Source organism: Protopterus annectens, chromosome 2.part1 (genome assembly GCF_019279795.1).
Source record: "Protopterus annectens isolate FY-2018-M chromosome 2.part1, PAN1.0, whole genome shotgun sequence".
In the NCBI taxonomy this organism is placed as follows: domain Eukaryota; kingdom Metazoa; phylum Chordata; order Ceratodontiformes; family Protopteridae; genus Protopterus; species Protopterus annectens.
This window is the reverse complement of record NC_056729.1, coordinates 1,176,458,709-1,176,602,887: the sequence shown is the minus strand read 5'-3', so window position 1 is coordinate 1,176,602,887 and position 144,179 is coordinate 1,176,458,709. Positions and strand designations below refer to the sequence as shown.

Here is a 144,179-nt window from a genome sequence, read left to right as displayed (position 1 = left end):
TTGTCAAAATTCTCTGTATACTCTATACACACTGCCTGTATAAAATAATTTCTTAGCAACCCAGTCTCCTAAGGTACATAAGAAACTATTATAAATGATTTTGTCTAACTGATTTTAAGTTGCTCTCTGAACTCAATGTTACATACTGTTACATTTCCTATTAACTTGTGTTTTAAAGATCGTTCTTCACATTTTTATTTTTTTCTCAATCGAGAACTGTAGGTTTGTTTATTACTGTACTGATTTGTTATATTACTATTATGTTTTCAGTGTACTATTGTAGAGCTTTTTTCCCCCGGGCCTCCTCTGAAAAAGGGCACTAGCTCAGTCAGACTATCTCAGTCATCAAATGTCAAATAAAAGTAAATAAATAAAATAATAAATAAATAAATAAATAAATGAATAATAAATAAATAAATATAAGATGCCAGCAACAAACCGCTCACCAGCCTACAGAACATTAAAAGCAAATGGAAGGAATACTTCCAGTAGCTTATGAATGAAAAAAAAAACACCAAAGAAGCTGTACTGCCCCAGCCACAGTCTAAAATGAAAGAAGAAGATGAGCCCACCCTAGAAGAAGTAAGAACAGCACTAAAGAAAATGAATTCAGGGAAAGTAGCAAGCTCCAGTGAGGTCACTGCAGATATGATGAAGATGTTGGGTGAACTAGAAGATAAATAGCTCCACAAGGTACTCGTAGTTGTATAGAGAGAAAAACATACCTCATATGACTGGAGAATAGTCACTATAATACCAGTGAGCAAAATCAAAGTGGACAGTCCCAAATGTGAGTAGTATAGAGGTATCAAACTCCTGTCACACTGCATGAAAGTTCTGGAGAGGGTGATTGATAAATGAATACACAGAGGGCTAGATTCAATAAAGCCTACATGGTCCATTTACACAATGTGCGCATCACGGCCCAGCTCACACACAGTGCACTGTTTGGGATTCATTAAGTGGCTCTACACAATGTGCAGAACTGCACAAACAAGGTAAACACTGTGGCATGCACATTATAGCATAAGCAGCTGAATTGTATGATAATCAACCAATCCAAGATGAAGGAGCTATTCAACAAGCTATAAAGCAACCATGTAGACTCACTGCTGGTTTTCCCTGCAAATTTCAAAACCTGCTGGAATACAGCCATGGAAAGCAGTCTAGTCAGAAAGAATGTTAGGGGCTGCTGTTCTTTAATTCATGTGTATGTACAACAGGCTGAAGTCTATGTTGTTGCTGCTGCTAATAGACCATGGCTAGGAAGGATATGAGTTTATAGAGCCTGGGTAGCATCACAATCTACATGATGTGGAAATTGTATGGTGCTACAGAGTGCACAGAGACACACTACAGGAACTCTGCAAAATTTGTCGTCCTCAACTCATAGCCAAGGCAAACAGAGGGTAATCCATCCCAGTAGAGGCAAAGGTATGTATAGCACTTAGACTTTTAGCTACAGGTACCTTTCAGAGAACAACAGGGGACATGCTGGGGGTGTCACAGGTGTCAGCATCCAGGATCCTCCATCAATTCCTGAATGCTATGCTCCAACATGCTAATGACCACATATATTTTCCCCATACTCCTGAGGATAGGACCAAAAATATGCAGAAGTTCTACCCTGTAGCACACTACCATGAAGTACTGGGTGCCATAAATTGCATACATGTAGAAATGAAGACACCACCTGGGGAACAGGGAAGATTCTGCATTAATAGAAATGGCTTCCACTCTATTAACTGCCAAGTCATGTGTAATGCCATGGGAATCATCTTGAATGTGTGTGCTGGTAACCCAGGCAGTTATCATGACTCACATATCTGGCACACCTCACAACTGTATTAGATGTTCACTAGGGGGGATATCTCACAGGGTCATTTACTGGTGGATGCAGGCTAGGCACTAGAACCGTGGCTGATGGCACCCATCAGAAATGCGCACATATCTGCTGAAGAATGCTATAATGAGGCATATGCTCAAACCAGAAATATCACAGAACATGTGTTTGGGCTGCTGAGGTTGCAGTACCAATACCTAGATACATCTGGGGGAACCCTGCAGTACAATCCATGCACGTGTATTAAATATTCACAGTATGTCCCATGCTATGCAACATTATCCTGAGAAAACAGCTTCAGTAGGCTCAACAAGGTGAAGGGGCACACATCCCACCACCAGTGGCAAGGTCACCACAGCCACATGCAGGTGAGGAGTCAGAGGGGGAATTAGCAGCTTCGGTGGATGTAGGGAGATGTAGGCATGCTCAATATGCACCCGTGTTGGCTAAGAGACAATGCATACCACATTCAATCACCACCTAAGAGCTTAAAACCTCCTACACACATACATAGAATAGCATTAATGCCAGGCAACTGTCACAACTTTTACCTCCCCATGTATTGGCCATGTACTACTGGCATCAGACAGAGTCATCCCTAAACTAAAGCCGTTGCGACTGCTGGATTTACAAGTTAGGTGTTGAACCTGGAGAGTATTGCATAATAATATGTATGACGGCATATCCTTGCATGTTGTTACTTGGTAGTGTAAGCAAGTAAAAGGTGAGAGAGATGCACAGAAATTACCTTAACATGGGACAGCAGAGACTTATTTGAATTATATGTGTCCATTATTAAAGAGTAGGCCTCAGGTACCAAAGATTCACACAGTCATACCTCTCAAAAGTAGTGATGGTCACTGCATGCTCTCAGTTTAGCGCCATATGTTTGTACTGGAAAATCATTAAAGAGAGAAGTTAGAAACTATTGGACTTTACAATCCTCACAAGATCATAAACAATAAATATGGAAAATTGTTGATGCTATCAACTGTCTAACTTTTTAAGGCCAATATAAGTCAATGGTACAGTTACCAATTCAACATTACAAATGCAGATATAATAAGCACTAAATCAGCTTTACACCCTGATCATCAGACATAAAGCTTATGTATCCCTGAATCCAAAAGATACAAAATAGGGATATGGCACAGTTATTATCACTTGCACAGGATATTATGTGGGGGGCAGGAAGCCTAGGCTGACACAAAAGATCAGTGAGTGTGTGTGAGTAAGCAAGAAAAGCAGGCAGGCATTCGGATAAAGTAACACATGACCAGTGAGACGGAATGAATTTTAAGCTTCACGGCTGAACCATGTAACTGTTGTTTGTGTGCCTGTATGGGTTCTCCAGGTGAAATTGGTGTGTGTTAGTGTCTACATGAACATGGCCAAGTTCTGTGCTAGCTGTATGTCTCGGTATGTCAGACAGGTGTGAGCTGTGCATGGCAGAGGTGCCAGTTCCTCATTACCATACCCAACCACTAGAACTGGCTCAGCCAGGAGTTGCACTGGCACATCCACTTCCACGGTCAGATGGATTGCTGCTACCTGAACTTGACTGATGTCTGCTGGATGAACTCCCCTCATAAGAATGCCCAGGACCTTGACCCTATGGCCTGTCACATCTGGGTGTGGACAGCCCAACCACTGATGAAGCAGTGAAAGTACTGCCACTATGGGAGTGTGATCAAGCATGGCCACATTGGCTAACATCAGATGATATGGCTGACCTGTGCCCACAAGGATGCCGCCCCCTCCCAGCAGATGTTCCATCACAGATACTTTCCATTCCTATTTGTCATAGTTGGGAGGGTGGCCTAATGGTTAAGGTGTTTGCCTTACAAACACAAGGTGCAGGGTTTGAGTCTCACAAGGGATAATTGGCTAAGCTTAAAATGGCTCGCAAGGGCAGTTAGCTTAGTACTAATCTATGAACCTATGAACCTATGAACCTATCTGATCCATTGAATTGGTAATACAGTGAAGGTAGTCATGCATGTCAGCCTGTGCCATGTGTGCAACTCAAAGCATTTCTCTGGAGGACCTACAGGAACATGCCTGTGCCTCCATGACAGCCCTAAACATACATTGAGTGGCATGGGAAGAAACACCTGGATCATAGCTTGACACAGGCTGTATCCAGTGCTACTGGCATCCCATGCACTGGAGAGCAGTGCAGGCATCATTTCAGTGACATACACAGGAGTAAAAGGGATACCCTCAACCATTGGTTAGATGAATTTGAGACTGTGGACATCCCACAGCTGTGTAAGTATGATCATAAAAGGGTACTTGTAATATGAAGCTAAATATAGGCAAGACTGGTATGCATAATGGTCTTCTGTTCTTTTCTAGTCTTTCTTCAGCTAATACTCAACTTGTGTTCAAAATACAGGCCCATATGTTGCTTAAATATAGTGACTTATGGAAGCAAGGTGTATGTATGAAGCACAAGAGAAGTTTTATTGTAGCTTTAAAAGTTATCCTAACTGTAAAAGCAAATATGCATGCATTACTGTGTAGCACAGACCAACTTTAGGAGTCAAACATTAGACTGTAGTCAGATGTTGTGGGTTCAAATACCGAGAGTCACAACTATACAATACTGCATATCTTTAATAATAATTAATTAAAATAAACTCTATAAAAGTGGCACAAATGCCCTGCCGTTAACTGTAATCTGTATAATTGGAACACACATATCTGCAATATATGCACATTTCAGGGATTACTGTCAGCAATCTGTAGTTATAGCGTGTATTTGTTAGGGCATATACTTAAAAGTCATACTTCAGATAAAATAGTTGTATAATTGTGTTAATGCATTGTAGGACACATATGATGGTACTAATTTAATCTCTTTTTTTCTCTCACACCAACCCTTATCTCTCTTTATTTTCTATTATGTGTCATCAAAATGTCTCCATGGCATCCATTTGTACCACATCACTAAATGCTCCACAGCACAGGGAGGTAGGCCAGGCCCAGTGGATTTGTCTGCCTCCACTCCACTGACTCTAGCACTGATGCCTAAGACATCAGGGACACAACCTGGCAGCACTGCATCTGCTTCCCCTGCACTACCTGCACCCTAAGGTAGTAATGTCCTGGCAGCTGATGCAGTGGTACCCTTTGGGAGCAGTGGTGGAGGTGGGGATTTCATCACCTGCCAGGAGATGCCAGGGTTGATGTATAGGGTTGTCGTACGCCTACTCCAGATGGAGAGGCTGCTCTCCCTCATAGTCAGTAGTAGGAGGAGAAGATATAAAGCACTCCAGCCACCAGAAGAGTAAGGGGCCAGTGAGAACAGTCCAGTGGGTGAGGGACTGATTATCACTGTCTCCAAGTTTGATGGGCATGAACCTGGGTTGTTCCCTCCTCATCCCAATCATGGTGTCCCCAACCTTTCACGTCCCTCACCATCCCTGTCTCTTGTCTTATTTATCTTGTTTGTTTGCGTCTGATTCCTCACCTACCCAACTTACCTGACCTATACATACCTAGATCTCTTACCCAGCATTCCTTTCTTGCTGAATTTAAAAAAAAGATATTGGTTACTGTCCCATACAAAATATTGTTCCATACATAGCTCTCCATTTCACACAAGTGTCTTCTTTACACACTTGAATCATTCCAATTGGCTATACAACATGATTACATTATTGTCACTCATATCTCTGGAGGTGACAGTCAAAATGCAGCTAATATTATGCATATATTATCAGTTTTTACTGTTGAAGAAATGCATAGCTTTGGTTATTTCCTCCATCCCTCCTACACATTCCTGTATTGCTTTCCCTTTGGTCTACCCCCTGCTTGCTCTCAATTTCAGCCCTTTCCTATCTACTCCATTTTAACACCTATAATCTGGTCAAAAAAACACAATCATGCACAAAATACATAAGTACCAGAAAAAAGCAATGGATCCATTCACTTTTTGGCCTTCATGTTTGTGCAGAGTTTGGCATCATGCACCAATGCCAAGCAATGGTGAGCAGCTCTACAATGCTATATTTACCTCTGTGCAGTGCTGCTTACATTTTCTGCACTAGGTCAACACACAGTAACACATGCTAAATGTACTATAAACAATAATATGTCATTGCATTATCAATATTTTTTAAAACTGTTGCGTACACCTGTATACCAACCCAGTATCATCCAGGCTCAAAAATAAACTTGCCAATGCATTTCCATTTGCTGCCACAGAGTCAGCTAAGCAGCAGGTGTGTTTCCTACACTCAATACAAACTGTCAGACTTTTAGCAATGCAGCTTGTTTTTGCCATTTACGCAGTGCTTAACTATGTGCAAACAAGCAAATTAATGGAAATGTGTATCTCACATGCACAAACTCTTTTCGCTATGCAAAGCCAAATTTAACATGCTGTTTACTGTCCATTTTATTCTTTATGCCATAAAATTACATATGAAAACTTAAACTGAACAATATGTCACATATTTGCAATACAGCCATGTGTTGTCCCCCAACCCCATGCCCTGCATCCCTGTTGTCTCCAGTACATTTTCACAAATATATTACCTACACTACATAAATTAATATCAAATGCTGTGTGACATGCAATGCATATCAATCCAGTAATATGCAGTGTGACAAAAGGAGATAATGCCAGCTCATCTAGCTGGAATTTTGTAAATAATATGTCATTGGTGAATATTGAAATTATATATATAAAATGCTTGTGTTACAAATGTATTAGAATTGCATGTCATGTGTATATCAAACTGCTTTTACAGATGTGTGTGTTGAAAAGGATATTTGCAACATACTTGTGTTTAAAATGGACTCACAGTGTGCCCTACTAGAAAAGAACATAAATGTACATGCACTATTGCAACTGTTTAATTTGATATATTTAACAGTGGAAAATAGGATACAGGAGGTTAACCTCAGTCTAGTAAATGTTATCTGAAATTAAATTACTTTATGGCTAGGCCATAGAAGATGGGATATTTCAGTTTTCAGTGCAGCAAGAGGCACAATGTCTGTACTAAGAAACTTTAGTTTCTGTATTGTCTTTATTGTAAACTAATTACTAGCTTTGAAAGTATGAAGGAATGCAATTGTTTTATGAGTTCCAGCATCTGCCTAAGATCTGAGAAAAAGCCCATGTCTGTACAGTTTTACAAGTAGATGCTAAATACTGCCAGCTTCCAGCACTGGGAGTTATCCTGGGAACCAGAGTCAGGTGACCAGAGATTATGTCATTCTGCAAGCTAGCCCAGCAGTAATATTTTAGATATTAATTTCAGAAGTCTTTTAGTGAGACAGAGCATTCTGTATTCTGTCTTTGACCTGACAACAACTAAAAGATCCATTCACCCCATCTGCCTGCTCTAATGAAGGAAAGTTATACGGGACAGTATAATTCTCTTAGATTGAGTCATGAATATAGTGAAGCTTAGTTTAGATATTTTTCTTTATTTATTTAAGACTTATCTGAGACTGCCCTGCAATGTTGTTTTAAATATTTCCTGCGGTTTTGAACTCTGATGTCACTGTGAATATATATTTAGCATTAGCTTGTTCCTTTATTATTTATTATTAAATATATTTAAACTTTTCATTGTGGCAGATCTGTGTAGAAATGACAACCAGAATATTCATTCACCATATCTACCTTGCTCTAATAAAGTAAGTTTCTAGGGAACAGTATAATTCTCTAAGATTCAGTCAGGAATATAGTGAAGCTTAGTTTAGATTATTTTTTTTTTATTTGGGACTGCCCTGCAATGTTGTTTTAAATATTTCCTGTGGGTTTGAACTCTGATGTCACTGTGAATATATATTTAGTATTGTCTTGTTCTTTTATTGTTTATTATTGTTTATTATTAAATATATTTAAAAATGTCATTGTGGCAGATCTGTGCAGAGATATTTAAGTTTTGAGAATACTTGCATTTATTTAGTGACACTGTGTAGGCCACTGCTTATAGCATTGCTCTTGGTCAAACTACCATTTGTATTAGTATTAATATTACACAGTAACATTGGACACCCTTGTTAAGTGCCATAAAGTAGCTGATAAGGGGTTCTGGTGGCAGAGATAACTACCTTATAGTGTGGGCAGAAGGGGCTTAGCTAGTAAACCTGTGTTAGCCTTTCCCAGGTGTGTGTGTGTGTGTGTGTGTGTGTGTGTGTGTGTGTGTGTGTGTGTGTGTGTGTGTGTGTGTGTGTGTGTTTGTCAGCTACTTGGGCAGGAACATGAAGCACTGGTTGGACAGAGAGAGTGCTGGAGGACTTGACTTGGAACCCTGGCTAAGGACTCAACTCTATAGCTGTGCCAGTGGGGAGTCTTATTGTGGATCTGGAGAAAGAGAGAGAAACCAGCCCCGGACTGACTGCAGTCTCTGTGTGCTCTTAAGGGAAATTGCACTTGATGCAGAGAGCTACATCTGGAAATCCTGAGTGGGTACTTGTTAACCTCCCAGTGTGCATCCCACACTGTTGCCAGTGGTGAGGAGTGAGACTCCTTGATTACTGGTCCAGTGGTGGGGCATCACATGCAGAACTAGAACTGGCTTCACAGTTGAACATGCCTACACATCCTTCAACTGATCATGGGAACTATTGATCCATAAGCCTAACAAGCCTTATCTGCAAGACTATGGAAGGATTCATTATGGACCTTATCCAAAGTGACATAGATGACATTCATCACTCTTGACATGACCCGTATTGGTTTTATCAAGGGTAAATCTTGCTTAATAAACCTAATGTACTTCTTTGATAATGTCACTAAAGTCCTGTATGAGGGAAAACAGGACATATCACCTATCATGATTTAGCCAAGTACTTTGACACAATCCCCCATTTAGGTATCATAGAGAAACTCTTTCATCTGGGGCTTAACCCATACATTATAGATTGGTATCCAACTGTCTCACTGACAGAATGCACACTGTCAAAGTAGAGGAGTCCACTTCCACCAGTAGTCCAGTTACCAGTGGAGTATGACAAGGACCTGTGCTGGACTCTCTACTGTTTGGAAACTATATCTTTGAAGTCCAGGTGGAGGTAGATGGCCTGCTGCATATCAAGTTTGCAGAGGACTGTCAATCATATAGTGTCCCCCATTGATGTTAACATATCACAGAAAGGCCTGACACAGATAAAAAAAAATTGGTGCCAAACTCACATACTGAAACTTCATGCAAGAAAATGCCTCATTGTCCCCTTGAGCAAAATGAGTAGCCCTGCTAATTATGTTATACATAGCACCCCTCTAAGCTCAAACTCAGTGATTTAAGACTTGGGAACACAATCTAAACTGGAATTACTATGTGCCCATAGTGTTAAGACACACATGCTACATTGCCCACCTCATAACTAAGGGCATCATATCCAAGACCAGGAATGTCATAGCTCCACTTTACTCAACCCTTATTGGACCGTTAATTAAGTACAATGCTCCATTCTCTATGTACCTCACTAAATATCTGCAGCAACTGGGGAGTTCACAGATGTTTCTGACGAAGAGAATCCAGGGGCCTCCAAAAATGACATACATGGAAAGACTGAAATCTCTGTCACTATACTCAGTATCCTACAGGCTGCTGAGAGGTGACCTGGGCCTGGTCTACATAACAGTCTCAGACTCTGCCCTAATGTAAATGTTAGACACCCGGAAATCAAATGGGACAAGAATCACTTGCTCCAGGGATCTCAACCTAGCCTGTGACATAAACAGAACATGCTTGAGAGATAAATGTATCTCCCAGTGGTTGCTTCTCCTCTGTATTAGGCTCCCACTGCATGTGAAACAGTGCTCTTCAATGACCCTATTCAAGTGCAAATTTGGTAAATGGATGGGTGATTATAAATTCATCCCAGGGGTGACACCTATGTCTCCAATGGACAGGGTCAGTTGGTGCAGATCATAAAAGTGCTCTGCTAACAATGAACATTTAAGGGTGCTTGGATTTTTACACAGCTAGGCTTGTAAAGGCCCTTGTAAAGGCCCTAGGACCATTAACCTAGTAACCTCCTAGGAACCTTAGGAACCTATGAAGCTATGAACCTATGTAGGTTCTTCTGTCCTACATCCATTGCTGATGTCATGCACTATAAGCTGACCTGCAGCTTTGCAAAAAAATCAGATTTGTGCAGTGGTGCTTGTATAAATTACTGAGTTCTATAGCATGTGTATTTAAATAAGTAGGGGTTCTGTTCTCCCTGCAGTCAACTGTGTGTGTGTGTCTAGGCAGAAGAGCAGAATTGTGTATCCTACAGTTACCACTCCAATCACATGAACTGACAGCATTTTGATACTTGCAGATGCCTACACATCCATTTCATGCAGGCCTCCCAACATCTTCTCTCCTACATCCAGTGCTGATGTCATGCACTATAAGTTGGCCTGCAGCCTTCCAAAAATCAGACTTGTGCTGTGGTGGTTGTGTAAATTACTGAGTTCTGTATGCTGAGTACTTAGGTAGGGGTTCTGCTCTCAGCCCAGTCAACTGTGTATGTCTAGACAGAACAGCAGAAGTGTGTACCCTACAGTTACCACTCTGATCCCATGGATTGATGGTGTTTTGATACTTGCACATGCCTATGCATTCATTTCATGTAAGTCTCCCAACATCTTCTCTACTACATGCCTACACATTCATTTCATGCAGGCTTCCCAACATCTTCTCTCCTATATCCAGTGCTGATGTTATGCACTATAAGTTGGCCTGCAACCTTGTACAAATTAGACTTGTGCTGTGGTGCTTGCATAAATTACTGAGTTCTGTAACCTATGTACCTAGATAGGTAGGGGTTCTGTTCTCATTGCAGTCAACTCTGTGTTTAGCTAGAAGAGCAGAAGTGTGAATCCTACAATTATCTCTCCACTACCATGGATTGACAGTATTTTGATACTTGCACATGCCTGCACATTAATTTCATGCAAGCCTCCCAACATCTTCTCTCTTACATGCCTACACATTAATTTCATGCAGGCCTCCCAACATCTTCTCTCCTTCATCTAGTGCTGATGTTATGCACTATAAGTTGGCCTGCAGCCCTGTACAAATCTGACTTGTGTTGTGGTGCTTGAGTAAATTATTGAGTTCTGTAGTCAGTGTACCTAGATAGGTAGGGTTTCTGTTTTCACTGCACTCAACTGTATGTTTAGCCAGAAAAGCAGAAGTTTGAATCCTACAGATACCTCTCCACTCCCATGGATTGACAGTATTTTGATACTTGCACATGCCTACATATCCATTTCATGCAGGCCTCCCAAAATATTCTCTCATACGTTCAGTGCTGATGTCATCCACTATAAGCTGGCCTGCAGCCTTATAAAAAGCAAACTTGTGCTGTGGTGCTTGTGTAAATTACTGAGTTCTATAGTCTGTGTACTTAGATAGGTAGGGGTTCTGTTCTCACTGCAGTCAACTGTGTGCGTGTATGTGTGTGTATGCATTTGCTTGACATTAGAGAGAGCCTTTTACAGCAGCATGTGGGACAGTTGTATTGCCATAGTCTCCTCACAAACACTGCTGATGTAATCAGCTATAAAGTGCTGTCTGAGACATTGCAAATCAGAGTTTAGCTGTGTTGCTTGCCTTAAATACAGAGTTCTGTTGTCTGTGTACTTAGATAGGTAGGGGTTCTGTTCTCACTGCAGTCAAGGGTGTGTGTGTGTGTGTGTGTGTGTGTGTGTGTGTGTGTGTGTGTGTGTGTGTGTGTGTGTGTGTGTGTGTGTGTGTGTGTGTGTGTGTGTGTGTGCACTTTCTTGACATTAGAGAGAACCTTTTGCTGCAGCAAGTGGGGCAGTGTTATTGCCATAGTCTCCTTAGCAGACACTACTGGTGTCATCAGCTATATCTGATAAGTGGATGTGTACTACCCCCATGAGATCAGCGTCAGAGACTGGTCTGAATGCTAGGCATAAGTCACCTCATCCTATGTGATACAGATTACAGTGACATGGCTTCCAGTCTATCCGCATACATCATAGCATGGTTTTCAAGCCCTATGTTTTCTTGATGAGAAACCCCTGTAGTTTCTCCAGCTGCTGAAGGTGTCTGGTGAGGTACATGCAAATGAGATCATTATTATTATTAATGTTCTGATGAGGTTTGAGTCCAGTGCTGTTATATAACCCTCAGATCTGAATACGATGGGATGACGTATGATGCGCACAAGGTAGCCTTTCCATATCACAGTGGACAAATGATGGTCAAAGTTCAGATTGTTATCTACATGTGTTCCCAGGTTCTGCACCTCTGGGTTTTAGCATGGGGGTGTTGTCAATGGTGTAATTAGCTGGGAATTCCACTTTGCAGAAAGCCAAAATGAACAAGCATTTTTGCATTTATTTATAGACCATGTGGCTTTGTCACCAATCATTTGTCTGTGTTAGCCCCTCCTGTAGTATATTATCATCATTGGTGTACTCAATGACTGCACCCAGTATGCAAAAATCAGCAAACTTGGTAATCCAAAATCCATATACTTTAGCCTGAATGGTCGAGAAATAGATTACAAATAGTAAACTGCCAAGCACAGATCCCTGGGGTATTTCTGTGGTGACATCTCTACTGGTAGAGGTTGATTCACCAACTTTCACAGTATGTGTTCTGTCAGTGAGCCAATTGGTTACCCATTTAGTGACATAAGAGTTAATCCCCAGCTAGGAGAGTTTCTCAATGATACCTGAGTAGGGGATTGTGTCAAAATCCTAGGCCAGATCACAATAGGCAGTATGCGCAGCTTTACCTTCATCCAGCTCTGTCACACATAATCAATGGGCTGTGACATTTTCACAGATCACCTATGGTGTGACTCAGTGCATACACCTTCCTGACATGGTTGAATGCACACTTCAACACACCCAACACATGGACTATGTTACTTTAAAAGGATGTGCATCAACATGCATCCATCTGAGTTGGGGGGACAGCACCTGATGCATGCATGTATCAATACATTCTTACTCTCCTCAACTGTGAAGTAGACCAGCATGTCATCATAGATATTTTCTAAATGGACACTAGTAATATCCTGGCTGGATATAAACAGACCTGTGTGAGTTGTCATGTCTGTTACATCTGATAAATGCTCTCAAATAAGTCATCAAGGGTATGCATGATGACAATATTATCATCTTGCTCAGCTTGACTAGGCCAAGGCTTTTGACACAAATCCACACTGTGGAATTAACTCAACACTGCCAGATGTGGCCATAAACAGCTATATCACCAAGTGGGTAGACCAGTGGATCACATACAGTGCATCTAAATATGTTGAAATGTGCAAAGTCTTCAGTCTAGTGCTCAGTTCTGTACATTAGGGCTGTCTGCTAGGCCCTTTCCTGTCCATTATTTAAGTCACAGATGTCACAAATGGTATACACATCCTGTGTCCAAACAGCTGTCTGAAGGACTACAGATTGTAGGCAAACATTGACTCCATCTGTGCGATTAGTATTATACAGACAGTATCAACACACACCAAAGATGGCTACCACAGCCATGACAACACAAGATGAAACAAAAACATGGGAGGATTTTTTACGTCATGAAAATAAACACACAACCCAAGGATAATGTATATATCCCACTCTGTAAGCAGATCAAGTGGTATATGACCTCTGTCCTTGGTTAGATGGTATGTGGAATGTCCACCAGCATGTGGCCACAGTGTTGACTACTGCCTTGTATATAACACAGCTCTTGAGTATGTGAAGGACATCCACATCAAAGGCCATATTACCTCCATAGTTCATAGCCTTCATCACACCAGTGACTGAGTGCAATGCACCCTTCTTCATGTAGCTCCTTACACATGATCCAGTGATGTGTAACTGAAGTGTACCACCTTTGCCACAGTGAGCTTTCACACATCTTATTGGTCATACCTAGCTGTTCATTTTGTTGCATAAACATTACAGTCTGATGATGTAGAACCCCCATCAAGGTGTTGCACCACATGCATGCGTGATATATGTTCCAGTGATGTGCACAGTACATGCATAGCTGTTTGACAATATTGATGGCATGTGTTACATTTGTGATACTGTGGATTGGGTCATATATGTCTGCTATGCAAACCAGTCAACTAGCCTGTATTGATCATGATGTCACATACAGGTATAGCAGTGTCCCTCCTAACATGTCCAGCAGATGTTACAGTGTCAGGATGGTGTGCTTGATTACCCTCATAGATTGCTGACATATCATAATGGTTGTCCACGTGTGTTTGCGCAGAATCATCTCTGATCATTCAGAATCACATATGTTATGTCAGAGACATAGGATTAATGGTGTTATTATTCTGATATTGTCCGTGTTGGTGCGGTCTTCTTTTACTGTTGTCCATGAGCCTGCAACTGTGTCCCACTTGTTGGAGACCTCTTCTGGGATTACACCCATATTCAGGCAAATCAGTTTGCACAGCTTCACAATATTGACCTTACCCCGATTGTATATAACATCCCCGGTGTCCTCTGCATTATTCATGTCAGGATGCTTATCTCACAAAGACATCTTCTCCATTATGTGACCTTTTGTGACAGTTACATAATACACATTTTCACTGTGCAGTCCGTACTGTACCGTTATGATATGTGACTGGTGTTTCTGCTACAACTGTCTTCCATTGACATGCCATCATCTGCTGTATATTAAGATGTTTCACCTGTCCTTTTTACCTATGTTCATTCCTACAATTCATCTATGTGTCCCTATTCAATACACATACTTCCCCTGACTGTTTATTTTATATGGCAGTCTGTGTACCCTTACAGATCATTTACACAACTTTTGTACAGAATGTCTGCATTGGGATTTCACAGTACTCTGCACTGTATAGACTGTCCTGTACTGTGTTTGCACCATATACATAAGTGTATAGTAAGCCCTGGTAATCATTGTTGCATTTTGTACAATCCAACTAACCTATTTTGCTCTGCAGTAACCTAGTTTCCATGTTTCTTTACACGGTTCCTGGATGGTAACAGTGTTGCCAGCTTTGAAACTGTGCTTGTTTAGATTTAATTGTGGTGCATAGCATGAATATGTAATTACCACTGCAGATCACTGTGCAAACACATAAACTCTGTGCAGGCTTCATGCGAAGACTACACTGAGTTTATTGAATCCCAGTGAGAGTAGTAGAAAGTATGATGGGAGACAAGCAACTGGGATTTAGATCAGGATGCAGAAAGACTGCCCATCTACAAGTGCTCTTATAACATATGGCTATGTGCAAGTTTCAACACAAGTGCTATAAAATATTTTCTTCTTTATTTTTATTTCCCTTTATATAAAGTCATTCTTTAACTCAAAATATGGGTATGGGTTGGGGACCATCTGCTCATCTGTTTCTGTTGCTGTATCAATTGTATTTCTTCTAGCTTTCTTTAATGTTTTGCAATTCCATTGTGCTTTGTTGATTTTTGCTTATCTGCAAATTTGCCAGGTCAGAAACACTCATCAGTATACTCACCCATGAGTACATGCATGGTGTTTTTTTCCTTGTTTTATTAGCATTAGTATTAGTATGAGTGTCATTGTCAGTATTGGCATTTCTATTAGTATTAGTGTTAGTATGAGTACCAGTGTCAGTATCGGTCTGTATTAGTATTAGTAATAGTGTTAGTGTTAGTATTCATATTAGCGTTAGTTTAGTGTTGGTGTTTGTATTAGCATGAGTGTCAGCGTCAGTATTGGTATTAGAACTATTATCAGTATTAATATTAGTATTGCTAGAATTATTGTTTAATTTTATTATTATTACTATTATTATTATTTCTATGTTGACATTGTAAAATTTTATTTAATTGCATTATGCTTGACATTGTAATACAGTATAAAATAAAATATTTTGATTGTACAACATTTACTGCAGTTTTTCTATCCAGGCTTCCACTGAAAAGGGATCTTTCTGTCCAGTCTGATTTCCTTAGGCAACAAATGTAAAATAAATAATAATAATAATAAGTACTATTATTACCAGTGGTTTTATTCGATTCTCAGCTAAAGTGTCTTCTGTGTGGAGACATGTGTGAATGTGCATACCTTCGTTGAAGGTTGTGCATCAGGGCTGGCAACTCAGTATGTAAAAATCTACTGCCAATCATTAGTGGACTGGAGTTCTACTGTGGTGACCCCTAACCGGGAAACGCCGAAAGATACAACAACAACCAGTGGTTTTATTCTTTCCTTTACATAGGGCAACTTATCCCATTGGTGTTCTTCTGCTTTTGATTCTTGAAATTCTTTTACTTTTATTTTAGTAAAATCTACCTCTTTTAGTATCTTCTGCTGAAAGTCTTCTTACTGATTAACCTCCTGTTTTCACATTGCAGATGGAGACCTAGGACTTCCCTTTCTTCGTTTTAGTGAGTGGTATCTCAGTCTCTCTCTCCACAAAGATATCGTTCATTATTTATTGGCTGAAATGTTCTGACAAGGTTCCATATTTTGCACTGTGGGTTCATCATTTTCAGTTTCTGCTCTGAATTTTTTCAATCACTTAACAACCTAGGTTTTCTGGTAAGGCTCTGTAAAAGGTTTGTGGTAACACACAAGTTCTTGTAACCTTTCAAGCCAAGGCCAGATTTTACTTCCTTTTGAAGTTTGTGTACAATTTTCTTTGTAGTGTAAGTTAAAGGTTAATAGTCTTTGTTCTTTTTGAGTTTTATTGGCAGTGGCTAGGAAATATATTTTCATGGCATAAAAAAACACACATAGGTCTCAACTAAGGAAGAATGGCCAGTTTTTGCTGATAAAATGCATAATGCTTAAATAGATATTTTAGTAATTTAACAATGAGAATGTAGACTATAACATAAACTATAAACAGCCTACATTAGCTGCATTGCTAGATAATTATTCAAAATAAGTGGATATGTTTGAAAATAGAATAAGTGTTGACATTTTTCAAAAGGGAATTTGACCTTCTGTATATGAAGCCTGGGAAATGTGTGAGTTCAAAATATTGTGTACAGCTAAGTAATTATAAATTCACTTTGTAGACAGCCTTTGAAATTGATGATGACCTCTTCTTCTTGTACAGGGTACCCTTATGAATATGTTGATTGAAATGAAGTTACTGTACAGCTTCATAAACTGCCTGATCATTGCTCTTTTTGTCTTCTGTCCATTTGTTTTCCTTCCTCAGTTTGTTATAATTAAACTCCAATAAAATTTTGTTGGGAAAAAGAAAATCTTGATAACGTTCTTTTTAAGGGTGAATATATTTTTACCAAACTCCGATTGCACACTTGCTTCCCCCCTTTTATATAAAAACTATGAGCCACTAATCACCCTCTAAATCATTATACTTTGGGGTAAAAATGAAAGATTAGGAGATAATTTTTCTCTTAATTCATTACAGTCGAGTGCGCCTCTTACTGTGCCTCTAGGCATCAAATATTGCTTGTTCATATTTGCATTAGTATTTCCAAAACCATGCTACATACAAGGTATCAGAATATTTTATCTTGAAACATACATGCTGGCAAACGCAACTGTATTGATATTTGACCTCTGTCAATGAGTATTTGTTAGAACTATAAGCTGATGACTTCATTTTTTTCAAGGCTAAAGTCACACCCAGTGGGAGTTAAAGGTACATACTCCAAAGAGCTGTACTGGAGGGAATGAATCTAAAGATATCAAGATATTGCTAACATATAGCACATAAGTACCTTAAGTATGCAGTGAAACAGAAACGGCACAGAATGTTAGAATAATTTTGCAGCACAGCAATCACCCTTTTTAATTTATTTTTTAGGGAGAAGGGCCTTGTTCCTCTGCTATTGCTGCCTCTCACATTTCCATGTATCAATCATTTCTTCCTGCAAACTGACTTAAGCCCCATTTTAGCCTATGTATGCCTCCCATCTTTCCAGCTGTGATTTTCCTTTTCAGGGTCATAATGTGGGAGCTAGTGAGGGTGAGAGTAGATGAGATCATTTGTGACTATCATACTGTAGATGGACAGATTTCATTTTATTCTCTTTTCCTTCTTGAGTCTTGAGGTGCAAACTTGTAACATGTTAGTGAAGGAAGAGTGCACAAATGGTCATACTTAGATTTCAGCTGCTATACTTACAGGTTCATGTGTCCAAAAATTGTTTCTACCCTTTACTAGAAGATGAGCCTGCAGATGACCTTTCCCTATCTCTTGAACCTGTTAGTGAAGGAAGTATAGCTGACCCGTGCTTGCTCTGTTCTTTCTTCTTTGCCCAGACATCTAACTCCTGGGTTACCACTGGAACCCTTGCTGCTAACAGCACAGGTGAACACATTATCCCTGGAACACTGGGTGAGCGTGCTTCTAGTAGTGTTGACTGTTGGGGAGTGGTGCCATCTTAATGTCTAAGCCGTATTCCATAGCTGACTAGCTGAGATACCAGCAAGTAAGATATCAACATGTATACACACATATATTCATCTGCTAATGTACATATAGAAATATGTATCTGAGGAAAGCACTCACAATTGAGTGCATCTTTATGTACAGATCAAGCAGCAGTAAACTGCAGGAAATGCAGCTCCTATGTAGCGTGTCATTCTGCCTATTTCTATCATGCAGATGCAGTCTAGGTCAGACACAATGTATTGGCAGTGAGTACGAAATGTATTTAGAAAATTTCAATAAATCTAAAGTGAAAATCTCAGAAAATAAAATAATAAAAGTATAACTGACTTATTATAGGTAAAGAGACATTGCACTGGCAAATATGGAGGCAAGGGGTGTGAGCGCCATATAAGAATGGCAATGGGGACCATCAAAATGTTTTGGCATTTTATATTTATTTCTATTCGACATTTGATTACCATGGATGTCCCAACTAAGCAGTGGCCTTTTTCAGTGGAAGCCCAGGGAGAAAAGTTCCATTATATAGAAATCATGAACTTCATTTACATTGCTTCATCAATTTCACTCATGAGCTACAGTTCCATAATTCAGACATCCTTGACAACAGTTACATAATTTGCAAACCATTTCTATTAAAATTAGCAGTTGCATGGGCTGTATATGATTTTTTTTTAAGTACAGGGAGGTGTATGCGTGCAATATCATCAGTATGCTACCAGGATGGAATGCAATTGTCTGTACCTCTTATTTGTGGTAAACTTAACCCAACAGTACTCTCTGGTCATCCCTAAAAAGAGACTATCCCTGAGATTCAATAAATGATTTTTTCCATGCAGGAACAGTGTAGCCGCTCCTGGATAGAATATGGCCACTGAGCGATCCAGTAAACATGCACGAGCCTGCCTACACTGTTCTTGCACGGAAACTAGTGCAGAATGCCAATTACCCCATTTGCTGGTGAAAACCATGCAAATGAGGTGAATTAGTGATTCAGCAAGCAAGCAGGTATCCATGAGAGAACAGTGTTAGTTGCAGAAATGCATTCGGTTACTAACTGAATACATTTCTGCAAATAACAAAACGGTGGCTTGACATCTCCAAAAAAAGCATGTATTATAGTCTTTAGGCACGCCAGTGGCCAAATATATGACCATTGGCATGGAAAAGGGCTTAATTTTTTATAAAAATCAAAGTTATTTTTTTTTGGCTGATTTCAGCCGTTTAAGCATAGGTAAGTGGCTTGCAAATGGGATTGTGCCGAAAATAAAATAAAATGTGAAAACTCAATTTTAAGATAAATCTGCATTTTGCCATTATAGTCTATGGCATGCAGAATCAAAACAATACTAGAAAACAGTGGTTGTCAAGGGGAAAGGCTCTGTGTTACTGCAGTAACTATGGACTAAGGCAGTGAGGTATGCAAATGAGGGGAAATTTACTGAATCAGAAAAATCTTCTAAGTGCCAAACTGCACCTAACCGTGTAGGTGCTATAGCATGATTGTGTAACTAGGAGGAGCAACAAATATGAAAAGGGTGTGTGTCAGGCATGTTGTAAGCACATTGGAGCCATATGGCGCACAGATAAGATTAGCTAAGCACAGCTAAACAAGGGAGTCTCTGAGGCTGTATTGACTTATTCCATGAAATGAAGAGCGAGTTCAAGTCCATGGAGGGCCATTTCTTCATGTTTACATTAGCTAACCTTGTATGCATGGCACTCACTGGGTTTAAAACCAAAAAAAAAAAAAAAAAAAAAACAGAAGTAGCAGGACTGTTTACATTTAGGCATCGGGTTTGTGCGGTGTGCCTCGGGGCTAAAGAGGGGAGAAAATGGGAAGGGAATAAAAGGAAAATAGCAGAATAAAAGCAATTAAGAACAAATTACATAGCCAGCAGGTGGAATCCATCATAGTCAGCCAATCATACAGGCAGCATCTGCATCACAACAGTATAAACTATGGAAACACCTTACAGTCTGTTTTTTCCTACAAACTTTGCACATTGGTGTACACATGCGGGGGAATTTTAACTGGAAAATGTTAGGGTCTGCCATTGCTTTGATCCATCAGTATGTGCTAGAGGCTGAGGGTGTAGAGGAGGATAAAGTTGACAACTGCCACAGACTGAGAAGGAGAAGAGTGTTCAGACCCAGGGTAACTTACCAGAGGCTACATGATCTGGAGATAGTAGAGCACTACAGAGTGGACAGAGACATACTTCAGCAAATCACAGAGCTTTGCCGGCCTCAACTCAGACCTAGAGCCAACGGAGGGGAACCCATCCCAGTGGATACCAAGAAGTCTTGGTGTAGCCTTAAGAATTCTAGCTACAGGTACTTTCCAATGACCTACTGGGGACATCACAGGGGTCTCACAGTCATCTGCATCCAGGGTACTCCACCAGTACCTGAATGTCATGCTAACACATGCCGGTGAGCACATTTACTTCCCCAACACCCATGAGGAGAGGACCAGCAATATGGATCTCTTCCACCATGTAACAGAATACCCGGAGAAACTGGGTGCTATAGACTGCACCCACATCCACATCAAAGCACCACCCAGTGAGCAGGGTAGGGTCTACATAATCCGCAAGGGATTCCCCTCCATCAACTGCCAAGTTGTGTGCAATGTCCAGGGCATTATCATGAATGTGTGTGCTGGCAGCCCTGGAAGCTATCACGACTCCCACATCTGGCAATCACCACAGCTGTACCAGGCATTTGCCAGAGGGGGCATCCCATATGGCCATCTGGTGGGGGATGCTGGCTATGCACTGGAGCCATGGATGATGACACTCATCAGAAATGCACATACACCCACACAAGAATGCCATAATGAGGCGCATGCACAAACCAGAATCATTATAGAGTATGTGTTTGGGATGTTCAAGTCACGGTTCCACTGCCTTGACATATCTGGTGGAGCCTTGCAATACTTTCCAGCCACATGTGCACACATGTTCATAATATGTTTCATGCTGCACAATATGATCTTGTGCAAACAGCTGCAACAGGAACAGCACGGGGAAACACCACACAGCCCACCACCAATGCCAAGGTCTCCACAGGCACAGAGGGACTCAGAGGAGGAGGAGGCCCCTGTGCCTTCTCCTGTAGACAGATGGAGGTGTGCGCAGTATGCTCAGGCCTTGGCAAAAAGGCAACACATAGCACACACACTGTCACTGTAGGGAACCCAGGGACTGACACCTCTCCCTGACTCACACACACAGTAAAATGGATGACACACACATCACATTAGCTGTAACTTACCATGTATAGGCAGTCTACTGTGTGCATCCAGCATAGGCAGCCCTCAAGCACTGTCCTCACAACTGTGGCAAGCACAAGGTAAGCCAGTCTTCTTAACAATAAATTAATGGATTAGTATATGTTGCTAGCATATCTATTGTAATGCTGCATGCATGCAAGGGAATGGGGTGGCCTACTGGGATAGCAGCACACAACTGACAGGTATGTGGGACACAAGGAAATGTCTGGCCAAAACTGGCCTCCATGCACTATGCAGTAGTACCCAAGGTGGAAAATCCCACTGTAGTATATGTGTGAGGATAACTAACTGGGGGGGTCATAGGTCACAGGCATGGATGTCAGTGTGGGGGTCCCATACCCACCCCTCACACCCACACAGCAAGTCAGCTGTAGAAAAACACAGAGAAATGTCTGGTAAAGGCACACAAATGGTGGCAATGTTGAATTAATCCCCTTCAGACTCACACAGTGATAGCACAGCAGGACCTGCATTGCCGTAAGGCTGTGAAGGGTAAGACGTCTGAAACTGAAATGTATGCCATTACAATCTGACCTGTGCTCTTTACTGATATGCCTGTAGTCCCTGAGACAGGGCACAACAGTATGGTAAATGGAACCAAAATGTAAAGCAAATATCAGCATAGTCTGTGCAAATTATATACCCACACAAATGCAGTAACATGTATGTTTGCATGGAAATAGCAGCATAGCACACATTTGCAGGGCTGTACCAATACACATGAAAACATGTTGCCTGCCCACAATACGCAGGATCAATGAGCTATGTGTGTGTGTGGTTAATACTGTCAGGATCTGGCCAGCACGTCCACCTGGCAGTTGCCTCATAGTGCCCTAGGTACAGTGCTGTCTTTGACTAGGCCATGTGCAGATAACTGCAGTGCCAACTGTTATGCATGTCAGTGACACCCACTGCTCTGCCACTGACATACCTGGAAGTCACAGTGCTATGTGGAATATACTACACATATAAGGGACATCTTGAAGGATGTGCAGCTGAGGTGTCAAGGCTTTTGTGAATATAAGTGCTTTTTGGTACTGCTGCCAGTGGTTATTCTCAATAATCCTTTTTTCTTTTGTTTGCTTTTACATATAATGGACAAGCCTGCACAGTAGAATGCACTCTGTACCCACACCCATGACTCCCAACCTCTGACAGCAAGATGTTTGGACAAGGGCAGAAATAAAATTGGAACAAAGGCACAATGATAGGCATGTGTTGTAAATATCGCCCTTACATAGTGAGAAAGTTGGTAGGGTGAGGGGTTTACAGTAGTGGGAATTGTCTGAATGTTATGTAGTCTGAAATAGTAATGTCTGTCATTATTTTGTAACATCACTCTTCAATTATATGTAACTAACTTGCCATAAAAACACAAGTTTACATAGACAGGATGAAACTTCTAGCCAAACACCTGGACAACCTGCAAAAAAATGTATAGGTGAGAGGTATGCCCACACAAGGATATGACATCTCAGGTTAGAAAGATACCACACAAGCAGGAGATCCCCAGCCAGTATATCACCAGGTTGCTGGACTGTTTATAACAGCATGGCATTACTCAACTGGCTGTAGTCACACCTCACAAATGGCCTTGTTGGGCAAGAATGTACATAGCTGCCCTCATAATATTGGTCTATGCATCATACAACCAGTATTCCTCTGGTAAAGTACTGTGATGATCTGAGGATGTCTGACACTAGGTAATGACACAATACATTGCAATGTCAGACTACAGTATGTCAGAAAATGCTAAACAAACCCAGTACCATGAGGTAAGTCCTGTGTACTACTGAGAAATATGGCTGTAGCACACAAAACCCTGGACTGGAGTACACCTATCTCTGGAATGGACTCCCACTCTAACTATAGAAGGTCACACTGGAATCACAAGACATGTTGGAACCCACATTGGAATATATGACTGTATTGTGTATATATGTCTGTGCATACAAACAGCTATGTACATCTCAACTGTACCCCCCCCACACACACACACATCAGACAGGATTACCCTCAGCTAGCTGTACATGGCCCATATTTGATATATCTGCATCTGTTACATGACATACACACACACATATATATATGGGTGACAGATAACATATGTCAAACATACACACACATAGATGTGGGGAAGTGAGAGATAGACAATGATATAGACAGAGACACAGGGGGACACAGACAGAGTGAGTCACACACACAGAGTCTAAATGGCATACAGTGATATCCTGCTGTGGACAGTGACATACCAGTTGTAAACAGTTGTACGTGCCAGCATAAAAGGTCACCCCATTGTGTAACAGTACTGAGGCTGGGTTTATAATATCATATCACCTGCCTGTGTGTGTTTGTGAGTGAATATCATATGCTGTGTGAGTTGTACCATTTTGAGTTGTGTACCACCCTGTACAATTTACATCACCCTATTTTAGCAGTCCTGCTGATGTCAGTCATCTTTGCAGATACCTTTGGGCAGCCCTATGAGCTGTGTGGCACTTGCGATATCTGTGTACTACTATAGTGCAGCAAACTAGTTAAGTAGGGGTTCTAATCTCAGTTCTGGCAAATATAAAAGTGTGTGTGTGTGTGTGTGTGTGTGTGTGTGTGTGTGTGTGTGTGTGTGTGTGTGTCTGTGTGTGTGTGTGTGTGTGTGTGTGTGTGTGTGTGTGCATGTGTGTTTAGGTTAATGATTTTGAGGCCATTACACCCAGTACACTTCTCATTGCCCTACTTTAGCAGTCTTGGTGATGTCAGTCACCTTTACAGATACCTTTGGGCAGCCGTCAGCCCTATAAGCTCTGTGGCACTTGTGATATCTGGGTACTACTGTAGTGCAACAAACTAGTTAGGTAGGGATTCTAATCTCAGTCTTGGAAAATGTGTGTGTGAGTGTATTTTTTTTGTATGTGTGTATATCTGTGTGTATTTGTGTTTGTATGTGTGTATATCTGTAGGTTACAGTATTTTGTGGCCATCCACAACCAGTTCATCTCCAATTGCCATACTTTACAAGGGCTGCTGATGTCCCTCATCTTAGAAGTAACTTGGGATGCCCTTCATCCTATAAGCTCCGTGACATTTGTGATAAATGCATAACACTATAGTAGCAATAACTAGATAGGTAGGGGTTGAATCTCAGGCCTGGCAAATGTGTGTGTGTGTGTGTGTGTGTGTGTGTGTGTGTGTGTGTGTGTGTGTGTGTGTGTGTGTGTGTGTGTGTGTGTGTGTGTGTGTGTGTGTGTGTGTGTGTGTGTGTGTGGTTGTGAACCATATCCATTGGGGGGTGGGTTTTACAATCTTTTAGTGTGGTCCGCCCAGTACATGTCCCAATGTCCATTGTACAGGGCCTGTTGTCAACCACAGTAGAGGTAGCTGTAGACACTCTGCAGCCCTATAGGATGCATGCTATGTGAAATAAATATGTAACAGTATGGTATCAAAAACAAGATAGGTGGGGCTTCTAATCCTTTGATACCATTCCCCACTCAGGAATCATAGACAAACACACTCAGCTAGGCATCAACCCCTATGTCACTAGGTGGGTTGCAAACTGGTTCATGGATGGAACCCACAGTGTGAAGGCAGTGTACTCCATGTCAGACTTCTGACAAGTCACGAGTGGAGTACCACAGGATCTGGACCTGGTTCCTCCCATGTACAGTATGTATGCCTCTGACATCGGGCCCAACACAAACGGACTCTGGGTGACAATGTTTGCAGACAACTGCAAGGTTGTCGCTATGTTTACATCCCCAAATTATGTTGGCATCCTTCATACAGTCCCCACTGAGACCTACGACTGTTGCCTGAACACTGGCCTTAGGCTCAATGGCAAGGAATGCTTCTCCATCCCCTCTGCAATCAATGTGGTTTCCATGAGTTACCACATCGCTGGTAGTCTACTTGACACAGCAGTTGTGATAAGAGGCCTGGGAATACAGGTTGACAGTGACCTCTCTTAGGACCACCACATGGCCACTGTGGACAGAAAGTCCGTCTATGTGGCACATCTCATAACTAAGGGTGTTGCATCCAGGAAGGAAGAGGTCAATGCCTCCCTCTACTCTCCCCTCATTAGGCCAAACATCAAGTACAATGGCCTATTTGTCATGTACCTCACTAGACACCTGCAACAACTGGGGAGGCTGTAAATGTACCTCACAAATAGGACTCTAGGCCTTAAACAACTGTGCTATATGGACAGAGTCCAATACCTCCAAGTATTCTCGGTCACATCTTGGCTACTTACATGCAATCTTTGCTTGACTGACAAAGCCATGTCTGCCCAGCCCTGTTAGGAATGCCACATCTAGTGAAATCCTAATCTGTCTGCACCACATGCCATGGAGACCACAACCTCATTACCACAATCAACAGAACATGCTGGGGGGCAGGTCCATGACCCAGAGACTGGCCACGTTATGGACTGAACAATTTAAATAACACAATTAATTATGACATCAAAGCACAAATACAACCCCTAAAAAACATTTAAAGAAATATATACAATACATGAGAATGCGAAATAAATAAAAACATTTATATCACTGTCAATATTTTTATCTGGTCAAAGATTTTAATTTTAAGACACATTTTAAAGAACAACTATCATTTATGCCAGGGAAGGAAAAAGCATTAGTCTTCAATTGCCAAAATAATTCCCTCTTCTCAAGTCTTAATGACCACAGTCCCCCCTAGGGCTAACCTTTACTTTTTAACAATAGTGTAGTGAAAGCAGTATGGGGTGGAGCCTGAATGGCTAACTGAAGGCAGCACTTTTTGGAGCTCCATAAACTAGTACTAAAATCAGGAAATTATATATATTTTTTTTAACAAAAGCACTACAAGTAATTAGTTAATAGTCTAAAGTAACCAATTACAAGTTTTGGTGGATTTGTACAAGAAATTTCCTGTCAAATTATTCAAGAGTCTATATACAGTAATTGGAGAGATGAGTAACCTGAAGAATTATCATTCTGATCTGACACTAAAAAACTAACTACAGCTGGTGACTACTACATTACAAGAATTATCAATGAAAATGGATGACTTCAAGGTTAATCTACAGAATCTAAAAGAGAACACACAAAAACAAACTGAGGTCTTCAAAGAAGTACTTCAGCAACATCAGTCAAAGATAAAAAACATTGAAGCTTCTTTGTTAGACATTGATGGAAGGCTTAGAGAAGAGGAAACACAAACAGAGTTTCTCCTGAAGCAAAATACCTGGCTCTCCAATAAAGTAGATGGCCTAGAAAATAGGGAAAGAAGGTCAAACATCAGGATTTTCAGTTTACCTGAGAAAACAGAAGGAGGGGACATTATATCTTTCTTAAATTCATGGATTCCAGAGATTCTAGATCTTAAAGAAGGCTTTTAATTTGGTATAAAAAGGGCACGTCGTGCTTTGGGAAATAAAACTTCAGTATCAACCTCATCATCATCCTCTGTGTCACCAAGATCAATTAGAATACATTTTTTATCTTTCATGGACAAAGAACTGGTATTTAAAACAGCATGGATGAAAAGTCCTATTAAATACAATCAGAATCTAATAAGATATGATAATGATTACTCCACTAAAGTGCTGGAACAGAGAAAAAAGGTATGACCACTAATAAAAACTCTAAAACAGAACAATATTAAAGCTCAATTAGCCTTCCCTGCAAAAATAAAAATACTCCACCTAAGTCAGATGAGAACCTTCAACACTCTGGAAGAAGCCATACAATTCATCAAAAACAATAGCATCATAACTATCTCCGTAGATATGGCATGGGCATCCCCATCCATGAAGAGAACCACTGATAAAAATGGCTGGACTGATGTTAAAAAGAAGAAGCAGAAAACTGAATCTAAAGTACCAACATCTGTGAAATCTCTCAAAGTATCAACTGCAACCTAACTATTAAAAACATTTTAAATGGATTCAATATGTTACAAAACTTCTAATCTCATACATATATATATGTAACATATATACAGGAAAAGGTATGTTTCCTATAACTCTTCACACATGATTTACTAATTTAGTTATATGTTAGTTATAAATTATTTCTTGCTATCCTTTCCTTTCCTTTCCTCATGTCTTTTTTATGTTTTCTTTTTCTTCTCTTTTTTCCTCTCTCTATCTTTCTACTAAGTATATGTTAAAATTATTTATTTGAGATAGTCACTTATACAAACTAATAATATCAAAGTTAAAATGTCCTGTTCTATAACCCTGTAATTTTCAGTTTATTAGTTTCATGCCTATTTATTTAGTTAATTATTTTTTTATTATTAAACTGCTTATTGATATTGCCTAAACTGAACCCTAGTAGCTAGATGCAATATCACTTTGAGTGTAATAGATCTGTATAGTGGCATTCCAATGGTTTTCAGGCTGCATTACTGAAGTGCCCTTAGTAACTATGAATGGTTTCCGTTTTCAAGTTAAGGAATGCAACTGAGGACTGACAGTTAAAATTATTGAATTTGTTCATAGCTGACATGACTGAAGTTGTGTAGAAGGGGACTCGTTTTGAGTTCCAGTCATATCACAATGAAGATTTTCTTACAATCTAGTCCTGGAGTTTATCTTGCTTACCGCCAGGTAATTGCAAAGAAAATATGTTATTATGGCTGATCAGCATTGGTTGTTTCAGGCTGTTTTGTTTTAGCCTATGTGCATATAAAACATCTAACATTTTTAAATCTGCTAGTTTATTACCATTGCATGTGCAAAAGTGCTATACTGGTTAGAAGGTAACATACTTTGAGGGGGCATAGTATAAAATCTATTGAGTTGGTGAGATTGAGTATCCTTCCTTTGGATGATGCATCAGAGTGATGTATGGGAGCGGCAATCTTGCGAGCTACAAACATGTACTGACTGCATATAATCCTGTACTCACTACAGCATATAAACACCAGCCTTCTCTTCCCAGGCATTGACAACTATTACTTACCACCAGACCTGTTGTTTGTGAAGTTAACTACGAGGTCAAATCACTTAATCCTCACCTCTCTATTTTAACCTTTGTCTCACTGCCCACTATTCACTACATAGATTATGCATTCTGCAATCATTTTACACTCAGATGCTGTTTCATAAAAATCTTAAGCCCTATATGTACTTCTAAAGAGCAATGCTGTGAACACTGATATCTGGATTCTGGCAAAGAACATATTTATCACTCCAGAATCACTGACGGAGAACTGTTACATCCCACAATTTTTATGTTACCTAAAATCTTGTCAGGTCATTGTTGTGCCTCCTGCTGCAAGGGTCGTGTGTTGCGTTACAATTAACAGACAAAACTGACACTAAAAACGAAACTCAGTTTTTTCAGAAAACAAAATTTCTTATGATAATTATACCAAAAAGGTAGTTTTGATAACAAAAACTAAAACCATGAGTAAAAAGGTCACACAGGAAAACCAATTGATTAAAAAACACAAAAAAACTAGCAAAGCTAGACTTTCCACTGTGTGATACCTTAAATATCTTGTATCTCACTCTATCCCTCTATTCATTACTTTACATCACTTTACTTCACTGCCTACTATCTCTACTATCAAGGATCTTACCTCCTACCCTTTCCCTACCTACACTTACCTTAGCAATCAGCTCTGCACTGATTGTTCTCCTTGGGGTCACTCCATCAGTGGCTCTACCCGCTCCGTTCGCCCTGCGGGCTCACTCCGCTCCCTTACCCTGCCCCCAATTCACACCCGCCCTCAGTGCTTCTAGATTTATACACACTAGCCACACCTCCAACCCTGCAACCAATTACATGGTCCCACCCCTTAAAGTAATAATACCCACTTCCCGATAATCATCACCACATTTAACTATCACTACTTCTTCCTGCATATTACCATATATTTAATTCTTCTACAATGTCATCCTCAACTACCCTAACACACTACAAACCCTTACTTTTTCTCCCACTCCTAACTATTCTAACTATAACTTACCTACTTACCTTCTATGAACACCTTAACTGTCTAGGACTTCATAACCACACAAAGCAAACCTCAACACCAACAATATTAATCCATCACAGCCATACTTACACATACTGCCCACCAAAGTATTTACTAGCTAAATTTCACAGACTCAGTCATATTAAATACCACAACCCAAAAACCAAGAAATGCCAGGACCTAATATGTAAATTCTTAAAACACCCTTTGAAAATACAAGCCCACTCCCTAATTGATGACGATATACATCCTAATCTAGGCCCAAACTCTACCATAACTGCTGAGCTACAGTCACCAACTCTTAATAATATGCAATTGCTTACCAGACCCCCCACGTCCCTCCTAATAGCCCATCTCAATATTCGCAGCATTAATAATAAAGTTGCCCACCTACACGCCCTCATAGATGTATATTCATTTGACATCCTCTGTCTTACTGAAACTTGGCTCAAGCCAACAATGCAAGACAATGTGGTTATTCCTCCTGGCTATAATATCCTGAGATTAGATTGTAATTCTAAAAAGGGTGGAGGAGTAGCTATACTATACAAATCTGGATTACAAGTAACCACTATAGACTCCATACCTCCACAAACTTATTTCCAAAATTCAGCTTAACAAATGCAAATCCATATATATCATCTGTATCTACCTCCCCCCAGGCAACAATACTAATACCTTAGAAGCTATTCTAAGTTGGCTTTCCACCAACTACCCACAGGAAACTATAGTACTTGGCGACGTTAAAATTAACTGGAAGGGTTGTACATCTGATCAACCTGCTACTCATATAAACCTTTATGGTTTGACTCAAACTATCACATCCCCCACCAGAACCAATAAACAAAACAATGAAAGTACCCTTGATTGGATTCTCACTAATACTAATCACCAAACTTACAAAGTAGGTACCCTCCTTGAAGACATAAGTGACCACTCTCTCACCTTCTTAATCAGATATAAGACTGATATTGCTAACCAAACCATTTATGAGACAATAAGGACTAACAAAAATGTTAACCCCGACAACTTTCAAAAAGAACTTATATCTTGTGGCTAGTCACCTCTGAAATACCTACCATTAGATGATGCAGTCACATACTTTAATTCTAAATTCTTAACCACTCTAGATTGCCATGCCCCTATGCGCTCAATTAGAATAAGGACTAAACCTGCCCTGTGGCTTTCCAAAACTACCAAACAAAAAATACTTCAAAGAAATAAGCTCTGGGCTAGCTGGCGTACAACAAAAAGCCCTTCAGATCAATTAAAGTTCAGACAGTTAAGAAATGAAACAAAGAAAGCCATATTGTCAGACGAAAGAAACTTCTACTGTCATCTTCAACAAACCAACCAAAATAAACCTCAAAAATTCTAGTCAGGCTTCAATAAACTCTTACACCCGGGTCATTCAGTCACTCCCATTCCCTCAGGCTCTGATCACAGCAATCCCATACAAATAGCCAATTCTTTTAACACATTTATTACAGAGGCCATACAATCTCTAGCTAATCAGTTATCCCCTGACACCAGATCTTCCTCATCAAATACCTCCAACAGCCCACCACTATTTCATTTTCAACCTGTTCCTACATCCTTTGTCTGCACCCTCATTCAGAAACTTAAACCCACCACTCTCTCTGCATATCTACTACCCACTGAATACCTGCAAAAAGTTACAAAAGCTATAGCCTACCCCATATCCATCCTCATTAATAGAACCATTACTGAAGGTACCATCCCATCAATCTGGAAAGTTTCACATATTATCCCCCTGCATAAAGGTGGCAATTCCAAAGATTTATCTAACTATAGGCCTATAGCCATACCATCCCCACTGGCAGAAATCATGGAAAAATGTATTCATAGGCACCTTTTAAACTACCTACTAGAAAACAACTTATTAGCCACCTGCCAACATGGCTTCAGACCATTTCAGAGCACCACCTCTGCTCTCTTATCCTTTGCTGATTACATTAATAGAAATCGAGATAGTGACATTCTATCCTTTGCCCTCTTTATTGATCTGTCAAAAGCCTTTGACGTGGTTAATCACAACCTCCTCATAAACCTACTCAAAAACTTGTCATTGGATGTTCTTGCTATATGGTGGTTCCAATTCTACTTAAATAACAGGAAATAGGCTGTACTATGGTAAAATAACCTATCCTCCCACCTCCCAGTTGCCCTTGGTGTCCCACAAGGCTCCATACTGGGTCCTCACCTCTTCTCTATCTTTACAAATGACCTATTTTTGTAATACCACAAGCTACCTATATCCAATATGCAGACGACTCCACACTAATATGTTCTGCCACTTCTCCATCCAAACTTCAGTCCCTAACCCAAAACATCTTTAGCACAATAGAAAATTGGCTTCTACACCGATGTCTCATCCTGAACTCTCTAAAAAAACAAAAATGCTACTATTCACACCCACCCGTAGGGGCACCCCACTAAACTTTACTGTTACATCTAGCAATGGAACTATAATATCTCCTAATCCTACCACAAAACTACTTGGGGTACTAATAGACAATAACCTCACCTTTGAGCCTCACATCAACAACACCATAAAAACAGTAAACAAAAAATTAGGACCCTCTACAGGATCAAACCCTTTCTGACTCCATTAGCCAGGACCACTATCGCCCATACCCACTTAATCTCAACCCTACTATACGCCTCCCCTATCTACACTAAACTAAGTAAAAGCAATCTGAACAAACTGGTTATTTCCTACAACAATATTGCCAGATTTGCAACTGGGTCAACCTATAGAACCCATCATTGTAACAATCTTAAGCAACTAGATTGGTTAGAATTGTCAAATCTAATACTTTTGAATCAACTAATAGTTGCCCATAAGATCTTGTATCAACCAGCAAATACACCAATACTCACTAACCTTATTACCCCCTATAATAATCTCAAGACCCTACGCTCATCAAACAAACTATTATTACAAATACCTAAGACCAGTAATGGAGCTGGTGACTCATTGTTCTCTACTACAGTGGGTAAAACCTGGAACACGCTCCCTAATCACCTAAACTCCCTAACCTCAGTTGCCCTATTTAAAAGCAAACTGAAACCTTACCTTAAATCACATTGGTTATGCCCCTGTGCTAACCCAGACTAACTTCCTACATCGCCTCTGGACACTAATCTTCCTACTGGCATAAGCTTGCTTACTTAACTAACAGTATTTGATTTGTGTGTGTAATGAAACTTCAAGAGTGTAACTGAACATACTTTGTATGCATATCCATAGCTGGTATGTACTATGATTATTTTTATTTATTTTTTCCTGATTAAGATATTATATGCAATGATATGTTATGATTGACAAAACCTTGTATTGTACTGGTGTTTTTTGTATATTTTACTCTGTCTCCTTTTCTCCCCAGGCCTCCACTGAAAATGGACATATATCCAGTTGGACTAGCCCAGTCAACAAATGTAAAATAAATAAATAAATAATTAAAAATAGTAGGACGCTTATTTTCCTCCCAGGAAGATAGATGACAGTTGAGTGGTGTTTTGGGCAGGGCTTGTTACTGCATTTGATATCTTTACTTTCAGGATTAATTTGTAAAGTTGTTCATAGCAGAGATGGCAAGTAATGTTATCTTCTTAGCAATGCCTTCTTGTACCTCCTAAAATGATAACACTTTGTGTGCGGCTTTGTTTTGCTCACAATGTCATAATGCATTTTTAAATCCACTAATGCTGGGTTGTGGGCACAGCTTTTGTAGAACTTATGTGCAGAAACATTGGGCCTGAAACGAAGAGTCCCGCTGTCCAAACTGCATAGTGCTGTGTGCAGACAGAAAGTATACTGAGAACAAGGTAAAAAGTGGAATATTCATAATGTAAGCAGATCCTAACATGCTGCAGCCATGGGTAGTGAGATGCTTGCGAAAGATGAGAAACAGAAGGAAAGGTTGAGGGGAAAACTGTAAAATGGGCCGTTTTCTCACAGTAAAGTGTTTGAGCGGGAATTATGAACTCATGAATTTTTAAATGAAGATTTCAAAGACTGCAGGTCACATGAGCTAGGTAATCAGTTTTCAGCTTTCTCTGCAACTGTTGAGTATGTTTAATGCTGCCATAGCAAAGAGTAGGAAAGGAATTGATTGGCTGTTGGTTTACTTGTAGTCTATAGAAGCACAAACACATTTTACTTACGGAAACAAATTAGAAACCCTTTATTTAGTTATATCCCTTATATGGGAACATAAAGCTAAAACAGTTTGATGTTTGAAGTATATTTTAACCAAATATAACATTAAAGTAAACTAAGCACCTAGAATGCTATAAGCACCTGATAGTCATATATACTGAACTGTTATGCCTTACAGCACTTTGTTAATATAATTACATACACTTCCTCTGAAAACCTTCTATAACATAACTATACATACCTACTAAAGCACAATAAGATTATTGGTTATATTTATGTTATAAGATCATTTTAAAGTCTCATTTACCTTTAACGAACAGTATTTGAAAGTGTATGCTTGTCTGTTACAGGAAGTGATAATCATCAAAAATATAGGTTATTTGTTGCAAGCCTCTGTGATTAAGGCTTTAAATTGCTTGTGTGTTTCAAACAAGTGACTATTATATCCAATATGGAAAGATATGTTGATACAAATAAGTTGAATAAGTTTAATAATCAGTATAAATCAACTGCATATGCTTTTTATGTATAGATGGTAATTATATAGTAGTTAATTCATATAAAATAATACCTTCTACAACTGAATGTTTTAAAATCAAAATAATAGTAGTTGTAATAGACTTCTTTAGTATTTAAAAGTGTATATGGAGCTCAAGTGAATGGGAAAAGGAAGTTAGAGTGTTAGTTCATCAGATGTATCTATCTGTTGGACTAGGAATGTATTTCATTCCTTGTTGGATAGGGATTAATGATCAAACTACTTTAATTTTACTATTTACTTTAGTTTTTAGGATGTTAATTAGTTTCATCAAGCCTGACTTATACTTGTTGAGTACTTTAGTGATAACATGCTTCACTGAGATAGATGATTGTGTACAAATTAATAATATTTTAATATTAGAGGAGGGGATAATTCCAGGTAAGTTTAATGGCACTTTAAATGCTTTTTCAAAATAATCTGATATGGATTTTTCTTTATCTTTAAACATTAATGGTCTAAATACTCCAAATAAAAGATCTAACTTATTAAGATATCTAAAGTTAAATAGAACTCAAATAATTCTTTTACAGGAAACTCACTTCAAAAGCAATGATAATTTCATATGGAACCTAAGTGATTATATGACCTTAGCATGCTCCAAATGTAAAATGAAGAAGAGGGGAGTAATAATTTTATGGAGAAAGAATTCCTTAAACCCTGAAAAAATACACAAATATGTAGACAATGATGGTCATATAGCTATAGTCATCCTGAAGTTTAATAATAGGTTGTGGACACTAGTAAGCTTATACTGGTTTCCTGGTATTGGGATGGGAACAGTTAAATAACATCTGGATCAAATTACAAATATATCCAAAGGTAATTTAGTAATAGAGGGGATTTTAATTGTATTACTGATACTTTTGAAACCACTAATAAAAAATCTCCACATTTAACAGCTACTACAAAACTATTAAAAAGATGGACTGAATCTTTAAAATTGAAAGTTACCTTTAATGCTTTAGATAGCAATTCATTGTTATTCTCTCACCAAGATTATAGATTTGGTACTCAAACCAGAATTGATAAACTATACGTTTCTCAGGATCTTCAAACAAAAGTTACTTCTTTCACAATAATCCCATGTCCTCTTTCAAACCACAATTCGTTAGTCCTAAAAATGCAAATAGATTTTAAACCACTAACATTCATTTCTAGAATTCACTCATACATTACAAAAATCAAAGAATTTAAGCAATGGTTAGTGAATGAACTTAATTTCTTTTTAGGCATAAATTACAACTCAGAAGTGAATATAGTAATGGTTTGGGATTCATTAAAAGCTTATATTTGTGGAAAAGTGATTGCTTGGTACAAAAATAAGCTCAAAGAATGGGAATTTGAACTACAATAACTACAAAGAAAACTTACATTATATAAATCTAAAAAAACTTTTAATTTGATTGAGAATAAGAAGACAATAGAAGACTTAAACAAAAGATATAACAAGATATTAAATCATAAAACTAATTTAGCCATGGAGAGGTTAAAAATAAATTTCTTTTCCACTTCTCCAAAACACTTACATAATTTATCTTTTAAAGTTAAAATGCAATCTAAAGCTAATTCCATTGTTAATATCTTACATGAAGAAAAAGGTAAGAAAATTTCGGAAATAGGAAATATAGTAGATGCTTTCAAGTGTCATTACAGAAATCATTATAAAAGTAAGAATACTATAACAGAACATTCCATTTTAGAAAATATGATCTCATATATTAAATCAATCCCTGAAAGCTTACAAAAGGAATTACAAAAACCCATTACACATAAAGAAGTTATTGATACAATCAAAGAAAGTAAAACTGGTAAATCTCCTGGAATAGATGGTTTAATCACAGAAATTTACAAATTATTTTCCAAATATATAACTTCATTGTTACATAAAACACTTATTGAAATTCAGACTCATGCAATAATCCCCCCTTCATGGAGATACTCTTTAATCATATCCATTTTAAAAGAAAATAAGGATGCTAGCCATTGCAGTTTATATAGGCCTATTTCATTATTAAATAATGATTATAAAATATTTATGTCTATACTGGTAAATAGAATAAAAAAAATCAAATGTATGAAATAATCAACTATGACAAAACTGTGTTTTTTCAAAATAGACATGCTCACGACAACATTAAAATAATATTGACATTAATTGATTATTTAAACAAAGAAAAAATAGAAGCCTTAATAACTGGACTAGATATTGAAAAAGCATTTGATTCCTTAAATTGGAATTATTTAATTAAAATCTTAGAAGCTTATGATATTCCTATCTTCTTTATTACATTTATTAAAAAGGTTTATGAAAACAACTTAGCTTATGTTAAAATAGGACCTTTTCCTTCAGAGGCTATACAAATTACGAATAGAATTATTGGCTATAGTAATACAAAATAACCCTAAGATAAAAGGTTTAAATATATTTGGACAATATAGCTCTAAGATTATGCTCTTCACTGATGATGTACTTCTTACACTATTGAATTCAAAAGAAGCTTTAGATGAACTAGATAATCTGATAGAGAAATGTCATAAGATCTCAGGACTCCATTTTAATAACCAAAAATCTAAATATTTATTACTAAGTAAAAAGAATGATATTCAAATAGACAAGAATCATATCATAGGAAAACAAGTCACAACAATGATATACCTGGGATAGACCTGTGTGAGACTATACAAGATATATTGAATATTAATTATAGAAGGGTCATGGGTACAATAGATACTCTAGTGTGTAAATATAACTTATTCATAGTTTTTGAAGATAGACTACAGCTGATTAAAATGGTTCTTCCTCCTAAAATTTTGTATGTTGTACAAGCCACTTTGTTAATTCCTGAGAAATCCTGTCTTAAGAAAATAACATCAATATTGCTAAGATTCTTATGGTATCCTAAAAGAAACAAAATTGCATATGCCCATCATACCAGACAATGGGATCAGGCAGGAATACATTTCCCAGACACTGAATCCTATATAAGAGCTACTTTACTTAAAACTGTGATTGAATGGATCAATCCTAGTTATATATCCAACTGGAAATTGTTACATACAACTATAATAATAAATGAAAACAATTTACTTAAAAATAATATTACTATAGATAAGGATAATATATTATGGTACTCATTGAGCTTAAATTTACAATACTATATAACTAAACTAACTAGGTCAAATTTAATAAATCATTTATTTCATCACTTTAGGAAATTTATTAATATGAATATGGATTTAAAGCTTTGGTTTGCAACATTAATTCCCTTCAGCATTACTAAAAACTTTCCAGATAGAATTCATAGGGATATATTCTGCTCTTGGGAACAGAAAAATCTAATTTGCTGACTGCATTGTATAAAAAAATCATCAAGCTTTAGATATACAATATATGTTGTCAACTTATAAAGTGAATTCTCATGAATGGTTAATTCTTTAGAATATATTGACATACTCCAAGGATCTATGTAGGATAACAAATAATTCTTCTTTCTCAACTCCACCTAAACTTATAATCAGACTGTTTGAAATTATATATAATAATAAGAATATGAAAAATGGAACTTCATACTTATATAATCTAATAAAAAACTACAAAACATTACTCAAACCAGCATATTTTCAGTTTATTACTAAAGGATATTCGATTCAATTAACCCCAGAAAATAAATCAAACTTACTACTTTCAGTAAAATTGACTTCTTGTTCTCATTATTGGAGAATATTTACCTGGAAATTCCTCCATAGATCCTTCTTAACTCCTGATAAAGTTTCAAAAATCAATCCCTCTAGTAACAGGTTATGCTGGAGATGTCAACAGATTGATAAAGCTGATTGGTCTCACATTTTCTATGAATGTATAAAAATTAAACCGTTTTGGGAAAATATTAATAATGATGTTTTTTTTAATAAAATTAACCTCTATATACTTTGGACTATACTAGCTATAGCTAGGAAATGCATAACAAAGAGATGGAATTCTACCACAGTACCTAGCAGAGAAATTTCCTGTGTCTATTGAAGAAGACGGCATTATTGGAAGTTAAAACCAAAGAATTAAGAATGTTTCCTATGCCATTAACTAATAATCCATGGAAAAAAGTTTTGACATTGATTGACACTTTACAAATGGATCTAACCTCCTCTTGAAACAAATACTTCTTAAGTTAAATTTAACTATTTCTGTATAACATGTTATCACTCAATTTAAACATGTCAGGCTGAATGTAAATTTGTATATAGTTAACTATTATCTAATTTGACTGTAAATTGTAATAAGTATTCATTTATTGTTTATTTCATATTCAAAATAAAAATCATTTGAGTAAAAAATAGTGTAGTGAAAGCATTGATCCGTTTGTTACAATATTTGTCTTGCTAAAGCATTATTTTTATCCTGTTTGCTGATGGCATACTGATACTCATAGATCCTTTATTTAAAATGCCTCTCCATCTTTCCAATGTAGAATATGGGGCATTGTTGACATCTTGCTAGATAGATAACTCCCTTTGTGTTACAATCATATTTCCCTGGCAAGGTAAATTTCATGTTTCCTATATTCACTGAGCAGGTTATTTCTACGTATTTACACATAGAGCATCTGCCACACATTTTCATGCCCTTATTGGGAATGTAGGGCCTTATTTCTTTATTTAATAATGATTTCAAGTTAAAACCCTTTCTAAAATGATCCTTGGTTCTAGTCCAAGTTTGTTTCTTAAATTACTGTCATCATTTATCAGGGCCCAATTTTTACTTAATATGTTCCTGAGGTTGATGGCATCAGTTGAAAAAGTTGTTAGAAATCTGATTTTACAATCAATGTTCTCTGCAGTTTCACCCCTCCCACTAGGAATAATCCTTGAAATTATTCTCTCCTCAGGTGAAACTAACCCTTTATTCAATATAGGTAAGAAATGTCCTGATTTTCTTTTCGTCCAACCTCATTAATGATCTCATCCAGCAAAAAATAGGTGTAACCTCTTCTAAAAAACATCCCTTTTAAATGATCACACTAGATGTTGAAATCTGAATCCAGAGTTGTCATTCTGGCTGCTCTGACCATCTGGCCTTTTACCACAGCCTTTTTCTGGTGAAAGGGGTGATTGCTGCTGAAGTGGAGGAAGTCATTTGAATATGTTGGCTTTCGGTAAATTTTAGCTATATAACTACTATTGTTTGTATATTTTGATAACCAGACATCCAAATATGGGATTGCTTGAGTCTCAAAGTGAAATGTGAAATCCAAAAAATGTGTCATGTTATATAAGACTTGCATGAATTCTGTGACATCTCCTAAGTCCCCCTCATATAGTAGAAACATATTGTCCAGGTACCTGGTGTACCAACGGACTCTCTTGCTGTAAATTTCATGTTGGAAAAATATCTGTTTTTCCCAATGGGCCATGACACAATTGGCAAAGGCTCCACGATAAGGTGAGCCCATCACCACCCCTGTTTTTTGAAGGAACAGATCTCCATCAAAGTAGAAATAATTATTAGTAAGAATTAACTCCAATAGGTGTAAAATCAAATCTATTTCATCCCCCAGTGCTCCCTTACCTAACAGGAATTCCCTTGTTCTTTCCATCCCTAGCTCTTGTGGGATGACCGTATAGAGTTCCTTGACATCTAGTTTCAAAAAATATACTCTTGATTGAATTCTAAATTGTTCATAGATTCTAAAAAACTCCAAGAGTCCTTACGCATTTGGACCTCTGTCTCAAGATGTTTTTTTAATTTCTGGTCCACAAACTTGCAAAAGCATATGAGATGGAATTCCTACCATCGATAATAGGTCTAAATGGTGGCTTATGGATACCTTTGTGTATCTTGGGAATTCCAAATAAAATGGGTGTAACAGGTGCTGTCATGTCTAAATAGTTAAGTGTGTTTACATCTATGTAACCTTCAAGGAACAAATCATTAATAGAATTTCTAACATTTTGATATGCCTTGTTCATTTCATTCAGTGAGACATGCTCATATACCTCATTCTCAGGTGTGGCTCTAATTTTAATCTTGTAATCCTCTTCATACATCAAAACAAGCCCCTCACCTTTGTCAGGTCACATGACTCTAACCCCTATCATTCCCAGATCAAGCAAATCATTAAGCTCTGCTGTTGTTATATTCCTGTTCTTAAAACACTTCCACATAGACGTATTCAGCAAAAATCTACTGTCAGCCTCGCATATTTTCTCAAATAAATTAATGGTCGTCTGAAGTGGGGGATTAAAAACACTAGATTCTGTGAGTTCAGGAAATGTAGACAAAGTATTTCCAAAAAGCAATTGCAAATTCAATTTTCGGCAAAAAAGTTTTAAATCGAGCAAACATCTTGCTGAGTTAGCCCTCATAGAAGGCACAAATGTCAATCCCTTTGATAAAGTCTCGACCAAGGCAGGTTTAATAACAAAATCAGTATAGTTATAAATTATAAAGTCACCTTTTGTGTTTTTGCAGACACTGACATGGTGAACTGCCTCATCCATTCCAACAATAATGCCCTAGTCTGCTACCTCCTCCATCAATTCTGCCTCCTGGACCTCTGGTTGTGTCGATTGTTGCCTTGGGCTGAGTTTGAAGGCTGTTACTGACCCCTCTGAAAATCCTGTGGCTAATATCCGCCATTATATTTATGTGTTCTGTTTCTTAGTCAGCTGTTCTGATTGCTGGGGATGTCTACTACTTCCTCTTGTATTTTGTTACCTGTAAAGCTTTCAGTTATGGTGTTAGATACTAAGTTAACACCATTGTTGTTTAACTTGTTTGTTTGCTGAAAAAGGGGTGGAGGTGGGTATGCTATACCCTGTTCATATTCTTTCCTATCCTTTTCAAGTTTTTTGATTTTACCCCCTCTCAGTTTATCAATGGTAGTGTCTATGCTACTGTAAATGTGGCAAAATCGTACTTGTACCTTAAAAAGTTAACATCCAACTTAATATTCTGTTCCAAGGCACCAAGTTTAAGTTTTCAAAACATCCATTTGTGTCGAGTAGTGTTTAATCCGGATTTCTAAAAACTCAATTCCCTGGCAATCAAACAGTCTCAATAAATGTAAATGAAAGGGTGAGTTCAGGATTAGACCAGTAGGATATCGCCACTAAGACCTCATAGAATGTGCTGTGTTTAAATAAATTCCCTGAGGTAAGCGACTTCAAGTTGAAGCTTTTTATACTTTATCAGCTTTGAATCAGTCTTTTAAATTAGAAATGATGACATTTTTCCTTAACTCAGAAGCTGTAGTTTAGTTAAGCACTGTCCCATCAGTTTGCAGAGTGAAAAATGGAGAATTAGCATTAAGCCAGTCATTTAGGAAAGGGATACTACCAGGAATATTATGCCCAAGATTATTATTACTGTTAGCCATGCCATTAACTCTTCCAGATGAAACCCCTTATTGTACATTTTGAGAGTTTATAAGGGGTCTAGAAGAAACAGTAGTAAGAAATACATTACCTTGGCTAATACTGTTTTCCTGGCTTAGAGTGCTTACACTTGAGAGATGGCCACTGCCAGAAGAAAAAGAATGGACTTCATTCGAAGTAATTCTTTTGGCCAAGTCATCAACCCGGTTGGTTAACTGCTGAATTAGTTGTGTTACCATCCCAATGGAGTTCCTGTCCCCCATAGAGGCATTGTTTTGGGAGAACAGTGAAGAAGAGTTAGCATTTTCTTCAGGTTCCATGACACACAAACAACTTAGAAAAATGAATACCACAAACAGCTGAATAAAATACCAGAAATAAATGCCAGCTCAAAATCCACAATTTATTGTTAGCACTTTTGTTCGCTCACAATGAAGGAACTTCTTCAGACATCAAAGCACAGTACTGAACAATTTAAATAACACAGTTAATTATGACCTCTCCCAAGCACAAATACAACCCCTAAAAACATTTAAAGAAATATATACAATACATGAGAATGTGAGAATGCATGTATTAAAAAAAAAAAAAAATATATATATATATATATATATATATATATATATATATATATATATGTATATATATATATATATATATATATATGTACATTAAAATTCACATACTGAAAACAATAAATAAAAAACATTTATATCACTGTCAATATTTTTATCTGGTTAACAATTTTAATTTTATGACACATTTTAAAGAACAAGTATCATTTATGCCAGGGAAGGAAAAAGCATTAGTCTTCAATTACCAAAATAACTCCCTATCCTCAAGTCTTAATGACCATGGTCCCCCCCTTGGGCTAACTTCTACTTTTTCAATAATAGTGTTGCGAAAGCATTGATCAGCTTGTTCAATATTTGTCTTGCTAAAGCATTATTTTTATCCTGTTTGCTGATGGCATACTGATGCTCATAGATCCTTTGTTTAAAATGCCTCTCTGTCTTTCCAATGTAGAATATGGAGCATTGTTGGCATCTTGCTAGATAGATAACACCCTTTGTGTTACAATCATATTTTCCTGCCAAGGTAAATTTCATGTTTCCTATATTCACTGAGCAGGTTATTTCTATGTATTTACATGTAGAGCATCTGCCACACATTTTCATGCCCTTATTGGCAATGCAGGGCCTTATTTATTTATTTAATAATGATTTCAAGTTAAAACCCTTTCTAAAAATGATCCTTGGTTCTAGTCCAAGTTTGTTCCTTAAATTACTGTCATCATTTATCGGGGCCCAATTTTTACTTAATATGTTACTGAGGTCGATGGCATCAGTTGAAAAAGTTTTTAAAAAGCTGATTTTATAATCAGTTTTCTCTGTAGTTTCACCCCTCCCACTGGGAATAATCCTTGAAATTATTCTCTCCTCAGGTGAAACTAACCCTTTATTCAATATTGGTAATAAATGTGCTGATTCTCTTTTCCTCCCAACCTGAGTAATTATCTCTTTCAGCAAAAAAGAGGTGTAACCTCTCTTAAAAAACATCCCTTTTAAACTATCACACTAGATGTTGAAATATGAATTCAGAGTTGTCATTCTGGCTGCTCTGACATTCTGGCCTTTTACCACAGCCTTTTTCTGGTGAAAGGGGTGGTTGTTGCTGAAGTGGAGGAAGTCATTTGAATATGTTGGCAAATTTTAGCTATACACCTACTACTGTTTGTGTTTTTTGATAACCAGACATCCAAATATGGGATTGCTGGAGTCTCAAAGTGAAATGTGAAATCCAAAAAATGTGTCATGTTACATAAGACTTTCATGAATTCTGTGACATCTCCTAAGTTCACCTCATATAGTAGAAACATATCCTGGTGTACCAACAGACTCTCTTGCTGTAAGATTCATGTTGGAAAAATATCTGTTTTTCTCAATAGGCCATGACACAATTGGTGAAGGCTCCCCCACAAGGTGAGCCCATCACCACCCCTGTTTTTTGAAGGAACAGATCTCCATCAAAGTAGAAATAATTATTAGCAAGAATTAACTCCAATAGGTGTAAAATCAAATCTATTTCATCCCCCAGTGCTCCCTTACCCAACAGGAATTCCCTTGTTCTTTCCATTCCTAGCTCATGTAGAATGACTGTATAGAGGTCCTTGACATCTAGTTTCAAAAAAATTATACTCTTGGTTGAATTCTAAATTGTTCATAGATTCTAAAAAACTCCAAGAGTCCTTACATATTTGGACCTCTATCTCAAGATATTTCTTTAATTTCTGGTCCACAAACTTGCAAAAACATATGAGATGGAATTCCTACTGTCGATAATAGGTTTAAATGGTGGCTTATGGTTGGGTGTAACAGGTGCTGTCTTGTCTAAATAGTTACGAAAAATAAAGTACAGGTCACCGCTGAAATATTCTTTATGGAATCTCCTTTATTAAAAGTAAGCGCTTTCGGAATAATCCTTCATCAGACATAATTCAAAATAACAAAAGTAGCCATATTTAAAACACAGATCATCCAATCACTTACTCCTAAAAGCCCGCCTTTTTTGTAAAGCAGGTTTAATTGGTAAAACATCATTAAGACCAGGTGGTCTATGTGCTCTTAAATCCACTATCCACTTGGATTCAGCTAATGCTGTTCTATGCTGTATATCCCCCCCCCCTCTCATTGGTGGCAATGTTTACAATGCATCTGAACTTAAAAGTGTGTGTGGGATTAATCTCTATATGTCTGAATAAAGCATTGCTCACTTGACATGTTCTAATGTTGCTAATATGCTGTAAAATCCGAACCTTCAGCATGTTATTTGTCATACCTACATAAAAACTTTCACATTGTTCACAATTGGCCATATATACTAAGTGTTTTGTCCTGCAAGTAGCCCTCCCTTTAAATATAAAAGTTTGTGTCTTATCAGGATGTTTATATTCAGTATCGCTATTGATGTATTGACAAGCCTTGCAGTTGCCACAGGGGTATGTGCCTGCTCTAATATCTACTATAGGTCTCCTATTCAAATATGTCTCCTTACATAACAGGTCCTTAAGATTGTTGTTTCTCCTATAATTAAACATAGGACATTCTGCCACTACGTCCTTAAGACTAATATCACTTCTTAGTATATTCCAATTGTTCTGAACTATATTACATATGTCTTTAATATTACTACCATATGTAAATAGTATTTTAGGTTGTTCCTTCCTGCTACTGCATAATCCTGTATCTATTAGTCTGCCACTAACAGGGCCTTGCATCCATGGTCTATTCTTTGTCTTCCTATGTAATACATTGTTACTAACCGCCTTACTAACCATGTTACTCTCATAGCCCCTATCCAAAAAATGTCCACTCAGCCTGGAAAGTTCCTCATCACAATAAGTATCTTCAGAACATACCCTGGATATCCTACCCACTTGTCTCTTGACAATATTGGGAAAGATATGCCTCGGGTGCATGCTGTCGTAGGATAGCAATGCATTTTGCCAACATTATTTCCTATGCAATTTCGAGGTGAAACCAAGGTTACTCTGTTCCACACAAACATCCAGGAACTCTATCTGAGTAAAAGAAGTTTTGGCACTAAAGGTCAAAAAAGTGGTGGTGGTGTGGAGAAAGGCTAAAAACCTCTCAAAAGTAGAAGTATCCCCATCCCACAAAATAAAAACGTCATCCACAAATCTGACATATAAAACTATGTACTTATTCCATTCCTGATTATTAAGAATTTCCTTGGTTTCCCATTTAGACATAACCAAATTTGCATATGTATTAGCACAGGGGGTGCCCATAGCTACCCCCTGTGCTTGTCTGTATATGGACCCTGGTCCTATAAAGACATTGTTATTCAATACCAAAGCTAGTAAATTCTCCACCACCAGTCGCTTATGTTCAGTTGCTCCTAGTCTACTAATTACTTCACCCACTGCTGTTATCCCATATTGTTGTTCAATAACAGTAAACAAACTGTTAACGTCCAGTGTAGCCATCAATAATCCACCTTGTTTGGGCTTGGTAGCCGCAGCTAATAGCCCCAATAAATGCCCTGTATCTCTTAGAATGTTATCTATCTGTTCTAAATATGGTTTGAGTGTGAACTCCAACCATATAGAAATATTCTCAGTGACCCACCCTCTCCCCGAAACCGTGGAATGCACTTCACTCTACATGTTACCTACTTTCACATCTAACTTCTCTAGTGCACACTGCAGTGTTTAGGATAAACCACTTTTTCATCTTACCTTTAAGCAACCCTGTGACTAGCACTTGCTCTAATACCCACTGGAAAGCACTAGGAAGCCTTAAACTGATACAAGCACTAAACTCTCCTTATTAATAAGGAGAAATTAATCATAAGCACTAAACAGCCTATAATTGCAAAGTACCTTGTTAAGGGAAGGGAAAACAGTTCCTGTACTTTTCAAAAAAAGTGCCAAACCAGGCATGTCAAGGGTCAGCTTCCAGTAATTTATCCTGTCCACCTGGTGAATCTGGGCATACTGGGGCAATGCAGCAATTGCCTCATGTACACAGACAACCTTTTCCTCCTACCACCCAACACTACAACCTGTGAGAGATGCACTTACATAGCCAAACTGGAAGCAAAGCTCTCTCCACCCAAGATTGTGCTAGACAGTCAAGAAAAGAAGGTTAACATCTGCACTACACCTCAAGCAACACATAGCCCTTCTAAACTCACACCACCAACACCCACTGATAGCAACACTAAATCCACATATGCGGAGCCTCTTATCTGTAACCTGCCCAAGCAACAAGGACCTCCAAAGCTGAAACGCAAACAAACACCAATCACAACCAAAGTGTCACATAGCTCACAACACCAGTGTGCCACCCAGCAACAGCTCCTAAGGCAAGACAACGTACCTAACACTTTAGTCATAGGTGACTCTATAGTCAGGCACACTGATGTCCCACTCACCAGGCTGAACAAGGAGAAAATTACAGTCAGCTGCCTGTCGGGTGCCAGGATCTGCCACATAACACATGCACTCAAGTCACTCCACAACAAGTACAAATATGACTCTGTCATTGTCCATGTTGGAATGAATGACTTGAGAAGTACCTCCCTGGACTACATGAAAAGAGACATGGAAGAGCTCTCGGATCGTGTGGCCCAGGCAGGTATGAACCTAGCCCTGAGTAGCATCCTGCCTTCACCCAGAATGATACCACAATATAAGGACAAAATGATTGACTTCAACAATTGGCTAAGCTTCTGGGGTCATCTAAAGGGGATCCAGTATCTGTCTGCCTGGGATGACATGATCGACAGACCACAAAGTTTTGCCAGAGATGGTCTGCACCTGTCGCCCCTGGGATTCTGGTTACTGGCTAAGGCTCTTGCCACCCCTATAGTGCCTTTTTAGGCAAAGTTCAAAGGACATCACCACCGTAACAGGTACAAGCATGCAAAATCTGAAGGTAATGCTACTCAATGCTAGAAGTCTAAACCTCAAAATGCACACTCTTGAGGCACTCCTAAACATGGAGAACATTGATATCTGTGCAGTAACCGAGACCTGGTTCAAGGGTCCAGAGAGCACCCCTGCAATACCAGGCTACAACTCTAACCACACTTTTTGGCCACCAAACCAGGATCAAAACACTAAAGGTTGAGGAGGGTCCATATTCACCAAGGATATTCACACCACCAGGCTAGTTGCCCAACACAATGCATCTGAAATTCTCCAGGTGCAACTAACACTAGGTAAGACTGCAATCCAAATTGTAGCTTGCTACAGATCCCCCACCATGCCCCAAGATTCTCACTACACCTTTCTAAACATACTGGAAAATATTAAGATACAACAAAACACCCTAATACTGGGTGATTTCAACTACCCTGCCATTAACTGGGAAAACTACTCCTGTACCAACACCTTTGCCCGATGGTTCTTGGAATTCATAAATTCAAATGCCCTGGATCAACTAATTCATAGTCACACCAGGGGCTCCCATATCCTAGACCAGGTAATTACCAACATGGGAAATCGATGCTCCACACCTATGGTCACCCCCTTGTTGGTCAGGTCAGACCATAAGCTAATCACCCTTAACATCCACATCCCACCCCCACTCCCCAGTAAGGAAACTCCATAAAAACTTCTCCAAAGAAAACTTCATGCTACTCAAGTCAGAATTGACAAACTTCATGACACCCATACAGACGGGAACTGAAAGTTCGACTGCTGAGTCCTACACTAAGGCACTGTACGAGCACATCCACTCATGCATGAATTGTGCCATCCCAAATAGAAGCAAGATGCTCTCCTTCAATAAAAAGACGTTAATCTGGTGGTCCCCTGCTATAAACAAACTTTACAACAAAAGGAAGAAACTGTTGCAGAAACGAGGAAAATCCCACGATACAAAAAATTCCCTTACCAGCCTCAGTAAGAAGCTGAGATCCCTCGTAAAATCCACCAAAGCTAGTTACGAAAATAAAATTGCCAAAGATTCCAAAGACAACCACAAGGCATTCTATAACTATGTCAAAAGTCTAAATGGCAATGCTCAGATCTGCTCTGAGCTACAACAGAATGGCATTAAATATACTGATCCCAAGGATATTGCCAATATCCTGGCAGATCAATTCACCCCTTAAATGGCCCATCTCAATACTAGAAGATTGCCAAATTCTGGTAATAACGGCCACACAGGTATAAAACACACTCTCCAAAGCTAAGAATACAGCATCCATGGGGCCAGATGACATCCCAGGCTGTGTACTACATGAACTACAAAATGAACTGGCACTGCACCTAAGTGTCATGTTTAATCATACCCTCACGTCAGGCTTCATGCCCACTGAGTGGCGCACAGCTACAGTTATCCCACTCCACAAGGGGGGATCCACCTTGGATCCCAGAAACTACCGCCCCATCAGTCTGACGAGCATCTGCAAGGCCATGGAACGTATTATCATGGAACTTATAATCAAAGATATTGGCAACCTTCAAACACTGGACCCCATGCAGTTTGGGCTCATGAAGGGCCGAGCTTGTCTCCTGAACCTGATTGACTTTTTGAATCAGTCTCCAGAGCCGTGGATGAGGGTAAGGCAGTCCACACAGCCTATCTGGACCCCGCCAAGACCTTTGACACTATTCCCCACTCTGGAATCATAGACAAACTTACTAAGATGGGCATTAATCCCTACATCACTCGGTGGGTTGCCAACTGGCTTACTGACAGAACCCACACTGTAACAGTAGCTGACTCCAAATCCAGCTCCAGACAAGTGAAAATTGGAGTACCTCAGGGTTCAGTCCTGGGACCATTCTTGTTTGGCATCTACTTCTCTGAAGTACAGGCCAACACTAAGGGACTCTGGCTAACACAGTTTGCAAATGACTGCAAACTGGGAGCCATTATTGAATCCCCAAATGATGTGGATACTCTACAAAAGGGCATTACAGAAACAGATGCTTGGTGCCAGAGCCATGGGCTTAAGCTCAATGCCAATAAATATATAGTTATCCCCTTTGGGAAAAAACATGTACCCATGAATTATCACATAGGTGGCAGTACACTAAACACCAAAAGTGTGATAAGAGACTTAGGGACACAGGTGGACAGTGGTTTCACCTTCAATAACCACATTGCCACATCCATCAGGAAATCCTTCTACGTGGCACACCTCATCACTAAAGGCTTTTCATCCAGAAAAAAGGAGGTCATTGTCCCACTGTACTCATCCCTCATTAAACCCATTATAGAATACAACACCCCATTTGGTATGTACCTCTCAAGACATCTGCAACAACTGGAAAGGCTACAGAAATACCTCACTAAAAGAATGACAAGCCTAAAGCAGATGCCCTATGCTGACCACCTTAAAAAACTCCATCTATACTCTGTCGCATATCGTCTACTCAGAGGTGATCTCTGCTTAACATACAAGGCCATGTCAAACCCAATGTTCTTGGACATGCTACACTTAAAGAAATCCCAATCTCTCAGAGCCACATGCTCCAGGGATCTAAATCTTGTCATCACAATAAACAAAACATGCTGGAGTGATAGGTTCCTGACCCAGACTCCCCAGACTCTGGAATAGTCTGCCCATGCATGTCAAGCAGAGTGCCTCCTTGGCCCTCTTCAAAAGGAACCTTGACAATTGGATGGGAGAAAGGAAATTCACCCTGGGAATCACGTCAGTCACACTGCTAGACAGGGGAACAGGGAAGTAAATAGCATGGGAAGAAATAGCTAGGGAATTGTTATGGCTAGGCTTGCATAGGCCCTTGGGCCGATAGCCTAGTACCAACCTATGAAGCTATGTACCTATGAACATATCTATCTACATGTGTATATGTTTTATTTTATATATATATATATATATATATATATATATATATATATATATATATATATATATATATATATATATATTTGTAAATACCAATCATTAGTGATTCCACATTGTTTCTTCCCTATTGATATGTTTGAAAAACAGCAGAAAATCCTACAGCTCAGATGGCTTAGTGGTAAATTTCTGTGACAGTGGCCTACAAGGTCTCGGGTTCAAAGGCTGCTTATTTTGTAGCTGGGCAGAACAGAGGCTAATGCAGACAGAGTGATTAAGGCAGTTTTAAGCAGTTGTAAGTGGGTTTGCATAGGTTTGAGTGATGCTAAGCAATGCCAACATATGGTTAAACTATTACATGCTTAAACTGTTTAGGTTTTGCTTAGCAATACTTACTAGTGTGCAAATCCGCTTAGCTGAGCTACCTGTTGCTTAACATTCACATTTGAGCAATGCTTAAACATGCTACACATAGCTGAGCATTACTAACCACTGCTCACAGTTCATTTTTATAAAATATCACAATAATGCTTTCATTTAGTAAGTGTATATGATTTCCATTACATGACATGGCTCTATGTGCTTTTATTACAGTAGCAAGGGGTTTAACTATACTGTATGGGACAAGTGTATACATGGGTGGTTTCACATGTTATGTGCACTTACACTTCCATTTTACACCAGCTACACTGCCCTGGGTGATAAAAATAACTTATCACATAGTTTAATATGAAAATAGTACTTTTAACACTGCTTTTCCATGTAAAATTGGATTGCCTGCTGTAGAACTTGAACCATGTATGCCAGGATGTAAAGCTAGGACTCTGACCACTATACTATCTTGGTTTGGGGATTTAAGCTGTATATTTTTATTTATCTCCTATTGGATATTAATATTATATTATTATATTAAATGGAGAGTATTCCGGCTTTCGGCCATGTCATTGAGGACTGCTTTATTGACATAATGGCATACATTTCAGTTTCAGACTTGTATCCTTCAGTACATACATGCTAATGCATAACCTGTTTTCTATCAACTTCCAGTCTGTCCTCTGTGCAGATGGGATGACACTGGTGCTCAGGCTGTAGTTGACTACACTGCAGAATGGGTCTGACAGCCCTTGCCTGTATTCATGTATGATGCAGCCAGGAATGGAATCAGGCCTATGGAGACCTCTATGTGTTGCCTTTGAGAGGGCATTACAGACCTGCTTCCTGATCATGAGGGGAGGGCAGCATGTGCTGTACATGCACATGTGTACCTATGGGGGACGGGAGGATGATGTTTACACTTCACCTGTCTGCAGACGGTTGCCTATATCTATGGCATATGTGTATGTGGTGTTATTGACCACCACTACAGAGCAGATATGTGTGTTGCCTCTGGAATTGCAGACACATGTCTGGAAGGCCTAGTGATTGGCCTTGGTGGATGTATCCAGTTTGCACTCAAAGACAGCCTTAGGGTAGATAACCTGTGACCTTATTTGCTTGTGCAGAACCAGGTGACATAGCTTTCAATGAGGCATCTGTTCCTTCTTGGCCCATCCTGTGATTATTTCCACCTATGGTGGTAGTTGTGTATGGCTGCTCTTCATCACAGGCATTCAGCCTACCTTGAGGGGTTTGATGTTGTCCTTTCAGGTATTGCTGAGGCCATGCAACTATGTAGTTGTTCACATAGTATTGTGGTGTGGGCCTGGACACTGGTGCTAGTTCCAACATATGGGACATCCTTCATGTGGGCCTTGTCCCCTTTCCTTGCCTGTGCAGGGGAAATTACAGAGGTGTGGGGGTTGCAACTTCACAGACAGTAGGTGGGAATACCTCACAGGACAGGACATGTGGAGACAGCCCAACAACATGGGAGACAAAGCACCAGAATTGGGTGCAGATTGTATGTCATTAGTGCTGTTATACACATGGAGGGTTGCTAGATTGACAGTGTTCATCTGGATATGCATTTGCTGAGTGATTTGATATCTGACAGTGATATGCCTTTGATATACCTCTCAACTGGCATGTTGTCCACAGACTGGCCAGAGGTTTGCCTGTTATGTTTGGTTTGTTCCTCAAACAATGTCTCTTTTTGTGGGGTTGGTAGGATAATGTGAGGATTGTAGTCACTAACTGTTGACATCCAGTGGTGTTCCAGACATCATATCCTTCAGGGATGTTATGTTACAACAACATGTGTAACACCAACTACTGTTTCAGTTTGTAACACCATTATGTGTGATATGTCCATCTTTCCAGCCCTCTCCCCCAAATACATCGTGCATTGTCCAGATGTCCTGCACTATGTGGTGCAGAGGTATGGTATATTATTAATAACCGACTGCACTCCAGTTATCATCCCAGTGACCTAACAGACTCCTGGCCATGGTGTGCGACAGTGGCCAGGATTATAGTTCCACACCCTAGAAATTTTATGGAAATCTGTACATATGACAGTTATATATGTCTGGCCATTGTGAACACACTGCCAGGATTGTGTAGCAGTGTTGTATGTAGATGTTTGTTGGGCTAGGTAGGGAGCGTAGCAGAAGTGAGTGTCATACATCCTTTACCTATCTGACTGGGCATGCTGCTATGGCTGCTGGCGGTCTATCAGGTCTGTATGTTTGTAGGGGCTGACTGTAAAATTTCCTGTAACATCTCAGGATTCCCAGTACACTGTGATTTTGGTCAGCATATGTCGGTATAGTGTGTGACTGGCAATCAGGATATGTTTGTTCAGACATTCGTTCTACTCTAGAGTTTATTTTGGTTTTGGGTACTGGCAAGTTGCTGTGACTGTGGTGCAAATGTTTTTGGGTAGATATTTTTGCACCTCTTTCTGCTTTTTACTACAGTTCCATCCCTGTAGTGCATGCTATATTTGAATATACAAAGGTAATTGCCCAGAGCTGATGTAGGGGTGTGTAATGTTGATCTTACTGTGCTTCATAAGGTGCTGGGTGACATGTTTGGCAGCTATCAGGGGATTTCCATTCTGTTACATGACTGCAGTCACACCTCTACACTGTCCAGAGGCCTAGACACTGTCCAGATGCATGGCTCATATGTTTGATCTGTTCCCCAGACAGTTGTTGTCCTTGGCTAATCAGTAGGATACTCTGGGGAATGCAGTCAGTAAATGCTAACATCCATTGATGTTACTGACTTCATAACCCTCAGAAATTATATGTTGCAACAAACCTGGTAACACCAGCAACTGTCTAAATTTATAACAGCAATATGTCCAATATACCTCTGTGTTTGGGCCTTTGTCCCCTAATTATGTCAGGCTTTGTCCAGATGTCATGCACTAAGAGGTTCAGAGGTATGTAGTATCATTATTTATTACCTTCATTTCTGCTACCATCCTAGTGATGTCGTAGACCCCCAGACATGTAACAAGGAAGCACCCATAGATATGAGTCCTGTGCCTATACATTCTGTGGGAAACTGTACATTTGAGAAGTCTGTGTATGTCTGGCCATTGTTAACAGACTGTCAGGATTGTGTAGCAGTGTAGTGTGTACATGTTATTTGGGCTGTGTAGGGAGGGGGTACATGTGAGTGTCATGGGCCCTTTCTATATGACTGTGCATGCTGCTCTGGTTTCTGGTTCCCTATCACCTGTATATGTTTGTACAGGCAGACTGTGACATGTGCCATAACACCTCAAGATTCCCATTACACTGTGACTTGGGGCAGTATATGTAGAGTTAATGCATGAGGGGAAAACGGGATATTGTTGCTCACACAGTCATTATACTGTAGTGTTCAGTTTGCTTACTGGTATGTCACTGTGACTGTCGTGCAATTGGTTGTGAGTATGCGCTTTCACACCAGTGTCTGTTTTCCACTAGTGTTACATCCCTGTGGTGCCTGTTATATTTGCAAATGCATGTGTACAGCCTCAGAGCTGGATTTGGGTAGTGTTATATCAGTCTGATTGTAGTTTGGATATTGCATGGTAGCTCAGTGTAGTTTCCCTAATGTTGTATGTCCACATACTCATAGGATGTCCAATTGTCTGGCCGATATCTTTGATCTCAGCCCCATAATAGTTGTGTATTCCTGACACATCAGTGGGATGATGTGGGAATTGAGGTCACTAACTAATGAGAAGCAATTGAGTCCTGGACATGTGCTATTTCAGTCAATATATGTTAGGACATACAGTGTTACTACATCAACTTTCTCAGCTTATCTACTCATGTATTTTGGATATGTCACTACTTTCATGCCTTTGTCGTCCCCCCCCCACTTTGTCAGGCTTGGTCCAGACTCATTGCACTAAGGGGTTCTGAGCATACCTCTCCACTCCCAGGATTTTCACAGAATGTCCAGATGTTTGGCCCATACTTTTGTTCTGTTCCACAATTTATTTTTATTTGTTTGGTAAATCACTGTGATGATCCAAGGATTTATGTCAGTAAATAATGACATAACATTTTAGTTTCCATCCTCATATCCTTCAGTAATTGTCTGCTGAAACACACCCTGTTGCTGTAGCAAATGTCTTTGTTTCTAACAGTGATACTTGAAATATGTCCCTATATGTGCCCCCCCCATTTTACAGCCTTTGTAAAGGATTCTTGCACTAAAAGGTTGAGAGGGATAGTTCTGAGATATGACTGCACTATATATATAGTTCAAGCACAAACATTAGAATCCAGCACCCATTAGTATATCAAACCTCATAGTAAATCCAGAAGAAAAGGGCCCAAAACACTTAAGTGTGTAGAAAGCTTTTATTCCAGTAGAACAAACATTCAAGCAGCTTCTGTAGCAGCCATTCGGCTCCAACAACACAGACCGGTGACCAGTTTTGCCCCCTGGCGTCGTCAGTGTGAAATTACAATACAGCAACCACCAGTATTTATATGTCATGGTCCCCATTCAGTAAAAGGCATACGCATTTTAAAGTGTACATTCCCTAATATGGAAACCACATCCAAAAAGCATATTTTTCAGGGAACATAATCAACTTATTACATATACAATTAAGTACATATAATCATCCACAATGTTCTTATTATTCTGTTATTTGGGCCAAAGCTATTATGTGTAAAAATATTATACACTTAATATAAATACATAATGTTGATCAAAATATTGAGAAAGAAGACAGTGAAAATATAAATCAAACATCACCAATGATCATTAAGTCCGGGCTTGTATAAAGCCCCCACCTTGACCATCCACATCTTTTTTTTTTTTTTTATCTAAAAGCACATGTTTGGTAGTGTCTGACATTCTATCCCCTTTCACTACATCAATCCCAACAAAAAGGAATTGTGCTGAAGTATGTTCTAGTTTGTGTTTATATATATATATATATATATATATATATATATATATATATATATAGTTACCTATCAAAACATCTACTCTTCATAACATCTAAACTCAAAACATCAAGACTATAACATAACATCAAATCTCAAAACATTGAAAACTACAAAGCAACTATAAATAACATCCCACACACTGTTTGCTATATTTATGCAGGGGGGGCAAGCCCCCCTGCACCCCCCACACTCCCCGTAAATGAAATATACCAACTCCAAGGTTGCACTACAGTGAGATTAGGAAATGAACTCCCCCCACCACTCTAGTGCGACCTTAGAGTTGATATATTTAATTTACAGGGGGGCTTGCCCCCAGCATAAACATAGTAAAAACTCTGTGGGATGTTATTTACAGTTGCTTTGTAGTTTTCAATGTTTTGAGATTCGATGTTATGAGTTTTAGATGTTCTGAAGTTTAGATGTTATGGTTTTGATGTTTTGAGTTTAGATGTTATGAAGAGTAGATGTTTTAATAGGTAACCATATATATATATATATATATATATATATATATATGTATATATATATGTGTGTGTGTGTGTGTGTGTGTGTATTTTTTCCTTTCTTTTTACATATATATATATATATTTTTTTATTTTTTATTTTTTCATTTATTTAATAAAAAAAAAAAATATTTTATATATATATATATATATATATATATATATATATATATATATATATATATATATTATGTATCTACTTTTTCATATATATGTGTGTGTGTGTGTGTGTGTTTATGTCTATATACAACAGATGAATGATTTCACAGAGCTTTCTCCCTAATGTTGTATGGCTGTATTGCATGATATGTTTGAAAAAGCAACATTAATTCCTACAGCTCAGATGTTGTAGTAATACATTGCTCTGACAATGATGTACAGGGTCATGGATTTGAGACTTGGGACTGATGTATTTTTTTTTTCATTAATGTTAAATGACCAGAATGTGTGATATGTTTGTTAAAGTATTACACGGTCTCACAGCTCAGATGGTATAGTGGTATGTTGCTGCAATAATAGAGCACAGTATCCCAGGTTTGAGACTTGGCAGCACTGACTATTTTGTTGCTGGGCAGAACAAGGTTTGATGGATAGACAGTTATGAAGGTACTTTTAAGCAGTTGTAAGTGGGTTTGTGTGGGTTTGCATGATTCTAAACAATGCCACGCTATGGTTAATTAGATTTAGCTTCACCTAGTTCTGCTTATTCCCACTTACCCCTGCTCTAATTACTTTAAAAGAAAAGAAAAAGGGGTGATAGGAAAGTGGTGAAAAAAGGGGCATGCAGAGGGAAGTACAGTATGAAACGTAGCTAGGGTTGTGCTGGATGGGTGTAGGAAATGTCCATAGCTGTCCATTTCTTCTACAGCAACAGCTGTGAATTTCTTCAGAATTTGGAGGTGGATTTGGACACTCAAACCCCTGAAAGAGGAGTGAGGATAACAGTAATGTGTTGTCAAGCTAATTGGGCCAGATTACGTGTCCAGTGGACACGTGTGAAATAGACAGCTATGTATGGGGCATATTTATTTTTTTGAGAAAAGATGCTCTTTTTTATGGTGAGAGTGGGATGTTGGGGAAGGATAGTAGGTATATTTGGGGAGGTAAGTTGGGTAGGAAGACAGACAAGGCAGACAAGATAGCAGACAGGGGCAGTATATGACACATGTGGGGGTAAACGCCTTGGACAGGGAGGGTTGTTGGGAATCAGATGCCCATGAGCCCCCAAATGGATACAGTGGAACTGAGGTCCCCACCCATGGGCAGTCACCACTGCACCTTCATGGCCCCAAAGGTGGCTGTGCTGGGGGCTGAACAGGAGAAGCAGACTGACCCCCAAGATGTACCAGGTGGCCCTGAATCTGGAGCAGCTGTCCACCAAACTCCTTTTGGATGGTGCTACACACCAAACCCCAGACCTGGCTAAGGGTGATTGCTTTCTGTCTGCTTCCGTTCCCAGGGAGTGGACAGGCCCTGTCCCCTGAGGTGGTTCCACCCAAAGGTGGTGTAGGACCAGTGGACAAGGAGGTCCTGGGTTGGGTCCCAGACATGCTGGGGCCTGGTGCCATGGCCAGATGAGGTGGGACAGGTGAATCTACCAGGATCTGCCTTCCAGATGTGCTATGGTGTTGAGGTTTTACAAAATATGTTGGTTAGTCATGACCAACACATTTTTAAAATTAGTTATAACAGCATGCATGGGTGTTCCAATTGACCCCATAAAACAGATTTGAAACAGTTGCATAGCAAACGGAACACATGCATATATGGAACCACAGTAGGCATTATAACGGAATGCCAAGTTACATTGATAGCAACAGGCTACCAATGGTAGTATTTGAATGGGGAACATTAATAATCAAACAATTCGATATTTGTAAAACAATAGGACACATGTCCCAACAGTAGGTTTGGAGAAAAACATACCCATTGATTATGTGTATGAATTATTGGTGCAGATAGGGTGGGGGAGAGGGAGAGATGTCAATTAACAACTTACAGGCTTCAATTGTTCACAACTGTACTGATCATTACTCTACTCATTAATTTCCAGGAATGATCTCACTTTACATCTACCTATGGCCTGGGGTTGGGCAGTGGAATGTTTGTACACAGTGTATTATTAAAGCCTTCTTAAAGCTAATACATACATTTCCTTACCTGGCAGACCTGTGGAAGAAATATCTGTTAATGCTACCTGACTGTTTCTACACATATTTACATATTCAAGGTTACATATGTGACACTAACAGGGGTTCCCTGCACTCAGGCTGTGTGTGTGTGTGTGCTACTGCCATAATCTTCCTGGATTTCTATCTATCACCCTGGGTATTGGCAGTGGTGACCACTAGGCGTGATAGCATGACAGTTGAAGGACATATATTGGAAGAAACCGCTTGGTGTATGTACTTATCTTGCTGTCATTTGCAGCCTTGGGGTTGGACAGTTGAAGTGTTGTACACAGTGTATTACTACAGCCTTCTTACAGGTAATAGAAACATTTCCTTACCTGGCAGACCTGTGTAGGAAATTTCTGTTAACACTACCTGACTGTTTCTACACATATTCACATATTTTTGGGTGAAATTATGCATACAGCGTACTACCACTCCTGGGATTCGAACCGTGCCTGTTTGTGCAAATAAGTGCAACAAGGTTGCGTTTTTATCACAATGATTGATTGAAGAACTACTGTTCCTTACTTGACTGTTTTCTCCCTAATACTCTCTAGGTTGGACAATCTGACCTTGTAATTCTGACATTCATGTATGGCAAATAGTTATTGTACTGTGTAGTAATACTTTGACATATTGCAGTCTGGAAAGCAATGGTTAACACAAAGCACTGCTGCAGGGGATACAGTATAATAGTTTACACATTACTATTCAGAGATCAGATCTTGGTGCATGGAACATTTCATATAGTTGATCTCCTCTTTTACAGCTCCACAATCTTTGTCAGATGAGTCTCAATTAATTCATGCTGTCAGAGCATTGCTGTGCAGAACCTGTACACATTTAGATTCATACCACCACATACCATAGTAAACACAACAGTCTGGAGTTTTTAGTTTTATTGAAGGGTACTGACACCTTTATTGATAGATAATCCTGTACATCACTATTACTCTGCTAACATCTCATTTATTCATTACACACAGTACACATTTTAACCTACTGGCAGTTGACATTCTACTCCTTTCTATCTATTTTCCCTGAATACTGCAAGCTAGAGTTGTACTCACCAGACCTGCTGGCATGGGCATCTATATTCACAGCCCTATCATCTGCAGCTGTACAGGAGTAAAGAAACATTTATGCATACATATCAGTCACATATGCAGGCTGGAGTTTGGTAAACACTAATTGATACTGATACCTACATACTTCTGGGACATCCTGTGCCTATGTGTCTTTGGTCCACTGGTCCAAGAACTTCCTTTTCCTATGCTTGAGGTCAGTAAAATGGTGCCAGACTTGCTCACCAGTTCGAGGGGATGCCAGTAGCACTGGTGATATCACGTGCGAGATGGTCCCAGGCCTCCACTTTGCATTGGGAGTGCTGGCACTGGCCCTGCAGCAGTCTCTCCTCATGGTCTTTCACTAGGAGTCCAACCATGACCTTGGACTCCTGAATGCTTCAGCGCTGTGCCAAAAAGCACGATCCCTCTTCTAAGCCAGCCATAGTGCCTACAAAGATGTGATACAACTGGTTGTGGCTGTATTCCCACCTGTGAGGTTTAAATAGAGCCAGATGCCCAACCTTTGCAATCATTAGACCATTTTGAATATGCTGAGCTAAACTAAGCAATGGGCAAACCTGCTTAGCTAAGGTTGTCAGTGCTTAAAGTGTTAGATGCTGAGCACTGCTTACCAATGTGCAAATCCACTTAGCTGGGCTACTTATTGCTTAGCATTTACATTTAAGCAATTCTTACACTAGCTTAGCATAGGTGAACACTACTTAGCATTGGTCAGATTTCATTCTATAGCGTATCAGGATTGCGGGATTGATTAATCATTATTGACATATAATAATTTTATGTTTATCCTCCATGACATCCCCCTATGTGCTTTCATTACATTATATGCTTGTGTGACTATACTGTATGGGGCACTTGCGTTTATATGGGGGTTTCACGTCTTTTCTAGACTGACACCTCACTTTTGGACCTGCTACACTAGCCTGGTTGACAAAAAACTGTCGCTACATAATTTAAGTTTAACAAAAATAATTTTAACACTACTTTCCTATAGAAAAATAAGTTGCCTGCCTTGGTACTTGAACTGTGAACACCTGCATGTAAAGCTGTGATTCGAACCACTACACTATTTCAGCTTGGAAATTTCATGTGTATATTTGCATTTATCTCCTATGGGATGTTTAAGCTATGGTAAATGGATGGCCATAATGTGCATGCCCGCTTAGCTATGCCTAAACATTCCTTAGCCTAGAAAAAAAAAGTATATATTATTATTATTATGTTATATAAGTGAGTCTTGTGGTATTCTGACAACTCATTGATGACTGCAATCATGAAATAATGGCATTCATTTGGCTTTCAGGCTTCAATCCTTCAGGGAATCCTGCTGATGCATATCCTGTTTTCTATCAACTTTCTAAGTGTGTGAGGGCAATTTTTAAGATGTCTCCCTATTTTATTGCTTTTCACCTTATCATTTGTGCTATTGTCAACATGCACTGCTGTAAGGGAATATTGCATACATAAGCTTTCAGACTTCTACCCTTCGGTAATTCATTGCTAATGCATGACCTGTTTTCTATTGACTTTCTAAGTTTAGTGGCAATATGTGTGCTGCATCCCTTTTGAGGGATTTATCCCCCATTATTTGTGCATTTGTACACCATTTCTGATTTAGCAGGTTGCAGAGGTGTTATACGGCAATTTGGCAATGCAGGGTGTGTGTCACAGAACCTGTCACACACCCCTTGCATTGCTTTCTTGCTGCCATGTTTATTTCGGGTCTATATTATAACATCGAAATCTACAAAGATTGAATGTTATAATATCGAACCCTAAACACTGAAATCTGCAAACATTGAACAGTCAGAATAGTGATTTTTTTTCCCAGGGAAAAAAAATCGCTATTCCGAGAAACATACACACAACACAAACACACACAAAAACAGCAATCCACACACATACACTTAAAATCCTACACCTAAACCTAAACTAAACTTTACATACACTACTAGCTATCCACTTACCTTAACCCGACCCTAACCCTAAGGTCCATCACTATCGCACACTCACCTCACCCACGCCCTAACCCTAACTCACCTAACCCGCCCCCTAACCCTAACCTGCACACAATCGCACACTTACCTGAACCTGACCCGTAGCAGTCCAACATATCGAACTCTGGAAACAGCGAAGCCACAGCAACGGTCCACCAAATTCTTTCCCTGGAAAAGAATTCGGTGTCCTGCACCTTCGCTGTTTTCAGCGTTCAACAAAACTGGTTCGATATTATAACATTCGAACTTTATAAAATTCGATGTTATAATATAGACCCATTTATTTCAGTGTCTGTGGACACTGAAATTATCATTTATTTCATTTCAGTGTCCGTGGACACTGAAATACTGGCATAATATTAGAGTAAATCTCTAATATTATGCCAGATCAATTTAGAAAGTGCCATATGGCATTTTCGGAGTGAAGGGGGTGTGTTCAATGTCCTTGCACTGCTTGGACACACCCCCTGCACTCGTTAATGGTTCATGTCTGTATAGGTACAACAGCAGCATGCCTTCATGAATATGCAAGGTGCGCTGCTGTGCTGTATGTCACCATCAACAGTCTTAGAGCAAACATCACATCTGTACTGCTCTTTCCTGGCATGAAACCATGCTGCTGATCAATAATCTTCATCTCCTTTCTTAGCCTTGCTTCCACCACCCTTTACCATTACCTCATGATGCAACTGATCAGTGTTATCCTTCTGTAGTTACTACAGCTGTGTACACCACCCTTATTCTCATAATCAGTACCCAAACACATTTTATCCACTCCTCACACATTCTCTCACTTTTCTAGATTACAGTAAATAATCTGGCTAAAGAGACCACTGCCATTTGTCCTAAACACATCCATGTTTCCACAGGTATGTCATCTGGACTAATAGCCTTTCCATTCTTAAACCTCTTCATAGCTATTCTTATTTCCCCCCTTGATAATGTGTTGCACATCCTGATTCACCATACCCACATCATCCAACCCTCTCACTCTCTCATTCTCTTCATTTAACAGCCCATCAAAGTACTGTTTCCACCTGCTCAACACACTCTCCTTGCTAGTGAGTTCACTTCCACCATTATCCTTTCTCAGCCTTATCTGCTGCACATCCTTCTTAGCTACATGCCTCTGTCAAGCCAATTGGTACAGGTCCTATTCTTCATCCTTGGTGTCCAACCTTACATACAACCCTTCAGATTCCCCATCCTCAGCCTTTGCCACCACTCTCTTTGCCATACACTTCATTTCCTATACACCTGTCTACTTTTTTCATCTGTCTGACAATCCCACTTCTCCTTGGCCATCCTCTTTCTCTGTATACTCCCCTGTACTTCCTCATGCCACCACCAGGTCTCCTTGTCCTCCTTCTTCTTTGCAGATTTCACATCAAGCCCCATTCTACTTATCTCCCTTACTAGCTCAGATGTAGTTACCGAGATATTTGCTAACTCTTCACTGCCACCCACTGCCTGTCTTAGCTCTTCCCTGAACTCAACCTCATAATAACCCTTTCTCAGTATCCACCATTTGATCTGTGGTGCTGCCGTCACACTCCTCCTCCACTTCTTGATCGCCAACATCATCCCACAGAACAAACTTCTATGCTGCTTAACTACACTTTCCCCTGTCACCACTTTACAGTTTACAGTTACCAAGCCCCTTCAAACAGACTTACCTGCATAGGAGATAATCCACCTGTGTGCATATTCCTCCACTCTTCTATGTCCCCCTATGCCCCTCAGTCTTGTAAAACTATTTATTCACCATGCGCATGTTCAACCTCTGTTACAAACTCCACCACCATCTCACCTTCTGCATTCCTTTGCTTAACACCATACCTACACATCATTTCTGCATCCCCTCTGTCCCCTTCACCAACATGCCCATTGAAATCTGCTCCAATCACCACTCACCCACCCTTGGGCACACACATCACCACTACATCCAATTACACCAAAGTACATCTGTCTCATCCATCACACACACAATTAGCAGAGCATATGCACTAACAACTGTCAACATTACACTATCAATTCTCAGCCTCCTGAACATCACTCTACCAGACACTCTTATCATCTCCACAAATACTATTGGCATAATGTTCCTTCAGTTAACCCCTACACCATTTCCACTCCCATACACACTGTGATAGAATTATTTGTACCCGACTCCAATACACACAGCTGTACACCCCTTCCATCTGGTCTCTGGCAAACACAATATATCCAGCTTTCCTCTGTCCAGTATATCAACTAGCTCTGTCCCCATACCAGTCATACTCACAACATTAACAGTTCCTACCCTCACTACCACACACCTAGCCTTTCACCTCTCTGCCTGCCATATGAGCATCAGACATCCCCCAGGGTATGTCTGTGAATGCAATGGCTACTGCACTATCCAATGACAAATGTGTGTTACAGCAATATAAAGAAAGTGTTACTAATTGTGGCCAATAGCCTACAATGTATTTGCATTGTCCTACAGATGTCCTGCCCTAACAGGTTGACATGACTGATTGAGCAGCAAGACTGTCATTACAGTGTGCCATACTGACATAGAACAGAAATGTATAGCAGGTATTATCTGTGCATATGTATGTGTGGGTAGGTGTACCTGACTGCCTCATAATACCTGACATGGGATGCAAAACATCAGGTGAATAAGCTGCACATGTTGTACACATGTGTAACCTTCATTTCTGTGCATCCAACAGAGTTACACCTCTACAGATACTGGTTGTGTCATTGCTTTGACACAGACATGGGTAGTATAATAAGCATGAGTATCACACTGAAATTGTAGAGGTGGCCAACTGGTGTTATGACCCTGTGTCCATGCCTACTATAAAAAAGATATATGACCACCCACATAGCTGTATGACTTCAGCAATACCTTACTTGTAAAACCCGTCTCCACCAAAGTAGAGTAAACCCCTTTCCTGGACAGCAACAATGCACAAAGCACATAATGTGATGCTATATTGGTTGTACAGGGCAAAATAGGAGCAGGCACCAATGTGGCGGCATGTCAACCTTTGTCTGAACAAGCAAATTAGGTCACAGGTGGATTACTGTAAGGCTAACTATGAGGACAAATTGGACACATCCACTGAGGGCAATCACAAGGCCATCTTCACATATGTCTGCAGTCTCAGAGGCACCAACCCAACCCACCCTGTAATGCTGGTCAATCACAGCACATACACACACACTATAGCTACAGCCAACCTGCTGCAGACAGGTTTAGGGCAAACATCACCATCCTAGATCACCATCAGTATAGGTGGATATGCACAGCACACCTCCCCTTATCATCATGGATCAGGTGCAAACTGCCTAATCAAAGTTAACAAAAGTCAGTCCCCTTGGGGCCTGATAACATTCCTGTCTGCATCCTACATGAACCCAGGGATATGCTTCCAGCTCCATTACACACTGTATAGAAGCAAAGCTTGAACACCATTGACATCCCATCTGCAAGGAACACGGCCACTGTCATCCCTCTACACAAACATGAATGATGAATGGTAGTTTATGCAATGTACTGGTCCTTTTTGGGGGGAACATGACACATCAGGACCAGGAGTACAATGCATATTCATGCAGTGCTGCCAAGTACAGGGGTATGATGTGTTTGTAAGTGGTGGCTAATAATAGTCCATATGCATGTGCTGGCTCTGTAAAGAACTCTGGGCAATGTCTAAGGTCCTGTGATGTGCACATCAATGTAATGAGGTAGCATTGAAAGTGTCTTCTACAGAGTCTCTAGATGCATATGTCAGGGCAAAATAGATTAGTGGGTGGGGTATAATAATGCACACAAGTGCACATCTATGGTGAAGGACAGCAACTTGTGTATTATCATAGTGTGTACTGTACCTGTGCAGAAACGCAGCATTCATCTTGTACCAGTGCCTAATGTGAATCTGCTGACAGTCCCTCACAACTACATAGGCCCCTCTGGTCTGCACATGGGACATCAGTATGAGCCCAGTAGGTATGGGGTTTTCCTGTTATGGCTCACCAGTACCTCAGGCATGCTAAAGTTAATGCATGTGACCAGGCACACAACTGTTACACTCAGCCATTTGGCAATATCTGCATGTTCAGCTGTAGTGGTATTTACTGCATTGCATCACTGTGGTCATGACAGGGTCCTATTTGCAGGAGACGTTACATATCTGTAGCATACCTCACAACCCGTCCTTGCAGGACACCTGGACAAAGACTGACAATGGTCATCAAAAGGTGGTGAAAATATGAGACTACAGTGACATTGTGAAGGAGTGGACATCCCACCAAAGTCTATGATAATACATGACCAAAACTGGCCAGGGAGGCTGCCGGGAGCCCTACAGCAGCAGTGAAAGAGTAGCAGAAATCTTCAGCAAGTACTGGGTATGTACTACATGTCACAACAACCTTCCATGGTCTCCATATGTCCTGCCTATAGGGTATGGTTGGAAGATGGCAGAAGGTCCTCACACCAAACAATATCCAGACATGGTGAAAGTCTGAAAACAATAGATTAGGTCTTCAAAAAGCAAGTGGGAGAAAATGTTATGGTAATATGGGACCACAGTTGTACTCTTTGGCCGCAATTCTAACAGGTGTGTTTGGCACAATATCACTACTGCACATCACCATAACAACACCACTCCCACGGTGAAGCATGGTGATGGCAGTGTTCTGCTTTGGGGATGCTGTTCACAAGCTGGAACTGGGGCTGTAGCCAAGTTAGAGGGGATTATGAACAGTTCCAAACACTGATCCCTTGTGGCTCCAAAATGTTCTGGTGTCTGCCACATAGCTGTGGATGGTGAGGAATTCCACCTTTCCACACAACAATTTCCCAAACCATACATCCATATCAACAAAAAGATGGCTTCACCAGAACACATGCAACGTTCTGCACTGGCCGAGTCAAGCCCACACCTACGTCCAATAGGATATATGCAGGGCAACCTGAAGAGGGCAGTGCACAATGGATGCCCTTGCAATCTGACATAGTTGGAGGTGTTTTGCAAGGGGGAGTGTGCAAACATTGGCAAGTCAAGATGTGCCTTGCTGATAGACACCTTCACAAGAGGACTGCATGCTGTGATTAAATCAAAAGTTGCTTTAACAGAGTATTACTTTAAGGGTGTGAAAACTCATGCAACCAGCTTATTGTACCTATTTCAGTTACTATATGTGGCCTGTAACTGATGTGCATGTTCTTCAGTTGGATTGCACAGATTATATGTCATATGAAATGATGGCAATTTTATGACCTGATGTCTGAGGGCTCATGATACATCACGAAAACCTGACATGTTAACAGGTGTGTGTACACTTACTATATCCACTGTAAGCTTGGAAAGTTGTTTGAGTAACTAGCTTTGTTTTATAAAACATGTACTGTGGGTTATGCAATCTGCACCTCCAATTAGGACATTACTTAGTGGCAGCAATCCATAGGCCAACCCAGTAATGTATCAGACAAACATAGGAGTTATGAGGAACAGACCAAACATATGAGCCACACATGTAGACATTCATCAAAACCCTGTACAGTTGGGGGGTATGTTCTGTAGGAGTTGCCACAGTGCTATACAGGTGAACAGCACTGATTTACATGGGTGCAGTGTGTGCTAGATGAAGGGCCATCATCTACTAACACCACTCACATATCCCAGAGATGTATATTAGTAGTAACGGTAATTGGAAAGGGCTGCACTGCATGATCCTGAGGGTCCATCCAGAGTGTGTATGTTATTGTCTGTGTGTCATGAATGCCCAGAGTCAGCTCATGTGAGGTCTGTGTAATGCCTTTGAGGCACCTCACGTGTGTGTGTATGTGTGTGTGTGTGTGTGTGTGTGTGTGTGTGTGTGTGTGTGTGTGTGCACCAGTAAATCTTATAGTGCCAGTAGCAATTTACATATGTTGTTTTCCCCCTCACAGTTTTACATGGTGGCTGTGGTCCCTCTCGCTCTGATAGTGATGTCAGTGTCGATGCAGAATCTGACCATGATGACACTCATATTGAGGCACAGGTGGGGTTGTCAGGGGCTGATACTGTGCCATCGGTTAGCATCCCACTATTGTCAACCCCATCCCCGCGCACAGTCACAATGCCCACACATATCCTGTCACCAGTGGCCACAGTTAATGGACAATTGGCAGGTGGTGGCATGGAACAGGCTACTATGGTGACTATTGCAAGTGAAGGTGCAGGCACTAGCCATAGCCAGAGAGCTGGTGAGGTCCCACACAGGCAGCTGGGCAGGGGTTCTCAGAGGAGGATTGCAGCCCATCATGCCCCTGCTGCAAGTCCCATGACAGCAGTCACCAGATGCAAGTTCCAGGCTGTCATCGGGGCACAGGCATGTAATTAACATAATACCAGACATATAAGCAGGGTCATGGATGAGCAAGTCCCTGATGTCCGTGGCAATATGAACTCACTGCAGCCATCTGTGAGCATACTGGGGTCATGGATAGATGGTCGTGGGGACCTTAGCACTCCTCAACCATGGAATATCTGTGCTGGAGCATTTGGCAGACACTGACCAGCAGCCACATGGCTGTAGGGCAGGACCACAATCAGCTGGGGGTTGACGTGGCCGTGCAGCATCACATTCCCATGCTGGCAGTACCACCAGCACTATTGAAGGGAGTATATTGCCCATGCCATGATGCAGCAGGACATGGGCACGGGATCCTGGACGGTCCAAACAGGGATGCAGATTCAGCAGACAGTAGTCACCTGCAGGGAGTAGTACTGCATCTGGACTCAGCCCTGGTGGTGCTGGTGATATCCTCGGCAGACCCAGTTCTCGTGTCTGTGGCCAGAGATTGTGAACTGTACACCCTTGCCATGTACAGCCCACAGCTGTCCAAAATACCCCTGTATAGGGCACCCACATGGCGTGACTGTCTGCATACAAACACACACACATCACCATTAGAAAAGTTACCTAAATACACACACACACACAAACACACACACACACACACACACATAAACACACACACACACACACACACACACACACACACACACACACACACACACACACACACACACACACACACACACACACACGCACACACACACACACCTACACTGCCCATTTAAAGAACAATCCCCAACACACACACATGCATGATGTCAACTGTGTGGCCCAGCCTAGGCTTCTGGCAAAGCCACACAACACCCTATGCATATGATGATATCTGTGGCACATCCATGCCATCCATACCACTGATGCAGGGACATGCTTATATGGGTTTGATACATAAAGTGACTTTAGTAGAGTGTAGCTATTTAATGCTGTGTAAGGTGCTGTCATCTGGCATTTGTAATGGGTACACATCAATGTGTGTGTGTACCTTTTTAGCCATGATGCATTATTGGTGTTAGTAACACTAAACAAATGTGTTCTCACATGCTGTATTTGGTTTGTGTTCCAGGTGTCTGTGTGTCAGCAGGATGTGGCCCTGCACACATCACCAACAAGGGGTATGGCAGTGTAGTAACACATCGACCACTTCATTGTTGGGGTACAGCTGTATCTGCACACATTTCCCAGGTCTTTGTAACAGTTCTTGCATGTGCCTCACAGCTTATCGGGCTGAGGGGTTGTATCTCAATCTATGGTGGTTGACATCAGCTCTAGTGTAATGGACAATGGTAAGTGTGGTGGGTGGAACACACCTCAGATTGCTAACACCCTCTACCCCAGAGGATATTGTGTCGTCCAAACACACACACACACACACACACACACACACACACACACACACACACACACACACACACACACACACACACACACACACAAACACACACACACACACACACATACTCACACACACACATATGCACACACAGTATCACAGTTGCCAGTATTGTGTTTGGAACCCCTAGCCATCAAGTTGTGGGACCACACTATTATGCAGTTATTGCAGGTGGCACAGGACTACTAGTGTGATGAATCTTACAAAGTACTTGTAAGGTGAATAACATCATGTGGCCTTGCGGGGTAAGGCAATGGTGGCTATACTGGGTGTGAGAGTACTCATAATAGTGTCGCATACAAGTCTATACACTCACAACTACTGTTATACACCAATGCACACACAGACATACACACACACACACACACACACACACACACACACACACACACACACACACACACACACACACACACACACACTTGCCAGTACTGACATTAGCAGACCAACCTATCTTGTTATTCGTACCATACTATTCCATACTGTTGCACAGGGCTTATAGGGCTAAAGAGTGTCTACAGATACCACTATGGCTGATGTGAACAGCGGACTTCATACAATAGACTTAGGAATGTGTACTGTGTGTATCATGGCATAAAATATGAATCCATGCCCATCCAATGGATGTCATTCACACACAAACACACACAATACTCTTCTCTCACATACATTTTCCAGGACTGAGATTAGAACCCCTAACTATCAATTTATTGACACTTCATTGTTACGCATTTATCGTATGTGTCACAAAAGTTATGGGGTGACACTTGCCCAAAGGTACTTCTAAGGTGAGGGAACATCACCAGGCCTTGCAAAGTATGACAGTGGGTGATGTACTGGGTGTGAAAGGCCACAAAATACTGTAACCTACACACATACACACTTACACACAAACATTTGTCAAAACTGATATTAGAACCCCTAGCTATGTGGTTATTGGTATTATAGTGTTATGCAGTTATGACACACTCCACAGAGCTTATAGGGTGTGGAGTGTCCCAAGGTACCTACATAGTGAATAACATCTACAGCACTTTTAAGGTATGGCAATGGTTGTTGTACTGGATGAGATGGGCCTCCAACTACTTTCACCCACATGTTTACACACTCACAAACACTTTCAGATACACTAATGCACACACACACACACACACACACACACACACACACACACACACACACACTTGACAGTACTGAGATCCATAGGTTCAAAGGGTCATAGGTGTGTACACGGCAAATGGCCATGGAGGCTTTACAAGGCTAACCCATGGAAATGCACTGGCATCATGCCACCTGATGATACTCCCCAGTGTGTTTACTGAGTATAGTCACTGGAGTGACCCCAGGGTGGGTATTCTATTCCCCAACCACTCCTCTTGTTTTCTCTTGAAGAGGGCCAGTGATGTGCTCAGCTTGACATGTATGTGGTATCTACTCCATAGCATGGCCAGTCTCTGGGTTATGAACCTGTCCCTCCAGCATGTCCTGTTGATTGTGAGGATGGCTTTGAGGTATCTGGGGCATGTTGTTGTGGACAGATTGGTCTCCTCGGATGTAGCATTCCTGATAGGGTTGGGTCAGATATGGCTGTGTATGTCAGGCAGAGATTGCACCTAAGTAGCCAATATGAGACAGAGATGCATTGCAGTTGTTGGAGTCTGTCCATATGAGACAAGTGTGTAGTACCTAAGATCATCTTTGTGAGGTACATTTGCAGCCCTTCCTGTTGTTGCTGGTGTACAGTGGGGCACATGGCAAATGGGCCATAGTACACATTGATTGGCCTACTGAGGGAGTGTACAAGAAAACACTGTCCTTTTACTTTGCGGATTCAATACCCTGAGTCAGGAGATGTGACACATGGAAGGACTTTCAGAAGGCAGTGCCACTGTGGTGGTCACCATAGAGCTCACTGGCAACCTGTGTTCTCAGTTCCATTATACCAACATCAGTGTTTAGTGGACTACCATCAATGTATCACTTTATGGGACCCATGTCATACCCAAAGGGGATGGTGGCACATCATCTGGCATTGACCTTATGTCCAGGGTTCTGACAACACTCATAGGTTTCAGAGAGGCCTTTGTGATGAATGTCAACTGCACATGGGGGGGGGGTAATAATAGCACCCACCTTGTAGTCATCTGCAAACATTGTCAGCCAGGGCACCTTTGTATTGGGCTGGTCCTCAGAGGTGTGGATCCCAAACATGAGGGAACCCAGGTCCACAACCTGTGGGGCTCCACTCATGACTGTTCAGCAGTCTGACATGGAGTCTGTTGCTTTCACACTGTGGGTTCTATCTGTGAGCCAGTTTGCAGGCCACCAACTGATATAGGGGTGGCTGCCTACTTGAGTGTGTTTGTGTATGATTCCTGAGTGGGGAGTGATATCCAAGGATTAGATGGGCAGCCTATATTGTTATCTATTCCATACTGTTACATAGTTATTGCACATGGCACAATGCTTATAGGGCTGCAGAGTGTCTACAGGTCCCTCTACAGTGGGTGACAGCTGTAGGCCTTCTAATGTGGACACTGGGACATGTACTGGGTGGGCAATAGCAAAAAGTAGCAAAATCCACCCAAATGGATATGGTTCTCACACAAACACAAAGACCCCTCCCACAGACAGGATACTGTTCACACACACACACACACACACACACACACACACACACACACACACACACGCACACACACACACACACACACACACACACACACACACACACACACACACACACACACACACACACACACACACACTTGCCTGGACTGAGATTAGAACCCCTATCTATCTATTTACTATTACTACAGTGGTACACATTTATTGTACACGCCATGGAGATTAGAGGGTGAAGGTTGTCCAAAGGTACTTCTAAGATGAGAAATATCACCAGCCCTTGTAAAGTATGGCAATGTGTGATGTACTGGGTGAGAGAGGCCACAAAATACTTTACACAACACCTATACACACAAAGACATTTGCCAGAACTGGGATTAGAACTCCCACCTAACTAGTTATTTGTATTATAGTGTCACACAGTAATCGCACACACCACAGAGCTTATAAGACTGAGACCTGAGGAAAGGGACTTCTAAGGTGACTGATATCTGCAGGACTGCTAAAGTAGAGAAAGGGGAAGTGTACTGGGTTTGAATGGACCCAAAAGCTTTAACTTCTAAACACACACACACACACACACACACACACACACACACACACACACACACACACACACACACACACACACACACACTTTTACATTTTCCAGGAGTGAGATTAGAACTCCCACCTAACTAGTTATTCATACTATAGTGCTATACAGCTATCACATGAGCCACAGGGCTTATGGGGCTGAGGCCTGATGAAAGGGACTTCTAAGGTGACAGATATCTGCAGGACTGCTAAAGTAGGGAAAGGTGATGTGTACTGGATTTTAATGGACCCAAAAGCTTTAACTTCTAAACACATACACACACATTTACATTTGCCACGACTGAGAGTAGAATTTCTACATAACTAGTTATTTACACTATAGTGTTATACAGTCATCACATGCACCACAGGGATTATGGGGTTGAGGCCTGATAAAAGGGACTTCTAAGGTAACTGATAACTGCAGGACTGCTAAAGTAGGGAAAGGGGAAGTGTACTGGGTTTGAATAGACCCAAAAGCTTTAACTTCTAAACACATGCACACACTTTTACATTTGCCAGGACAGTGATTAGAACTCCTACCTCACTAGGTATTTGTACTATAGTGTTACACAGTTATTGCACACACCACAGAGCTTATGCGGCTGAGGCCTGATTAAAGGGACTTCTAAGTTGACTGATATCTGAAGGACTGATAAGTAGGGAAATGGGATGTGTACGGGATTTGAATGGACCCAAAAGTTTTAACTTCTAAACACACTAACATTTACATTTGCCAGGACAGAGATTAAAACTCCTATCTCAGTAATTATTTGTACTATAGTGTTACACAGTTATCGCACACACCACAAAGCTTATGGGGTTGAGGCCTCACAAAAGGGACTTCTAAGATGACTGATATCTGCAGGACTGCTAAAGTATGGAAAGGGGAAGTGCATTGGGTTTGAACACACACACACACACACACACACACACACACACACACACACACACACACACACACACACACACACACACACACACTTTTACATTTGGTAGGACTGAGATTAGAACTCTTACCTAATTAATTATTTGTACTACAGTGCTATGCACTTACCGCATTCACCACAGAGATTATGGGTCTCAGGTCTGACAAAAGGGACTTCTAAGGTGACTGATATCTGCAGGACTGCTAAAGTCGGGAAAGGGGAAGTGTATTGGGTTTGAATGGACCCAAAAAGCTTTAACTTCTAAATGCACACACTTTTACATTTGCTAGGACTGCGATTAGGATTCCTACCTAACTAGTTATTTGTACTACAGTGTCATACAGTTATCACACATGCCACAGAGCTTATAGGGCTGAGGCCTGATGAAAAGGACTTCTATGGTAACAGACATCTTCAGGACTGCTAATGTAGGGTAATGGGAAATGCACTGGGTGGAGAAGGCCTGTTCATTCCTAGATCCTGCTGACATTTCTCTAAGTGTATGAGCATGCCCAGTGTGACCTTCTATAGTACATGTGGGACTCCATTCCAGGGATTGTTGTACTCCAGTCTGTTTTTTGTGCTACAGCCATACATTTCAACTTGTTGCAGCAGGATATCTGGATATAGCCTATCAAAATGGGGAGACAATGGTCCATACAGTGATTGTGACTATTTCTCTCAGTAATGTATGAGTTGCTAGGGTTACTTAGCTTGTTTTAACAGACATCTGACATATATGCCATTTGACAGTGTCATGTATTGTTTCAGTACCTCATGACATACCTCCTCAGATCATGACAGTGATATATATAGATTCATAGGTAGGTACTAAGCTATTGGCCCTAGGGCCTATACAAGCCCAGCCAAAAAGGCACCCTGGCTTTTGCCACCCAAGAAAATGATTTTCCTGTGCCACTGTCGAGCAGAGCCACAGAGAACTGAGAACAGCGACTACTTTCCTGATCTAAGTATCTTTTTTTGCTGTTTTACCTGAGAGACCTTCTTTTTCTTACTTTGAACAAGTTTAAACTGCTTTATTACCTATTTTTTGCATTGTATATTATCTGCACTTAAGTTACAGTTGGTCGAAAGTTTGTTTGTTAAATTTAACTGTTGAGGCTGCCCACTAAAGTGCGCTAGCCTGTGTAATTGATTTATTACTGTTTCCTGCATTTCTGTGTACTTTTTAACTCAAAAAACAAAAAAAACCCCCAAAAAATCCTTGTTTTACCGCCTTTTCTCGACTAGTTTAGACCAGTATACAGGCTTTGCTGTATTCTGGACTGTTGTGTAGTTCCTGTGTTGTCCATTGCCTTACTTGGATAGAAGGAAGTTTCTTTGCTCACCAGTGGGAGTGGGGAGCCTTGAGCAGCCTATCTGTACCTGAAGGAGTGACCTCAGCACAAGAGCTTGTAGTAATTGGTTGTTTTGGACCATTTCCAGCTCTTCTGAAGTTCCCTGTTTAAAATCCGCCTCTGAGCATTTTTTCTGGCTATACTACTCAGAAACAGCTCCTCGTGGTCCTGCAGAGTGGTGTTAGCAGCAGAGAACTGAGAAAAGCGACTACTTTCCTGATCTAAGTATTTTTTTTTTTTTGCTGTTTTACCTGGGAGACCTTCTTTTTCTTACTTTGAACAAGTTTAAACTGCTTTATTACCTGTTTTTTGCCTTGTACATTATCTGCACTTAAGTTAAAGTTGGTCGAAAGTTTGTTTGTTAAATTTAACTGTTGAGGCTGCCCACTAAAGTGCGCTAGCCTGTGTAATTGATTTATTACTGTTTCCTGCATTTCGGTGTACTTTTTAACTCAAAAAACAAAAAAAAAAAACTCCTTGTTTCCCTGCCTTTTGTCGACTAGTTTAGACCAGTATACAGGCTTTGCTGTATTCTGGACTGTGGTGTAGTGCTGTGTTGTCCATTCCCTTACTTGGATTGTACATTATCTGCACTTAAGTTACAGTTGGTCGAACGTTTGTTTGTTAAATTTAACTTTTGAGGCTGCCCACTAAAGTGCGTTAGCCTGTGTAATTGATTTATTACTGTTTCCTGCATTTCTGTGTACTTTTTAACTCAAAAAACAAAAAAAATAAAAAAAATATCCTTGTTTTCCCGCCTTTTCTCGACTAGTTTAGACCAGTATACAGGCTTTGCTGTATTCTGGACTGTGGTGTAGTTCCTGTGTTGTCCATTGCCTTACTTGGATAGAAGGAAGTTTCTTTGCTCACCAGTGGGAGTGGGGAGCTTTGAGCAGCCTATCTGTCCCTGAAGGAGTGACCTCAGCACAAGAGCTTGTAGTAATTGGTCGTTTTGGACCATTTCCAGCTCTTTTGAAGTTCCCTGTTTAAAATCCACCTCTGAGCGTTTTTTCTGGCTATACTACTCAGAAACAGCTCCTCGTGGTCCTGCAGAGTGGTGCTAGCAGCAGAGAACTGAGAAAAGCAACTACTTTCCTGATCTAAGTTTTTTTTTTTGCTGTTTTACCTGAGAGACCTTCTTTTTCTTACTTTGAATAAGTTTAAACTGCTTTATTACCTGTTTTTTGCATTGTACATTATCTGCACTTAAGTTACAGTAGGTCGAAAGTTTGTTTGTTAAATTTAACTGTTGAGGCTGCTCACTAAAGTGCGCTAGCCTGTGTAATTGATTTATTACTGTTTCTTGCATTTCTGTGTACTTTTTAACTCAAAAAACAAACCCCCCCCCAAAAAAAAATAATCCTTGTTTTCCCGCCTTTTCTCGACTAGTTTAGACCAGTATACAGGCTTTGCTGTATTTTGGACTGTGGTGTAGTTCCTGTGTTGTCCATTGCCTTACTTGGATAGAAGGAAGTTTCTTTGCTCACCAGTGGGAGTGGAGAGCCTTGAGCAGCCTATCTGTCCCTGAAGGAGTGACCTCAGCACAAGAGCTTGTAGTAATTGGTCATTTTGGACCATTTCCATCTCTTTTGAAGTTCCCTGTTTAAAATCCACATCTGAGCATTTTTTCTGGCTATACTACTCAGAAACAGCTCCTCGTGGTCCTGCAGAGTGGTGCTAGCAGCAGAGTACTGAGAAAAGCAACTACTTTCCTGATCTAAATATTTTTTTGCTGTTTTACTTGAGAGACCTTCTTTTTCTTACTTTTAAGAAGTTTAAACTGCTTTATTACCTGTTTTTGCATTGTACATTATCTGCACTTAAGTTACAGTTGGTCAAAAGTTTGCTTGTTAAATTTAACTGTTAAGGCTGCCCACTAAAGTGCGCTAGCCTGTGTAATTGATTTATTACTGTTTCCTGCATTTCTGTGTACTTTCTAACTCAAAAAACAAAAAAAAATCCTTGTTTTTTCCCGCCTTTTCTCGACTAGTTTAGACCAGTATACAGGCTTTGCTGTATTCTGGACTGTGGTGTAGTTCCTGTGTTGTCCATTGCCTTACTTGGATAGAAGGAAGTTTCTTTGCTCACCAGTGGAAGTGGGGAGCCTTGAGCAGCCTATCTGTCCCTGAAGGAGTGACCTCAGCACAAGAGTTTGTAGTAATTGGCTGTTTCGGACCATTTTCAGCTCTTTTGAAGTTCCCCTGTTTAAAATCCGTGTTTGCGTGGCTTTGCGCGATTGTGCACATAGTGCAGCGCCGGTTAAACAGGCTTAAACTATTCCTGGCTCCGCCAAGTCTGCACTTCAGTTTTTCCCTTAAGAAAGCTCTACTTTCAACAAAATCAGTCTATTCGCTATATTATAAGCCTAGCGCTTGCTCCTAAAACTTTTCTTTCAAGTGAAGCACCCTTAAACTAACGTAAGCATTACATCCACATACAACCCGTGTTAATACCCACTTCCCTTCAAAGTCCTCTCTGACCCAGTTTCACATCACTCCCTTATACTATTCTGGCATGTCGAGTGGTATATTACTGACGTCCTCTCCAGTTCAGCTGGTTAATCTGGGAATCCTGAGACAATGTTACAATTGTCTCATGTACACAGACAGCCCTCTCCTCCTCCCAACAAACACAAACACATGTGAGAGATGCAACTATATAGCCAAACTGGAGGCTGAACTCTCTCAACACAGGACTAGCAAGACCAGACATGAGGAGGAGGTAACCAAACACACAACAAACCCAGTCTCACATAAACCAACCAAAACTGCAAACCAAACACATAAAAACACAAAGACATACTCGGAGGCTCTAATAAAAAACTTACCAAAACAACAGAGGCTCCCAAAGCAGACACCCAAGAAAACACCACCTCAAAACACTGCACATGCAACACATAGTACACAAAGTCAGTGTGCCAAGCAATCACAGCCCTTAAGGTGAAACACCATGCCTGATACACTAGTAATAGGTGACTCTATAGTCAAACACACTGATGTTCCACTTACCAGACTGAACAAAGAGGGGGTAACGGTGAGCTGCCTGTCGGGTGCTAGGATCTGCCACATAACACAAGCACTCAGGTCACTCCAAAGCAAGTACAAATATGACTCCGTCATTGTCCATGCCGGCGTGAATGACCTGAGACGTACCTCCTTGGACTACATGAAAAGAGACATAGAGGAGCTCTCTGATTATGTAGCCCAGGCTGGTATGACCCTGACCCTGAGCAGCATCTTGCCCTCACCAAGAATGATGTCACAATACAAAGACAAGATGATCAGCTTTAATAATTGGCTCAATTACTGGTGTCATTCTAGGGGGATCCAATGTCTGTCTGCTTGGGATGACATGCTGGACAAGCCACGCTGCTTCACAAGGGACGGCTTGCACCTGTCACCACTGGGCTTCCGGATATTGGCTAAGGCTCTTGCCACCCCCATAGTGCCTTTTTTAGGCAAGGCTCAAAAGACAAATCCACCACCTTAGAAAACAAAAAAGGAAAAAAACTAAGGGTAATGCTGCTCAACGCCAGAAGTCTAAATCTCAAGATGCAGGCTCTCGAAGCACTCCTCAGTATGGAGAGCATCGATGTCTGTGCAGTAACTGAAACCTGGTTCAAGGCTCCTGAGAGCACCCCAGCCCTACCAGGTTATACCTCGTATCATGCATTCCAGCCCCAAAACTTGGGCCGAACCACAAAAGGAGGGGGAGTGTCCATATTCATTAAGGACACCCACACCTCCAGGTTAGTGGCAATGCACGAAGCATCAGAGACCATCCATGTGCAACTAACTGTAGGCAAAACTGCTATACAACTTGTAGCATGCTACAGACCACACTCTCAATCTCAGGAACTCCATTCAGCCTTCCGGAAGACACTGGAGGATATGAATATCTCACCAAATACCATCATATTGGGAGACTTCAACTACCCAAACATAGACTGGGTGCATTATTCAAGCCCCAACACCCTAGCCCAAAGGTTCCTGGAACTCATCAACTCAAATGCGATGGAAGAACTAGTCACCTCCCTCACAAGGGGAAATAATATACTTGACCTGATCATCACAAACATGGGGACAAAATGCTCAACACTGGAAGTATACCCCTCACTAGTGAGATCAGACCACAAACTAATAACCCTAGATATTCATATCCCACCTCCACCCCCAGCACAAAAGACCACAGTGAGAAACTTCTCAAAAGCCGACTTTACACTCCTTAGGACTGAAATGGTATCCTTTAAGCCCCCTGGGCCAGTGGAAACCACATCCCACACTGCTGAATCCTTCACAAATGCTTTCTACGGACATCTCCAAGAATGCATGGATCATGCAATCCCAAATAAAACCAAGACCCTTTCCACCAAAGGCAGATGCCCTATCTGGTGGACCCCAGCCATAAACAAACTTTATAACAAGAGAAGGAAGCTACTGCTAGACAGAGCAAAATCCCATAAAGGGAAGGCATCTCTGATCAGCACTAGCAAAAAACTACGTTCGCTCATAAAATCATCAAAGGCCAACTTTGAGAGAAAAATCGCTAAGGACACTAAAGATAACCACAAGGCCTTCTTCAGTTATGTTAGAAACCTGGGCGGAAACCCTCAGATATGCTCAGAGTTAGTTCATAATGGCAAGAAATACACTGAACCCACAGATATTGCCAACATACTGGCAGACAGGTTCAGTGCAAATTTCTCCCCTCCCTCTCCCCCAAAGATGAAATATTTATACCAGCTGAATGCAACCTCCCTGACATCTCAGATGTCCAGGTGAGAGCTTCTCTCAGCAAAGCTAAAAATACAGCATCTATGGGACCAGACGGTGTCCCGGGTTGCGTGCTACGTGAACTCCTAGAGGAGCTAAACCCGCACATAAGAATGCTGTTTAATCTTAGCCTTACTACAGGATATGTCCCTGAACACTGGCGTACAGCAACGGTGGTCCCACTCCACAAAGGAGGCACCTCTACAGACCCTGGAAACTACCGCCCCATAAGCTTGACCAGCCTGGTCTGCAAAGCTATGGAAAGGATCATTATGGAACTCATAAACAAAGACATCGGGGACTTACAAACAATTGACCCTACCCAGTTCAGTTTTGTAAAAGGCAGATCCTGCCTTTTAAACCTGGTGGACTTTTTTGAAACAGTCACTAGAGCCATCGATGAAGGCAAAGCAGTTCATACAGCCAGCCTGGACCTGGCAAAAGCCTTCGACACAATCCCCCATTCAGGCATCATAGACAAGCTCAACAGCTTAAATGTAAACCCGTATGTCACAAGATGGGTTGCCAACTGGCTAAAGGACAGAACCCACAAAGTCAGAATAGCTGGAGCTATGTCATATTCTAAGCCAGTCACAAGTGGAGTCCCTTAAAAAACTCCAGCTATACTCTGTCGCATATCGTCTACTCAGAGGCGATCTCTGCTTAACATACAAGGCCATGTCAAACCCAGAGCTGTTGGACATGCTACACTTAAAGAAATCCCAATCCCTCAGAGCTACATGCTCCAGGGATCTAAACCTTGTCATCACAATAAACAAAACATGCTGGAGGGATAGGTTCCTGACCCAGAGACTCCCCAGACTCTGGAATAGATTGCCCATACATGTCAAGCAGAGTGCCTCTTTGGACCTCTTCAAGAGGAACCTTGATGATTGGATAGGAGAAAGGAAATTCACCCCAGGGATCACGTCAGTCGCCCTGCTAGACAGGGGTCCAGGAAAGTAAATAATGTGGGAAGAAATAGCCAGGGAATTGTTATGGCTAGGCTTGTATAGGCCCTAGGGCTGATAGCCTAGTACCAACCTATGAACCTACGAACCTATGAACCACAGGGCTCTGTCTTGGGACCCCTCTTGTTCGGCATTTATTTCTCAGATGTGCAGGCAAACATAGGGGGGTTGTGGCTGACAAAGTTCACAGATGACTGCAAACTAGGCGCCATAGTCGATACACCAGCTGACACATGCATCCTTCAGAAGGGCCTTACAGAAACAGACGACTGGTGCCAGAGTCATGGCCTTAAACTAAATGCCAAAAAATGTATAGTCATCCCCTTTGGGAAAAACAAAGTACCCACAAATTACCACATAGGTGGTAATCCACTAAGTACGGAAAAAGTAATCAAAGACCTGGGGACCCAAGTTGACAGTGACCTCTCATTTGACACCCACATTGCCAAAGTGGTTAGAAAGACCTTCTACCTTGCCCACCTTATCATGAAGGGATTCACATCCAGATCAAAGGATGTCATTGTACCCCTATATTCCTCCCTTATCAGGCCTGTGATTGAGTACAATGCCCCATTTGGTATGTACCTCACCCAGCACCTGCAGCAGCTGGAGAGACCCCAAAAGTACCTCACCAAGAGGATCAAGGGTCTCCAACATATGTCATATGCTGCCAGACTAAAGGAGCTCCAGCTCTATTCAGTAGCATACCACCTGCTCAGAGGTGATCTGTGCCTGACGTACAAGGCCATGTCCAATCTGGAATTAATGGACATGCTCCACCTCAAAAAATCCAAATCCATCAGAGCTACGAGAGCTAAAGATCTAAACCTCAGCACAAATATGAATAGGACATGCCGGAGGGACAGATTCATAACACAGAGGCTTCCCGCACTCTGGAACAGGATCCCAGTCCATGTTAGGCAGAGCCCCTCACTGACTCTCTTCAAGAGAAATCTTGACGAGTGGATGGGTGATCGTAGGTTTGCCCCGGGGGGGTCATCTCTGTGTCATTACTAGACAGAGGCACAGTAAACTAAATTTAACTTGTACACTTTTGTATCATTACATGGGGTGGTGAAAGCCACATACACTATGGCTAGGCTTATAAATGCCCTAGGGCAGATAGCCTAGTACTATACTATGAAACTATGAAACTATCCCTGGAGTGAATTTCCTATTTCCCATCCAATCATATAGGTTCATACAGGATGGATGATGCACAGACCAAACTTATGGGCCAAATTCTAGGTATTCTTGCACAATCCAACCTGTTGAGAGGTGTGCCTACAAGCAATTGACTGCTGGAGCTTTGGAAGTGGTCCACCACCTTGATGATATATTACAATGGTGGAATCTCTGTGCATTTCTGTTCTGGCCTGGTCTGATTTCCAGCCCATGGTTGGGTAATATAAGTCAGACAGGATCAGGGTGACAGGCAGACTCCAAATAGATTTGTAGGGGATATAATATGTGGGGATGGGGTGTCCTAGTTCAGATATGTTTGCCTATAGCTACCAGTACTTTGCATAGCTGTCTTCTCAAAGGTTGACTGCACATGGAGGGCCTTGTGTGTGTCAGACTGTTTTTCCAGCCTGGAGGTGTGTGTGTGTCTCACATATATGTATGGCTCACCTCATTTTGCTTGGATGGCCACATTTTGGGGTCAGGATGTTGCATAGGATGAGTGATCAGGGAAGGGTGTGTTACTTCCCATGGCTATCAGCCAAGGTTCTGTGGGTGCAGACATGTCACCATCTTCCAGGGTTAGGACTACCTGCAATGAGTGCATTCCCATGTTTGGACTCCTAGCCTTGCCTGTCGACTGTACAGAGTATCACAGAATGTCCACATTCATGACTCGTATATCTTGTCGGTTACCCAAACAAGTGTGGTTTTAAGGAAAAGTCACTCAGGGTTGAAGTCAGATATTACTGACAGTTGACAGTGCAGCTTCAGACTTTGTACCCATCAGATATTCCATGCTACTACAACCATTCCATCAACTTTATAACATTATTAGGGCAATATTTCAAAGGTGTCCTTCTCTTTGGAACTTTTTCACCCCATTTTCCATGGCTTTGTCCAGATTTCTGGCTCTCTGACACTGGCAGTCATTCTCCTAGCAGTTAGCAGCATGGCCTTTCTTTGAATTTTGTAGACTGTGTTATGTTGGTGTTATGGATCCCATGACACTCTCTAACAGGGCACTCTAGGTGAGGTATAGGTATTTGCCACAGGCCTGTAGGCCAGGTGTGACAGATGTAGGCCATCTGTGGCAAGGCAGTACATTCTGATGATCATATGTTCCCAGACTGCTGGCAGTAGACAACCCTGGGATGGCACCAGTAAGTTGACTGTGGGTGCTACTGATAATTGCATTCTGTTTGTGTTGAGCCATCACTCTAGTTGACAGCTGGATGCTGCTTAAGGCTAGGGACATGTTACTGCATTTCTATGGGACTGGGCGAGGGTGACACATCTGTACACAATACACATTTGCAGAGACTATCTGATATTTCCTTAACATTTTGGTCCCATTTAGCATAGCGGTGTGCCCTATCTTTGAGACTACAGGCATAACAGTATCGACCACATGTCAGATTGTTCTGACATAAACATTTGTAATTTCAGACTTCTTACCTTTCAAAGCCATACTGCCACTGCCAGACCTGCTGTGATATCACTGTGTAAAAGTCTGTAGGTGGGATTTAATGAATGTCACCATGTTGAGCCCTTTGCCAAACATTTCTGCATGTTTTTCTACAGCTGATCTGCTGGGTGAGGCTGGGGGTGGGTATGGGACCTCCACTTTGACATCCATGCATGTGACCCAGTTATTTGGCTCACCACATATACTGCAGTGGTATTTGTCAATTAGGGTGGTACTGCATAGTGTGGGTAGGCCAGTATTGGGAATACACTTCCTGCTGTCCCACAGAACTGTCAGTTGTCTGCTGCTATCCCAGTAAGTCACCCCATTCCCTTGCATGCTTGAATCAATACTATAGATATGCTATCAGAGCATTCCACTGGAGAGTACTGAAAGGCTCCACCGGATATGTAAACATGACTTGAGTATCCCAAACACACACTCTATAATGATCCTGGTTTGTGCGTGTGCCTCATTATGGGGTTCTTGTGCGGGTGTGTGTGCATTTATGATGGGTGTCATCAGCCATGGCTCCAGTGCATAGCAAGCATCCCTCACCAGATGGCCATATGGGATGTCCCCACTGGCAAATGCCTGGTACAACTGTAATGAATGCCATATGTGGGAGTCATGATAGCTTCCAGGGCTGCCAGCACACACATTCATGATAATGCCCTGGGCATTGCACATGACCTGGCAGTTGATGGAGTGGAACCCCTTGCAGTTTCGGTAGACACTACCCTGGTCACTGGGTGGTGCTTTGATGTGGATCTGCGTGCAGTCTATGGCACTCACTACCTCCAGGTATTCTGCTACACGGTGGAAGAGATGCATATTACTAGTCCTCTCCTCACGGGTGCTGAAGAAGTAAATGTGCTCAGCGGCATGTGGTCGCATGGCATCCAGGAACTGGTGGAGTATCCTGGATGCAGATGCCTGTGAGACCCCCATGATATCCCCAGTTGGTCTTTGGAAAGTACCTGTAACTAGAATTCTTAAGGCTACACATACCTTGGGATCCACTGGGATGGATTCCCCTCTGTTGGCTGTGGGTCTGAGGTGAGGCCGGCACAGCTCGATGAGTTGCTGAAGTATGTCTCTGTCCACCCTGTAGTGCTCTACTATCTCCAGATCATGTAGCCCCTGGTAGGTTACCCTGGGTCTGAACACTCTTCTCCTCCTCCCCGGTCTGAGTTGGTTGTCAGCATTATCCTCCTCACCACACTCAGTCTCTAGCACATACTGATAGATCAAAGCAACAGCAGCTCCTAACATGTTTTGTTAGTTTTGTCAGTTTAAAAGTCTCCCAAATGTGTACACCAGTGGTGTAGAGTTTGTGGGGAAAAAACAGACTGAAAGGTGTTTGCATAGTTTATAGTATTGTGCTGGGCTGCTGCCTGTGTAATTGGCTGTTTCTGATACATTCCACCTGCCAGCTGTGGTAGTTCTCCTTGATTGCCTTCCTTCTGCTGTTTCTCCTTCCCATTTCCTCCCGTTTAAGCCCCAGTATACCCGGTGCTCAAATGTAAACAGTTCTGCTATTCCTGTTTTTTTTTTTTTTTTTTTTTTGGCCTGGTGCACGCCGTGCACACCCCTTTAGCTAAAGTAAACACTTTTAAACAGAACTGGCCCTCCACTGGACGTGAACATGCTCTGCATTTCATGAAATAAGACAAAACAGCCTCAGACACACCCCCCTTCCTTAGCTGTGCTTAGCTAAGGGCAAACAAGGGCCACAAGCATGATACATCCCCTTTTCATGTTAGCTGCTCCTCCTATCTACACAGTGGTATTAGAGCACCTACACGGTAAGATGCAGTCTGACACTTAATTTGTGATTCAGTATAATTCCCCTCATTTGCATACACCGCTGCCTTACTCCATAGTTACCACACTTACACTGGGCCTTTCCCCTTAGCAACCACAATTCCCTGGTATTGTTTTAATTCTGCATGCCATTGACTATAATGCAGATTTCTGTAAAAATTGACCCCCCCCCTTATTTTCGGCACAATCCTGTTTATTCGCTGCTGCCCTATGCTTAAATGGCTGAGATTGGCCAAAAAAAAAAAGTTTTATTTTAAAAAATTAAAACTATTTATCATGTCAATGGCCATATATTTGGCCATTGGCATGCATAATAAATATAATACATGCTTTATTTCGAGCTTTCATGCCTCCATTTTCTAATTTGCAGAAATGTGTTCAGCTAGTAAATTAACACATTTCTGCTTCTTACACTATTCCTGCATGGACACCTGCCTGCTTGCTGAATCACTAATTCACCTCATTTGCATGGTTTTCAACAGTAAATGAGGTAATTAGCATTAGGCAGTGGTGTCCATGTAGGAATAGTGTTGGAGTGCTCGTGCACATCCCGGGAGCTCTTTACTGAATTGCTCAGCGGCCATGTTCCATGCAGCAGCTGCTGCACTATTCTTACACTCCGTGTAGGGGTTTAATGAATCCCGGGGATTATTTTGGATGGTAACTTGACTAGAACTGGTGGTTGTATATAAATAGCAGCTCCAAAGCTGATGTTTAAGGGGGCTGGACATATATTGGACAAATGATACTTCTTGTTTAGATGACAAGAGTTAGGATAGGATAGTTATTCTTTGTAGTTTCCCTGATAGTTTATTTATTTATTTAACATTTGTTTACCAAGAAAGTCCGACTGGGACAGTGCCGATTTTCAGCGAAGGTCCAGGGAAAAATCCTCCAGATGCATGTCTTTGGATGGTGGGAGGAAACCGGAGCACCTGGAGGAATCCCACACAAATACAGGGAGGACATGCAGACTCTGCATAGATGACACTCCAGCTGAGAAGTGAACTGGAGAACATCTTGCGGTGAGGCAACAGTGCTAACTGCTGCACCAGTGCATTGCCCTAGGTGGAAAATGGGTGGATTATGTGGCTGAAACAGACCTGTTCACAGATGTAAGTTGTTGTGTGTTTTATCAGTATGTCATCACTGGACTGATCACTATTATTTTTCATTTCTTTGTCTTTGTTTACCAGGAAAGTCTGACTGGGTACTACCCATTTAAAACGGTGGACTGGGGAGAAAAGCTCCATTTGTTTACATTGCATTATACTAAGTTTCAGTCAAACACAGAGTAGTTACATTTCTGTTTACATTTCTACACAATCAGTAGTTACTTTTATACATATACATTCTAAGATTTTACAGAGGTGGAAGTTACTAAAGAGAAAGCACACTTGCAACTTAATGGATTGTACAAGCAGCAGTTATGTATAAAATTGTTTTGTCATTTCAGTAAGAGGATGAGAATATTATGTTTAAGGAGAATATTTGGATAGTATTGTACAATGATCCTGTGATGAGCATGTACAGGACCAGGATTGGTTAAGATGGTTTTTAAGCAGTGGTTTAAAACTACTGTGTTTGTCAGCGAGTTTTGTTTGTGTGGTCAGTCACTAAGTCATCAATAAGCACAGGCTAGATGTCTGATTATTGTTTATCAATGCTGCTGTACTAGGTAATGTTGGATGTTTCACAGTTCTCAGATATTACTGCAGTGAAAAATAACAACCCTTAGGGTATCCTGAATCCAAACAGTTTTGAATAATATATTTTTTCTGCACCATTGGATTTGATGATGGTTTCCAACAGTACGTGCGGCTGTACAGCAGCAGTTTGAAGCATCACCAGATCACTCTAGGAGAATGATATTATTTCACTGCAGTGAAGCATAGCATATTAACACCCAGTGTAATCAAACAGCTTTGTTACATTACTGTGGGATCCAGTTTACTTTAACCACTGCAGCAGCATAGTTATATCTCAGTGAAAGGAGCTTGATTTACTGAATGCCCTGCAGTAAAAGGTAGCGTTCCTTAAATCACTACAGTCATGTAATACTACTGTCTGTCACACGACTGGAAGAAAGCTTGTCAAAGACCCCTGAAAAAGGCACAGCACAATCTTATTGCAATATTAATGTGACTTCCTCACAACTATGTCAGGAGTGTAATTCTGTTTTACTGCAGAAAACCATTACATAACTTTTCAAAACCATTGATACCGCATATTACTGTCTCTCATGCAAAGGAACAAAGCTTGCAGAAGCCCACTAAAGCAGCTGTGCATTATTTAACTGTCATGGAACGTGGCTCATTCAGTACTATATTTAGAACTGCAGTACTACCAACTGCCATTAAACATGACTTGCTTGTAGGTAGTAAGAAAGGAATGTGGCAGCCTAATCCTATTTAATATGCTTTAGACAACGTCTTGAAGCAATATTTTAGAAGTTTGTTTACCTAAAATATTATTGTATAGGGCAGTACTGTGACTCATGACGTCCTCAGGGGTAGAAACAATTTCCATGATGCTGTTAACCAAGATGTGAGTAGTAGTTCTGGTGACAGACTGATTGCTGAAGTGGGAGACTTACCCACCTACTGGGCATGTCTAGTTCCTCAGGCTAATGTAGAGCTACCTTTTGGTACAGATTCATACTGTACGGGGACAGACACCACTAACACCATGTGCAAGCAAAAGCGATGGCCTGAATGTATACATTCATTATTGGATATTATGCCTGGCGTAATCATTCTGTGGTCTACAGTATTGTAGCCTCCGACTAGAAAAGGGGCCCCAGCTTTCATCCCCTTCTCATTGCCCCACCCCAATGTATCATTCCAATTAATACAATTTTTCTTTGAAAGGAAGAAACACCATGTGATGGATTACAAGTTCAAGATGGCAATCATTCATTTAGTGGATGACTAATTAAGAACTGGCTGCTGAGTGAGAAGCCTGAAGGAGTGGACTTCACAGACAGAGAAAAAAAAGACACACTTTCAGTGTGAGAGTTTATTTGAAGAGAATGATGTTTGCTTAAGCATGGTGAAACAGTTTAAGGTATTACTGTGCTGTGGTTTCACATAGTGCTACCCACAGCATACTGTGATCATATGCAAATTCATTTAAATGCATGCAGCAGAGACCCTGAAAAAAAATCACAAAGCCATGGCTTTACTGTGGTGCACAGTATTTCTGTAGCATTTACTAGAAACCTCACTTTGCATTTCTTGAATGACTGCGCTGCTGTTCCTATGCATATATGCAACCTTTTTTATTATGGAGGAAATGGCTTCTTGTCCTTCAAAAGTCCTTCAAAAAATTGATTGTATTGTGTCATCTTGCTAATTACTACATACATTAAAGGATAAAATATCAATCAGATGGGATAAAATAAACAAGCCAATCACCTACAGTGGATCATGCATTTTGATATAGTTGTGATGTAAAAGTAATCTAATTAGGTGTAGTAAGGCATATATTTTATACATATTTTTTTCTACTCTGAAGAAATGCATCTAATATTGTATACTTTTATCTTCTGCTGAATACACAAATTGAGTGATACCATTTTAGTACCTTTACAAAATAATAAAGAAACAAAATTGCTGCAAACAGTATCAAGTTAAAGTTACATATACCACTAATTTTATCTGTGTATACAAACAGAAATGATTTCCATGTTTGCCAATATGTATTGCTGTGAAACATTCAATAAATTATAGTCTTGTCTATCAGAAGCATGAAGTCTCAAAGCATAGAGCGAGGTACCAGTAAGGAGAAAGGATGGAAAAAAGAAAGATGACACCCATCTTGAAAAATAACCATTCCATGCATAGCAAATACATTTTTTGATATTCTAAACTCAAAATATTAATTTCAGTAAAAGTAAGTAAGGTGCTGAATTAACACATTTTTGATTTGGTCTTGTATTTATCATTGCTACCATTGCTGACACAGGAAGGTTTAACTTACAGAAATTGTTTGAAAGCATAGTTTCTAAGTAACAATATTTATGGTAAGAAAAATAGCTTTTAAACTGAAAATCTACAAAACTGTGGAGAACACGTTATTCATGTCAATATGCCTGTCCTCCCACAGTATGACAGGAGTGTCAAAAAGAAAAATAACTTTGAATTTTATCAACAGTAAGTAGAACAGAAGGAAAAGAGGATAGCAGAGACACTCAGTGAGAATTAACATACAGGTCAAGGAGTAGGTCAACAGGCAACACAAAAGGAGCAAGCAAACATAGAAAACAATAAAGGGAAAATGAAAGCCTGACAACAAGCTGTGACCCACATCACTTTGACAACTTAGAAATAAGAAACAAAGAAATTACAGCTCATACACACACACACACACACACACACACACACACACACACACACACACACACACACACACACACACACGAGTGAAGATACATATGCACACAGACACATTCACAATTGCACACAAACAAGCAAAGACATATATGCACACACGCACACACACACACACACGCACACACACACACACACACACACACACACACACACACACACACACACACACACAAACACACAGAGATATGAGTGCGTGTGCACACACACACACACACACATGCACAAGCACTTACATATCCAAAAATATGCAGGTTTATAAAGATACTTAACATAATTTTTACTAAATTTTACAAATTATTCCAAAATGCTGTGCAGTCTTCAGGCTGATACATTGATCTTTATTGGTGGAAACAAAATTTAACTTACAGACACAGATCCTAGCATTGTTGCATGAAAGAGCTTTTACAAGGCAATTTTAGATAAGGTAATATGAAATAATGGCAAATGTTGACCTTCTATCATGACTACATTCATCCTTATTTCCAACTGTCTCTCTGTTGTTATACGCATATGGATTACATAATTCAGTAATGCAGTTGATTTTATGTAGACCACAAACAAAGGTACAGAAGAGGTAGCATCTGTACTGACATAATAAATCACATGTAAGCTAACACATGTATTTATTTATATCTTACATAGCAGACTGACCAACAGTATTCAATGGGAGCACAGTTCAGGTCTACGCCAGAAGTGTACCATTTTTTGCAATATTTTATTGATTATTATTTATTAAACTTTGTTATCAGACTAGGAAGACAGGTCCAGGGACTCTTTTCATTCATAATCAGAGCCATTCAATAGTAACAACTATACTATAATTACCTTTATGGGGACATGTATCCCAGGAAGTGGCAACTCATTCCATTTTCATGAGTTCTCATAGTCCATTGCTCATTAGGTCAGTATTATGATGACCCCTTTCATTCTGTTGTTATCTTTCTGGGAAGTGCACTGATAATGTGCAATTATTGGTGTGATAATGTGAGGTAGTGTCAGTTATATCAGAAGTAAGGCAGTGGATGTGTAACATATGCCAGCATAGTTAGCTGGAGCTTTGTTAAGAACTTATGTTAAAATGTACCAACAGTGGGTCCTGCTGGACAGAAAAGAAATACATCCATATGTCAAACTGTATTGTAATTGTTGAAATTAATATATTATAACAGAAGATACTGGAAGAGAAGAGGTTAATCTCAGTTCACATAACTTTGAAAAATAGTATGAAACTAAATCCATCAACCAATCAGGACAAACCCCTGTGCTCCTCTCCTCCACCATACAGCACCCTCCTTTTTTCCTATCACACATTTAACCTGACACAGTTATGCTATTACCTAAGGTGATTACACTCCTTACCTGCATTCCTCTTGTACACTTTACACCCTACCAGGACTCCACAATAGTCACTCCCAACCATATTCACTGCACCCTCACATCAAACTCCTTCCAACACCCACTCTATAACTACATTTCCCCTATCACCAAAAACTTCATCCCAATACATCCACTCAATCACCAAATACCTACTACATTTAAACACAAATATCCCTAAACAATGCCAGGTTCTTTACTACCTTTATAAAGCTAATGTTTGTTACCCTCTCTAAATTAGCCCTCAGAGGAGACACCCACCCGAATCCTCATTCCACCATCACTAACCCCACCTCAAACTCTCTTCCAAAGAACTCACCCATCTCACTAATCACAACCAACAAAGAGGCATCTGACCTCCTTATCATGTGTCTAAACATCAGAAGCATATGTAATAAAGCCTAAGACCTACATGCCAACATAAACTTATACTCCCCTGATATTCTCATCCTAACTGAAACCTGGCTCAAACCTCACATCAGAAGTGAGGAAATAATCCTCCCTGGCTACAGCATCCTTTGCATAGATAGAGTATCTAGGAAAACGGGTGGTGTAGCACTAATGTTTAAACACCACATCAACATTCAAACTCTCAACAAATCTACTCCCCAGATTGGGAATGAAGAAATCTTATATGCCAATCTCAAACTAAACCCCAATAAAACAACCAACATCATAGTGTGCTATTTCCCACCAGGTCAAAACATACCTCCTCTAGAAAGCCTCCTGAACTGGGCCAACCATTCTGTACCTCAAGAAACCATTATCCTTGGCTACTTTAATATCAGCTTACTATCCTGCAGTAACAATCACCCAGTTCTCCACCTAAATCTTCATGGTTTCTCTTAACTAATACAATCACCTACATGTTTAAATAAAAACCTTAACAATCGTACCATTCTTGATTGGATATTAGTTAACAAAGATCCTCACTCGTACATAGCTGTCTGTCTACCTGGCAGCCTCAGCGACCATTTCCCAACATTCCTCCTAAGACACCATGTTAACAGTGTTAAGCCAGTTATCCATAGACAAATCCGAAACAAGGCAAATTTCAGCCCTCACTCCTTTATCTCTTCCCTCCAAAAATGTAACTGGATACCACTAAAATACCTCAATCTAGATGAAACCATCCACTTCTTCAACAGCACCTTCCCCAACATCCTAAACATCCATGCCCCCATAAGAAATTCCAGAGTCAAAACTAATAGCTCTCCCTGGCTACAAGAAAGCACACAGGTACTAATGAAAATCAGAGATAAGGCGTAGAAACTCTGGCGCCTAACAAAAACTCTCTTCACTAGGCAATATTTCCTTGAATTGCGCAATAAGGTCAAAAAGCAAATAAAACAGATAAATCCCTTTATTATAAGACCACCCTAAACTCTTCCCACCTCAGCCTTAAGCAATTCTGGTCCACAATAAACTCCATATTCTACCCAGGTAAGGTAGACACCCCCCTGCCTACCATTCCCTCCTTCTCCAGCAGTGTTGCTGACTCTTGCAATAAACACTTCATTGAAATCATTCTGTTCTTAGCCAAACAACACTAGCCTTCATCCACTCCCAACCCCAATTCTCCACCCCCACCTTTTTTCTTCTCAGTACCCACCTCCTTTATAAAAAGACTTCTGTCAAAACTTAAGCCCACAAAACTTGCAACTGACAACCTCCCCTCAGAATACCTAAAAATAGCAGCTGATGCCTTAGCTTATTTAATTTCCATGTTAATTAACCACTCCATATCAGAAAGCTATGTACCCTCTCTGTGGAAAATATCACACATCATTCCCCTCCACAAAGGCGGCTCCTCCACTGACCTTTCCAATTACTGCCCTATTGCCATCCTTTTCCCACTCTCCAAGGTACTTGAGAAATGCATTAACTGTCAGGTCTTAGACTACCTCCTAGCTAATAATCTCATCTCCAAAACCCAACATGGCTTCAGGCCATATCACAGCACTACTACCGCCTTGCTTTCTTTTAGCAACACCATCCTTCATCATAAAAACAATGGCATGTTCTCCACTGCTATATTTCTGGATCTATTAAAGGCTTTTCACATGATATTACACAAAATACTACTCTCTGTTCTCACTAACCTATCATTTTCCCAATCAGCCACTGATTGGTTCCACAGCTATATGACAGTCCATCAACAATCAGTTGTTTGGAATGATAACCCATCTCCTCGCATTCCTGCTACTCTTGGTGTTCCCCAAGGCTCCAGCCTTGGCCCCCTACTATTCTTCCTTTTTACCAACAGCCTACATACCACCACCAAGCATGCTTCTCTTATACAGCATGCAGATGACTCCACCCTCATCTGCTCTGCCCCCACTATACCAGAACTCCAAAAGATCACACAGGAATCATTCTCATCTGTAGAAATCTGGCTATCCAATGCCCAACTTCTACTCAATCTTAGCAAGACAAAACTCATTATCTTTCAACCCTCCAAATCTATCTAAATTTCCCCCACTTCAATATTCATGCCAAAGGCAATACAGTCATCTCCCATCAGATCATACCAAACTACTCGGTGAGGAAATTGACAACAATCTCAGATTTGACACCCACATATCTCCTATGATAAAAAGCACACAAAAAACTATGTGCATTATATAGAAACAAATACCTCACCAAGACAACCAGAACTTCTGCTGCCAATTCCCAACTAATCTCCACTTTACTCTATACCTCTTCTATACTTACCAACCTTAGACAGTCTGACCTAAACAAGCTCGAGTCCTGCTACAATAAAATTGCAAAATTTGCTACTGGCACATCCTATCTCAGCCATCACTGTATCACACTTAGGGAACTAGTCTGGCTTGAACTCCCACAACTCCTTCACCTGAATCAACTTTTATCTGCCCACAAACTAGTAAACCAGCTTGTTAAAATCCGTCACTTCAAAACATTCTCCAACCCTACTGCTCCACTAGACCCCTATGCTCCAGCAGCAAAAAATCTACTTCTTATCACCAAAGCCAAAAACTCAGCAGGAGAAACTCTATTCTCTTGTGCCATATCCAAACTATGGAACAACCTCCCCCCTCTATAACCACTCTACCTTCCAGCAGTCAGTTCAAGACTGCATTTGTCTCACCTAAAAATGCACCGGCTCTGTCCTTGTTCCATTCCTGACTGAAAACCCTCCATCTTCCTCCCTCCCACACTTGAACTCTTATCCCAACATTGTATAAATATCTGAGGTTTTACTAGCTGGTACAGAACATGTTAGACCTACTACTTGCACATTTAGCCTTCCATGATTCTTGGTCTCTAGTCAGATATTGCTAAGTCTACTATTACTAGGTAACTCGTTGTTTCTTTATTATAGTAAAAAGTACCAGTTGCTCTGTTTTATTGTATGCCATCTTCTTTATTGCTGTAATCTCAATTACTCATGTATGTTGCTCATTTATAACTTTGTGGAGCTTTTCTCCCCGGGCCTCCACTGAAAAAGGACCTGTGTCCAGTCAGAATTTACTGGTAAATAAATGTCAATAAATAAATAAATAAATAATCTGGTTTAGGCTTTAAAGAGTGTATCTTACAGTTCAGATTGTAGCCAGAGACAAAATGTCTGTGAAAACCAGTACTAGGAATACTACTGTATTGTCCTTAGGGGTGAACTAATTGCTAACCTGGAAGGGTGGAATTTTTTGAAATGGCTTTATAGCTTCCAGATGCTATAGCACATCATAGGAAAGCTCTATGCATGTGTATTATGACACATATGTGCCAGATTCTGTTTCAGTTTCTAGTAAATGGGGATAGTGTAGGAACCAGAAGTCAGATGACCAAATGTATGTAATGCCATTTTATATTCCAACACTGAAATGATGTTTTAATACTAGATGAGACAGAAGTCTCAGAGCAGTCTGTTTGTGAAACCTGACAAAGAAGGACCCTCACCCACATCATCTTGCCTTGCTCTAGTAAGTGAACTAGGGGACAGTAATTCTTTAAAGAAGCCAGGAAAATATATTGAGATTAATTAAGTATTGTTTTTCTGCATCTTTGTGAACCTTTCCATCTGTGTTATTTTTAACATTTCCTGTGAATGAAATTCTGGTGTTTATTATAAATAGATAATTAGTATTTTCATATTCTTTTATTATTTATTATTACATATATTTAAACTTTTCATTGTAGTTGTTTTTTTAGAGGACATTTTAACCTTTGGGAGTACTTATATTTATTTGACGACACTGTGGCTGCTCCTAAAAGCCTTGCTGCATTGATCAAACACTACCATTTGTATTAGTATTCATTTTACTTGGTAGAATTGGGTACACTTGTAAGATCCTTAGAGTAGATGGCTTTGGAGTGTTCTGGTGGCAGTACCTACTTTATAGTCTGGGCAGAGGGGGCATAGTTGGTAAATATGTGCCAGCCTTTTCCAGGTGTGTGTGTGTGTGTGTGTGTGTGTGTGTGTGTGTGTGTGTGTGTGTGTGTGTGTGTGAAAATCAAATGTCAAAGAGTGTGTGCATAAACTACCTGGAGCAGGGACACAGAGCACTGGTTTCACAGAGAGGGTACTGGAGGACTTGGCTTGGAACACTCAGCTGAGGACTCAACTCTACAGCTGTGTCAGTGGGGAGTTTTATGTGGGGCCTGGATAGAGAAAGGGAAACCCAGCCCCAGGACTGAGTGTGCTCCCTGTGTGCTCATGGGGGAAATTGTGGTTGGTACAGAGAGCTGCATCTGGAAATACTGTGTGTTTCTACTTTTGTTCGAAGTGAATGTCCCTTATTGGTGTCAGTGTGAGGATTGCGGCTCCTTTAGTACTGGTCCAGAGGAGGGATTCATAACTGGTTACAAAAACTCTTACAATGCTCTAGGGATGGTTCACTTTCCAACACAAATGTCCTTATTCATCTAGAAATGTTTTCATTTTCTATCTTTGTCAGGGTCCAATGAGTGGCTAAACAACTCATGTATATCTTGGTTCTGCCCTGAATGTGTGTTAGCACAGAGGATTAACACTATAGATAACAATCTAGCCTTTGACCATCACATGTCTACAGTGGTGAGGAAATCCTTTTATGTTGTGCAACTAATAAACAAAGGTATGGCATCTAAGTCCAAGGAAGTCATTATTCTTACTGTGTTCAGCATTCATCAGACCTACCATTGAGTACAATGGCCCTTTTGGTATGTACTTAACCAGGCATACCCAACAATTGGAATGTCCACAGAGGTTCCTCACTAAATTTATTTTATTTTTATATTTATTTATCATTTGTTAAAAGAATACAGGGAATAAGTAAAATGTCCTATGCAGACTGCCTCAAGGCCCTATCCCTATATTCTGTCTCCTACAGGCTTTTGAAGGGAGATCTATGCCTGGCATACAAGGCATTGTCAGATCCCACTTTGACAGACCTCCTGCATATCCACAAAACAGGCAGCACCAGAATTACCCATTCTAAAGACTTAAACCTTGCCTGTGATATTATTATCTGCTGGAGAGATAGATATGTATCCCAGAGACTACCATATCTATCAGGCTCCTCATCGTTGTGAAGCAGAGTTCCTCTCTAACCCTATTCAAATGCAACTTGGACAATAACATGAGAAACTGAAAATTCACATATGTCTCTAATGGACACTGGTAACCTGTAAATGTTTTCTCTCCCAGGCCCATGCTTACACTTATCAAGGGTATCAGAACTTGTAAGAGATTTGGGATGCATGGCTAGGCTTAAAAAGGCCCTTGTGGTCATTATCCTAGTAAACACCTATGAACCTATGAGCTCTAAGCTGTTAATGCTTCTTGTAGTATACTGTTTGAGTCCTCTAGCTCCTTTTGCCTGCTGTTTAAATCTGAGCAAATCACTTACCCAAACAGTCCTGTTGGGTAATTGGGGAAAATGGGCTTGCTATTCAATGATCTCCTTGACCATGTGCCTAGCAACTACCTATGAACTACTTCTGTACCCCATTTCATTCACATAAGAAAGCCCAAGGTGTATCTCAGTTGTTGAAAAGTTAATTGGCTCATCATTTGCATATGCATTCTGCAAAAGTAAGCAAAGAAGAACTTAGGAGTTGGTGTTGTCTCTCTGATATGTTTTGCAAGAATTTTAAATTCAGAAAAAGACTTCTCACAACACAGATGAAAGCATTAAATCTTAATTAAATTCTAGGATTGCTACATGGTTTGTGACCAGGCTACTTACTGTCTCATTTGATCAAATGAGCTCATCCATTCTCAGTTCCACCCACTGTGGTTCTTGCTTATTGAAACTAGCATGCTTAGCATTCCAACTATCACGAAGTGCTTATGAAACATTTGTGACCAAAAGTTGTCAGAAGCTTTTCTCAATGTGAAAAGCCATCTAAATAAGCATGTACTCTTGGTACTCTCATTAGCCAGTTCAAATCTAATAGTTTAGATATTTTGTTGTCTACCCATATTGCAACTTACAAAGTGCTAACATCCCACTTTGATGAGGTTATATGAAGTATATTGATGTAATTTGCTCCATTCATCTTACTACTGGTTTCTCACAGCAAATTGTCAATCAGAAGCAACCATTGCCCATCCAGACAAATGCCATATCCTGCTTTTAGATCTATTAGTTGGCAGATGGTTCATTGCAATGTGAATAACAAAAGTGACATATTCATCATTGCACTCCTACTGGACCTTCTCTATGATGCCAACATACTTTTGATTTGGAACTTCACAGTACTCTGCGGTTGTAAGGCTAGCATGAAGTTTTGAATGTGGTGGAAGTCTTGGAGTTCTCATGGCTTGCTTCTTCCATCACTATAATCCGATATAAATTTGTAGGAAGGGTTGCATTTGACAGTCCAATCAGTGATATCCCAGGCAGAACTCTTTAATTTATTGAACTCTCTAATTCCATGATTCTGCAGGGGCCATTGTCTTGCTTTTAAAGCCATAAAAAACCTTGCTCTATTTTGTTTTCTCCACTTCTGTAGAATGAATGACTACTCAACCCCCACCCCCACCCCCCTGCCAATGATCTCAACCTACATAAACAAATAAATATGATGGACTGACAGGGAGGGCTTAACTCAAAGCACTTTACACCTCTGCAACAAGTTCTCTCTTGCAAAGAGTCAAAAGTGGCTCATCTAGTGCCTGGTGCCATTCCCCAATCTGATGTCCCTCAAATGTACATTGAGGAGCGAAAAACAAACAAACAAATAAACATGCAAATAAACAAACTAACAAACAAGCAAAGAAACAGGCAGACAAAACAAAACAAAAACAAACAAACAAACAAAAAAGTCTGTTCTGATCTGGCTGTGACTCTTAAAATTCAGGATCCAGCTAGGTCCTAGTACCCCTCAACTCCAACTTGAGAAGCAAAAAAAAAAAAAAATGACTGAATAAATGCTTCTGGTTTTAAACTGTAGCAAACAGCTTGCCACAAAGTATACCACATGCCAGTGCTACAGCCCTAACCATAAAATTAATTCTGTGCCAGTTTTCAAAAATGCTGGTGCAGAAATAAATGCAGGTATTGCACTGTAGATGTTTATGGCATGTTCTAGTCATGCTCCTTACAACCTTGAGACCAGGGTGGCTGCCCCCTTCATCCCACCCTAGCTATGCTACTGCCCATGCATACCAACTAAATCAGTACTTAGGGAACTTTAAAAGTGAATCTGAATAATTGGATGCAAATTTCAAATTTCAGTAAAATTTCAAAAATGCACAGACAAAAACAAAAATCCACTAAAATTTACTATAAGAAGCAAAACTAAACTTAAAATGGTATTACCCTTTGCAACACTGTGTTACAAAACTCGGGCTTAGTGGAGACATACATCCCAGTGCAGGCCCTTCCAGTTGCTTGCATAATGCACCCAACTTTTCTACAGCACATATTTCAACACTTACATCTCCATCTGGCAATCAATCTGAACTACTATTTTTTTAATATGAATCCACAGTTCACTCAGAGCAGCCAAATGAGAGCCCGGGTACCCGGGCTCTCATTTGGCTGCTCTGAGTGAACTGTGGATTGTTTTTTGGTTCTAACTTCACTGCCATCCTTTTCATGGTTATTGGTTTTTAATATGAATCTTAGAAATATCTGCAAGAAACTTCAGGCTTTCCATGTTTGTTGAGTATTCTACTTGTCAGCTATACTAATCACTACAGAAAAAATTATTAAAGCCAGAAATAAAAGGCAATGAAATGCTATCCCCAGGCTTTAATATGCTCAGACTGGACAGAAAAAAGGAGGTGGTATTGCATAAAAAACCTCTCAGGAAATAACTCTCTACCCCACCAGTTCCTAATAATAATGTAGATATATTAATTACTAATCTAGAACTTAAAAATAGAAAGGCCGTACGCATTACTGGATTACGCATTTCACAGGTAATAAAATAACCACTGATGAAAATCTCCTCCATTGGATAGCTCACAATACACACCAATAAATCATTATGGGTGACCTAAACATTGACTAGCAGCATAGTAATTCAGCTGCAGCCACAAATTCAATGCATTCAAGTTTCTCACAACTAATCAATGTCACTATGTGAGTTAACAGAAATAGAAATGGGCAGCCTATACTAGAATTTATTCTTCTTTCCAATCGAACCAGTACAATAAAACTCATTTGGTTGCCTTTCTGATTCTTTAATGGCCATCTCCCAATCTATCTCCTTAGACATAGACAAACCAGTACTGTATAATCAAGTGTGTAATCTAACCAAATTCAACACTGATGGCTTCATCTCCATCCTAAAATACTGTAAAAGGAATATAATACAAAAACCCTGCCCTTAGAAGTTAATGTCACCCATTTCAATAATACTTTCCTAAATCTTCTAAATAAGAAGGCCACACTTAGAACCAAGAGAGTTAAACCAAACCCACACTTTGGATGATAAAAGAAACCATATTACTTCTTATACAAAGAGCTAAAGCTTAGAATGTATGGTCCACAAATGAAGCTCAAATCACTTACTGAACTTTCAGACCTCCAAGAAATTGTACCAATCAGTTTATAAAGAATGGAAAAAAATCATACTATTCTAACCTCCAGCAGAAACACCAAAATAATCCCAAATTATTTTGGTCATCCATAAAAAATACTCTTAACCAGACCAATCTGCCCCTTCCATTACCTAAACTAATAACCCAATAGGCAATATTCCAATCCAGTTTAACTCCAACTTTATAACACAACTCTTTCACTTATTAAAGACAATCTCTCTCTCTCCCCCATCTTCATCCCATCTGCACATGACAAAAAAGTCCCAAGCATTTATTGTTTAAATTAGTAAATTTTTGCTTTTACTTTCAGCATCATATCTATACTAATCACAACTCTGTCTATAACTGCCCAGCAATTCTGTTTGTGTGCTTACAGTGATAATTATTTAAAGTATTTCAGAGCTACTTAGATTAACCTTTTGTTAGATACTGATATTTTAAGCTTATTACTCACTTTAAACAAATATTTTTTCAGCACTTCTCCTTGCAGGGGCCGGGCTCGCTCACTCTGCTCTCCACCCTGTCCCCATCCCCGCACCCCCCATAACATTAACCTTATACCTAACCTGAATCCTCCCACACCTTTCTTCCACCTATCCCATAACCCCCCTAACTATTCCCCTAATCATACCATACCTTCTAACTACTCTACCTCCCCACCCATTCTAAATAAGGCCATATAGTGCTCCATCCCCTAAACTATCGTTATTCTGCACATATTCATTCTGTTATCACACTGCACTCAACCACCATCATGTTCATCATTACTATTACTATTACTATGATCTCACTTCTCTCACTTGCACTCTCTCTCCTAACAATAATCACAACTTTTCAGGGACCCAACATATCTCCTACACCCACCTGTACAACCACCACACATTCCCAATAAGCAAAGGATGATGCAGTTCTCCTATCATTTTTTTAAGAATGCTCTCCTCTATTCTATACAGCTCATCATATTTTCATGTGACTCACAAATAGGATGATGCCGTGTGCGATGTCAGTAGCACATATGTTAAAGAGCGCAGGTTCCAGAACTGACCCTCATTGCAGTGCAGCACTTACCTCCTCCTGTTGACAATATTTATTTATATCCTTTGTTGACTGGAATAGTCTTACTGGGCCATGCAAGACCCCTTTTCAGCAGAGTTCAGGGGGAAAAAGTAATGCAATATTATTAAATATTCATCATACATTAGACAAAAACATTTTTATATGTTATAAACTAAATATCAAGACATCAACATCCAGATAATGAGATACAATCATTAATATATTCAAGCAGTGTTTAAAACAAAATGCCAGTAATAATAATACCTTCTTTCAGAGGCACCCTTTAGGTTTTGCATGCATTGGTCACAATCTATTTGAGAAAACAGGCTGCTACCATACAGTATGTGTGTGTGTGTTTGTGTGTGAATTTGTGCTTGTGTGCTTGTGTATTTCAAGTTCAAGGAACAATAGAAACAATGATTTATATAATAAAAATCAGGTTCATTGTGTATTTCCTTTCAGAAATCAAACAACAGCATTTCTTGGCTTCTTAGTGTAAAAATGAAATGAAAGAACAGTGCTTCCTGGTTTCTTGGGTACAAAATCAAACAAAAAACACAGCTCTTTGATATGTGGTTCCAAAAAACAGAATCTTTTTGGAATGGTTGCATATTAGTGTCAGGGTAAATTACAAATAAGCTCATGTCCTGTACAATGGTTTTAGCAAGTACATGGTCGTCCTTACAGAAGTTCTTCGGAAGAGTTAGGAGAAGATCATTATTTACAGTCAGTTAACAGGATGTAACTCACATAGGTATGGATAAAAGTTCCACTCAACAGCTACTTCTCCTATTCAGGCTTCAGTGTAGCTTTCAAACTTCAAACTTAACAAGAGCTTTCAGCCTGTTTTTTCCTTTTCAGACTTCCCTGGAGATGACTTGACACAACCCTTTCTCAACCAAGGGCACACAAAGAGAAAAATCTGGTATCTACTTGCTTTCCTGTCCAATGTTTTTCCCAAAAGGACATCCATCTTGTTGAGGTTTGCTTGACTCTTTTGCCTTTGCCAACACTATGCCACTATCTACATCTATATTTATATCTATATCTGTATAGTAAATACACAACAGTATTCCTTCATTCCATTTAGACCTTTTAAAGTAAACCATTCTTAATTACTTCATGTCAAACAATATTTATATCTGTAAAAAGGTTATTTATATGAGAACTAGGTAGGTGGAGTGGTCTGAGAATACCTTTCATCCATGCCCTGGGCCAAATGGCAAGGTTGTATACTGAAATGTAATGCTGGTACAATATACGTAACATTCTTTCTTACTCACCAAGTCAGTGAAAGTTGCTGGGGAGTCCTGCAGTACATATGTGCAGACCAATTGGCTATCAATCCACTAATTGGTGTTTACAGTTTGGGTAGTGTGGTATTCTGTTTTGATCATTATATTCTGTTGCTTCATTTTATATTATGCTAAAATTTATTTAGGTAGCGCCCACCATGTGAGTGGTACATGCACTTAAAAAGATTTTGCAAGTCTTTATACTGTGAAATCCCTTGCCTCTGCTGTAAAAGATGCTATACTTTTAATTTCTTCCCACACATCCTAGATCCACATGCACACATGCACACCCGCCACCTAAGTTCTTCAGTGTTTTATTACTTGTTCTTTTCCATGTTATGGCCTAGTTGCTTCTGGATGAGTGAGTGTTTGTAAGTACTCTCTTTAGAAAACTTTATGATGAATAAAAAATGTATCTGTATACCTTAAATGGAATCACTACATTTGTACAACATGCTATGAACAATATTGTTGACAACCATAGTATTTACAGGATTCTCACTGTTTACAAAATTCTTTAATTACAACAATATTATTTACATAATTTTGACACAAAGTTTGAGACTCCCTATACTGTGTTGTACTGATAACTTGAAACTCTCAGTCTCAGGCCTTTTAAATAGGCTGTGAGTGCTAGACAGACCATCTGCACTGTTATATTTTGAACCTGCTTCATGTTTTACAATAAGTTTGCTCATTGCTTCCTAAAAGAGTATGGTCATCAGAAAAGCAGAGTTCCTGTGTATCCTCTAAGAGTACTTGTCTTTACAAGAGACCTGCTGAAATGAGCATACTCATCACTGTTTTCTAAGTCTTATTTCTGAAACTCTGGTAGAGGTGCATATATAAAACTAATACATCTACAAGCTGATATGATTTGCTAAGCATAACAGTGAAATGGTCAACATGGGATGTCCACGGCTGGCCGTATTTACAAAGAGTTATGAAAAAATTGGACATATTTCCATGTTTACATTGATAATGCAAAAAGCAGTGTGTAATACTGTCATTTTAAGGGTGGTGTATTCAAGCAGTGTGTATTAGTAAAAGTTTAAATTAAAACATGGTGTGTAATGTGAAGACATTCTGAGATATACATGCTCTTTTGGTAAAACAGTTAAAACTGTTATTTATATTTTCGTATTTGCATTAATTTTATAAAAACTGTGTGACCTACAGGTGAACAAATGGTGGTATCTTATACAAAACATTAAGCCTCACAATGTTTCCACTGATACCTGCCCTTTAACTAACAGTTTTGTAAATTAATATTGTTTTGAAATATTGTGAAATTATTACCTGCATAATTTGCATAGATTCGGCAATATCAAAGAACAGCAGTATGCTATCCCCACTTGTCGTACGTCATCGGAAAGATCTTGAAGAGTTGAACAGTTCCCTTACTGATGTTTTGTATTGATCTTGCACACTTACAGAGATATAGCCCTTTATTTGACCATAACACTAGTATTTTTTGGCAAACAAAATACAGCTTTCTGTAATATGCAGTAAAAATCCTTTGAAATAAATACCAGCGTATAGCCTATTGTCTACCAACAAACTATCACATTTATAATTTTTATAACTCACACCATTTATCAGATATAAATGTCATGAAATATGTTTTCATTACTGGAGTTTGGTAAAAAGCTCAAAGGAAGCAAGTTGTTTCCTGGCTTAGTAGATCTGAGGAAGCAAAGTTGTTAATTAGCCTCCTGCTATCCAGGATTAACTGAATTAAATGGCTGTAAATAGATTGCCCACTGACAAAGAATAGTATTCTCATCCCATTGCTGATGGAGCCACAAGGGGGAAGGGGGGGTCATGGTCTATGATGAATGCAAAATCCTGGCCAAGTGGATAATATTTTAATGATGAGGACATGCAATTCATTGACAAGCATTCTTTCTTAGTGTTGAAATGCATGGTCTCTTCTCTACTTAAGTTACAACTTACAAAACATACAGTGTGTGCTAGGGGTGTAGCCAGAAATTTCCATTTTGTACTCAGATCTAATGTTATTGCCCACCACCCAACTATCGTTTTAAAAATGACTTAACTCTCAAAAAGCTACCCCACCCCCAACATGCAGAAAGGAGACATGTTATTTACAGCAGTTATAATTTATACCCATAAAAAGCTATTTTGAGAAGTGCATTCCTTTCGCAAATTCTTTTTATACCTCTATGCTGTAAGCATTAGTTTATATAGTTATAAACATTTTGTGCTTTTTGAATATTGAAGTTTCCAAGAGATAGTAAGAAAAAAATGTACTCTTTAGAGTGCACTCAGTGTGCCTAGCTACATCCTTACTGTGTGCTCCCTTCTCAAAAGCTACTGCCCTTAGGTCCACCTCTGATACCTCGGTATGAACTTCGAAATATCTGCTGAAATCTGGGGATGCCTAAAAGATAACTCTTTGTTTAGTTCTTTAAAAAGTTCTACCCGACTATTCTCTTCATTTTACTTTAAAAGACATTATTCTCTTTTGTCAGATCTGTAGTGATGATATGCTTCTTATGTGTAAAGGGGGTTTCCTCAAGAATGCTTCACTTACTTCTTACTGCATGGAAAAAGCCAGTTTCTCAGTGCTTCTGTTTTTTTTTTTTTCTTTTTCTTTCTGGGGCTTAACAATCCCCCTTTGCATTATATTTCCTAAATATTTTATTTCTGTTATGCCTAACATAGTCTTGGAAGTATTAGCTGGGACTTTGGCTTGGGGGGTCAGGGAGTCTAGTGCAGCCTGTACCTTAGCTAGATGGGTGTCCCAGTCTTCAGAGTATTTTATAAAATCATCTAGGTAACTAGATGCAACTGCATATAAGGACTGCATACTTTAAACTGTAGTTTTGGTACAGTTGCATAGTTTTTTAGTTGCCAGGTAATGTTTTAGTGCACATTTGAATTGCTGAAGGTTATTTAAAAGCTTGATGTGGTTTGGAAGTTTGTTTCTTGCCTTGGAGATGTCACCACAGAATAGAGAGTCACTGTAATCTTCTTCTTCTTCTTCTGGCTTTTCCTGATTAGGGGTCACCACAGCGGATCACCTGTCCACTCATGATTGGCAGTGAAGTATTTACAGTGTCGAGTTGCCAGCCTGGTGCCCAACCTTCCACAGAAGGCACACACATGCACGCACTCATGCCTAGGGCCAATTTAAAGTATCCAATCCACTTACAGCATGTCTTTGGGATGTGGGAGGAAACCGGAGTACTCGAAGGAAACCCATGCAACAACATGCCATTGGATGAGATTTTACAGCAAGGGTTTTTTAAGTGAGTGGTGAAGTATATTAAGTGCTATGAGTAGCTGGCAGAGGGTTATGTGTTAAGAAATTTCAAGCCAGCTGAGGGTATTGAATTCCTGGCAGTGGTGGGAGCAGTTTGGAAGACTGCAGGTGAATTTGCTAGTTTTGTTGTTGGTGCTTCTAGTTTGTGTTTGGCGGAAGAGTTGAGATTTGTGAATATTGTTGAGGCATATAAAGGGTAGGAAGGAAAAGGAAGGTGGTAGCTATTTCATTTACTTATTTTTTAGTATTATCATTTAGCAGGTGTTTTGATCTGTTAAGAGATCCTAGTTATTTATTTACGTATTTGACATTTGTTAACCGGGTTGGTCCAACTGAGCTAGATGCCCATTTTCAGTGGAGACATGAGGAGAAAAGCTCCAGAATAATTACATATATAAATTTACAGTAACATAGAACACTATTTTCTAAGTGTCCGTCTTCAACAGGGGCAATTGGTGCTGATCATTTAAATAAGGGTAGAGCTTGGCTAGGTTTGTAAGGGCCCTAGGGCTATTAGCCTAGTAACTTCCTGTGATCCTATGATAGGGCTTTACAACTCTATTAATTAATGACTGAAAGATTGCAAATGCATCATGTAGCTTGAAAGGAAGAAAAGTATACTGGAATTGGCCTTCTGGTCTTGAGAAGGCTATCTTTCCCCTGTCTTAGCCTGTTAGAGTAATCTGCCAGTATACCTTTGCCAGATCTATTGTGGTCAAGAACATTGTCTTCTCCAAACTTTTTATTAGTTCATCCATTACAGACATTGGGTAGCTATCAAATTTTGAGATACTGTTTGGCTTTCTGAAATCATCACAGAACATGAATGTTCCATCAGGCTTAGGAACTACCACTATGGGGCTGTTCCACTTTCTTTTTGGCTCCTTCATTTCTCTCTCTCATCTTAATAATTTTTGTAATTTCTGTTGAACAACCTGACTCTGTTACTTCGGTATTCTGTAAGTTGTTAAGGTAACCCCTTCTCCTAGAATTCATTTATTTATTTAGTTATTTATTTATTTTACATTTGTTTACCAGGAAAGTCCAACTGGACACAGGTCCTTTTTCAGTGGAGGTCTGGGTAGAAAAGTTCCTGATTTACATAACAAATCTTATTGCAGTATATAATAAAAATCATAGAGCAGTACATGATGAAAAAATCCAAATAACCATCTTGTTCTTTACAATGTTGCTTCCAATATGGCATTTAACAAGTTTATTGTGCTATGAAGTTCTGAAAATAGTTTTTTTTTTTTTTTTTTTAAACAAAAACTCTTTTATCTCTTGTTTCTACTGTTTAGACAAAGTGTTGTCTACCTGCACTGAAGGCATAGAGGTCAGTTTTCTGTCTTCAGCAGTTCTATCTGTTTCTGTCCTTTTCATCATTTCACAACATTGATAACAACATATCTGGCTGGCCTTCTCTTGCTGTACTGTCTAACCCTGTAGTTTTATTTATTTATTGACATTTGATTAAAGTGAAAGTCCGACTGGGTAGAAGCCTATTTTCAGAGGGGCCAGGGGAGAAAAGCTCCAAAAAATATTTATTTTTTCTTCCATTTCAAATGGACACTGTCATTTAACCAAAAATGTTTAGGGGTGAACACAACTAACAAATGGTCTTTCACTGAAATTTCTAGAAATTGCATTTCCATTATATATCTCTTGTTGTGTAGCCATGATGCTGCTCATATGTTCCTGTATAATGGGCATCACAATTTCTGCCTATTTTGTATGCTGGTATAGAGTTCTTTGAAACTTTTAAATTATTTTTTTTTCTTTTTTCCAAGTTTCTCTTGCAATATCTGTCCATTGTGTTATCTATCATATAATAAGTCAAAAGGACTGAAGTCTGTTGAGGCTTGTAGTTATATTCTAATGGTAGTCCAGAATTATGGTATTAACTGGTTCCAGTTTTCAACCATCTTCCTCAGTAATGTTTCTTGGAATGGACTTTAATGGACAGTTAACATGCTCTACTAGCACATCTGCCTGGGGCATTACAATGATGTTTTTAATTGCTTGACATTCAAGTTTTGGCATATTTGATTCATTATTCTTACTTATTATAAACTGAGTAATGCTGGTTGGTGAATATTTCCTTAGTTATCCCTACTCTGAAAAATAAGAGTATTTCCCTAACTATAGCTTTACATTACTCTTACATAGTGGAGTACCCACAGGCTGCTTAGTTGCACAGTCCAAAAAAAAAACATGTTTGGGACCCATTGACAGAGTTTACTAATGATCCAAAAATGTCCATATCAATGCAATCAAATATCACTTTTGTAAATGTCAGGGAAATCAAAAGGTTTTTAAAGTCTGTGTGAGAGGCTGTTTTCTGGCACTCAGGTCCTCCAGTATAAACTTGTTTTACTGTTTTTGGTTCATAACCTTGCTAGGATTCATGCTTTAGTTTTGCTCATTACTAGGTGTCCTCTTAATACACGATTATGTCTGAGCCTCATTACTAGGTTTCCAAAAGGTTTGGACAACAATAATTGATATACCACTTCCTGTCTGCCATTACCCTGTAATTCCTAGTTCCCTTCTTTTATCAGCTTTATTGATAGAAACCTCCTGCTTCTCTTTAAGGTTCCTGTATTTTGGTATTGCAATAATATCACTAGGGCTCTATTCTCTTTCGCCACCTCTGTTCCATTGTGAATCAATACTGTCCTCTGAATTCCATTTTCTTTTCTAGGGTGACTGAACACCACTCTCTTCATTTAATTTTCTGCTTCAAGTTGTTCTCCCTCTACACAAGACTGATCTTCAGTTTTGTTTTTTCCTTCCTTGCAGATACCTGTTGCCTATAATCTTCCCTTATTATGCCTTCCGTCTTATGATGATAGAAAATAGGTTTAGAACTCTGACCAGGTATTAAAGATCATAAAATATTTTGGTGTCTTCTTGCAGTGTCCAGGAAAGTCATAACAAGATAGTGGAAATTTAATGAATCTCCTTTACATGAAAACATTTTGAATCTTGATGTTACAGGCTGTAAAAAGTAAAAGAAGTTATAAAATTATGATCTGGCTAAACAGAAAAAAATCAAACTTCTGGGTTAAAACAGAAATTATTAATCTGATGATTGTTTCATGTAATGATTCTCATTTGTTTATTCATTGCTGATAATTTAATAGTAATGTCTTCCTTTTTGTGTATATCTTGTTTACATGTTAAAATTAATAAAATATTAAAAAAGCTATGGCTAGGTACTTCTTCTATCTGTGTTACTACACTAATAAAACATTTCTTTTTGATACTGAGCTTGGCAGAATGATTAGGTTCTTTAACTCACACATAAAAAGCACAAAGTTTCATTCTGACCTCTGATTATTGGCTAGGCTTGTAATAGACTGTAGATTAAAAGTCTAGTATTTACCTATAGTACATTTTTTTTCCGCTGCACTCACTGCTGCTTAGAATCTTCTGGTTTTGGAGCTTTCTGTTTTAGCTTTTGAGATACTTTAGAATTCTGGTCAGGTAGTGCATTTTCCATACTTATCAACATCATTCCAGAAATACACTCCCGGATTCACTAATCTTCCATGCAGGACTAGTCTAGTCCTGATCGGAAGCAGACGTTTAGGAGGAGGATGGCAGCACGCCAAGCATATTAATGAAGGTGCGCTGCCTGACCTCCTAATCCTACATGGAGTGTGGACGAGTGCAGGGGACGTGTCTGAGACACGCCCCTGCAAAGTAGAACAGCAGAAACTGTAAATAAATGAGCCAGACCACTCATAGGTGTCTGCATATCCCTACCAGCAGTCCCCCATGTGTACAACAGCAACAGGACATAAACAAAAAAGAAGTAACCCCTGTAATTATTTTTAAAACTCCGAGTACAGCTAACTGTATGTGTGCCCATCGCTTAACTTCGGTTAAAGCAGCTTAAAAGGCTGAAAAGGATAACAAGGAAGATATATGCAAGTGAAGCAGCACAGCAATAGTGTAGTGGTCAGAATATCTGTCTAATGTGCAGGCGTTCCTGGTTCGAGTCCCACTGCAGCACATACCATTTTCCATGTGAAATCTGTATACAAACATTTATTTACATTTTAGTGCTGTATAACCTACTAAATAAGATTTAAATGTGTACTGCATTAAATGCACTTGTGAAAAGTCAGTACCATAATGAATAAGTCAGCAGTAAGCAGGCGTAAGCACAGATAAGCAGCAGTAAGCATATGTAAGTACTAGTAAGCGTGTGCAAGTGCGTTTGGGCGGGGTGAAGCACCGCCAACACAGATTAATCAAAGGAGAAGCTAACTGCATATAAGACACTGTGACTGGAAGTCAGCAGTGCTTACCTCTGCACAAACCCGCTTACAACCACTTGAAAGTGCCTTAAGCACACCATATCCAATGGCCAGTGTTCTGCCCAGCAACAAAACAAATAGCCTCCGCAAGGCCGGAACCCAGGACAATGCACACCATACACAAAATGATTTACCACTAAGCCATGCCAGATATGTAGAAATTGTATGTTGTCAGAAACATAACCCCAGCCCAGTCATGCAACAGTACAGAGAATGTATACCTCCAGCTAGATGGGCATGTGTCTGCAAATATATCACTAATTAAATGGATACAACATATTTATAGATGTAGTCACATATATATATATCTATATATATATATATATATATATATATATATATATATATATACATATATATATATATATATATATATATATATATATATATATATATAAATATCCAGAGATATATACATATATATACAAATATATGAATAGATATACATGCAAATGCTGACAACTACACATATATATGTCAACATCTATATGTCCACATATACACATCAAGTGATATATGTATGCAGATATATGTCTCCGTAGGTATAGTCTGACATACTTAGATATATGTAAGCAAATATATATATATACCCACAGAGGTATATATGGCCGGACATCTTTAGATACCAATGGTAGATGAACAGAAACATATATGTCCACATGCACCGTCAATGGGCCTGAGAGGCCCCAAACAATATACTTCACGTAAGAATTTGCATACCCCCCACCCAGCCAAACACATCCGCCTTGCAATACACTACCAAGCTCATAGTACTGTACATCTGCCATTGAACTAGGAAATTAAATCAGCCCTCTGTTATGTGTCACATGTCGACATCACATACCCCTCTCCCCCACCCACTAGGTGGGCTGAGCAGTACAGGCCCATCCAACCCAGGCCATCCCCAACCCATACATGCATAACCCACAGTTCTGCTTCCCCCCACCTGAAGCACACACTCAGCCACCACCCCTACCCTGGTTACCGCGCCATAGCTACCACACCAACACACATTGTCCTCCCCTTGGGACCCATCCTGTATGATGTCACGACCCAAGTATCCTAGATGTGGCACACGCCAGAGACCATGCACATAGCCAGGGGTACCTATGTAACCCTGGGTGTAGACTAAGGTTGAATACCCAATGTTTGGGTTGTCTCACATGGGTACACTAATGGATTTAGTTGTAGGTATCGCCAAGCATATGTGGCACACAAGGTTGGCTGGTATGCACACGAAACACAGTATCCAGCAATACCAGTCAACATTACTGGATATGTAGCTAAAGATTTAGAGGTATATGTGTTGGTATTAATGCCCATAACTAAATAGATATATACCTCCACCTCTCTGTAGTACAAATGTATACATACATACATAGACATATAAATAAATACCCACATATACATATGTAGATATGCAGACACCCATGCATCCACATGTCGTTAGATATATATATATATATATATATATATATATATACAGCAATATATATATATATATATATATATATATATATATATATATATATATATATATATATATATATATATATATATATATATATATATATAAATATATATATATATATATATATATATATATATATATATATATATATACATATATATATATATATATATATATATATATATATATATATATATATATAAAATACATAAATGTATATATATATATATATATGTATATATATATATATATATATATATATATATATATATATATATATATATATATATATTATATGTGTGTGTAGATATACACAGATATATAGCTATGATAAGATACAGCACTTAAGAATGACATATGTTCACAGGCCATGCCAATGGAGGTGAGGGGCCCAAGCAAGAAACGTGTAATACGTAGCATGAATCCCCCCCCCCAGCAGGACAGGGGAAACATACAAACAAACCCACAAACAATGTAAGCAATCCACTGCTCCCCAGACCACTGGCAGGATACAGCTGGGGGGGGGGACACACTGTACCGAGAAGTCTAATCTTGAAACAGAGATAGGAGCGTCACATCCTAAAAATTGTCTTGTTATAGGAGGAAGCCTGTGTGATGACCTGTCAAGGCGGGGCGTGTACATACCCAGACTACAAGGGTGGAAAAGCCTGATGACCCATGGGTCAACACAAGCCTGATGACCCATGGGTCAACACAACGTACGAGATGGGTCCAGTGAAGTGGAGAGTGGGCAGTGTGTAGTGGTGTGTTTAGACCCGACCTGCACACAGAGTAAGGATGCGTGCTGTAGAGGAGGTGCGGGTGGGGGAACTATGGGTATGTAATTATGGGTCTAGGCGTGCAGGTGTTTGCTGGAGTTGGTCTATTCGGACCACCCCAGTGATGTAAGCAATAGTGTTCATTGGGCAGAGCTGCCTCCCAATGGGCAGCCACTCCTGCTATGAGTCCCACTGCAGCACAGTCTATTTTACATGGCAAAGAATGGTATAACCAGATGTAGATGTAAATATGTAGAGGTATGTGTGTGTATATATACCATAACTACATGGAGATATTCCTCTCCCTCTCTGCAGTACAAATGTATACAAGCGGCGTCCCACAAGGCTCAGTCCTGGGACCTCTCTTGTTTGGTATATACTTCTCTGAGGTACAGGCTAACACGGGAGGATATATGGCTGATCAAGTTCGCAGATGACTGCAAACTAGGAGCCATAATCGACTCTCTGGCTGACACAAGAATCCTCCAAAAGGGTCTCACAGAGATGGATACCTGGTGCCAGAGCCACGGCCTCAAGCTAAATGCAAAAAAGTGCATAGTCATCCCCTTTGGGAAAAACAAAGTGCCCACAAATTACCGCATAGGAGGTAATCCATTAAGTACAGAAGAAGTAATTAGGGATTTGGGGACCCAAGTAGATAGTAATCTCTCCTTTGACAATCACGTTGTCAAAGTGGTTAGAAAGACCTTCTATATAGCCCACCTCATCACGAAAGGGTTCACATCTAGATCGAGAGAGGTCATTGTGCCCCTCTACTCATCACTCATCAGGCCCATAATTTAATAAAATGCCCCATTTGGGATGTACCTTACCCGACACCTGCATTGACTGGAGAGTCCCCAAAAATACCTCACCAAGAGGATCACGGGCCTCAAACAGATGCCCTATGCAGTTTGAATAAAGAAACTCCAGCTCTACTCAGTTGCTTACCACCTACTCAGGGGCGATCTATGCCTGACGTACAAAGCCATGTCTAACCCAGAATTAATGGACATGCTCCACCTCAGGAAATCCAAATCGCTTAGAGCTACACGCTCCAGGGACTTAAACCTCAGCACAGCAATAAGCAGGACATGCTGGAGGGACAGATTCATATCCCAGAGGCTCCCCTCACTCTGGAACAGAATCCCAATTCATGTTAGGCAGAGCCCCTCACTGACCCTCTTCAACAGAAATCTTGATGAGTGGATGGGAGATCATAAGTTTACCCCTGGGATCTCTGCTGTGTCCCTGCTAGACAGAGGCACAGTAAACTAACCTTAAAGGGCTATCCTCTGTGACCTACTATACAGAGGCACAGTTAATCTAAAAGGGAGGCGAAAGCCAAACACACTCTGGCTAGGCTTATAAATGCCCTAGGGCAGATAGCCTAGTATTTACCTATGAACCTATGAACCTATACATAGACAGACATATATATAAATACCCGCATATAGATATATACATCTGCAGACACCCATTCATCCATATGTCGTTAGAAATATATGTACATCAATATATATATATATATATATATATATAGATATATATATATATATATATCTATATATATATATATATATATATATATATATATATATATATATATATATAGATAGATATAGATATATATATGTGTGTGTGTGTAAATATACACATATATATATAGCTAGGATATGATACAGCAGTTAAGAATTACATATGTTCACAGGCTGTGCCAGTGGGGGTGTGGGGCCCAATCAACAAACGTGTAACAAGTAGCATCAACCCCCCCCCCGCCAAGCTAGACAGGTGAAACATACAAACACACAATAAAAGTAAACAAACCACTGCTTCCCAGACTACAGGCAGGATACTACCAGTGGAAGAAACCTGCCAAGTCTAATCTTGAAACAAAGACAAGAATGTCCCTTGCAGGACAAACCAAAAATGTTATGGCTATTCGGGCTTCCAGCCATTACATGGATAACCTACGGCAGGGCACCAATGTTCCTGGACTGCAAGGTTGGGGAAGCCTGATGACCCATGGGGCGAGACAACGTATGAGATGGGTCCCAAGAAGTAGAGAGTGGGCAGTGTGTAGTGGTGTATTTAGACCTGACCTGCACCCAGAGTAAGGAAGACTGCTGAAGAAGATGTGTGGTTTGGGAACTATGGGTATGAAATTATGGGCCTAGCTGTGCAGGTGCTGGCTGAAGCGGTTCTATGTGGACTGCCCCAGGGATGTAAGCAATAGTGTGCATTGGGCAGAGCCGACGTCTAACGAGCAGCCACGCCCGGTACGAGTCCCTGTAGCAAAGTCTAGTTTACATGGCAAAGGATGGTATAACCAGATGTGTTGTTGCAAACCCACTAAATGACACCAAAGATCACATGGTCACAACACCCCACTGTAGGCATGTAAGCCGAACTAATTGGCATCACAAGGTATTGTATTATTGCTGTGATGCTGTCCTCACCCCCACCCAGGGGTGTGATTGTCCAGACCTACCCCCAAATCCAGGGTATATACACAGCTGTTGCTGTAGAAGAAATGGCCCGCTGTGGACCTTCCCATCAGCAGTCCTGCACATCCCTGGACATGTCCTCACTATCAGCCCCTCAGTGTGGCCCAATAACACCACTTACCTATCGACCCCTGTTGCATTCATAGTAATGTTCACAGTCACGGGTAGGTAACACCTTCCACACAACGATATTGGCAGAATCTGGAACCCCCAACCCAGGTGTATTACCACAGCTGTCCCAGACTACACATGTAAATAACACATGAAGGGAAAACCGAAGCACACTTGGATCACCACCTGGCGAAGTCCGCCACCCCCCCAACACTCCAGATCCCTACATCAACTATTGACACTGACATCTCCTGTCCTGCCTTGCATACATATCCCAACACCCTGCAAACCTGCACTACCGCTCCCCCACCAATTAGTCGAATGGCCTACTATACAGTTAAAATGTCCCCCTCTCCACCTACACACCTACACCTCCACTATTCACATCTGCTCTACAACACAGGTATGGCATAACTAAACCTAACCCAAATACCTGAGTGTAGCCTAACCAGAAATGCTAAACTGAAATTCCACTTAACCTTACACTGACCTTTGTGAGCAGTCATACCTGACATGTACACCTGACTTAAGCATGTATACTAATGACATGTACATGAAGTAGCACAAGGGTATGTGGCAGCAAGTGGGAGTATGCCTGTGTGGGCAGCGGTAAGCAATGCCCACACTGGTTAAGCAATGTGGAGGCCAACCCAGTGTAAGATGCCGTAACCGGAGGTCAGCAGGTCTGAGCCTAGCGCACACCAGCGCATACCTGCCTACACTTCCCCCGCAGTGCCTTAGGCATGCTGTAGCCCACAGCCCTCATCATGGCCAGTAACAACATAATCAGCACTCCCAGGTCCCCCCTGCAAACTATAGTCCAAGTGAGTTACCACGAAGGTATGGCAGCTATAAAATCAGCTGCTGTTATCACAAACAGTATAGGAAATGTATGTAAGTATGTACATTAATACCAGTAAACATGTGCACAGTGCTCAGTCACAGTATTCCAAGCAGTCTTTGAGTACCAATGAACAGTGCCTGTCCACGCATACTGTGAGAACAGTAGTCTCGTATAATACTGAAGAGAGGAATGGGAAACAGGCCACGGAGTGGGGGCGTGTTTCATCTGTGGAAATGGGAGATGAGGCTGGTCTGGTGTGTGAGCAAACCACTGCATCTGAAAACCCTGGCAGGATGCTACCAGTGGGAGAAACAGTGTAGACCAGCAAAGTGTACTCATGATACAACAACAGGTCCGTCCCTGCCAGGACGCACCAGACGTTATGGGTCACAATAATGTTTCCACTAGTATTGGAGGTAGATGAAGGGAAGGCTCGAATGTATGTGGACTAAACTGATGAAGAGCTTGCAGAAGGTTGCACTGAGACAGTAATATGGAGGAATACCGAGACGTGCAGAGAGGGAAAGTGTGAAGGTGTGGTATGGCAGGGCTAGCAACTGCAGAATGGATGGATGCTGTGTACATGATGCTCGGGGGCCGGGGAAAGGGAGCATGGGCATGACATTAAGGTAGAAATATGCAAATTACACAGAGCTGCAATAGTGTAGGGGGCAGAGTATCTGGCTACTGCGCACACATTCTTGGTTCGGGTCCCATTGCAGCACATTTTATTTCCCATGTGAAAATCGGTATAACAAAATCGTTTTGATGTATAACCTACTAAATGACATTTACGCTTGAACAGGAGTATGGAATTGCACATAGCCCACTCACTATTCAAAGGACATGAGATGACACACAGATATATATACACAGACAACTTGTAATGGTGTATTTTACAATAATGTATGCCATTACCGACAGCACATAGATCTGCACTTATGTAATCAGTGAGGAATGCAAGGCCCACACAGAAAAGTAGATGCAGACAGTGTGGATATGTTACATACTGTGCTGTCCAGGACAGGCCCGTCAATTCGTACAACTGTGGACAAAGGATTTGCCATCAAGATAGGTAACAATAAACAATAAGAGATGTAGTTCAGCAGCCGCCAGTTACACCCCGTAGTCAAGGCCTAGGGGGACATTTATTACCTGTGATAATGTCTATGTATCTGTCACATGTATGGACCCTGACCAACAAATGTCATGGGAGTCCACAATATGACTGGGATGATAGCAGGAATGCCAGCAGTATGTTATGATAGGCCAATACCGAACAACCCCTAACCATATCACAGCAGGACAAAGCCAGCCATATATGTGGAGGACGGAGGCAGGAACACAGGGCCATACTCGTAATATTGCTGTTACATACCCTGCACATTGCTGGTGTTGCAGGATTCAATACAACATACACTTATGCAGGAGTAACACATCAGGAACAGAACTGGAAGTAGCCATGTACTGATAGCACGCAACAGACAGATTGCCGGGGATATATTTAGGACAAGCCCTGTGTGGTGAACAGACAAAAGCAAACAGACAATCCACTGGCCATCATGTGGATAGGCCCACTGTTGGGAGCTATGCAGACAGACTGCATTCCATCCTAAGCTACTATGTACAGGCAAACACTGCAAGACCAGCAATATACAAATCACATAACAACACCACTCACTCTGTCTGTAGGTCTGGAACAACCTAAGATTGTGTAGTTGTCCTGTGTCTACAAGTCCTGCTGTAATAGGTACTGCAACCTGCTGTCTGTAACACTGCTGCTCACATACAGGAAGGATGTCCTCCATACTGGAAAGGTAAAGGGACAACGCCCACATGAGTAAGCATTTTATAGTACTGGGTTGCCATGATGATGGTTAACAGAATCACTACACAGCAGGCTGCACGCAGTCAGCAACTGCTGCACACTGGTGCAGAGCCCATCACCTGATCATGTGCATCACCTACAAAAGCCATGCTGAAATCCATTCAAACCAACTCATTCAGTCTACTGTAGAGGGAAAGAGAGATTGAGAGAAAGAGGAAACCAACAAAAAAAAAAAAAAAAGGAAATAGAAAACAAACGTATACCATGGAACTTACACAGTGGGGAACACAGTACTACAGGCCACAACCGGGAAGGCGTCACGCCCGTCCAAACACTAAAAGGTATGTAAAACACAACTGTATGTAATTTAATGTAGTATGTGGTATAGATTAATAGGATGTATGATGTAGAATGTTTGATATGTGCCATCTGTAGTTGTCCTTGTAATGATGTCCCACTGAAAAACTGCTCTGGACAATACTGTCTGTCCCTGTAAGCAGTGGGACATACCCGCCAACTGTGCAGATCAGCAATGAATGACAAAGATGTCAGCCATAATATCTGAGTATGTTATGTTAGTGTGGAGAATAGCTGTTGGTGGATGTACTGCTGTCATGATAGACATATGTGTGTCAGTGCACACCACTTGCAGGACAGTCACGTGAATGTGTAATGTAGCTTGCACAAATGCCATAGGTGTGTAATAGGTGTACCAGTAATCTCACACCATAGTTACCACCCTAATGTTAGGCTGTGTTCACATGTGGCACCTGTCTGTGTTGCAGCAAGGCAGAATAGTGCAGCTGTGAATAAACGACAGTTACAGAATGCGGACCGGATGTCTGTATGCACTCCACATATCTGTGTGATACAGACTGTGACGTGTATTTGTACAGATACAGACACTCATATAGACATAGGTATATCAACAATGTACAACATATATCTACACATATAGGTACATAGATGTATATTTATATACATATATATAGTGGCACTGGCAATGGTATGCAGGTGGAATAGTCTGTAACAGGCCAGCAAAGATAAGTATCCCCACAGGGAGCATGGCTACAAACACATAGCACAAAGCATGGCAAATACACATAGCACAAAGCTTGGTACAATACAGCATATGTCCCAATGGTAGATAAGCAGCTGACATAACAATTGCAGTCTGTGAATGTGCTGTTATAGCTGATATGGTTGGGGGAGACATATATGTGTATTAAGAACTATGGTAACCCTGCTGTATGGGTGGCTCAGACCTGTTTCCATCTTTATTTCTTCCAGGAATCATGTTGCATAGTCGCCTTCCCACGTACAGCACCACAGAAATGGCTATCATAATCGACCACCTGGTACAGCACTATGTACTTCTTTTTGGCCAGGCAGCCCACGACCAGCAGGAGAGGACCACCTTGTGGAATGAGCTAGTCCACAGGTCAATGATGTCGGACTGCATAACCGCAGCTATGAGCAGGTCCGGCATCATTGCACTGACCTGCTTCATCATGTATGTTGGTGTGCAGCTGCTGTAAGGGGGGAACCATCTCACAATGGGGGGGGCAACCCACCCATCCATCCCTCACCCATGTGGAGGAGCTTCTCAGCAGTCTAGTGGCACCTGTCTGCTCGCACCATCAACACCTGGCAGGGCACATCTTGGAGGTGGGTGCCAATGACACACCAGCTGAGGAGCGTACAGGTAAGGCCCCAGGGCACATTGGTACACCACTCGTGTGTATGCATCTGCAGCTGTACAAGTACATCAAGCAAAACTGAGATGTCATATACTTTGCTGCTGTGTAGTAGTAATAAACTGTCATGTAGAAGCTGTAATATTGTGTAATTCTACTGTTGATGTAACGTAATGCTGCACTCACCTGTTATGAATGCCACATATGTGGCCACTGACATCAGCTTTCTTGCACTCCTATGTAGATCCCTCCAGGATACAGCCACAGCAGCAGCCCATAGCCGGTGAGTATGGTTCGTATTCATGCATGATGATAAACTGGGCATGTAATAGCTATGGGCTATCCTCCATGCACATGTCTAACACATCTACCCATACTGCATGCTGTACATGTTCATGTTTTGTTGCTGAGAAATGCACTGCATCACAGTAGAGACCATGCTGGGGTATCGGAAGGGTACAACAGACACATGCAAGATAACACTCCAAGGGATGTGCACATGAGTAGACCTTGCAACCATGCAGAGGTCTGGGACATGTGTAGGGCACCACTCACAGCCATGGTAAGGTCCGCTGGTTGTCATTGTAATAGTCATGTACTGGCATACATGCACTGCTGATGTTGTGATCTGTAACACAGACATCAGGCATCCACAACTGATAGCTGTTCACATACCATCCCAGGTATGTGTTGCTACAACACACAGGGGCTGTGAGCATTGGAGCTGACAGAACCAACACAGTACTACAGATGCATCAATGGTTTCTACACATGCGAGGTATGGTGCACAGTACAAGGCAGGGTGTGGAACAGACCGCAGTAACACTTTGTACATGGGTGCAGTGTTAACACAGGGAGGGGCTATCACCTACCAACAAAGCCCATTCCTCACACACATGTATACTGCTGCTAGCATGATGTCACTATAGTTGAACTGCATGCTGTTGAGCTCCATGTGTAATGCATGTTGACAAAAGGCTAATAGGAGGACTGTGTGTACAAATGTTGTGCAACTCCACATGTAGGAGTGTCGGGGGTGTGTGTGTGACTCAGTTGTGTTTGTAAGTGCAATCTAGTGGAGTGTAGACGATGCATGTCAGATGTGTGTGTGTGTGTCCATGTATGCACAGACGATTGTGGGATTGACCACATGGCAGTACTTCCCCTTGGGATTGTGCCGTACATGGAGTGAGACATGGGACACCAGGACAACCTGTCAGGTATGTGAACACAGGACAGCTGATAGCATAACAAGGTCTGTAGCATGGAGCATGCATTGGGAGGTACAGTACATATCAGGTATACACATCATATTGCCAGCAGCAGATAGGTAACTGGCTACCCACATATGCAGCACTACAAATGCAATGGGGAATTACCACAGCACATCAGTGAGTGTATCCAGGTAGTACTGTCGTCCACATGATGGGTCACTTGTGCAGCAGATGTGGCATGGACTGAGCAAGACTGTAGTATGAAGCTCTGGTGTGTGACATATGTAGTGAATATAGCAGCCCTAATCATATAGGGGACTTGTACACCATTCCTGCCCATACACAGGGTAATACAGAGTGACAGCTGTGAGGCCATGTACAACCTACTCCACCCAGGTCAGGAAGGCGATGGAGTAACAGGTCAGGTGTGGTAATCACACATGTAGGCATGGAGAGGGATGATATGTTAATGGGCTATAGTGATGCATGTATATTAGCAAGTGCCATGCAGGAAGGGGAACATATGTAACTGACTGTGGGACTGTCTGCAAACTCAGGGAAGGTGAGGTAGTAAGGTGGCTGTCAGTGTGAGTGTGTGTACTGTTATGCACTGCTGTACATGTCTTAACATGTGTATTTGTTTCCCCCACAGGTGACGAGGTGGGTCAGGGTCCCTCCTGCATGCATACTGAAGTAAGTGTCCCTACAGACACTGATGATGATGAAGGTACAGGTGAGGCACAGGTGGGGTTGTCAGCGGCCGACACTGCACCAACATGTGTCATCACCCTCCTAGCCACCCCAAGCCCGCACATAGTTACAGTGCCCCTACAAACCCCATCACATGTGGCCATAGCAGAGGGACAGTTGGCACTTGGTGGCAATGGCCAGGAAAGTGTGGTGTCCATGCCAATTGTGTCAGGTCACAGTCAGCATAGCCAAATGTCCGGAAGGCCACCACATTGGGAGATGTACCATGGTGCATGTGGGAGGACCGCAGGTCATCCTGCCCCTGGCAGAGGTGCCACAACTGATACCACCAGGAGCATGTTTCCGACCATAATGGAGGCATAGGCACATATGGAAATGCAGTCCAGACAGGTCCTAAGGCTGCAGAGGTCTGCTTTTGCAGCTGTAAATGGCAACCTCCATGAACTCGCTGTTGCCTTGCGTGAATATACTGAGGTCATGGATAGATGATGGGGTGAGATGGTTGGCCTCCTTGACCGTGGTATGTCTGTACTAGAATGTGTGGTGGGAGTGGTGCGACATCTGCATGGATGTAGGCCAGAGACAGCAGCAGCTGGCATTCAATGTGGACATGCCAGGACGCACAGCCACTCCCATAGTGGCAGTAGCAGCCCCAGCACACCACAGAGGCTGCTGTCCACACCACACCACAGCAAGCCACGTGCACATGGCCCTGGCCAGGCCCAGGTGGGACATGGTTTCAGCAGACATATGTCATTATCAGGGGAGAGTAGCACCTCAAGGTCTGTACCTGCATGTGCCCATGGAAACCCTGGCAGGCACAGTCGGCATGTCCATGGCCAGAGGCACTGAACTGCACACCATGCCAGGTATGGTCTGCAGCTGTCCAACATTACCCATGTAGGGCAGCCACATGGCTGAACTGTGTTCACGCATACCCACACACTATGCAACCATACCTGGGGCATTCCCATACCGGCACACACCACATCACCATGCCCCAATCAAGGAACCACACCCTTCACCCACACACATGGCGACACATGTTTGGACAACCCTCGGCCTCCGGCACACCTGCAGCACACCCTGTGCATATGATGATACATGTGCCACATCCCTGTCATCCATAACATTGATACAAGGGCAGGCTAACATGGTTCTGATGCACACGGTGACTGTAACGGGGTGCCGCAATGTACCAGAGTATAGAATTTAGTCAGGGGTAATGTGTACTGCATACATGTCAGTTAGTGTAGCCAGGCAGCTAGGATGCATCTCAGCTGTTGGTAAAACCAATTGATATCTCCATACTGTCATCCATTTGTGCTGTAGGCATACATGTGTCAGCAGGAGGATGGTCTGCAGTCATATTCCACAGGGGTATGTCAGTGTAGTGACACCATGGCCATGACATATGTTGTGTACAGTTGCACACATGCCACAGGTATGTATAACAGCTATTGGCTGTGCAAACATGACTGGTGGCCTGCTGGTACAGGTATAATCTGCACCCTTATGTCAACCCATCCATATACACACACATCCTGACTTGGCGACACTGTATCTAGACCCCACCCTGGGTATATAGTGCTACTGAACTGTGTGGCTGTCATTGCACACACAACACCATCTGTAGGGTGAGGTGTGTACCAGGTCATGTGCTACATGCAGACCATCCACAGACATGAACAATATGGTAATGGGGGATGTAATGTTTATATATGGTGAATACATAGTGTGTCATACCATCATATACACATTGACTGACACATAATGGGTAGACACACATCTTAGAGACCAGGTTGTATAGTTGCTAACTAACTAGTCCATGTGTCCAATGTGTTACAGGTAGGCTGCACACAGCACATGTGTAACTGGGCTGTATCATGTTATCTGTTACCTGTATGAGTGATGGTGACATTGGCCACCTGAGAGTGGTACATGGGCCGTATACCAGGTGTACCATGGTGTAAAGACAATGTACACAGCACCCACATACCCCCCACTGGATATTGCACTCACTAGAATGCATCTAGATACTCTGACATACTCAGTATCACACAGTGGCCATGATGCAAAAACAGCCCATTGCATATCACAACAGTGGTACCACAGGGATATGCATGTGATGCACATGCCACAGACATAGCAGGGTGTTGCATTGCATTGCCACACCTATGGGTGACAACAACAATATCCGTATTACTGTGTGGCAATTTGCATTGTAATAGGAGTATGTGGACTCGGACCAGTTACCCTACAAATATGCACACATGCACATATATACACACATGGATTCCCATGCCTACCGACCCATTGGTGCAACACTGTTGTGCTGGCACTGCAAGGCACATGTAGCTGTTAGGGAGTGGAGTGTAATAGGCTACATGTTTTATTTATTTATTTATTTATATTTGTTGACCGGGAGTGTCCGACTGGACGTAGGTCCATTTTCAGAGGAGGCCCGGGGAGAAAAGCTCCACAGTTAAAACAGACAGTAGTTACATTGGATTACATAGTGATTAACAATTTACATAGCAATTACTTACAACATATTTACAGAAGAAGAACATAGTATATCAGTAGACAACTAGAATCTTTATCTGTGAAGTACATAACAGACATTAACAAATGTTAAAATAAGAAGTTCCTGCTGTATAAGTACTAGGCTTATGTGCATCTAAGCTTGCTATAATCAAGATAGTTAGTGGAGTGGAAAGAAAGGTAGTGGTTGGATGGGGTGGGTGATATTAAAGTGGGAGTTGCAAGGGCATAGCCAGCATGTTTTTAGGTGCGCTTTTAGTAAAGTTTTGAAGTGGGTGCATGATGGTATGGAGGTAATTGTGGGTGGGAGGGAGTTCCATAATTTGGCTATGGTGCAAGAGAATAGTGCTTCACCAGCAGAGTTATTGGCTTTAGTGATCTGCAAGTGATTTTTGTTGCTGGATCTTAGTGGTCTGGTGGTGCGATAGGGTTGGAGTAGATTCTGGAGGGATGGGACATTTAGTGGATGGTTTACTAGTTTGTGGGTGAGTGAGAGTTGATACCATTGAAGGAGGTGAGGGAGTTCAAGCCAGCCCAGTTCAGCAAGTGAGAGACAGTGGTGACTACGGTAGGATGCCCTGTGGCGAATTTGGCAATTTTGTTGTAGCAGGTCTCTAGCTTGTTTAGATCGCATTGCCTTAGGTTGGTATATATTGGAGAGGCATAAAGTAGGGTGGAGATAAGGTGGGAATTTGCTATTGAAATCTTTGCTGCTTTGGTGAGAAGATGTTTATTTCTGTATAATGCTCCTAGTTTTTTGTGGACTTTTTTATGGTCATGGATATGTGAATGTCAAATTTTAGTTTATTGTCTATTTCCACTCCTAGCAATTTGGTGTGTTCAGTTGGGTATATAGTGGTGTTGTCTTTTGCTGTGATGTTAAAGTGAGAGTTGTTTTGAGTATGTTTGGTGGGTTGGAAGATGAGTAGTTTAGTTTTGTTTGGGTTGAGTATTAATTGGGCATCGGATAACCAAGTTTCAACAGAGGAAAAGGCTTCCTGTGTGACTTTTTGCAGTTTGGGTAGGGACTGGGCTGAACAGATGATGGTCGAGTCATCTGCGTATTGTATGAGTGTGCCATGTGTGGTGGCAGAGGCTAGATTATTTGTGAAAATAGAGAAAATGTTACGTTAATGGGGTTGAGAGGCGCCACACACTATATGAGTCATACGAATAGGCATGCCCCCAGCCAAACACATCCACCCTGCAATACACTACCAAGTGTTGGTGATCCCATAACCAGGGCCAGTGGCAACATGGGCACACTGTACTACATCCCACCTGTATGATGTCAGGCTGTTATTGGTAACATATCATGCAGTATGTTCTGGCTCCCATGGGGAATGTATTATGTGGATGCCATCAACATTACCAGGCTTCAGATACACAGACACAGATATGCAGATACAGGTATACATATACATAATTTATATATATATATATATATATATATATATATATATATATATATATATATATATGTGTGTGTGTGTGTGTGTGTGTGTGTGTGTACATATACATGTGACTACACATACACATGCAATTATATGTACAGTAGGAAACATAAGCGGTAGGTGCACACAATATGGAACAGCCACTATGCCTACAGTTGACCCCTGAACGACTGGACACTGTATGTGCAACCCATACAAATGACAATTGTTGTCTGTAACATACACCCACAGAGAGATCATAGGCGAAACAACACCCGCAAGTTCGCTGACATGGTAACCTGTCATCATGTACTATTACAGTTCTACATGCCATGCCATATAGCTGTTCAGACACTGACAACTATATCAACGGAGTGATGCTACAGTGGACTAGTTACATTCATACAGTAGGTTGGAAAGGTTCACAGCTGTTGCTGTCTAGGCCAAGCCATTCACATTGTACAATAGGAAAGACACACTGGGCCACAGGATACCTAACAATCAACAGTATGTACTCCAGGTGTGTATTTCAGCAGTCTCTGTCTACACACTATACAAACACAGTAGGTGGTATAGACGTCTTATGACCACATGGGTTGTAACTGCTACATAACTTGGCATAACTGACACCATCATGTGCACACCAACACACAGAACAGTTTGTATGGCAGGGGGCAGTAGTCCTGCAGTACCCAGATCCATGATAGTAATGTGTATATAGGTGAAGTATGTGGTACTGTACATCCACATACCTTAAGGCAGCTCAGCCCTGATAACTCCACATTTTTTAGCAACCTAGGTCTTTTCTGGTGCCCCCCCAGACTCAATTATACAGGGCCATATACCACTGTTACATACACTGGGCTGTGCAGTGCATTAGGGCATACATGTATTGTGTAGGTGGTGCCCACACATATATGGCCCCAGCCCCACCATATGTGTGGGGGTTACAACGGCAGTAGACTGATGGCAGACATGGCAGTGTGTTATACTCCCAGCCGACTATGGATCAACCACTAACAACGTAACATATGTGCACAGCTTGGTATGTAGGTGATGGACAGAGGCTGGAATATAGGCACATATGTGGACAACTATTGCCATACAAGGTGCAGGTGTTACAGGATAGTCTGTAACATACCCTTAGTCAGGGAATTGCTGGTATGGATGGTCATGGATGTAGCCATGTATCTGTAACACGCAACACACACACTGCCAGTGTGTTATCTGACAGAAGACCTGTGTGGTGGACAGACAAGTCATGATAGGCACAGCTCCGGCCGGCATGAGGGTAGACCCACAGTTGTGTGCTATGCAGATGGACTGCATTCCATGACAAACTAGTATGTACACCCACACCCTGTAACACCAGTACTCTACAATGCATAACACAACTCCTCTCGCAGTCTGTCTGTACTTCCTGATCCTCCTACAAATATGTGGCTGCCCTGAGTGTGCCGGTTCTCCTGTATGGGGTATTGCTACATGCTGTTGGTAGCACTGCTGCCCACACAAGGGATCGGATGCCCATCACACAGGAGATGTAATGGGACCATGCACACATGATGTGGGGATCAATAGTGGGTGGTTGCCATGACAGTGTTAAATGGGTGTAGTACACATGTGTAATTGTCTATCTGGTGATCTGGATATGTAAATGTACATATATTCCCACCATAGTTCCTGGATATGAAGTGTAGGCCACCCCAGCTCATATGTTCCCAATGTCATAGTTGCAGGGGATGTCAGGTATCTCTAGCAGGTATACTAGTAGGCTATTGCTACTGTCACTGGAATTGTCTTCACAGACATGGTGTGTGTGGCAGGTCACATCTGCTCATAACATGTGTGCCATTGGTTACTGAACTACATCCAAAGGACATCAGTGTACAGTACTGCTGCTAGCATGTAATGCCACTGTGGATTGCAGCAGAGATATTGGCCAATATATGTGGGGGTCTTACACAATCTGTACATTCCAGAGGTATACACATACACCCTTAGTGCTACACATGTGTACCATGCCCCACAATATGGATATGGATGGCCATGTAGATGGGTATAACACATGACAACAGGTATATAATGTCCACCATAGGTCATGCATTCACACACCCCTGCCTGGCCTGTAACGATATGACTGCTGGTACAGGGGTGCCATGGCCACATATTACACAATAGGCATTGACATACATCCGCACTGCATCCCAATGCCCTGTCTGACATACATGACTGTTAGGGGAGGTCCGGCAGCAGGACATCTGGCTAGTATCTGCACATGACATACCACTGGGTAGGTACACTCAGCTGCTAGGCATGTCACAATGCACTGTGCAGGATGCAGGTAGACTGGCTCAACACTGGCCTACACCTCCCAAGGGGGAATACCCATGCACCTGCATATACAGCAGGCTCCACAGGCATGTCAAAGCACAGGGTAGGATGCACCTGTGTGACAGTGCATATCCACAGCCAATGTGAACACAGCCACAGCCACATATGGTTAGCTAGCATGGTATGACAGTATATGGACTATGTGTTCGACACCATCCTCATATGAGCTACTCACAGACTGCCCTACATACACTGGCCTGCTATACAGTTTGGTCTTGTGGCTGTCTGTGGTATGGGACACATGTGTTTATGGCCCTACAAACATGTACGCCACTACAGTACCATCCAGTGAGGCAGCATGTAACATCTGAAAGTAGGGGAACTAAATCAATGTCATCTACCACAGTCTGTACACAGGCTAAGGTACATATCAACACTACACACACTGTTGACATTCACCATAGGTACACAGACCTCAGTACTGTACGAACATCCTCAGAATGTGCAGGTAATGTAAAGTAACCCCTACTGTGCATAACATGTGTAGCAGTCAGATATATCCGTGGCTTGTTCTCAGATATGATGCCACAAAGTATGGTGTACAGCACATATGCACCACTTCATGCATGACATATGTACAAAGGTTGACAAAGGTGTGGCTGGGAGCACATACACAGGGCCAATATTAACATGTTGATGTGATGACCACATACATTTACTGTTGTTACAGAGTTGTTGCAACATATGTCCTTTGAGGTATAGGACGTCTGTGACTACCACAGCTTTCTCCATCTAATGACTGCAATCCTCATGCTACCTTCAGCAGTCAACAGCTAGATGCTCCATGGGTAACACATGCAGCCATGGACACAACACTGCCCAGGCTGCAGATGACACTGCAGATGGTGATTCTCCATCAACATGGAACTCACATGGCAGGTATTGAGACATGTACATCAGCCATATCCACGCAAACACTGTGAAAGCAACATTACCCTAAATGCAGTATAGCAGCACTTACAGGCTGTAGTCAGGTCAGGCACATCCACCTCCCATTTGATGCACTGTTTCCACAGTGTATGTTGTTAAATGTACACCGCAATCCATCTGGGATGCTGTTTGGCACACAACAGATCTAGTTCCTGCTCACAGTAGGTGACAAGGAAAAACATCACCATGATGTTCCTGGGTATTGGAGTGTGTTTCCATACAACTGGTGATGTGATGTTACCACACCTGTTTCACATGCAATCAGCTAGGGGAGGGCTGCGATTCGAGCAGAGGGCATCAGCTGATCATGAGCATTACTTACATTACACATGCTGCTGCCTAAGCAAAGCAGGTGTAGGTCTCCACATCCACCTGAGAGGGGGTGGGTGAAGCAGACAGAGGCTAATACATGTCAGGGAGGGTAAAACTGAGGCACGGTTGTATCACACACCTAGCAGCACATGGTATCAAACCCCTGATTACTATGTAGTGCTAGCACAGTTTGTTGCAATTATTGGATGTGCCACATGGGTTACCTGTTGTGGAGCGCTCAGAACATATATGTAATGGTGAGTGACGTCTGCAACAGGGATACAGTAGCTGTATGGTAGGTTACATACACACGCCTGTCAGCATGAACAGGTACCAGCGTCAACACAGCCACACTCTCACAAGGACACACACACATTGACACATGTGGCAGGGCCAGGTGTACAACTCATCGGTTGTGGGATTGCCACATCATACTGTACAGGTATCCCATGCACCACACAGGTCATACGGAGGCTGTACGGGTGAGGGGTATGGGAAGGTGTCTGACATCAGACAGTGTGCTGCAGTATGCCCATGGGGGTTGTAGGGAGTGTGGATGTGAACATCTGCAGCATGTAAGACACGCACACAAACACACAGGGTGCTACTACTGACATGCATGTGTGCATGTCTGCACAAGTGTGTGGTGTTTGACTGCGCCAGATGGCTGTCCATGGCTAGGCGATGGGTATACCTTGGCATCAGGCCACATGACGATGGTCTGCATTGTGGCTCAGGGATGTAGTGTCTGCATTTGCCCATGCAGGCGGGTATTGTATCCTCCATCCGGTCACCTGGGTGACTACTTTGTGTGGGCATTGCTGTGCATTGCTTGCCATGTCTGTGTTCCTTCATCCATGACATGGACTGTGTCTGGGATGTGCACACCTCTCACATGCATGTACAGTGACATGTGAAACTGTACCTGGGGTGTCCGGCCTATGTTGTGAACACAGATTATTATCAGATGTGCCAGTCCTGCCCACCTGTGGCAGGAGCTGGTAATGGCCAGCAGCTATACCCTGCACCTACATGGTGTGCATGCTATCAGCATTCCTTGGTGTCAGTGGCATCTGTCCATACGGGCATGTTGTCAGACATAGTATGTCCATTGTGGGCCACATGTGATGGCACCACAGGTGGTGCAGTTCATTGCAGAACATGGGGGAGGTGCACTGTCTGCACATATGTGCATATTGGACAGATGGACTGGGTGTCATGCCCTCTCTGGCCCACCGCTGTCACTCCATAGTTACTATCGGTGGCCAATGTGCAGTGTACTACTCACATATTGAAAAGCAACACCACAGGATCCACTTGATGAATTTATTAAAACAAGAAACAGCTTCTCTCTCTCACGAATATTGCTGCTCCAAATTCATACTTTGTATTCACAGGAGTGAATGGGTTGTAGAAGTCTTTAACGATTTGGTTTCCATACCAAGATGCACCGACCAGAGCACACAGACCTCCAAGAAGAAAGATGACCCCACCAACTATGGCAATTCTTGCCTTCTTCACCTTGTCGTTACCACCACAGTTTGTGCACTTCATTCCCATTGTACTCACTCCCATTGCAAAAACGCCCAGAATGATGGAAACCACCATCAATGCACGAGTAGCAGACAGGGCCGCGTCCAGCTGCAGCATGGAGTCGTACACCTTGCACTGCATTTGCCCGGTGCTCTGGTACGCACACGACATCCACAGTCCCTGATAAATGGCCACAGCCATGATAATGTTGTCCCCGGCATAGGAAGAGATCCTCCACTGTGGAAGGATGGTACCAGCAATCAGCGCTATCCAGCCAATGACGCCCATGATATAACCCATAATCTGAAGCCCCGAGTTAGCCATCCTGAGAAAATAAGTTGCAACTATTCGAAAGGCTTTTCAAAGAAACGTGCCCAAACCAACAGTACGACTGATTTTCAAAAAACTGTTCAAACTACTAAAAGTTATGGCTCAAAAGCAGTCTCGGTGGCGTTTCCCAGGCGAAATAACCTTTCCCCTTAGAAGCCTTTTGTTTTATTGCACCTGTTCACCAACAAAAACTAATTCAAAACTCTGGAAATATTTTCGAAGCAACAAATTCCTCACAACACGCACAAATAAACGACCCAATTAATGTCCATATGCACTTTTCTCATAAAAATATAGCTTATGTAATTTACAAACGCGAAACTCCTTCTCTCATAACAAGCAAAAATGGCTGTGGCCATTTATCAGGGACTGTGGATGTCGTGTGCGTACCAGAGCACCGGGCAAATGCAGTGCAAGGTGTACGACTCCATGCTGCAGCTGGACGCGGCCCTGTCTGCTACTCGTGCATTGATGGTGGTTTCCATCATTCTGGGCGTTTTTGCAATGGGAGTGAGTACAATGGGAATGAAGTGCACAAACTGTGGTGGTAACGACAAGGTGAAGAAGGCAAGAATTGCCATAGTTGGTGGGGTCATCTTTCTTCTTGGAGGTCTGTGTGCTCTGGTCGGTGCATCTTGGTATGGAAACCAAATCGTTAAAGACTTCTACAACCCATTCACTCCTGTGAATACAAAGTATGAATTTGGAGCAGCAATATTCGTGAGAGAGAGAAGCTGTTTCTTGTTTTAATAAATTCATCAAGTGGATCCTGTGGTGTTGCTTTTCTATTTGTGCTGCTGAATCTAGTTGCTGCTTTTTACTACTCACATATTGGCTGTTACCTAGGCATGTGTGTGTGTGTATGACACATGGGGTGAGATTGTGCTCTGGGTAATACTGGGGTTGCTAACTGTGATTGCATGGCCTTGATGTCACATGTCTGGGTATGGCTCTGCACCCCGGCCTTTCAGCCATATCACATGTGTTATCCCTGTACAGTGGACATTGTGATATATAGTATGGCCACCATATAAGAAAATGCAAAACCCATTTCACATTGGCCACAGGTGTCACACAGTTACAACCACATCTACACAGGATATGGATTACAAACACACACACACCTGTCATGTTTGGGAGTAGAACCCCTCCCTAACTAGTGTATGACACTACAGCACTACTTAGTTATAGTAAGTGCCATGGATATTAGTGGGGTAGTCCTTGCCCAAAAGTATATTTCACACTGACTGACATCAGCAGGATTGCCAAAGCAGGGCTTAGAAATTACTGCGAGAGACTAGCCTAAAATGCATTGCTCCCTACACAGACAGTGACATACACAATACATCTGGAACTGCCATGTGTGGTAATGGATCCCAACCACACATCTAAGTCACACTACAGCTGTACGCAATTACAGCATGTACTACAGAGATTACTGGGCTACAGTTCTCCCAAGGAAATATTTCTAGGTGGGTGACATCAGCAGCCTTGCCAAAGTTGGGGGTGTGAAATGTACGGGGTGTGAGTAACCTAAAAACATTGATCTCTACACAGTCAGACATGCACACATACACACACAGTTGGCAGATCAGGGGCTAGAACTCCCAACTAACTCATTAATCACACAATGGCCATATGATGTTACAGGACATGCTACAAAGATTACTCGGTTACAATCGTCCCAGAGGTGTATTTCAAGTTGTGTGACAACAGCAGCCTTGCCAAAAGAGGGTATTCGACTTGTAAGGGGTGTGAGTAGCCTAAAAACCATTGCTCTCTACAGAGTCAGTGTCAGACAGGCACACATACGCACACACAGACTCACACATGCACAGTTGCCATGTCTGGGGTTTGACCTCCTACCTAACTACATTATCACACTACAGCAGCATGCAGTTATAGCATGCACTACAGAGATTACTGGGCTAGTATTTCTAGGTGGGTGACATCAGCAACTTTGCCAAAGTTGGGTATGTGAAATGTACGGGGTGTGAGTAACCTAAAAGCATTGCTCTCTACACAGTTTGACATGCACACATGCACACACAGTTGGCAAGTCAGGGGCTAGAACTCCCAACTAACTCCTTAATCACACGATGGTCATACGATGTTATGGGACATGCTACGAAGATTACTCAACTACAATTGTCCAAGAGGTGTATTCCAAGTTGTGTGACATCAGCAGCCTTGCCAAAGGAGGTTATTCAACTTGTAAGAGGTGTGAGTGGCCTAAAAAGCATTGCTCTCTACACAGTCAGTGAGAGACAGACACACAGACGAACAGTGACACACACTCACACACACAGTTGCCATGTCTGGGATTAGAACTCCTACCTAACTAGTCTATCACACTACAGCAGTACGCAGTTATGGGAAGCATCACAGAGATTACTGGCCTACAAGTCTCCCAAAGGTGTATTACACATTGAATGACCTCAGCAGGCTTGTCAGGGTAACGCTCTGGGGTGGCCAGTGTGTGCATGGCCCATACACCATTCATGTAGGAGTGACACGCCACAGGCAGCCACACACCAGGTCATATGTCACAGGTGCATGTCTAGGGCAACTAGCTGACTATGTCCTTGTACAGCCATGTTGCACAGCTGGCACGTGGACCACATAGTCTGTGGTGCTGATAGGTACTGGTCGCTAGTAACTGTAGTATGTGACATCTGTAACTGATGTGTTTGGGGCCCTTTGGCTGTGTGCTCGGTGGGACAGGAGTGGATGGCTCCTTGTCACAGTCACCCTCTTCCACACATCTATATCCATCTACCTTTGGTGTATTATGGTGTGTTGTCCTTACATATATGTCTGTATTCCTATCCACTGTGTGTGCAAGGCATGAGTGGCACATACTGACGTGTGTCTGCAGTAACTATTGCAACCGCTGGATATGTCTGGTCCACTGGTGTTTGCATACATGGCCTTCATGTGTTTAAGTGTGTGAGCAAGCCCTGTATGACCTTTCAGTATGTTGATGACTGACATTGCCTTCATTTCTCTAAGTGTGTGAGCATGACTAGTAAGGCCATCTGTTATGCATGTGTGGAGCATGTCCGGTGGTTTGCACTGCACAGCTGACCTTTGTGTTGCACACCAACAGGTAGCATGCTGTGTCTGTAGGGTATCCACTGATCATTTGGCATTGACTGTTGTAACATGTCTGCATACCGGGGGGTACACCTGACTATTTCTATGTTTCCACACAGGAGTGGTGGGGGCACACCTGACTGTTACTGTATTTCTATGTGAGGTGGGGGGCACACCTGACAGTTGTACACATTTGCTAGGACTGTACTGGTATGTCCTGTAGTCCAATTCTGTCAGTGGTCTTACCCATCATGCTGGCTATGCCATACCGGTGTACTTCTGTTCTTATCTTTTGATTGCATACACATTATTTTTTGACTTCCTAACTGTCACAACTGACATCCCACTACCTGGCCTGCTGTGGTCTGTCCGTGTAGGCCTGGGTGGGGGTCAGCCATACCCCTCATTCAGAGGCCATAGTACAGCATTTGTTTGTGTTTGTCTACACCTGTCCTGCTGGCTGTGACTGTTGTTGGGTATGTGACCCCCCTCCTGACTGGCATGTGTGAGTCACTTATCCTGTGGGTGTCCCAGTATTGTGGGTGGTGCTGTAGAGCTGCCTATATCAGATGCACATAGTACACTGCCTATGCATGGTTAGGCACATATAGTGTAGTGTTTGGCATCTCTTTTCCTGTATGTGAGAGTCAGAGAGAGGTGCTACTCCCTGGGTCCCTTCCGTGTCAGTGTATGTGCTATGCGTTGCCTCTTTGCCAGGGCGAGGGCATACTGGGCATGCCTCCTTCTGCCTACTGGGGCAGGCTCAGGTTGTTCCTCTTCTGAGTCACTCTGTGCCTGTGCAGGCCTTGGCATTGGTGGGGGGCTATATGGCTCTGCCCCTTGCTGCTCCTGCTGCAGTTGTTTCTTCAGGATCATATTGTGTAGCATGGCACATACAAGGACGATTTGAGTACATGTAGTTGGTGAGTACTGCAAGGCTCCATTGGATGTGTTCAGGCACCAGAACTGTGACTTGAGCATCCCAAACACATGGTCTATTATGATTCTTGTTTGTGCGTGTGCCTCATTATGGAGTTCTTGTTCAGGTGTGTGTGTGCTTCTGATGGGTGTCATCAGCCACGGATCCAGTGTGTATCCAGCATCCCCCACTAGGTGACCATGTGGGATGTCCCCACTGGCAAATTTCTGGTACAGCTGTGTCAGATGTGGGAATTGTGATAATTTCCAGGGCAGCCAGCACACACATTCAGTATTATGCCCTGGGCATCGCACATGACCTGGCAGTTGATGGAGGGGAAGCCCTTGCGGTTGATGTAGACCCTACCCTGCTCCCTGGGTGGTGCTTTGATGTATATGTGCATGCAGTCTATTGCACCCACTACCTCAGGGTATTCCGCTATTTGGTGGAAGAGACACATACTGCTGGCCAATGCCTCACGGGTGAGGGGGAAATATATGTGCTCACCGACATGTGCTGTCATGGCATCCAGGAACTGGTGGAGTACCCTGGATGCTGATGAATGTGAGATCCCCATCATATCCCCAGTTGGCCTTTGGTAGGTACCTGTAGCTAGTATTCTTAGGCCTACACATACCTTTGTTTCCACTGGGATGGGTTCCCCTCTGTTAGTTCTGTGTGTCAGGCATGGCCAGCACAGCTCAGTAATCTGCTGTAGGAGGTCCCTGTCCACCCTATAGCACTCCACTATCTCCATCTCATGTAGCCTCTGGTAGGTCACCCTGGGTCTGTACACTCTTCTCCATCTCCTCACTGCGGATTGTTCGGCAGCATTGCCATCCTCGCCACCCTCAGCCTCTTCCACAAGTTGTATGATAGCTATTGCAGCCCCTAACGTTTTGGTGTTGTGAGTGTTAAAAGTTCCCTGCTTGTTTACACCGGTGGTGTAGAGTGTGGAAAAAACAGAAGGGTAGGTGTTTGCATAGTTTATAGTGGCATTCTGGGCTGGGCTGGTCTGCTGCCTGTGTAATTTGCTGGTTTCAATCCATTTCACCTGACAGCGAACCTAGTACCCCTTGATTAACTTCCTATTGCTGCATTCCCTTCCCATTGCCCTTCTGATTCATCACGGGGGCGCTCCACGCAATCATTGTACTGCAATGTGCACACTGCTGCACTGCTGCTATTTCCTGGGTTCACTTCCTTTATCTTCCTGTAGATCCCGTTGCATGGCGTGTACACCAGCTTACACTGTGTTGTACATGCTGGGCAGGTTTAGACACACCTCCTGGCTTTGCTGTGCTAAGCTGGATGCAACCCCGAGCCACAGGGCTCTAATCCGCTGACAGTATGCCTGACATTCCCACACATGATGTCACCTACCTCCTAGTCTTGCACTCAGCTTTTCATACTCATACACTGTTGGGACCTGCCTCACATGCTGGGAAAAACCAGGATTCACTATCCTTCCCCTCATTTGCATAGTATTGCCTGCTAATGCATCGTTACATATGTCACATTGTGCCTCCCCCCTTAACAACCACTACTCACTGGCCAGGTTGTCTTTTGCCTGCTATTGACTTGCATGGTAGAATGCTGATTTTAGTTAGACTGTCTTTTTTAGGTTTATTTTCTTATTTCCCCACCGGTCCCGTTTGCTCGCCACTGCCCTATGCTTCAACGGACGTGATCGGTGGACATATCATTTAAGTTGTATTTTGTACATTTGGCATTGTTTGCAATGCCATTGGCCTTCTACTTGGCCTTTGGCATGCTTCCTCAATGTTATGCAGCCTTTATTTGGAGCTGTCATAGCTCTGTTTTAGAGTTTGCAGTACCGTACTCGGTTACTAACCGAGTACATTTCTGCATATTACGCTAGTCCTGCACGCCCTGATTCCTGCTTCCTGGATGGCAAATTTACCTTTTTTGCATGGTTTTCACCTGCAAATGGGGTGATTTGCATACTGGGGCTGGGGACATGCAGCACTAGTGCTACAGTGCTCGCGCACATCAGACTTGCACGTATGTGGATCGCTCGGCCACCGTATTGGCAAAATTTCATCTAACACTAATCATGCACACCATGCAAGCTTTTGAGAATCCAGGGGGCATTATTTTAATGAGATTTTTTTCCCTTCAGTTCTGTTAGTCATTTCCACTCTGTGCTCTGTGGTACTTTCACTGTACAAGAAAACTTCTACTCCCTGCTTTTCAGCAATTCTAGGTTTTAATATTTTACTGTGCAACTCCCTTCCTTCTACTGGTTCTATTCCTGGAAGCTCTGGCATAAGTATATTCTGACATATGTCTTTAAATGTCTTTTGGAAATGTGCAGGTTCACTCATCTACATCTTTAGCCAAATATTTGCACTTTCAGAGCTTTCTAAGAAGAATATTCCTGGATCTTTGTTAGGTACATGTAGTCTTACTAATGTAGTCGGTGATTTCTCTCCCCTTTATCAGGTCAGGCAACAGTGTATCTGAAGCCTTATTCACTTTTTGATTCCCTTTTTCACAAAGAAAAGTTGGCCAATCAAAAGGATTCCCTTCTTCCCATTACCTACACAAATCTTTTAAGTGAGGAAACCTCTAAGTAATATCATGTAATATGTTAAACTAGGAACTATATCAACAATGTAAACTGCATTTCCAAACACAGTTTGCACTTCAAATTGAGTAATGGGATACCAGTTCTTAACTCCATGAATGCAGACTGTTTTAAGTATAGGGCTACTTTCTACACACATACTGTGCCTTCACAAACATGGCAATGCTGCCTGAGTCCAGTAGTCTGTGCGGTTCCTGACATCAATTAAGGTATTGTATTTAATTAATTTTGTTAATAGCACAATTAGAGAAAGTTGACTTGGTTATTCTTGTAGACAGTTTGTCACAGTTCAATAGGCAAAACATTACTGGCAGTATGCCTTTCACTGGTGACAATTTTCTTAGGTCGAACAGCATTATTAATTAGTACAAAACCCAGACATATGAGCTGTTTGGCCACATTTGTAACAGAATATGGCTACAGCTTCATATTTCTGTTTGTTATCAGATTGTGATGCCTGCTTTAGTATACACTGAGACTGTTTTAAACAGAGCTTTATTGCATAACAATATCTGTACTAGTACAACAAAATGTTCCATGTAACTTTATCAATGGCTAACATTTCTATAACCTACTTTCAGTATATTGACTCAGAAGTTTATCCATCATTTAAACATATGCTTTAAATCAGATTTATATTACCATGTTGGCAAGGCTGTTCATCGAACGCCCTTACGTCGACATATATACACCAGAATACCAATATCTCGAACGGCCACAGAAGTGACTTTTTCCCAGGGAAAAAAAATCACTGGGCCAACAATAAACAAAACCAACAAACACAATGAAGTAGGGGCTTTGCCTCCCACACCCATCTATTTAAATATACTGACTCTGAGATTGCACTACAGTGAAGAAAACAGCAAATTCCTGACAATGGCCAATCAAATTTTTTCCCTGGGAAAAAAAATCACTTTTGTGGCCGTTCGAAATTTTGGTATTCCGGTGTATATGTGTCGACATAAGCATGTTCGATGAACAGCCCTGTCGACATGGTAATATAAACCCCTTTAAATCACATCATTGGTATTTTACTATTTTGTTGTAAGAAACAGTCCAGCTATAAAACTTTTGACTCTATGTGCTAACAGTAACACCAGCACAAGGCAACAACATTGTTTTGTTTTACTCTATCATAAGCATGATATTCAATCGCTTTCATGTTTATGAAGGCTTCTAAAGGCTTGCTTGTTAACTGGGCTGAGAAGATTCTATCCCTATCACTCTGCTATAATCCTTCCTGAAGGCCACAAGCAGAATTTAATTTCTTCCTTCCTTCCTGGTTAGTTGTTTAATAGGTAGAACTGTATTTGGCATCACCATGCACTTGGCAGGCAGTACCATCCAACTGGCTGCAGCAGCAATAGTCTGACTCAATGGTGGTAATCATTTTGGCAGAAGAACCAGCACAGATATATGGCACACAAAAGCTCTTAGCCAACACCACAGGACTGCTGTCACTGCAGTCCGAGAAAAAATGCTCAATTAATGGTATTTCAGACAGTGCAATGTATAACTCTGGATTCTTTCTAGCATGGAAAAAGTTTTGCCAAATCCTCACATTTCACCTGCCAGTGCAGTATTAAGGTATCAAATAGCACAACTCTTCACAGTTCTACTTTTGATGAATTGTCACTCAACATAGTGTGATCACTAAGTATTACATTTGAAAAAAAATGCACCCAGTGCAGCCCCCATGTTAAAGCCTACTCACAGCATTGTGTTTTGCTGTATCATAATCAATAGGCAATGATGGCATCTAAGACATCGCAGGGAGAAAATCACCACACTATAAATGGATATGTGTGTGTGTGTGTGTGTGTGTGTGTGTGTGTGTGTGTGTGTGTGTGTGTGTGTGTGTGTGTATATCTATATATATATATATATATATATATATATATATGTATATATTTTTTTTTTTTTATATACACACACACACACACACACACACACACACACACACACATCTCTCTCTCTCTACATATATATATATATATATATATATATATATATATATATATATATATATATATATATATATATATATATATATATATATACATATTATTTATTTATTTGACATTTGTTTACAAGGAAAGTCCAACTGGGCCATAAATAACCCATTTTTAGTGGAGGCCCAGGGAGAAAAGCTCCACAAAAGTTAAACAAAAACATAAATTGTAGTAGTATAAACAAAATCATTCACTTGACAGTAGCAAAAAAATAATAATTTTACCTTAGTAGCAAAATCATAACCAAAAGTTACCTACATAGTATAGTTACATTATTTTACATGCAGTGAGTATGCTACTCATGGCATAAATTATTGAAGTAGTCATAAGGAAAATTTGTAGTTGTAGAGAAGGTAGTTTAGAAAACGAAATAAGAAAGGGGCATAGTAGTAGGAACATGGAAGAAGAGAATTAGAATAAGAGAAAAAGAGTATATTAGGTTAGTAAGATAGAGGTAAGAGAATGATAGAGGATGAGACAGGAAGAGTAAAAGGTTAAAGTAAGGTGATTAAAGCAGACAGTGTTAATAGTATGAATGGAGGGAGGAAGAAGTGAAAAGAAGTCCGATTTATCAGCCTGGGGATGAGCAGGAGCATGTCCAGCATTTAGAAAGGTGGTCCTTAAGAGAAAGCTTGAAAGTTGTGAGACTGTAGTTAGATCTTAAAGATAAGGGGAGGGTGTTTCAGATTTTAACTATGGGAAGGAGTATATATTTTTTCCGACTGATTTAATTGGATAATGCTCTTGTACAAGCTGTTTATTTTTTTACCTAAGAGGTCTGTTTGATATGCATGAGTTGAATATTGTAGTTAAGGCTGGGCAGGCCATGGCGTATTATAGCAAAAACCCACGCCTGGGTGTGGGTAATGCTGGATTTACCCACGGTTGGTGTGGTTTGGTCACAAGGGCGAAGCCCGAGTGACCAAACAAAGACAACCGTGTGTAAATCCAGCATTACCCACACCCAGAAGTGGGTTATTGCTATTATACAATGACATTATTTAACAAAAAAAAAAATTAATTTTCTTAAATAATGGCATTGTATAATGCCTCCTTGCTGCCCTTCCGCAGCTGTCTGGTATTCTGCGGCAGTTCTGATGTACTGCGCATGCATATGCCTATGCAGTACAGCAGAGCTGTGGGCAAAAGCAATGGAGAAAGCAAGATCTCCGTTGCTTTTTACAAACTGTTTCACTATGTCGGAGCCGTTGCTTTCTTTAAAGCTGTCTCGCTATGTTAAACCCATTTAACATAGCAAAACAGTTTGTAAAAAGCAATGGAGAAAGCAAGATCTCCGTTGCTTTTTACAAACTGTCTCTCTATGTTAAACGAGTTTAACATAGCGAGATAGCATTAAAAAAAGCAACGGAGAATCTCTGTTGCTATTTTTAATGCTATCTCGCTATGTTAAACGAATTTAACACAGCGAGACAGTGTGAAGCAATGTTTCTGTAAAAAAAAAAAAAAAAAGAGTTATAGTAATGGAAAAAGTCCGGGCGACCGGACCTTTTTCCATTACTATAACTCTGATTTACAACGTACATGCTGACCAATCAGCGTGCACGTTTTTTGAATATTAATGGGGGGGGGTTGTTGTATAATAATGATTTTATGTGCTGTGATTAGCTGGATGTAGGTAAGGTGAAGTGGAAGTTCAAGCCAATTGAGTTTGTGGAGGGCTATGCAGTGATGAGAGGCATATTTTAGCATTGATGGTAAACTTAGCAATTTTGTTATAGTAAGATTCAAGCTTAGATTTTAGGCATGTTTGTAGGTTATTGAGAACTGGGGCTCCATATAAAAGAGAGGGTAAGAAGTTGATAGTGACTAGTGTGCATTTAGTGTGAGTGCCCAGGAAATATTTGTGTCTGTAGGCAGTTCCAAGTTTTTGTTGTATTTTCTTAATGTTATTATGTATATGTAGATCAAACTTAAGGTGTTTGTTAATGGTGACTCCTAGTAGTTTTGTGTGGGAGACATGTTCAAGTATAGTATTGTTGTGTAAGAAAATTGTAAATTGGCTTTTCTTTATAGAGTATGTTTTGGGGGTGAAAAGTATAAGTTTAGTTTTGATGAGGTTAAGGAGTAGATCATTATCAGAAAGCCAGATTTTGATAGATGTAAAAGCAGTTTGGGTAATTTGTTGGAGGTGTGGTATAGAGTCAGATGAACAGATGACTGTGGAGTCATCAGCATACTGTATTAATGTACTCTGTTGGGAGAAGGTATGTAGGTCATTAGTACAGATGTTAAACAGGAGGGGGCCAAGGATAGATCCTTGGGGAACTCCAGTGGAGGTGTCTTGAAAAGCAGAGAAGGACTCAAGCCATCTAACTGCCTACTGTCCATTGGATAGATAACTAGTGAACCAGGAAGTGGTGGAAGAGTATAATCCAAGGTTTTGAGCTTTTGTGTTAGTAGCTGATGGGGGACAGTTAAATGCCTTAGATAGGTCAAGGAACAGATAGGAAACATGTTTGCCTGAGTCAAGAGCTTTATTAACGGTGTCAGTGAAGGGCAATAAAGCTGTGTTAGTACTGTGTCCTGGTCTAAAGTCATGCTGTGTAAACGTGAGGAGTCGATTGTTAAGGAGGTAGCGGAGTTGTGAGTGAATGCATCTTTCAAGGAGTTTAGAGAGTGATGACAGTAGGGAAATGATAGTTTGACAGTTCAATGGAGCTGCCAACTTTGTGTAATACAATAATGAAGGATGTTTTCCAGAGAGTTAGGAAATAAGATTGTAAGATAGATCTGTTAATGAGAATGGATACAGGATATGCAATGGCATCATCTGCTACCTTAAGATGTTTTACTGGAAGGTAGTCAGGAGAGTTATTGCAGTATTTGAGCTTGAGGAGGAATCCCTTGATTATGTTAGTGGGGACAGGCTGTAGTGAGAAACTAGGTGAGCTTGTGGTATAAGTGTAGTGGAAATGTGATACTGGAACACATGTGGAGGGAGGGGGCAGTGAGCTTTTTTGTTAGAGGATGTGATGGAGGTGGGTTATGTGTGGTGGTGGGAAAAGATGATGTATTTGAGGTGACATTTGTATGCATTTTAAGAAGTGGTTGTTAAAGAAGTTGGCTATCAGTGTGTTGTTTTTGTCTGAAAAAGGGTTGGGGTTATTTTTTTTCCAGGATTGAGGACAGATGAAAGAGATGACCAGAATTATTTTAGGTTATGTTTGTTAGTGGATTGTAATGTGTGATAGTGTCCCTTTTGTCTTTTGTACTGCTTTTTTACACAGATTATGGAGATGCCTGTAATTGTGTAGATCAGAGGAAGATTTGGAAGTGTGCCATAGTTTCCAGAGCTTGTCTCTGTAACTCATAAGGTCCTTTGTAGTTTTGGTAAACCAGGGAGCATAGTTGATTTTAATTCTTTTCATACATAGTGGTACTAGATGGTTAAGGATGCCAAGGAAAGTTGTATTAAAGTGGTTGATTGCATTGTCTAGAGCAAGAGTTTTTAGGATGGACCAGTTGATAGACTTTAAAATGTCAGCGAATGTTGGTTAAATTTAGATATATTCCTAATAGTTTTGTAATGATGGTCCTTTATATATATATATATATATATATATATATTTATTTATTTGCAGTTGGTTTACCAGGATAGTCCATTGGGCCAAGATGAACCCGTTTTCAATGGAGTCCTGGGGAGAAAAGCTCCAGAAACAAGGTTACAATAGGTTTTAGATTAGATTACAATATTTACAAATTATACAGTTTAGAGCATAACATTTCAGGTAGTACATACTTGTGAGGAACATTACAGATGATACAGACTAGAAAAGGAAACATTTCAATAGAAAAACTGAGAAGCCATTATATCTTAGGAAGCTAGCAAATAGCAAACAAAATAATACATTTTTTTATAATTAGCTTAGTAAGTACAAGGTGGGGAATGTATGAGTTAGGAGAGGCAATAACAAGGAAGTTCCCAGAAAGGAGGGGGGAAGAGAAAATGCCAGTGTACATTGTGTGTACACAGTGTATATATATATATATATATATATATATATATATATATATATATATATATATCTATATATCTATATATCTATATATATATATATATATATATGGGTCTACTTCAATTCATTGAATCCCATTTTGTCAAAATTTCATTTCACTGAAAGTTCATTACATCGACAAGCATTTGCCCCCTTCCCCAATGTTGTGCGACCCTGGAGTTGATATATGTAGTAGGGGGGGTGTGGGGGGCACAGCCCCCACATTAGATGTGGGGGCCAAGCCCCCCACCTAAAATGCTTGTCGATGTAATGAACTTTCAGTGAAATGAAAATTCGACGAAATGAGATTCAATGAATTGAAGCAGACCCATATATATATATATATATATATATATATATATATATATATATATATATATATATATATATATATGGTTTACCTTTACAAGGTTGAAGTGCACACCTGCGATGGCCAGATGTGCAAAAGTACGATTTCAAAAGTTCATAATAATGAGCTATGACTGCCAAAATTTCAAATGAGCAAATACCAGTGTGCATTCGCTCATGTGTATCCGGCATTCTGAATGGAGATTGCACTACAGTGGGGATCAGAACATGAACCCCTTTCCTCACTGTAGTGTGATCTCAGAGTTAGTATATTAAATTAGCAGGGGGTGTGATGGGTGCAGCCCCCCACATGGGGGGTGCAGGGCGGCTTGTCCCCCTGCATAATGGTGTTTGGAGACATCCAACATTTGACATTCCCAGAATGTCAAATTCGTTGTTTAGCACATTTGGTGTTTCCCACCTTTAGAGTTGGATATATGACAAGTCGCACATGTTACTTGTGACGTTGTAAGGGTAAATCTATATATATATATATATATATATATATATATATATATATATATATATATATATATATATATATCTATAGCATTAACAATAGCTTTAGCATTAACAATAAAATATCCCACCTACATGCACTCCTAGATGTGCACAAATTCGATATCCTCTGTATTACTGAAACTTGGCTTAAACCTTCAACCAAGGACCATGAGATTACCCCCCCCCCCCAGGATATAACATCCTAAGATGTGACTGCATTACCAAAAAGGGTGGGGGGTAGCTATGTTGTATAAATCAGAACTCCAAGTGTTGCTCTTCAATGTGCCACTTCCCACAAACTCCATTGCAGAAACCCTTACAGCTAAACTTAAATCAATACCTATAAATCCATCTATATAATCTGTTCCTATCTTCCCCCCGGAAACAATATCAGTACACTTGAAAATATACTTAGTGGCCTATCTACCCACCTACCCCAGGAAACCATTGTGTTAGGTGACCTTAATATAGAATGGGCTGCCTGTAGGTCCCCCAATCCCATTAACCACATAAATCTTTATGGTTTCTCACAAATGATAACCACCCCTACTTGAACCCACAAACAAAGTGGTAAAGAAACCACCCTAGACTGGATCCTCATAAATAGTCACCCTACTACTTATAAGCCAGGAACCCTTCCAGATGACATCAGTGACCATACTCTAACCTATATAATTAAACAAAAACTTCATAGCCCTAATGCTGCTATTTTCAAATTCTCCAATTCTAAAAAAAACTTTCATCCTGAGAACATCCAAACCGAACTGAAAGCATGCGACTGGTCACCA

The 144,179-nt window shown here is 40.9% G+C and overlaps 2 protein-coding genes across 2 annotated transcripts; one reads left to right on the top strand and one right to left on the bottom strand.

Annotated features, from left to right (window-relative positions):
* Positions 1-26,867: 26,867 nt before the first annotated feature.
* LOC122794957 (claudin-7-B-like) lies at positions 26,868-130,228 on the bottom strand. Its single transcript, XM_044063552.1, has 3 exons — positions 129,385-130,228; positions 40,902-41,109; positions 26,868-27,022 (listed from the first exon to the last, which is right to left on the bottom strand). Exons 1-3 carry the CDS (start codon positions 129,880-129,882, stop codon positions 26,868-26,870), a joined length of 861 nt encoding a protein of 286 aa, XP_043919487.1. The 5' UTR covers positions 129,883-130,228.
* Positions 130,229-130,233: 5 nt separating this feature from the next.
* Positions 130,234-130,638, top strand: LOC122794956 (claudin-7-B-like). The gene has a single exon (XM_044063551.1). The coding sequence runs from the start codon at positions 130,234-130,236 to the stop codon at positions 130,636-130,638; it is 405 nt and encodes a 134-aa protein (XP_043919486.1).
* Positions 130,639-144,179: the final 13,541 nt, after the last annotated feature.

Bases quoted from the DNA above. Each gene is read 5' to 3' on its own strand.
- LOC122794956 (XM_044063551.1), top strand. From the start codon at position 130,234: ATGGCTGTGGCCATTTATCAGGGACTGTGGATGTCGTGTGCGTACCAG.
- LOC122794957 (XM_044063552.1), bottom strand. From the start codon at position 129,882: ATGGCTAACTCGGGGCTTCAGATTATGGGTTATATCATGGGCGTCATT. The intron at 41,110-129,384 runs GTGAGAGAGAGA...TAACTTTTTAAG, and splicing joins AATTTGGAGCAGCAATATTC to GTACAAGTACGATTTTGCCA. The intron at 27,023-40,901 runs GTAACAAAATAC...TGTATTTAATAG, and splicing joins CATAACTGAAAGCTTTACAG to GACTTTTCATCCATGCTGTT.